General features: G+C 32.1%; 2 protein-coding genes across 2 annotated transcripts; one reads left to right on the top strand and one right to left on the bottom strand.

Moving 5' to 3' along the window:
* Positions 1 to 56,331: 56,331 nt before the first annotated feature.
* Positions 56,332 to 104,288, top strand: LOC127733449 (BDNF/NT-3 growth factors receptor-like). Its single transcript, XM_052242808.1, has 13 exons — positions 56,332 to 56,354; positions 56,919 to 56,993; positions 58,698 to 58,769; positions 82,586 to 82,654; positions 85,427 to 85,593; positions 87,464 to 87,742; positions 88,488 to 88,784; positions 90,435 to 90,547; positions 94,916 to 95,186; positions 95,615 to 95,921; positions 97,212 to 97,449; positions 99,936 to 100,094; positions 103,177 to 104,288. Exons 1-13 carry the CDS (start codon positions 56,332 to 56,334, stop codon positions 103,360 to 103,362), a joined length of 2,256 nt encoding a protein of 751 aa, XP_052098768.1. The 3' UTR covers positions 103,363 to 104,288.
* Positions 104,289 to 108,672: 4,384 nt separating this feature from the next.
* LOC127734368 (cys-loop ligand-gated ion channel-like) lies at positions 108,673 to 143,077 on the bottom strand. Its single transcript, XM_052244204.1, has 8 exons — positions 142,951 to 143,077; positions 125,292 to 125,420; positions 120,694 to 120,885; positions 119,165 to 119,422; positions 116,525 to 116,680; positions 112,203 to 112,379; positions 111,439 to 111,486; positions 108,673 to 109,716 (listed from the first exon to the last, which is right to left on the bottom strand). Exons 1-8 carry the CDS (start codon positions 143,020 to 143,022, stop codon positions 109,603 to 109,605), a joined length of 1,146 nt encoding a protein of 381 aa, XP_052100164.1. The 5' UTR covers positions 143,023 to 143,077; the 3' UTR covers positions 108,673 to 109,602.
* Positions 143,078 to 144,179: the final 1,102 nt, after the last annotated feature.

Below are 144,179 nucleotides of genomic sequence, written 5' to 3'. Positions count from 1 at the left end.
ACGCCATGGCAAAACAAAAGAAACACGAGTCCACAAAACATTACTTAATTAGAAAACTAAAGATTCAGCAACAGGAACCCCATGAATAACAGGGTTTTTTCAACAATCCAATGAGTTACATTGTACTCGGAAATAAGCATAATTAACAAAACAGCAATGTGTTTTTCTTTGGTCTGATATTGATTAAAGACCTCCAGTGTTGAACTTAAAGAATATGAAGAAATTCCATATTTCTCAAACATTTGCGTTTCATAATAAGTTTGCGTAATTTTGCAAACATTGCGTTATTTCACAAACATTATGCGTAGTTATATTTCATAGTTTTCACCTGTTAGTGTAACCATTTTATTTAATGCTAGTAAACCAAAATGTTTTTTTCTTCAAATTTTACACAAGTTAAAATTTTGAGCTTGTTAATTTTTAATCTCAATGATCACCGTTTTGAAGCCAAATGAAAAACATCAAAACCAAAATATTCAAACCACCACAATAGATGAAAATTGCCGATTTTGAACTAAAATTTGCTTTAGTTTTAGTTATAAATGCAGATCTTCAAAAGGTTTCAAACCTAAACTCTTGTCATCGGACACTTAATTTCTGGACAGTTCATGAAAGGAAATTTTGTAATCTTATGGAAAAGAATGGATATGTGGTAATAATTCATGTAAAATCCTTACGCACAGTTGAAAAATCCCAAAGCAAAGAAAAATCGCTTTTTAATAAAATTCTTAAACTTAAAGTTAGGCGTTTAACAGAACATATTTTAATAGTTGATTAAAAATGTAATTACTGTTTTACGGGATGTTGTCAGCATGGTTAAGTACTGTCCATAGTTCTCTTGATTTCGTGTTTAACCTTGTCAGATGAAATACAAAAAAAAGTGTATAGGGTATGAGATGACAAGGATTCTTCGTGGACTTATTAATATGATAAAAAGTCTTACAGAGAGTTTTGAGATAACCTTGAATACCTTGCCAAAGAAAAAACTGAAAACAAAGGAGAAACAAATTCTACTTTGCGCGCAAGATTTCTATAGCATCGCGATCTTGAATATGTATTAGGAAAAGCCACCAGACTTAAAGGTAAACCGTATGGAATACGGGAACAATTTCCTCATGTCCACATTGTTATGAAAATCATTCTATATTGGTTTTTTTATTTTGTTTCAGAAATAAGGAGACACAATTTACATAGCCAACAGTATATGCACTGTATATAGCTTTATGAAGGATGTATTGGACATGAAATCCCTATCTCTCCTCTCCAGATACCATCAAAACTGAGTGTAATGCTCTGCAAAGTATGCGCACACCTAAGAGAAGCATTCTAAGAGCTATCAGTAAACAGCTTAAGTGTATCACTTGACAACAAGACTTTAGGGCAGGTAGCATTCGCCATTTATTTTTTTCCAAAAAATCTAACCGAACAAAAGTATCCGATTTCTTGGTTAATTCTGATATAATAATGTGGTTCTTAGATTTTTAATATTATAAATTCTTCTTATGTGAGCCATTGTTTGCGTAATTGCCCCCGAATAAAAAGCCACAATCCCAATAATAGACCTATTGTTTTTCAATTGGATCATTTTTCGACCAACCATGTACTGACCACTAGACTTAATTAGCTTGTTTTCGGGAATTTTATCAACATAAGTAATGTATCGATGTCAAACCAGGAAAGGTCACAGACGTCGTGGGTCCAAGTGTTTTATTGTTTTATTGTTTTTAGAATAACGCCAAAATCGTGACTTACTTTCATAAAATCTCCATTAATATTTAACAATTATTAGTGGTCTCGAGTCCAGAGAAAATACAATCATCCAAATAATGACCCTGAGTCACTGTCTAATTCAGACCTCAACTGAAAACCCAGTCTAAAAAGCGCCAAAAAGCTGGCATGAACCAGCATATCCTAAAGGTAAGCATTTATTGATATAAAACGAATCCTGAAATTTGATATCTAAAAGATCAAAATCTGCCTGATTTGTTATCAGAAGCCTGACGGCTTTGCAAATGTTATTTTTTCAATTTTCGCACATTTATCAAGAGACGTAATCTTCGCAAACATTGTCAAATAGAGATTATCTTAACGGCAATACTGTTCTTATACATCCTTGACTTTCAAATATTCGGCTTTGAGCATTCCTGATGAAGGTAATCTGGAAAAACGCATCATGATTGAATGTCCCTTTTGTATCTTTCGCCTCTCTTTATCGGACGCATGAGATTTATAAAGTGTTGTTTTCATCTTTTTGTGTATAACCATCATAAGGATAAGCTAGACAAATGGAACAAAAGGCTCAAACCATTGTCTAATTTTTTTTCGACAGGCCCAGTTTGAGAAATTCAAAGTGTCGATATTTTTTTTCGTAAATGGGCCCAAAATCTTATCAGCTTATTAATCACGTTCTTCAACTTTGCTAATGTGTCTGATTTTCGGCTAAAATACGTGGCTCTGCATATACTAAAAAGCAAAAGAAACACGCCACCTTCATAAATGTTTCTTAAAAAAATACTTGTTAACTGCAAAAAAAATAGTTCTTTTATCAGTAAAATACGGAAAAATAAAAATAAAAAAATATTTTCATTATTTTGCCCTGGATACTCTCTTTTGATCATAAAAAAAAAGCTTAATATGTCTAACTTACGTAAAATTCCATGAAGGTTTGGCAAAGTTATTGATCACTGAAAAACTTTAACCTTATAGACTATATCTTAATGTTAACTGTAAAAAAAGTTCATTGATTAGTAAAATAAAGAAAAATGAAAATACAGACTGAACCTAAATGTTGACGACGCCGACGACGGAAAATAAGCATCGTTACGTCAAGAAAAAATTAAACTTCATTTCATGAACCGCATGACAAAATTCGACATTCAATAACAAGTGTCCCGATTACGTTACGTGACTTAACATCGACGTTTTTTCATTATGACGTTTACCGCCATTAGCCTGGAAATGTCATGGCGGGTCACATATAGGGTAACTGCTTACAAGGAAGATACTTAACGGAGGGTTTTAGGTGGTAAATTTGAAGTAATTCCTTCGAAAATTTTACGAGGAGTAGGTTGACCATCATAGAATATCTGTATCATAGATGACCACAAATATGTTTCACTTGTCGTAAACACAATCTCGTCTTTTTCCTCGATAGTGACATCACCGAGTGGGACTTCACAGGCTGTTCCTTGCATGATCAGCACGACGGGTGTTACATGTGGTGCAATATTTTGTATAACATTCGGAACACCTTAGTTGACCCCTGGTTTTGGCGGGGTTCGTGTTGTTCAGTTTTTAGTTTTCTGTGTAGTGCTTTGTAAAATTATTCGTATTTTGCCATGGCGTTGTTCTTCCACTCTTAAGTTTTAATGTCCCCTTGGTGTCTTCCGCGTCTTATATATATATATGTATATATAGAAATAAGAAGATGTGGTACGATTGCCAATGAGACAACTCGCCACAAGGGAACCCGAAATGATAAATGTAAAACAATTCAAACGAGAAAACTAACGGCCTGGTGTATGTGCAAAACAATAAATGAAAAACAAATATTATCTACAGGAACAAACGACAATCTCTGAATTACAGGCTCCTGACTTGGGACAGGCACAAACAGAATGTGACGGACTTAAACTAGCTGAAAAACATCTAACAAAAACACAGACCGGACATGGCAGGGTACTCACATGTATACATACCCACAATAAAAAAAGACACTAAGTCAGATCTGAGAGTACTCGCAGTAACTGACAGCTAGTTCAAAGCCAATAACAACTAATAAAAAAGAACATGCATCTAAGACTTAAATATGTACGATTTAGAAGAACAGTCTTGACTTTGACCATCGGTTCTTAACCAAAATCGCAATATCTCAAAGCTACGAGTAGATAGAAAAAAAATGGAAGATAAGGACTCCCTACTTTTCTTTGCCTATGTTGAAATTTGCAAGGTCTCATTTTAGAGACTAAATAACGTAGACTTTGTTGACATGTTACATTAGATTTGTAGGTGGATGACTTATTTCTAATAGCTTGGCATTTGACAATGGAGATTCGTTAGGTGGAAATAGGATATTTTATTTGAAATATCTCCAATTCAAAGCACACACATAATTAAAATATATATGCCAAATTGCGTATTCAATATCATTAGATGATTTTTAACAATCATGGTGTTAATTCATACAATATCAATTCAGGACTTGGTGTGATGATCTTTGATCCTAGGGATTGACATAAAAAATGTCTCATTCTACAGAAATGCCATAAGAAATGGAGTTGTGATCAAAACAGTAGATCAGGTAACAAAGAAAACCGTCTGTAAACAATAAAATAGAAACCAAATAAAAAAATAACCCACGCATACATTGTACAAATAAACATCAAACATCAAATGAACCTTGCAAATTCCAAAAGAGAGAGAAGTGTTATGTGTCTTAAATCTGATTAATTCAGATCATTTTTAATTCGATTGGTAAAATGATAAATGTCAACAGCTTGTGATATGCAGAGGTTGAAAAGCAACGCCATGGCAAAACAAAAGAAACACGAGTCCACAAAACATTACTTAATTAGAAAACTAAAGATTCAGCAACAGGAACCCCATGAATAACAGGGTTTTTTCAACAATCCAATGAGTTACATTGTACTCGGAAATAAGCATAATTAACGAAACAGCAATGTGTTTTTCTTTGGTCTGATATTTATAAAGACCTCCAGTGTTGAACTTAAAGAATATGAAGAAATTCCATATTTCTCAAACATTTGCGTTTCATAATAAGTTTGCGTAATTTTGCAAACATTGCGTTATTTCACAAACATTATGCGTAGTTATATTTCATAGTTTTCACCTGTTAGTGTAACCATTTTATTTAATGCTAGTAAACCAAAATGTTTTTTTCTTCAAATTTTACACAAGTTAAAATTTTGAGCTTGTTAATTTTTAATCTCAATGACCACCGTTTTGAAGCCAAATGAAAAACATCAAAACCAAAATATTCAGACCACCACAATAGATGAAAATTGCCGATTTTGAACTAAAATTTGCTTTAGTTTTAGTTATAAATGCAGATCTTCAAAAGGTTTCAAACCTAAACTCTTGTCATCGGACACTTAATTTCTGGACAGTTCATGAAAGGAAATTTTGTAATCTAATGGAAAAGAATGGATATGTGGTATTAATTCATGTAAAATCCTTACGCACAGTTGAAAAATCCCAAAGCAAAGAAAAATCGCTTTTTAATAAAATTCTTAAACTTAAAGTTAGGCGTTTAACAGAACATATTTTAATAGTTGATTAAAAATGTAATTACTGTTTTACGGGATGTTGTCAGCATGGTTCAGTACTGTCCATAGTTCTCTTGATTTCGTGTTTAACCTTGACAGATGAAATACAAAAAAAAGTGTATAGGGTATGAGATGACAAGGATTCTTCGTGGACTTATTAATATGATAAAAAGTCTTACAGAGAGTTTTGAGATAACCTTGAATACCTTGCCAAAGAAAAAACTGAAAACAAAGGAGAAACAAATTCTACTTTGCGCGCAAGATTTCTATAGCATCGCAATCTTGAATATGTATTAGGAAAAGCCACCAGACTTAAAGGTAAACCGTATGGAATACGGGAACAATTTCCTCATGAAATTGAACAAAAGCGGAAGGACCTTTATCCTTTGTTAAAACACGCTAGATAGCAGAATAGACAAGTCTCTCTGGTGCGTGATAGGCTATATATAAACAATCAGCTCTATATTCCGGACACTGTATTAGACGAATCTAGAACAGAGCATAAAAGCTCTTCGTCGATAAATCATGACACGACCCCAAAAGGGTCTTACTCTACGTCAGCGACAGGGACCGTCCCCTCGTCAACCGAACGCAAATGATGCACCGACTTCTGGCAGATAGGGGTTGGTGCAAGAAGACAATCTAAAAAGAAATCGACCAGTAATGGAACTGTAAATAGTGAATATAAATTGAACAATGGTAGCTTAAAGTTTTGTTTCTTTAATGTTTGTGGACTTAAGAAAAGACTACTGTCTCCTGATTTCATTGACATTTTTCTTGAACATGATATCTTTATTTTTGTTGAAACTTTGTTAACTGACTTAAATAATTTGAACCTACCAGACGATTATATTTATGTCACATAAAAAAGACAAAAACGTAAAAAAAGTGTCAGGTGGAATAGTAGGTGTTTACAGAAAGAGTTTAGAAAAAAAGTTGAAATTTAATGATACTGAGAGTCAATTTGTTTTATGGTTTCAAATTTCAAAATCATTTCTGTCACTTAACTCCGATGTATTTTTTGGCTGTGTTTATATACCACCTGAAAATTCTAAGTATTCTACTATAGAAGCTTTTGAAGAATTGGAAAATGAATTGAATATCCTAACAAAAACTGAAAAAAGTAATATTGCCCTAGTTGGCGATTTTAACTCAAAAACTAGGTCTTTTAACGATTATATCATACCTGATGAGTCAGTTGTTAGTATGTTTGATTTAGATTGTGATGCTGATATATTAGAGTATTTATATGATTTTGAGAATCTGACTCAAAAGAAAATCTCTCTGCAAAGAGTGTCTCAGTGTACATGTAGACCTAATAAGTATAGTCATAGACTGCTAGAGTTGTGCAGAAAAAATAACTTGTATATTGCTAATTCAAGAGTTGGATCAGATAAAGATATTGGGGAGAAAAACATGTAATGATTCAAGTGTTGTTGATAATTTAATTATTTCATTAATGCTATTCCCTATATTTTTTTATTTTGAAATTGATGACTTTATCCCGTTATATTCTGATTGTCATTCATTTATACATTTCAGACTTCAGGCCACATTTAGTAACTCAGATTCAATTGTTACCGACAATAACAGTGATAAAATTTTCGTCAGGTGGAAAAGTGAACAGAAATCTGAATACGTTAATCGAGTTCACAATGACCCGAAGTCATTCTGGCCACTGTTATTAATAAACTGGACAAATTGTCCGTAAATAATAATGCAACTCAAAATGATATAAATAATAGGAACCTGATGTTCAGTGGTTGTTGTTTGTTGATGTGGTTCATAAGTGTTTCTCGTTTCTCGTTATTTATATAGATTAGACCGTTTGGCAGAAACGTTTGGGAAGATAAAAAAACATGTTTTTTTTTTACAAACATGAAGATTCAAAACTGTGGTTTAAGAAAAAATGCTGGATGAGTAGAAATATTTTCATAAAGCTCGAAAGAGAAAAATGCTGAAAACAGACGCACAATGAGACTAGCTAGTAAAGAACATAAAGTTACATTAAACAAGGCTTTAGCAGACTATCAACAGAGGTCTGCTGATGAGTTGTGTAACATTTCTAAAAAGGATACAAAAGCTCTATGGAAAAATCCTTAATAATCTTAAGTAGCATTAAAACAAAAGATAACAATGACGATATATCTCTAAAAGTTTTGTATGACCATTTTAAAATCCTAAATAAAAATGTCGATCCCGCAAATGACTTCGAACAAGATTTTGACTTTGATACTATTACAGACGATGTTGGGTTATTTTTAAATAGTCCAGTAACCAAAGAATAAATTAAAAAGGTGGTTTCGAATTTAAAAAACGTCAAAGCTTCAGGTAGTGATAAAATTCTAAATGAATGTATAAAGAATACAATTTACGATTTAATATCAATTTACATTAAACTGTTCAATTTGATTTTTGATACTGGGATTGTCTAATGGAATCATGATTACTATATTCAAAAATAAAGGATCAAGATCCGATCCTGAAATGTACAGAGGAATCACATTAAGTTCATGTTTTAGTAAAACTTTTTCTGCCATGTTGAACTACAGGTTAAATAATTATGCAGATCACGTAGACCTGATTTCAAAGTCACAAGCAGGTTTTCGCAGAGGATTCACTACTGGTGATAATATATTCGTGTTGTATTCTTTAATTACCATTTATTTTTCATTTGGTAAGAAGTTAATTTGCACTTTTGTAGACCTTAAAGCGCTTTTGACACTGCAAGGAGATCGGGATTGTGGCAAAAATGCAAAAACCAAACATTAAAGGTAAAATATTTACAGTGATCTATATGTATCAAAATATAAAAACGAGTGTCAAGAAAGGAAACGATTTTTCCGAATTTTTCATATCTCACACAGGAGTCAAACAAGGTGAAAATTTATCACCTTTTTTATTGTCTTTGTTCCTAAATGATTGAGAAATATTATTTTGTTGAAAATAATATACAAAGTCTAGATAATATTTCTATAAATCAGTGCTTGAAATCATTACAAATGTTTGTTAAATTGTTTATTATACTGTAAGCAGATGATACTGCGCTATTGTCTGAAAGTGCAGAAAGATTACAAAAAAACCTTGTTTATTTTGAAGAATGCTGTAACAAATGGAAACTAAAGATTAACACAAACAAAACTAAAGCAGTGATTTTTAGTAGATGAAAAATAAAACAACATCAGAATTTTATGATATATGGAGAAAGCATTGAAATAGTTGATTCTTACTCCTACCTTGTATACTTATACTTTTCAATTGCAACGGTAGCTTTTGTAGTGCACGATCAGGCACAGTAGTCTTTGTATGCTCTGTACCGAAAAATTAAAAATATATGTATTCCCTTCGATTTGCAGCTAAAACTGTTTGACTCATTAGTTAGTCCTGTATTATTATATGCTTCAGAGGTATGGGGATTTGAAAGTAAAGATAGCATTGAGAAAAATACACCTTCAATTTTGCAGACACATTTTGAAATTAAGAAGCAGTACACTAAACTGTATGGGGAACTTGGAAGATTCCCTTTGAAAACTATTGTTTAACTAAAATGGTGTTGTTTTGGAATAGCTTACTATTGGAGAATAACAAGTCATCATCAGTTATGTATAAATTAATGCTAAAATTACATTTTCAATATCCCACAAAATTTAAATGAATTACATATTTAAATCCATATTTGACGAAAGTGTATTTAGTTTTAGAATCATGTGCAAAACAGTGTAGCCGAGACCATTGATTGGCGCGCTAAAATATCCCATTGACTGGGTCAGATTAGGTGAACGTTCGTCTGTAACGCCCACAACTCACGACGTATTTATTATAAACATTTAAACTGTGGGGTTGCCAAAGGGTCTCAGTATATATACGAACTACAGTGCACAGTATATTATATACATATTTTATTTGAGATCATAAAATGTACGAAGTCGTCCATTACTATGTAAATTGGGTCGATTAAAAAAAAAGCTGAATATGTTTCTGTTGCCAAGGGTTTTTCACAAGTATAGTAGTTAGCAGAAAAGATCACCAAACTATACATTTTACCTATTCAAAAACGTAAATGCAAATTTCACAAGGCTTGATCCAAATAGCCTTTTTACTGTCTAATAACTTGCAAGTACGAAAAAGACAGGAAAGAAGTATATTTTGTCTATATGTTTTGTGTTTGCACACTTTTTAAAGTCGATCATGCATTCGTTCTAAAATAAAATTTTGACCAGATAAAAGTTAAAAGATGACATAATTGGACAACCGCAATTGTTAAATCGCTTTGACGTCCGAAAAAAAGATAATAATCAACACATCCATTGTAACTTTTAAAGCCAGTTAAATCCTTTTTTGCTGAAAGAACGTCCGATATCATAAAAATTCATTATCAAAACATAACAAAAACACAAGTAAAGAACGTTTAAGTATTCAATATAAATCAAAACACAAAGGTTATTCCTGATTAGTTTTTCGAATTATTTTATTTAGGCTTTGAGACCCTTTGGTGACCCCACAGTCTAAATGTCTATAATAAATACGTCGTGAGTTGTGGGCGTTACAGACGAACGTTTACCTAATCTGACCCAGTCAATGAGATATTTTAGCGCGCCAATCAATGGTCTCGGCTACACTGTTTTGCACATGATTCTATTTGGCAAGATCAACTTCCATTGGATAAACTTGGTTTAAAGAACATAATTTCACGACAACTTAATGATCAGTTTATCCAACTTTGGTTTTCCCAAATGAATAACTCTTCAAGAGGTGAATTTTATTCAGAATACAAACAGGACTTTCGTTTGGAAACCTATTTAATAAAGTTGAAGCCGTGTGACAGGATTTATATAGCAAAACTCAGATGCTCAAATTTAAAATTTCCCATAGAAACGGGAAGATGGTTTGGGATACCAAAAGATGAACGAATTTGTCATCTCTGTGGAAATGGAGTAGGAGACGAATTTCATTATCTATTCAAATGTCAAAAACGGTAAATAAAAATCCTTAGAAATAAATATATAAAGGCAACAGTAGTATACCGCTGTTCGAAACTCATAAATCGATAGAGATAAAAACAAATCCGGGTTACAAACTAAAACTGAGGGAAACGCATCAAATATAAAAGGAGAACAACGACACAACAAAAACACAACATTAAAATGTAACACACACAGAAACGAACTATAATATATATCAATGGCCATTTTCCTGACTTGGTACAGGACATTTTAAGAAAAAAATGGTGGGTTGAACCTGGTTTTGTGGCATGTCAAACCTCCCGCTTTTATGGCAACGTCAAACACAACACCAAAACGACAACATCACATGACAGGACCACAATACAAATAAATGGGAGAACATATAGGACAAAGAAACACACAGAATAATAGCTAACAAAAGGTACTAGGCTTAAAATTCAATTCGCCAGACGTGCGTCTCGTCCACACAAGATCAACCAGTGACGCTCAGATGAAAAAAGTTTGAAAGCCAAAATAAGTACAAAGCTGAAGAGCACCGAGGACCAAAACTTCCAAAACGTTGCGCCTAACACGGCCAGGGTTTTCTGCCTGGGACAAGAACATCCTTATTATTTAGAATAATTTATAATTTTGCAAACAGTAAATTTTATAAAATGACTATATAATAGATATATATGATAAAACCGAAGTGGGGACTAACTACAGAATAAAAACGGATACATTACATAAAACAACTTAATCCAACACATAAAAATACACAGCCGAGTTAGCCAAAGCCTCAACGCACAAAGTGACGTCACATTTTAAATTCTAAAAAAACACACAAAGTGACGTCACATTTGAATTTGTAAAAATATTTCCCAAAAATAAGATAGGATTAGGATTGATTCAAGATTAGATTTGTAATACTGACATTACATTTATTAATAACAATGAAAATTACAATACTTATTAATATCAAATTGTGGTAGTAATAAGTTAATATTATACTGCAAATCCAACGGAGTACAAATTAAAATGGCTTTTAATGTTTTGTCATGTTGAACTTTACAAAAACTTAGCAATATTTTAAAAAATACTTGCACGATATTTATGATTTGTTTTTGTCTTTGAGTTGAATGTTATGGTAATTTGTAATTTGACATTTTGCTGTAGTTTACCATGTGTTCATTATTATGTTTAGTGTAAGTGTATTGAATATACGAATGTGTTTATTTGTATATATGATGTCCTCTTGTACACCTATGTGTCGGAGGTTTAATAATAAAGTATTGTCTATTGTCTAGTAAGCTAAAGCTAAAATTTTGTAAATCTAAAGATACATAAATAAAACAGGATATCGGCCATATATGACACGGAATGGCGGCTTCGGAGCGCAGAAAAAAGATCGATGTAAATAAAAGTGTATAATTTTCTTTTTTATGAATTGTAAGTGCTGATTCCTATATTGCACGAAAAATACCAATCAATTTTCAACCTCCCTCAATCAAAATAAGACGTTCCTGCTTTTCTCGAATAGTTCTCTTCGATTTTTCTGGTCAAATATTCATAAAAATAACGCGGAATCGGGTCCCTGAAAATGGATTTTATCCAGAAAAGTTCATTCAAAAGTCTCAGAATCTTTGACTCTAACAACTGAGTAGAAGTGTTTGAGAAAACGGAGCACTATGGACGTCTGCTTTTGATTGGGGAAGATTAATAATTAGTCAGAAACGAGAGGGTTACATTAGAAAAGTTAGCACCTACTAAGCCATGAATTTAGAGTAAAATGTCACCTTCGTATCAACCAATAAAATCTGGCATTTTGATAAAGAGTACAATGAATTACACTATCTTAAGTAGATAAGGTAGAAGGTACCAAGGGGATAATTTCGCAACCCACTCATACCAGAAAGAGAATTAATATTTCTTGATATCACGTTACATAAATGATTACACCTATGAATAGTAGTTTGATGTAAGAGAATGTCCACCTAACCCCAAATGTCACCCAAACTAATTTCATTTGTTGATAATAAATATATCGTTACATTATGCATGAAGACCTCAAATAATTGGTAGTGGTTTGTGTGTTTCGATAATCGTATTCTTGTTAAAAAAAACTACAAAAACAACACTATGTGTATGATGTTTGAAATAATTTTTAAGTTAATCTACCATAAAATTCCAATGAAATGATGACTGAAAGGGACGATCTTTTGATATCAAATTAGAAGTTGTGGTATAATTGCCCATGAGACAACTATCCAACAGAGAACGATTGACATGGATGTAAACAGCTATATTGAGCACTGTGTGTGGCCTTCAACAATGAGCCAAACCCAAAACGCATCGCAAGTTATAAAAGGCCTAGACATGACAAAATGTAAAACAATCCAAACGCAAAAAACCAGCGACCTGATTTAAACTAAAACAATAAAACAAAACAATTAAAATGGCAGTTAACAATTAACGACAACCACTGAGTTTTAGGCTGCTGAACTTATTTTCAAGAATTCTTTCCACTGCAATATAATTTTAATGTATGAACTGGCACTGATATATTTAAGACATAGCTCAAGATCAAATGAATGCAATCTATAATGAAGATAATTTGGTTTTTTTCCGGGAGGAAAGACGCACGAAGCATTTGCTGTATGTTTCCACATAAACTTTAATAAGAATCATTACTTTGTTCAAAATGGGAAAGTTGGTGTAACAAATTTGAATTTGAATACTGAAAAGCCCAGATGATATACTTCAATGTTCTTTTTAACAATTATACCTAGTATATTCATAAGAAAAAGTTATTAAAGTACATAGAAAATGTTTTTTCAGAGTAAACTGTTATACTTTGCTGTTTATGACTATTTTGATACATTTTGCCAATATTAAAATTGAGAATGGAAATGGGGAATGTGTCAAAGAGACAACAACCCGACCAAAGAGCACAAGGCCACCAATGGGTTTTCAACACACCGAGAAAATCCCACACCCAGAGGCGGGCTTCGGGTGGCCCCTTAACACAAATGTGTACTAGTTCAGTAAAAATGGATGTTTTGTAATATGTTTTATCAAAAGGTAACCGGAATCACAATGACTAAGTCTTTTTATCTAATACGTTAAACTTCCGTAATACATACGTGTAGCTCCACTTTCGAATCAGTTTGGCTTGGGATGCTTTTCTTATTCATTTTTTATGATAGTCTGAAGAACCACAATAAAAGCGCTGTTCCTTTGCTTTTTGTGTTTTTGCTGTCCATGCAAATACTGATATAGTGTCATGGATGGATACCCATATCCTTTCTTTTCTATTAAGTTAAAAATAAATGTTAAAGTTAATTCCTTTAAATAGGATAATTATCTTTGGAAATCCATTTCCCTTTATAATGTTAAGATAACATTAACAGACATAACGTTTCATTAATTTTACACAAATACAACATAAATTTGTATCAGAAGTCACCGAGACAATAATTGTAGACAGGTATAGAATTGTTTGTAGAGATCGCAGATTTGATTTATGACAGTCGTGTCTTGCTTCAAAGATTATATATTCTATAGGAACTGTTGTTCTTTACTATAATATATTTTATTAAATACAATGGCTAAACGACAAAAACTTGGCATTCAGCTTTAATTTTTGTTTTTGTTTTCAGATGATTGGAACTAGAATCACTATACAATGTATGGATCTAAAAAGTCTTAGATGATAAATATTTCAATAAATTGAAACCAGCATCCTTAGATGTACTAGTGTTTTTTAAGATCATACATAAGATTTTATAATCATATGAATACGTTTAAAGAAAGCGAGTACCGTAAACACTTACATTTTTAATGACACCAACACTAACGAAGAAAACAAGACACTAAAAAAAGAGCTACTGCATGGATCATTAAACATTAGAAATAACCTCCACCTACGAGACAGAAAGGAGATTCAAGGGCGTGATAAATCACAAATCGAAGAAAGACGGACAATATTATGATCAAAAGAAAGATCTGAAAAGGTAAGCAGCAACCCCAATATCCAACACAAAAACTCAACAATGAATAATACGAACCGAACCACAAACTGAAGGTGAAATCGTGTGCTCCGTCCGTAAGGAGCACAAGTGGAGCAAGTATGTCTTTTTCAAATAAAAATGGTTACAAGGAAAAAATGACGGAGTAAGAGTTATATTCTTTGACTGCTTAATTTCTGATTCCGATTCTATAAAAATGACCAGTGATTTGGCGTCTCAATTCGGAATTATGAAAATCAGAAAAAAAAACATATTTTTTTTCTTTTGCTGAAATGTCTGATGTTTGTTTGTTTACAGTGTAGGTAATATGTTATTTCGGAATGTGTAATAGTAAGTTATCTTTTTATCTATTGCTTATTACAGCTTTACACCCCATTAAAGTCATCATCAAGAATGTTCTTGTTGTTGTGTACAATTAAGCAATGATGCAAATGACTTCATTTTGACGTGTGACAATGTTAGTCAGATGAATATAAATAATGTACAATCTTTCTTGTCAATTTTCCAAATTGAATTCAAGATAGGACAACATCATTGGTTATCTATACATGTTTACTTGAAATATACCGATTTGAAAGGAATAAAATTATTGTTCTTATTAATATGAACAAAAAGCAAGGTTGTCTGACAGGAAACAATTATTTTTTTTACTACCTATAGCATGGGTATAAAATCAAAAGATTTACTGGTAAGGTCTTGTTTTCAGTTATTTTCCTATTCACATATTTTATTGCAGAATTCGATCATATGGAGGAGTTTCCATAACGATGAAGTTTGTACATTTATTAATTATGATGGTAATTTATATAGATATATTTATTCTAATATTTATTCACATATAATGAAATATCTGGTAACAAAGCACAAGAAGTTCTTTCAAAATATTTACAAAATAGAATATATTTCAACGTTATAGAAAATTAGTGTTATTAAAAAGAACAATAGTTTATCAATGAATATATCCTGAAGATATATAAATATTGATTGAAAGTTTCTTTGAACTTTTGGATCTTGGATCAAATAGTCGGGAATAAAACCGCCCGCTGAATTATCGATCTATTTCTAATTGTATTAAAAGCATCATGTTCAGAATTTGTAATGAAATTCTATGAAGGAACAGTATAACTACAGAAGTGTGAAACAGTTAACCGTTTGGCGTTACATTAATAATGTGACCCGAGAAAGATACTTCCTCTCTTAACATCTGCGACAACAATTCCAATAGTTTGTTTTTCCTCTTGTGATCATTTCCGATAGAACAGATTGCTATATAGTCATAATATGTTTGAGCTGTTGAAGATTGTTTTATTTACGTTTACTTGACAATCACATGGAAATAACGGAAATGAAAGAGTTTTTCCAATATAGATTTAGTCCATTGTTTTTGGATCTCTCAAACGTTTAAAAACTGTCTTACGATGTTTAGTACTGAATTGAAAATTTTGTTAAGTTCAGTATTATTGTTTTTATTTACGTACAGAGTGGTGTGTGAAAGTTCTACAGTTTGTGGGAAAATTTGCTCATGTCGACGACTCCACGAGTCAATAGATGACATAATTGTTCAGTGCAGACTACCTAATGTATTACATGATATTCCAGATTTAGGAGATATGAAGAAAATGCTACGAGTTAAAGAATTGTAAGTAACAGTTGTTGTTTTTACATCAGATTAATGTTCATGCCAATTGTAATAAATGTACAGAATGTTGCATTTTAATATTTATTTGTATAATTCCTTTATGTTGGTATTGTTATACTATTATATAAAACATAAATATATATTTTTTAAACTTTCGACGAGCTTCATAATTGCTTACATTTTTATATCACATGGCATGATAGTGAATAAAACCCAGATACACGTTTAAAAACTATGAGAAAAAGAGGTTCAATTTTTGTTTTATTTATGACATTAAAAAGTAAAAAAATAATTCTGCATGAAATGAGTATCGGATCATATTTCTTCGTTTATTTCCTAATGTGTCGTCAGATAAAACTATTTGACCAAAGTTTATTCGGACCTTTTAAAAACATCAATTACCTATTATTTTACATATGTATACAATGTCCTGTTGGTCTGATACAGATAGCTTTGGTTTTCAAAGTTTAGCGGTGGAGAGTTAAAATCCAGTGCTGAAGATTTTTTTGTAAATCCAAAAACATAAACGTTTTAGAGCATAATATACAAAAAAGAAAAGAAAAAAAACAGAACAGAACAGTCAAAACCATCGTAGGTCAACTTCGCCTGAGGAAATTGCAATCTTATTTTTAGCACAGTTACAAAATCATATGAATTTAAAAATTCTCAGACAAAAGACTCTCAGAAAATATTACAGTAAAAAGTCATCGCTGCTTTTTATTTATTTTTTCATATTTTTTTTCATAGTACGATAAATGATATGAATGTAAAAAGATTTGATAATTGTGAATTATAAAGTTTATTTATGAATAATTACATTACATGTATGTTTCACGAGAATCCGTTTGTTTAATTGGCCAACAACAATCGCGCGTCATTCAAAAATTCATATCAAAATGAAATGTTACATTCGTGATGACACGTGCTTCCACAAAAAAGTGCACAGGTAAATAAAAGAAAAACTTGATAAAACTTTTTTTTTCATGGTCAACTTACAACAAAAATGTAATTATAAGAAATGAGTGCTTCTTTTGTAATTTTATTAGGGTGTAAAAGTGTTGATCGTGCACACATTTTTACATTCATATAAAATGTCCTTCGGTCAACACTTTTACACCCCAATAAAATTACAAAAAGAACATTCGTTTCTTAAATAGATTTTGTTAAAACACTTGTGAGTCCATTAAAATTTATGGTTTGTATATTTGTATATATCTCTACCAATTATAAATTTGTATTGCTTTTTTTTAACCGGAAGTGTTTTCATCAACATTCCATTATTCCAATATGATTAAAGTAATTGTTTGTAAATCAGTCTGATAAGTGCTTCTTAAACTTGTAAAGACATTCTTTTCTCAGGTTTTGATTTATGAATTGTTTTAAGTGTTACAGCTTAAAAAAATAATTCCACTGTTGGCTGCTTTTCGGCAATAATGAAAATGTACCAGTGATGCATTAAAAAACACGCCTTGCTGTAGGAAACACTAAAGAATGAAATGTATTTTGTAATTTAAGAAAAAAATGTTTCATTCATGTAACCTTAGTTAACTCTAGATAATCTTATATTTGTCCAACTTCGGATGACTTCTCCCCTTGAGTGATAACTTTAACTACAGGTTCTCTCTGTTTTATGGGGGCATATTTCAGCAACATGGATGTACTTTATAGCAACATAGATTATATCGACTTGTCTGATGCGTGTTTATTTTGACATTTCAGATAATTATGGTGTCTTGTTAGATAATTGTGGGAATTGTTTTTGACACTTTATATCTGGGTGTTGCGTTTGTTCAGTACGGCAATTAAATACTTGCCACTGTATGTTAAGCAACCAACAATCAATCAACTGATATAACCGAAATAAACTGAAGACAAATTGTAATATCTTTGATCTGAATAATTAACTTATCGTATATCTGATTATTTGAATAATTGAAAATTAAAATTACTATTATCTATAAGAAATGAGGATTTTTAGCATTTTCTGGCAAAGAATAACTTAATTTAAGTTTTTATGATTATTTATGTTTTGTAAGCAGTTTACTGCTATGTTTGATAAAAGGATATAAAAAATACATTTATTTTTTTTGGAGAAAAAAAAATATCTTCCGTATTTTTACTAAAGGAAGAAGATACCAAAGGGATAGTAAAAAACGTAAGTCGAAGAAAAGTAGACAACACCATAGCCAAAAGGAAAAAAGACTAACAGACAAAAATAATTATAGTCCACAAAACGCTACACATTAAACTAAGCACCACGATCTACATCTGAAACCGAGAGTGAACTAAGTTGGTCGACCGGAAGAGTGAGTGAGTCCTGCACCACTATTGAACCAAGCTTTTTGAAAGAAAATGTGTCAATAGAGTTAATAAGCTCTCTTCTATTTCCTAGTTTGCGTGATCGCGTTATCCGTAAAACTTTGTTTTATATACTTGAATATACTTATGTAATACCAATTTTATTATGTATTGTACAATAAACTTAGTTGCCATATGCTGAAGCTTGACATAACTTTTTGTAAGATTGTGAAGACTGTTGTATATTTAATACAAGTATAAAGCAGCATTTATGCTAATCTCACATAAAAGAACACCTGTAAACATTGTCTGCTTTTCTTAATTATACCATAGGGTTTAATCTGGCTATTCCTACATTTTGAAAATATGGGTAAAATAGTAAGATTTTATGTTGGAGTTCCCAGAATTTTTATGTAAACAATGGGATTATGTAGGATTATGTTGTAACAATACTAAACTAATGAACCAAGGTAAATCCATGTAAATCTTGTGGAAAATAAAGAAAAAGAATAGTTGATATTACAATATTCTATTTAATAATTTCATAGCACATTTTGTGAAAATAATATTCAAAATCATAAAATGACAAATGTAAAACAATTCAAACGAGAAAACTAACGGCCTAATTTATGTACAAAATAATGAACAAAAAACAAATATGTTACACAGCAACAAACGACAACCACTGAATTACAAATTGCTGACTTGGCACAGGGCCATACAGAATGTGGCGGGGTTAAACTCGTTTGAAAGCGCCAACCCTCCCCCTAACCTGGGACAGTGGTGTAACAGTACAACATAAGAACAAACTATAAAAATCAGTTGAAAAGGGCTAAACTCATCAGATGGATACAAATAGAAATACATCTAACAAAAATACAGAGTGTACGTGGACGGGTACTTATACATCCCCACAACAAAATGACACTAAGTACAGATCTGAGAGTACTCGCAGTTACTGACAGCTAGTTCAAAGCCAATAACAACTAAGAACAAAATCATGCATCTTAGACTAAAATATCAATCAGTACACATCCATCATCAAATGGATTTAGCGTAAAGACGTCATAGAGTCTGTCATCTATTTCTCTGTATTTTCTCTTTCTTGGAACACGTTTCCTGTATTGGATAAGTGTGAGAGCATGGAAGGCTTCTTCATGTCTCAACAACTTGATCATGCTGAAGATGTTTGGGTGAGGTGCATTGACTAACTTCTTCAGTTTACTATGCCAACCTTCTAAATGATTTGTTATTCAAACGGTGAAATTAATTAAATCTTTGAAGCTAAAGTTGAAAGTGTAGGTTACTATTAAATGCTTTAACTAACTTTTCTTTTAAATAGTTTTTTCCGTACTAACACAATCATATAAGACCCTGTTCATACTAACACAATTAAGATTAATCGCGATTGATTCCGATTAATGTATTTTTCATGTTACTGTGATTAATCTTTTAAGAATATTCAGAAGAATTTGGAATCTATTACTCCATAAAAAGTTACTTTTGTGATAATGCAAGTTAGGTCAGCTTCATTAGGACGTATTCTAGTTTTTCGTTTTTTGCCATGGAATTTTCATTTTGTTTTCGACTTATGAGTTAGAATATCCCTTTGGTATCTTTCGCCTCTCTATTAAACCGTACACGTTTTGAAATATACACAGTGAAAAGAACATCGCCGTCTAAAAAAAAAAGTTTGAAATTCAATGCACACAAAGATTCCACAAAAATACAGAAGGCAGTGATGAAAAGTAATAATAGAAGAAAAGATTTAGTAATGTGAGTGTTTCTTTCAAGTGCTGTCTTCGTTTGTCGTGAGATAGACAACAAACGGAAATCCATTAATAATATGATATTGACATTCTAAGTCTAAAAATGACGTGAGAGATTAGTAATGACCTTTTCAGGTAAATTATCTATGATATAATGCTACCTATTGATTTATCTTTATATATATAGAAAACGTTTTTTTATTTGTCATTCAGTTGAGATGTAAAAAAGACGCAAAAACAACGTTATGTACTATTGAATAGTTTGGGGGAGTGTGGGTGGACGGGAGGATATTTTGGGTAAGACATTTTTAAGTGATCATCAAAATGTGTTTGTCAAGCAAAATCAAACAGAGGAGAAACTAGTGGATTTGATTGGACTTTTTCATAATAATATGGTTATCTCATGTTTTTAATCGACTTTTGAAATGATGGTGTTGAGACGGTTTCCATATCGCCCGCCTCTTGTTCTTTTGCCTAATGAAAAAGTATACTAAATTGTCTAGTATTTCAACATCGGTAATCAGGGGAGGATTATTTTGATTGATTTTACTGTCAAAAAAATTTTAAAAAATACATTCATTTTTTTTAAAATACAAAACACCACAAAACAACTGATCATTAATTTATATATCTTATCTACACAAATTGAAATAAAAGAAAAGTAACTGTTATGTTTTAAAGATCTTTGGTAACATAACAATACATTTTATGCTTTCCTCCTACAACCCAAACAAACTACCAGAGGTTTAACATTCACTTGAACGAGTCAGCAAGTAGCCCATGTATTTTACATTCAATGCATAAATGAAAAGAGAAACAAGAAGGTGAGCCGAAATTTTTACATATTCAGAGTAAAAATGTTTCTCATATAAAAATAAACAATTTATACATTGTACATGAACCTTTGTACAACAAGATAATAATGATTGAAAAACGTGGAACGATAATACCATAATACAGAATACAATAGCTTAGCCTAGGAAGGGGTCAACTAAGCCATATGAAAATGTTGAATGTCTCCGATAATATCAATTATAAAACACAAAATTACCATTAATTGTACAATTTATCTAATTAAATGATACATAACAATGCTACGAGTTGGTAGAAGTACGAGTTGGTTGAGTACGAGTTGTCGACGGTACCAGTTGTCGTGTGCTTATACAAACAACAACATTTACAACATTAATGATTCTTTTGAAAAACTCACATCAAATCAACACTATAGCATGCTAATGTATCTTGTTTTAAGTTTGAATCATACAGGTCTTTTCACCCCAGGTGCAGATCCAGGATTTTGAAAAGGGTGGGTGGGGTGGGGGTTAACTGGCAAGCCACCGTTTGGATTGTTACTTGTACAAAAGCCTATTCATTTATCGTAGGTGTAAAGCTCCATCGGGGTGTTGGACTCCTTATTTCCCTTAAACCGCCTTTTCCTCATATTCGCAAAATTATCACCGAGAGTCAAACCCCTACAGAACTGAAATGTTTGCTGCAGATCTGCAACAGACTAGGTGCAGGTTTGCTGCAAATAAAAAGCTTGCAGGAACCCTTTGAATAATGTTTGCAGATGTTTGAAGCTAGCTGCAAACCTCCTACAAACATTGCAGCTTTTTGCTGCAAGCTTGCGGCAAGTTTACATACAGAAACAATTATGTTTGCAGTAAGATTGCAGGAAGAACGAAGAACTAGAATATAAGGGATGTTCGCAGCTAGATTGCAGAAATCTTTCACCATTCTATGTGTTTTCAAGAGCATTGCAAGAGTAACATAAAATGACTGCGCATGCCTATTGGTAACTTCCTGGAAGTTTAAGATTTGAAATTCGGTGCTCAATTACGTTGATGGTGTTTGAGTCTTGTTACATATTAGTGTTCAGGGAGGCATTTTAGTTTGGATATTAAATGTTTAGTTTTCAAAGACATTATTTGTAAGTACAAATTTTTCATAGAATTGTAAACTTATGAACTTTGCCACCGTCCCCCACAAATACCCGAAGGTTTGAAAAACATTTACAAACATGTTATACAGATATACAGCACTCTCTAATATGTTTGGAGATTGATTATAAATAATTTGATATTATGTTTCAATAAGTCAAGTTGAATTTTGTAATGAAATTAATTTAACTAGCTTTATGGACAAAATGCATTTCAAGTAAACCCTTCTTTTGTATTTTAAATATTCAATTCATTTGGCCCGAGAACACAGTTATTTCGTAGTGCATTTCTTTTAGACAATAAATTCAAATTAAAAAAATCGCACCTGCTCTATCTCAAAAAGATTTTTACAGTGTAGTGTACTACTATTGGTACAAATAATATCAAAATTATAGAAACTTCTACCAGCTCTAACTCAAAATATTGACAATTCTGTGCTAAGGGGGGCTAAAATTCAGTTTCACAGCTTCAGACATTCTAATTTTTGACCTTTTTTAACTGGACCAAATCACTACTTAACATAAAGATTCAGCACCCAAATTTTTTTAACATGTAATTTCATCCCCTTACTTAATATTTCATGCATAAAATATCAAGAAATAAATTGGGAAAGTGTATCAAAAAAAAATGCAAGTTATACACTGTTCACACTAGGGACTATTGTGTCCTTGGACCTAATAGGATAGAAAGACTTGACCAATTTTAATAAAACTTTGTATGACTTAAGCTTAGGAAATTATAATATAGTTGGCCAAGTTTCATGGCCATAGGATATATATTATAGAAACTAGGGTCATTTTAATATTGAAATTTGGTTGTTTATTTTTGACGTTTAAATCAAATATTTTCAACTGTCAAGATTTTGGCCTAAAAAATTTAAATATTGCAAAAATTTGCTTTTTAAATACTCTTGAATATAATATAATAAGTATTAAAAGCAACGGAACACTCATTTGATTTATCAGATTTATCACAGTTATTCCATGGAAGTAATATTTCAATATTACTTCCATGGTTATTCAAAAGTCAAATTTATATGAGCCTGTGCCTGAAAATAGAGATTTTCGAATTAAGGGAAGCCTTACATAAACATGCATTTTTTTCAACCAATTTGAAGTTTTTGAAGTTTTTTAACCATACATTATTCTTCCATATATATTAAATGTACTTTAAATGTAAAGAAAAGTTACAAAAAGCATACCACATGAGTATAAAATGGTCTTAGGCCATGTAAGACTGAGAATTATTTAGAGTCGATTTAGGCCGTAGCCCATATTTACATATACAAATGCACACAGAGGCTATAAGAAATGAAAATTTGTTACTTTTTGCTCATTTCTATGCTAAGATGTTATGATACAAAAAGTCTAATTGCAAAAGGACTCTTGAATTCAACTTTGTTTGCAGACAGTATGGTCTGATGACCAGTTTTTCACTTTTCAATGGAAAACTTGCATGTAGTTTTAGTCTCAAATGGCATATATTTGAACCACTTACTATCCTAAAGAAGAAAATTATGGTAGCATATGAAATGAATAGGGTGTACTGACCATTGTAAAGTGTTTTTTTTTAAGATTTAGTGAAATATTTGTGATGGACTACAGATTTTATGTACAAAGCTCTTCACATTTCACATACATCAAACAGGCCGTTTAACCAGGGACATAAATACAAATATTCTGCACATTTTTTCTGTGATAATCTACTTTTCTCTAGATTCAGAGTTCACAAATGGTTAATTAAATTTGATTTAAGTATAGAAACACAAATATCAGGAACATAAAAAGCTGTCAGATAGAAATTCAGAATGGCTCTTAGGCATAAAATGGAAACTGCTTTAAAATGCTTATTTCAGCCGTATAATGCCAAAATGGGATATTTTAACAGAATTTCTGTCAAACAAAGATGTAAATCCTTTACTTTTATTGAGTTTGACAAATTGATACCAGCAAACTATTCAGGAAAGTTGCCAAAGTACAGAATCTACATTTACGGAATTCATCTCTTAGGCCCGAGAACACAGTTATTTCGTAGTGCATATATATATTTTAGACAATAAATTCAAATTAAAAAAATCGCACCTGCTCTATCTCAAAAAGATTTTTACAGTGTAGTGTACTACTATTGATACAAATAATATCAAAATTATAGAAACTTCTACCAGCTCTAACTCAAAATATTGACAATTCTGTGTTAAGGGGGGCTAAAATTCAGTTTGACAGCTTCAGACATTCTAATTTTTTACCTTTTTTAACTGGACCAAATCACTACTTAACATTAAGATTCAGCACCCAAATTTTTTAAACATGTAATTTCATCCCCTTACTTAATATTTCATGCATAAAATATCAAGAAATAAATTGGGAAAGTGTATCAAAAAAAATGCAAGTTATACACTGTTCACACTAGGGACTATAATTATTTCTTAAAAGGTATTTACTTATGCTACGATAATTTAGCAAATGATGAAATATTTGAATTGTTGTTTGTTTATGTATGTAACCTAACTGTTTCAGAATTTGCTGTATTTTTGAATAACGTGATGTGTAGACAACATGACATTGGTTAATTGTAAAGATATGTAGTTTCTGCTAGTTTGCAGCAAACACGCAGGAGAATTATTAACTTGCATATAAATGTTTGCCGCAGGTCTGCAGCAAACACGCAGGAGAAAGATTAATTTGCATATAAATGTTTCCTGCAGGTCTGCAGCAAACACTCATTTGCATATAAATGATTGCTGCAGGTCTGCAGCAAAAACTTATTTGCATGGTAAATTCCAGACCTGCAGCACATTTGCAACGAACATGCCGCAAATACAGACTCTGTGTTTGCTGCAAGTCTGCAGCAAGTTCGCTGCAGACTTGCAGCAAATATTTGCAGGAGACTGATTTTTTCAGCAAGGGGAAACTGTATAATACGGGTATTTAAATCTCGTGCTGCATTGTTTAGCAATTTGTCCACCTCCACCCATGCCATTACAACTCACACTACATTGCGCTAAATTTAATCCGGGTTGTAACATTATGCTCGAGTGAGACGTGAAATAAAGCTGTATCCTAGTTTCGAAACCTTAAGCCCCGGTCACACCTTACCGGATAGCGCGAACGGACGCGAACGGATATCTTTTTTTCAATCCGTTCATGTCTGTTAGACGTCCGTTCATATCCCTTAGACGTCCGTCCATATCCGTTTCATGTCCGTTCAGCGTCCGTTTTATCCGTCGACGCCCGTTCTGTCCGGTTCAAAATTTTGAGAATGTTCAAAACTTTGAACGGACGTCCAACGGATGAAGTGTCCGTTGAACGTCCGGTAGGCGTCCGTTTTTAATGGTACTCGTCCGTTCCGTTTCCGTTTTGTATCCGTTACTTGTCCGTTATACATCCGTTGGAGGTCCGGTAGACAAATTCACCAACGGACTTCTACCGAACGTTTAACGGATAAAACGGTTGCTGAACGGATGTGAAACGGACATGAACGGAATGATAACGGATAAAACGGAACATACCGAATGTAAAACGGATAAATGCCAATTGTAAATATCGCGTCAGAAATGCCAATTATTGGTATGTCAGACTTCTTGAGTGTCATGGATGTTATTATTCATGATGGATTTTGGAGAAAGAGCACGTCTTCACTATGAAGCAGCTCTTATTCAGGCCAGACTGAACTTAAATGTTGCAAATATAAACCTACTAGCTGTCGAAAGGAGAAGAAGGAGATGACAAAGGACATGATGGACAAGATCATGGCTTAGTCCTGAAAGACGACGCAGTTTTGGTCTATATGACCAACTCATGCCCGAACTTAACGTATAATAATGTAAACATGTAAAATGTAAATATGTAGTACGACGAGTACGAATAATCGAAACAACTTCCGATGAAACATTTATAAAAAAAAATTCCGACATTCGACAGTATGTTTCTGCGATGTTATGAATTATAATAGTTAAAACACAAACGATGTTTAAAGAAAGTGTAAATAATAATAATCGTAAACGCTTTACGTTCGTGTACATAAATATCCAAGATGGCGAAAGAGCTCCTACTCATCATCAATATTTCATCAGTTCAAACGAATTATGCACGAACGAATGAATGAAGAAAAATAATCTAAAGCCTTCCTCAAATATATCCAATCATTTTAACTGTGTAAAAGTCCAAATAACGAATACAAATTTATAAAATCCCAAATGAAAATCTTGTTCACAAAATATCGATATGTAGTGCAGCAAGAATGTGTAATGAGATAACATTGTGTAGAAACTGACCAATGGTCATCCAGCCAAAGATCGTAATGCAGGGGTTCCCAAAAGGGACGAGGAAAATGTAAATTTCCCAAACAAATTAATGGTTTCCTTTGTCTGCATAAAAATAACTTGCCTATCTACCAAAAAAGAAGCACAACGTTTCAATAAAAATGTTCAGTATGAATTGAGTATGAAATTCTTAAATGAATGCAATACACTGTATTTTGATATTTAGTTATAGTCATAATCTCTTTTTATATGACAATATATATACAAATAACCAAACAGTTATCTACAGACATATTTAAATGAGCGTTTTGTCAATATCTGTTGAAACCACCACTGTTGTGTAACAGCTCTACATAGATTCGGCATTGATTAAATCAAATAATGGATTCAAACCTGTAGTCAACTTTGCTGGAGGGAGTTGGAATGTTAGTTCCAAAAGTTCCTTGACAATTTCCTTTCAATATAAAAATAAGAAGTTATGTTCAACGAGACAACCACCCACCAGAGACCAATTGATGTAGATGCAAACAACTATAATAGACATCTGTATTCTCTAGTGACGTTGTTGCATAACTCTGGATTCATCAGTGAACCAGTTTTTAAGATCCCAAATCCGCACTTTATTGCATCATCTGACCTTTATCTGTCGATGATGCCGTCTCACGATAGAGCAAAAATTCCGAATTTAGGTAATCGAATCGAATTAATTCGTTTAATTTATGTCTTGCTCTTTTCTTTTAATATGGATAGGCATAATAATCGTCAACACATACACCTCGATGACACTCGCTGTTAAGATATTGACTAATACGAAGCATGCTAATGTAAAATCAGAATAGATTATCACAAAAAAATATATTTGGTTTATTTCTGATTTACCTTTAACTTATAGCTAGCTTTTAAAATTCATACGTTATCTTAATTTGTTTTTGTTGTTGTTATTAGGGTTGATGATACATGTTGGTTTTATTTTTGTTGCTATTTTTTTTTTTATTAAGAAACGATTTAAATGGGGAAAAAATTGGTGTAAAACAAACATTTATACTTATGTCAAAATAGAAATGACAAAATTAATGAACTTACGTAAACGAGGCGTTCTAGATGCTATGTTGTTCTATGATATTTCCTGTAAACACTCATAAACATCTTAACGAACGTATCAATACTGATAAAAACTCGTCTACACACAGTCATTATGCTGTTATAATAACAACAGAAGAAATGGTTTTACGAAAACTTAAAACTACAATTCATTTGTTTTAGAAAAATTGTTTAGCAAGTTTTTATAAAACACATTTTTTAGTGTTTGCTACATGTACTACTGCTCTATATATATAGTTACTTATGTTACGCCCTAGGGGACGATTTTCGGGAGGGGCAGGAGGATTTCAAAATGAATGACTTGGCCTTGTAAGAACTGAAAATAAATAACTTTGCACAAGACGGGATGAAAATGAATATTCTGCATCAAAAATGCAGGAAATAAATTTGTACAAAAGTGAAAATGACTTTTCGAGCGGAGTAGCTGTGGGAAAAAAATAAGCTTGCGTAGCGACAGATTAAAATAAAAGATCAATCTGAAAAAAATCCCCCTGGCCGCATCAGAATATCAATTGGTCGTCCCCTTAAAAGGTTCGGTTTGATATTGTCAATCAGATCAATTTTGAGACTGGTGGAAAAGGGCCTGACTTTAGGACGAGGATGGAAATAGGCTTTTACAATATGAATAACTGTTACTGACTGTGATCAAAGGAAATAAAACTGTTTGTTTGTTTGGTTGCATTGTTACTCGGGACTGTTGTTTTGTTGTTAGTATTGTTGCTAGGGACTGTTGTTTGTTTGGTTGTATTGTTGCTAAGGACTATTGTTTGGTTAGTTGTATTGTTGCTAAGGACTGTTGTTTGGTTAGTTGTATTGTTGCTAGGGAAAGTCCCGAGCATCACTACAACCAAACAAACAACAGTCCCGAGCAACAGTACAACCAACCAAACAACAGTCCCGAGCAACAATACAACCAAACAAAAACAGTCCCAAGCAACAATACAACCAAACAAACAACAGTCCCTAGCAACACTAGAACCAACCAAACAACAGTCCCGAGCAACAATGCAACCAAACAAACAACAAACCGGGGAAAAATGCAACCAAACAAACAAAAGTCCCGAGCAACAATACAACCAAACAAACAACAGTCCCGAGCAACAATACAACCAAACAACCAACAGTCCCTGTAATTTTGATGTCTTTTTATCTACAAAACTATCATTTCAAGAACTCTACGATTTGATCCAGTAGCCATTCAGATTTGATATAATAACTGTTTTTGTTTGGTTGTATTGTTGCTAGGGACTGTTGTTTGTTTGGTTGCATTGTTGCCCGGGACTGTTGTTTGGTTGGTTGTATCGTTACTCGTTACTGTTGTATGTTTGGTTGTATTGTTGCTCGGGACTGTTGTTTGTTTGGTTGTATTGTTACTCGGGACTGTTGTTTGTTTGGTTGTATTGTTGCTTGGGACTGTTTTTGTTTGGTTGTATTGTTGCTCGGGACTGTTGTTTGTTTGGTTGTACTGTTGCTCGGGACTGTTGTTTGTTTGGTTGCATTGTTGCCCGGGACTGTTGTTTGGTTGGTTGTATCGTTGCTCGGGACTGTTGTATGTTTTTTTGTATTGTTGCCCGGGACTGTTGTTTGTTTGGTTGTATTGTTGCTCGGGACTGTTGTTTGTTTGGTTGTATTGTTGCTCGGGACTGTTGTTTGTTTGGTTTTATCGTTGCTCGAGACTGTTGTATGTTTGGTTGTATTGTTGCTCGGGACTGTTGTTTGTTTGGTTGTATTGTTGCTCGGGACTGTTGTTTGTTTGGTTGTATTGTTGCTCGGGACTGTTGTTTGGTTGGTAGTATTGTTGCTCGGGACTGTTGTTTGTTTGGTTTTATTGTTGCTCGAGACTGTTGTTTGTTTGGTGGTATTGTTGCTCGGGACTGTTGTTTGTTTGGTTGTATTGTTGTTCGGGACTGTTGTTTGTTTGGTTGTATTGTTGCTCGGGACTTTTGTTTGTTGGGTTGTATTGTTGCTCGGGACTGTTGTATGTTTGATTTTATTGTTGCTCGAGACTGTCTCAATGGAGTTTATATCGCACATTTTTTGTGTGTGTTCAAATGCACTTTCAGCCATTCGGTTCAAATATTTCACATCCGAGTTAATAATGTTGTTGTTGATAATAAAACATTTTCTAGGGAAAATATGTATATTTTGACCTTTATTTATAATGATTTGGATAACAACACCCACTCATAACATTAGAATCTTATTACATTCGACAATCTGAGCGATTATTCCTAATCCTGCATTACTCCATTCGCGACAAACATTGTTACATCTTTGTACTTATACTATATACGGATCTCAATGACCTGATTATTTAAATAATAATTATCAGAATCATGTAGACAAGACAAGACAATATTATAAGTCTCACCTCTTAAAAAACATTTACACATAATTATAACTTCACATATAAAACAAGCGCCACTTTAAAAAGAGTTATGAGAGACTATATAATTTTTATATATATTTATATATATATGTAGGACTCTGGACCCCGATGGTACTCCGTACCTCGATGATCAAGCTGATGCGCAATGGTTTGACGCATAGGTGAGTTTTTGATCACGCTGAAGTGCGATGGTGGCATTGTGATGCTATCTAGTTGATAGCTACGCCGAAGTGTGATGGTGGTGGTAACGCTGAAGTGCTATGGACTACATGAACTATATTTTCAATGCTTTTCATGTCGATTTAGAAGTCAATTTGATTGTTAGAAGCAATTTTTCTTGTTTTCAAATTAATAAGGGGCTTATACACATTAATACATAATACTACGAAAAACGGGGCGTGTTTAATAGAGAGTGGAAACTTGCACCTCTTGTAGCGTTTTGGGTTTTTTTTAGAAATCTCCAAATGTTCTTTTTTACGTATACGATGGAGCGAGGCATTCTCTAAATACATACGGGTCCGCAGACATACTCTCCGTTTTATTCCTCACTCATTAGAGAAATTAAGTAAACTTTTAAGATAAAATGTTTACGCAGAATTATGTTCACATGCAGAAAGAAAATCAAAGAGGATGATCTCTCATTTAGTATCCAAATGTAACCAAGGGCATACATAGACAATAATGAATGCTTTATATAATAACTATAAAACCAAATATTTCTTCGTAATAAGTGCACATCCGTAGATTTTAAACAAGCCATCACGTGTCATATATATAGACCATTTCACATCGGCGAACGGACCATCGCACTTCGTCGCAAACCATCGCACTTCAGCGTGACCATCGCACTTCGGCGTCCCCATCGCACCTCCGAGTCCTACATATATATACACACACATAACATATAAAACATATAACATAATAAAAATATATATTTTAAGAATATAATAAACATTTTCATCACTAAATAAAAATACAAATATCTTGTCATCTGACATACTATAAAAATCATGAAAAAAAGAATTAGCATGACAAAACAAAACAGCATATAATTGCCAACTCAAAATTACATGTTTCTCATCTTCAATTGTATTATTTTTACAATTAAAACATATTCTATCATTAATAGGTAAGTTCTGATACGGGTCCGTTTCAATTTTTAGGGGCGAAACACTACAGCGAAGTTTTGCAAAAGCACTTCTATATTTCCCTGCAATATTTTTACAAATATAATTTTCTACTTTTAACTCTTTTTTAAACAATTTATTAGTACGTAGTTTGGCATATTCATTCGACACTGACTTATACCATTTATGTATGAACATTCCTATATCAACCTTAGCGACCGATCGTTCATATTTTGGTTTTATTTCTTTTTGTAAAGGGGGGGGGGGGTTAGTTTAAACAAATTCTTTGATTTTATATCATGAAAAAAATGTTTCAGAAAGGAAGTGGAATACCAAGTTTTTTCCCCTCGAATGTAACCTACCGAATTAGACTTATCACCGAGTTTGAACTCTTTTTTTTTAAATACATGAGCAACATGACGGATGCCGCATGTGGAGCAGTATTTGCTTACCCTTTCGGAGCACATGAGATCACCCCCAGTATTTGGTGGGGTTGTGTTGCTCAGTCTTTAGATTTCTATGTTGTGTTTTGTGTACTGTTGTTTGTCTATTGGTCTTGTTCTTTTGTGGCCATGGCGTTGTCAGTTTATTTTCGACTTATGAGTTTGAATGTCCCTTTAAAATATCTTTCGCCTCTCTTTTAAATAAGTATGAATCACTACAGCAATTATATCAAATCTGAATGGCTACTGGACCAAATCGTAGAGTTCCTGAAGTGATAGTTTTGTAGATAAAAAGACATCAAAATTAGCATGATATCTTTTCTAAAAAAATCCTTACAAAGGTTTGAATGTATCTATAAAAAATTCTGTTAAAAGATGATTACCTATACATCATTAAGAGATTTATATGATCATTATGTAACAATTAATTATAATTATGTTATTTTAAATTAGAATAAAACAAAAACATATCTTTAAAAATTATTTTAATAGATCGTTTTCAGGAAGTAAACAGCATAATAGATACCTATTTTCGTTTCCTTGATATTTCACAAAGTAGGGTAGAATTTGGTAGATTTGCAGTATTATACAGTTTGACAACCTCTTCATGGCTTAAACAAAACGTGTGCCAAAGTTATCACACCTAGCAATATCAATGATTCTTTGAGTCGGTAAGTATTATATAACTTATATTTTGTTTAATGTGTTAATTTAAAGAATAAAATGAAACGTTCTACAGCTTTGATAGAAAATAATAATAAAATCCTGTTTTTCTTAATGTTGCAAATTGAAAAAGGATACAATTTATAAAACAAACAAAAATAAAAAACAATAAAATCTCCTAAAAGCTTAATTGCTAAACAGTATATATCTATAAATAAATTTGTATACGTAGTGGAGATTTTGGTTTTGTCGGATTTTCTTGGACTTATGGTTTTTGATTTCCCACTTGACATCTTTTCCGCCTTTTTAACAAAAATAACTAGGAATTAAGTATTTTGACATTAATTCTTGATTATTTGTAATTATATGATAAGACATAAAATAATATCAAGAAAGTTGTTCGTTCGAGAACATGTACGTAATGATTCATATAGAGTCTAGTACAATCTTATATTGAAGATATATATTTTTTATTATCTTATTAAGCTTTACAGCTCAACGGTTTATAGATAATATAATATTAATATTAGCAATGAACATGTAGAAAGAGAATGTTTATTATTTTGTAAAATACTGTCACTAATTTTAGGATAATAAATTGTCCCGAAAAAGTCAACTGTTTTACACTTTCTAGACTAAACAACTGACATGTATTATTTTGAATCAAAAGTAAAATAACAAAAATACAGAACTCCAAGGAAAATTCAAAATGGAAAGTCCTTTATCAAATGGCAAAATTAAAAGCTCAAACACACCAAACGATTTGAAAACAACTGTCATATTCCTGACTTGGTACATGCATTTCCTTATTTGAAAAATGTTGAATTAAACCAATTTTATAGCTAGCTAAACTCTCACTTGTTTGACAGAATTTCATTATATTGACAACAATGTGTGAGCAAAACAAACAGACAGTAAAGGTAAAAATGTCAAAAATTTGGGTGCAGCAGTCAACTTCGTGTTATCATCTTAATCACTATAAAAACAAATAACTATTTTAACAAAGAAAAACAAAATGGCATATAAACATTCTATAGACAAAAACTGATAGACAAAGTACATAAGCAAAAAAGAAAGACATAACCCTGTTTCGTCAACTTTCTGCTCAGACACTGGTGACGTTTTATAAAGTCTGTATATGCTCGGTCTAAACCAGTAATATTGTTTTATAAACTTTACCCGCAAGTCTCTACATACGCCGAGCACACATTCAAGAATAATATAAAAATTGGCCTAAATACATTCTCCTTACACTTTGCAGAAACGATCCACTACAGGTGCATTTAGAAAATAGATAGTCTCAATATCTTGTGAATGAAAAGATGGTCTTATTTTAGTCTCAATATCTAATGAATGAAAAGATGGTCTTATTTTTGTAGTAACCTTCCGGTATAAAGAAGGAATATATACCATCCGCATTCATGTTCTTCAAAACTTCAGACATAACATAAGAATGAACATAACCTAATTACATTGCTATTCAGTCAACAATCTTTTAAAGGACATACTAAATGTTATCTGAGATATTTTTATGAGAATGATTGGATTATTCTGTCTAAACACTATATATATCATTTGATAAGATTGCCGCAAAACAGCTTTCCAACTGGTAAAACAAAAATTGTTTCAAATTTACAAGTTGCATTCTACGATTTGTCTTGAAGAAAGACGAAAAATTTAATATAAAATAAGAAGCTGTGTTATAATTGGTAATACTCTTTAAGCACTGCGTAGCTAAACGTATCTTAAGGCTCAGCACGATCCTGAACAAGGAGCACAATTCATAGGCAGACAATGCAATGGTCAAATCTAATCTCCATACCCGAAATAGGAACATTAAGAATTTGGCAGGATATAAGTTAATAAAAAAGCTTAAATCAAAGTACAAGATTATAAACAAATAAATATCATAGTTTATATGAACAATAATGTTAAATTCTAAGCTTCATAAGAAAAGAACTTTTAATTGATGATTTTTTTTAATGTGAAAGGCAATAGACAACAATATAAAATTCCGAGTAGACAAGATAGTTATCTTTTAACAATATAAATGAACAGCAAAATAACAGGAACGCGTAACACAATGTTAGTTTTAAAATACTGTAGCAAGAAATTCTCACATTTGCTAAAAGCCAACTCAAAGTAATAACCTGATGATATAAATATCATGTTTATAGAATTTCAAAACAAAAATATAAATAAAAGAAACCGTTTTGTCATTTTCAAACTGTGATAAAGAGAGCTGAAAATAAAATTGATCGCAAAACATATAAGACGCAATAACTAAACAACAGTAGTATAATTATATCTTATCAATGGTCTGAAGAAATATTATAAGAGCGTTTCTTATGTTTGTTTGTTTTATTAGTAATGTATATCCGTAAAAAGTGGGTGTAAAATGCGATCATTAATAAAAAAAAAACTCATCGAATACACCAGACGCGCGTTTCGTCTACGAAAGACTCATCATTGCCACTTGAATAGTTAAAAATGCCAATAAAATACGAAGTTGAAGAGCATTGAGGACCCAAATTCCGAAAGGTTTTGCCAAATACAGCTAAGGTAATATATTCCTGGGGTAATAAATCTTAAGTATTTCAAACAATACAAAGTTTTGTAAACAGTTATTTATTAATTACGGCAATCAATTTTAACATTAACCTTATATAAATAATATAGAATTTGTTAAACGTTTTGAATGATAAATGTTATCTGTTTCTCGCTTGTCAATTATTTTTTTTTAGTAATGAAAAAATCTGACTCATTGAAATCTATATATAAAATAAGTAGATGTGGTACAAATGTATGATTGGTTTCTTGATTAGCAACATATTTGTAACCTTTGGAGGACATGTTTTTCAAAAGACAATCGGTATTCGTATGAGAAAAAAGTGTGCGTCTTTTCTTGTCGACGTGTTCCTTTAATCATACATTTATAAGACTGACTTCATGCAGGAATTATGAAAAGAAGCTGTAACCTTTCACTTTATGTTTCGCTAATATATATATAATGTGCTCTCACTAAATATTTCAATGTTTGGGGACTTTGTTGACACATCTATCCAATCGAACTCGAAAAAAGTCATAGCACAGATATATTCCAGTCTAATTCTAGAAATTGACAATGAGGATCGGTTGTTAATTAAATTCTACGACAAAAGGGATGATTTTAAATTGTACAGTTTTTAATTTCAATAAGCAACATTCCAACAGCGCTTGTATATGGAGTACATATCTCACAAGGGAAACGATATGCCAGAGTTTGATTTTCCTATCCTGTTTCCTGGCTAGAGGGTTGCAGCTTACAATGAAAAAATTCGTAAAGTTAAAGTCATCCCTTCAAAGGTTAAACAGATGCCATCATGGTTTGGTTGACCGTTATAGAATATTTGTATCACAGATGACTATCAATATGTTCCAGTTGTCGTAACCATAACCTCTTTTCATCGATTATATTAAAATCACAAAATACGACTTTCCATTGGTTAATTAATTAAGAGTACTTTGCATTTGTACATATTTATTTTTTTGTTATTATTGTGCGATTTTACAAATGAAAAATGATAAAAAAAACGGAATGTATTTATTGAACCAGATTCAAATTAATGGTGTTTTTTAATAGAATGTCATCACTTTCAAAATCGTGCAAATGTTTATTTTCATCCATGACATTAAACAACTAATGTTAACCTGAAAACAATGAATCGGCACCAAATAAAACATTGTAATGGTATTGAAATTTTAATTGAAGAGCATTTGGTGGGTTAAGATTTTGCTTAACGCCAAATACATAGACAATCAATATAGGTCTCAGGTTCAGCTCTACAATTATATATATATATATATATATATATATATATATATATAAAACAATAGAACCATTTAAACACATGGCAAAAATCTTAAATAACCCTTTGTACTTGACATTTCAACTTAGTTATGTAAATTCTGCTTAGATTTTTTTGTGGTACACGGCCATTCAAGTCAAGAAGTATCAGATTTCTGGTGCGTTCAACTGCGTTGTTTTATTTATGTATTTGTCCTCAAACATATTAACCTGAGTGGTAATATTGATCAAATTCATAAGAAGTAAACCATTTGACAAATATGTAATTTATATTTTATTCTAATATGAAGACCTGTGAATGTAAAATGAATAAAAGCTGTGGTCGAATGCACAATCATAAATCCCAACCAGCTCAAATTAATGACGTGACAATGTTTTGCACATAAAATGTCTACTTGGTTTCTGAAACGACTTTTGGCTGACTCAGTATGAGTTCAAGCTGATATTTTAACATGATTCTTGTTTGAGGGGAATTATGCCATAATAGTTGTACATGTTTGCACACTATGTCTTATTTTCATACAATATCTGTCCCATAGCACACTGAGTTGATGTAATGCTAGTGAGCTGTTATATGATACTTTTGCAGTGAATTTCCAAAGTTGAGCATCGTCCTTGGTCTATTCTGACTTTTAGTATTGTAACTAGTATATAAGAACATTAACCCATGTCCAACCTTTTTCTTGTCGGAAGTTGAGGAGCGTCTTTGCACTGTTCTGATATTTTGGTGTTATATCCAACATTATTTTCACATCGGGAGATGAAAAATGCTTTTAACTGTTCTGTTTTTTAGTTATTATGTGTACTTCGTCGGAATATCTTTGATAAATACTTAAAATAGTATGTAAGACTACATCATTTACTTAACCCTAACTCTAAAATAGTTTGCAATTGGAAAGTTTATTTCTAATTATGCCTACAGCGATTTTATTTTTAGATGAATTTCATGATAATATGTTATGAAAGAATTGAAGGCTTGTTGTGAAATAAATACATAATGAACGCTAATGACCATCACAAAGCACTGGTACCCCAGCATTCAATTGTTATAATTTGAGACTTGCGATATAGAAAATTAAGTGATTTACATTTGAAACTGAAAGTAAAACTTTTAACATAAATAGCTAGAATCGGCATATGAAAATGTCGATTCCAAACAGAAATCTCGTGAAACATTTAGCAAATTTCAGTTATTGTACAAAAACCTGTTAGCGTTTGTGTGAAACAATTAAGCTAATAAGTTATTACGACTTAAAAGTTCTATTCGTTATAACGAGTTAGGTAAGTCTTTATCACGAGTTAACTTAGTCGTTGTAACAAGTTAACCAAGTCGTTATAACACACTGACACTTACCGGCTTCCGTATTGTTGTATACGTATAACATAGGAAGATATTGTATGATATATAACTATATATCTATATCAATTATTCATATTTCAAGATAGAATATCAGCTACTTTTTTTAAAGGACAAGGTACGATTTGGGACGAATTGGCCCTTTAATCAAATATGTTTTAAACTATCTTGGATTTTCAGAATTAATGTTTAATCTATGAACTTGCTGTTTTGGTTTAAAAATTTCCTTTTAATGATTTATCCAGTCATAAAATGACAATAAAACCAGTAAAATGGCATAATTATGCAAAATCTTGATTATTATTGATTCGCAATGATCACAAACACAGTATAGGCAGTATTTGGCCGCAGCTTTATTACAAAACTACACAATTATAAACACATATAACTAGATAAACAATTAAGATATATTATATAGCAAAGAGATAATTAAATGAACGAAGTCGCCTTTCATATTGGCAAACTACAAAAAGATAACTAGATAATTGACCAGATAAACAATTGAGATATAAATAGTAAATAGATATTAAAATGGACGTATAGTCAATCACCTTTCATATTGGCAAACTACAAAAAGATAACTAGATATCTAACTAGATAACTAAGTTTTTAAAATAAATGAAGCATTCAATTAAATGAATCCTGGGATATAGAGATTCGTTATTTTTTGTGTGGTGGGTCCTATGATGCAGAGACCCACAATGTCAAATGATTCGGATGCTAAATGAAATATGACACCAAATGACGTATATTTAAAGGAAACGCAGCTAAATGTGCCATGCAAATTGACCAAGGCAGTCATTTATGTTAACCGCCATTCTATTATATGACTTGTATGTGCTTAGAAATAATGTAGTGGACAACCTTCGCCATAAAAAGATATTTAAACAGTAATAGTATTTTGTGTTTACCTTTCTACTGGAAAAAAAATTGTTTTAGGCGACGCCTGTGCTCTATGGTAGTTTAGCCAAAACGTTCTTACAAATAGTCTATTTTGCTTGTTATCTGGCAAATCTCGCGCTTATGATGTTACCTTTATAACGATACAGTCAAATTGTGTCATCAAGTCTCGGCTAGTATCCACATTTCTAAAAAGCTTTTCTCTCTGTCCTCAAAAAGATGTTATAGACTGAGTAATGATACCAGGCAATGTTTAAATTTTTGTGAATTAACAGGGCCAACTGAGCCCGAACTGTACCTTTATCAAGATTATTTGTCAACTCCTTTTTTTCAAATGAATAAAATTGCGTATTAGAAACAACCTAACCTACATATAAACCGTTAACATTCTCTGTTTGCTTCATGTGAAATTTTATATTGACATCGATGAACTGTAAAGTTCAAGGTAACAAATAATTTGATTTTAACACGAAATACACGAACAATGTGAAAGAATAGTGTTCAATCATTAGGAAGGTACAACTTATTATTCTCTATTATCGCACCGCGGGTAAATTATCACGTTGTGATTGGTTTAACGCCGTCACGTGGTGACCCCCTATGGATCCGTAGGGGGTTAGTAAATTTCATAGGGGGTTCATGACGTCACGTCTACTGTTAATGGTGACGTCATCTATTAATGTTGTTGTGTTTCATTGTTTATTTTTCTACAAAACACAGCAGAAAAAGTCCCGCGTGCGATAAATTCGTTATACGGTTCACTACTGACCCCCTACGGACCATAGAGGTTGAAAAAAATCCTCTATGGATCTGTAGGGGGTAAGTAGCGAACCATATAACTTATAATATTGAGTTGCTTTCATAAGGCTTGGGTTGCTTGCATATGGCACGGATTGTTTTCATCCGACATGGTTTGCGTTCATACGGCATGGGTTTGTTTTCATACGACTATGTCGGAATCATGTGATACGTTTTCAGCCAACTAATTAAAAGATCACCATTTGTATGAGTTGAACACCTGCTGTAAATATTACAACTTCAATTCATAAAGCTATCGACCAATTATAATGCCAGGATCATTTGAAATTTACATTCAATAGAATTATATCTGTTTATTTACAGTATGTGTTCAATTCATACAAATGCTCATCTTTTATTGGCTGAAAAACGAGCATTTGATTCCGTTATATGTTTCTTTGTGTATGAAAACAATCCAAGCTGTATTGAAGAAACCAAAGATTATAAAATTATTAGCTCGTCCCAACCAAATATTTTACGAGCTATCTACTTTGTAATCTATTCTTTTATTAAGTATGTCAAATTCAGTTATATATAAGTATTTATTGATTTCACATGGAATGATACTGCTTTCATCACACTAGACAATTTATGCCGAAATTTTGTGTTTTAAGTTTTACTTTCAGAGTCAAAATGTGATTAACATATACGATATTCTACATTTCGAAAATCTGTTTCTAGTAATATAAGAATTGAATGTTTTGTTTTAAAATTTTGTGCGCTTCTTGCTAAAATGTGATGGCCACTGTCGTCCATTTCGTAGAACTGTAATGGAATCATAGTTCTACTCTATAAAAAGCAGTCTTTAGTTAATCAACAATATATTTTGTTGAATAATTGCTCCCCAAAGATAGGTAAATTGTGTAAAATGTATACATAGTCATAGGGTTAAGACGGTACATTGTGTAAAATGTATACATAGTCATGGGGTTAAGACTTTGTTTGGGGTATCTTATTATTTAAAAAATAACCAAAAACACTTTTGGGTCGATAGGCTTATTAAAATTTTCAACGTGTATTATTTATTTTATGTGATGTCAATAAATTGAACTCCTTTCAAGTGAACAGATTTTAGTCCATCAGCTGGTAGGGTAAAATTTCAGTTCTGTGTTACACCCAAGGGTACCGCAATTCTTTTGTATAAATCTAAAGAGTAATGTCTGAAAAATATTTTAAGAGGTGTTATACTTTTGAAAAATTGTCCAAAAGGGGTTAAAAGGACTTATTTAAGAGTATTATTATAATATCAAAAATTTGGTTTTACACATATATACAGAAATATGAAAAAATAACCAAGTTTTCGGTACTATTTTTTTTTTTATTTAAATGAACAAATCATATCTTATTAAAACGGAGCCAACTTTTATTTAATTTTTAAATCGTAGAGGACCAAGAAAAAAAGGGGGAGCGTAATTTCCAAAATTCATGATTTTGAATGAAAAAAAGCATATGTACTAGTTTTCTTGATAAAAAGGTATATTTTTTTACATTGAAACATAGAGCTTCAAGTAACTAAAGGCTGTTGAAAAACATTCAAAGGTAAGAAGAAAAAAAACCTAGAATCAACGACAAACACAAACATAAGCAACCAGATATGCACGATTCTGTCACGTATTTATGCATCACATTCATGAAATAACTCACATATTACTAAAAAAAATAAAAGTCAGAGTTTCTAGATCTATATTAAAGTTTTTTTAACAACAGAATCACCACATTTTAAGGTCACGAAGAAGGTAAATCCATAGAATCATTATCAGTTTCGTCACCTGCATCTACCAAATTATCATCATCATCATCTCCATCATCTTCGTCGTCATCGTTAGCAATATCAACGATTTGATAATCCTTATTGCTACAAGCATTCGAACATTTACAGCCATCTGTACAGGATAAACCTTGTCGAACACATGAACATCTTTTGTTGGCACAACCAGCTTTACATGGACAGCTTATCAGAATTAATAAAGCATCTAACGCTGGCGGTTGGTCTAGCCAATTGAACTGATCAAATCGTTCTTAACAATCCAACCATGGTTGTTTGGCGACGGAACAGTGTTGTTTTCAAGAGCAGATTTCCAAATCTTTGCCTGAAAGTTGGCTCGTTTCATGTGCTTTAACATTGCATCTTTTGTTGGAGGCAGTAGATGACAATGAATGTTTTTTGCATTGCAAATAAATTCTGAATCTTAATTCATCGATGTTATTAATTTCGTAGCCATATATAGCACACAAAAACCTCTCGAGTGTTTTTGACAACTCTTCGCCCACCTCTTCAAAGGTTTCACCAAGACGGGATAGACCTTCTAAAATCTCCACAGAACGGGTCAAAACGCCGAATGCTTTGCTTTTTCATTTTCCAACAAAGCACTTACTGAATCACAACCAGTAAAGGCGTGAAATCCTGGCAGTGCTCTACAAACATTCTCCCCCAATTTTGCACACATTGATTGCACATTTAATAATCTGCATTTGGAAGACGTACCTGTCAGAATAATAATATTAGAACTGATGCAATTCTGAAAATGGCAGGCCAATACTTCCACATCAGTGTCAGAAGATTTTATAACAATGGAATCGTAACCTGTGTCAGCTGCGTGTTTTGCATGAAGAAACATTTTTGTGTCGGCTTCTTCCTGTTTGCTTAGAAGCTCAGTGCATTCTACACTTGTCACTATTTCATTTTCAACATATATTTTGTGGCACATACTTCCGTGTGATACAAATAAATCAATCCCTTCAAGTGTAAATTTATAGGATTGTTTACTCCATTCCGACACAAAGAATTCAACAAGAGCAACTTTGTTTCTACCAACTGACAAAAATTTCTTCCATTGCCGAGGACACGGTTGTGATGGTCTAGAAATTATCGTTATGATTTGCCCTCCCAAGGACCTGCGATCCAGTTCTAATTTTTTTATGGATATTGTGGGATACTGATCAGTGACAAAATCAATGCGGGGAGCTGTTTTGAAACTAAAAGGATGGTTTTTAAAACAACAATTGCCAAATAAGAAAAAGTACTTGGTATCCTAGTAATGGATTGAATGACTGCCATGCCATCAAATATCCACATGCTTTCCTCAGGAATGGCTTGCATTTGTTCAACGCCCTTTTCTAAAAGACCAGCCAGGACAGATTTATTTGTCTTTACAGGTGTACCATCAACGTTTGCAAGAGACCATGGAAGAGGACCTAATTCAAACTGGAGTACCTCTTGCATATCCAACTGTCTTGTCTGGGCTATGACAAGCAGGCGACCAAAAAGATTTCTATCTGCTTTCAATGTGTTGTTGTTCTTATCAGCCATTAACTGCTTACCTTTTATTTCCTTTGTTGAAAATGTAAGCAATGATTGTCTTTTGATTGGTTTGAAGATATCGGTTAACTTTTGAATAAGCCGTTCAGTAATGAAATTTTCTGATGCCAACTTTCCCTTTTCATACGCGTTTAGAAGGTCGCACATTAATTCCGAAGAAGCAACAGTACCCGAGGACAAGCCAGATAACTGCTCAGATGTTTCAAATGGGTTTGTCCAGCTTTGCAGTGTCTGAACCAATTTTAAAACGCCAGTTTCATCTCGCTTCATTCGAGTTTTCCCAAGTTCTTTTTGTGCGGATGTTTCAGGGTTAACCATTCCTGCCAAATCTCGACATTTTGATGATATTGAAGCTCTTTCATGTGCATTTAACAACCAACGTTTAACAGAACCTTTATTTAAACTGAAACCAACAATGCCACCTCTTGTTTTGGTATCTCTGTTCAACGTTTGCTCGATTGTTTTGTCAACTGGAGATCTAGAAAATCCATGAGAGCTTCCCTGAACACAAAAACCACCAGACGAAAGATAAACATGGGCATCAGGATGGGTATTTGGCAGATTTTGCATATGAAGCAAATAGACTGACATGTATCGGGAATAGTTTTGACGGTCATATGCAAAAAACCATGATAACATTTTTTCAACGCATGCCAAATGAAGTTCCCAATTACATTCCCGTGTTGCTCTTGTAGACAACAATAAAAGTTCCACCATTTCTATGTAAGAATTCCAGAAACTTTTCATTGGTCCTTCACTTACATTGCAGTATACACTAAATGCCTCAAATAGTTTACCAACATAAGGTGACATCAGCAAGGTTTTAAAGTTGTCGGCTGTTAGATTTCGTCTGATTTGAGCTAAGATTGACAGAACAGATACTTGAAAATTGGAATCGAGAAATTCATTCTCATCATTTGAATTAAGCCAAGAACCAAATACTTCCCAACGTAATCGTTCAAAAGCTTCAAATACAATTTTGTGCAATCGCAGCGCTCGATTATAATGTTTACCTTCAAATACACCAGTCAAAGAACCTGACCCAATAACTCCAGACTCCAGCAGGAGATCGCCAAGCCCTGCATCGCCAAACCGTTTCCCTATGACTGCTATAAAAGCACATGCAGTGTGAAACGCGCCCATTCGTAAAACCACACGCTCGAATTCAACTGGTTTCTGCCAAATGATTTCTAGTGCTTTTGCGTAAATAGCTTGATCAAATACTATGACAACATCGCGTTGACCGAGTTTGTCAATAATGCTTACTGATCTCTGTAGTACCGTTGTTACGGTGTTTAAATCAGTTGGACTTGCGTCAATTACCTGCAAATACCCAATCCTATTTGCTCGAGGGACATTAGTATGGTTTGTCATGATGTTAAAAGTAGTCCATGCAGGTATACATTGGGAAACATTTTCAAGCAAAAACAAATTGTCTAAAAATGACATTCGACAGAGCAAAAAACAGAAATCTTTTTTCCTAGATACTAAGCTTAGAGATTGAAAGCTGTTGTTTGTTTGCTTGCTAAAATTTGTTTTCGGGCCAACACGTAGAATAAAAATGAACAGGTTGTTCTTCAGCTAAGATTTTCAAGGACCTGTTTTTACTCCTTTTGTGGGGCGGTTGGTTTGCTTCATCTTCATTCTCACACCAATCTGGTCTTGTTTGGATCACAATACCATTCGTACAATGAGTAGTACCTTGGCCAAACAATGTTTCCTCACAAAGATCATTATTATCCCAATAGAAACTTGAAAATACACCTTTTCTTATGATACTTGGAATGAATATATCATCTTCAGTATTCATGATCATTTTTTCTGCAATAGATGTTTCTATTTCTTCAACTTGATCATATGACACAGAATGGCAAAATTTATTGATGATTTTGACAATTTCTGATGACCAAGTTTGAGTTTTTAAGTATATTGCTAGGGCAACATGTTTTGGAGTTTTTGTGTAGCCTTTACTTACAGAATAGATCAAGTCTTGAGCAAGCGACATTATCCGACGATGTAACACCTCTGAACTGATTTCAAGCTTTGAGGCTGAAATGGAAGCATGTTTAGAATCATCTGTAAGTAACAGGGCAAGAAAGTTGTAAAGTAAATCTGGAATTACAATATTATTTTCACTTATAGACTCTCCTGTTGGTGGCCAAGGAATATTAGACTTTGAGTCTAGACTTATCACATTAAGAATCGCTGTTGCTGCATAAAAAATAGTTGTCACAATATCTTCCTTTCCCACTGCAGCATTCAAAGTATTAGTACTTTGTACCAAAGTGCTAGACTCTATTGCAGTTTGAACAATCTGACCGGTTGGTACAGAACTGCAAAACACAAGCAAAGAACTTTGTCTACCAGATCTCCAAAATGTCAGGTTATCACCAAATTCATTTACAAGTCGAGCTTTCAGCCTAGTGGGGTTATACTTCAACACATGTACACCTTGAATAACAAGAAGCTCTCTAAAACGAGAGCATAAATCCGTCAGATTTGAAACCTGTAGTCCATGTATAATGTTTTGTTGTACCTCCTTGGCTAGAACATCGAAAGCAGACCTAAAGCTGTCTGGTTCTTCCTCTAGTTGTGTTTCATTTTCCTTATACAGAACTGAAGTTAAAATCCTGAAACAAGATTTATGGTAGAAGAAGTCAAAGCCCGATTCCAGGCGTTTTATTAATAGAGGGTTGCTTTCCTGCTGTGTGGAAGCTTGTTTCATTGTTTCTATTGCTTCATCAGTGAGGCATTTTGTAAGGGATTCTAACCCTCTTCTGTCTTTTAAGGATTTTTTGTCCTTAAGACAAATAACACACTTTGACTTATCAAAGTTACGCGGGAGCTTGGCCGCTGGAACATTTATTGCAAGTTTTGAAGCGCTATCGGACTCAAGTTTACGCTGTTGCGAACAAGTGTTTCGTTTCAGGGTAAATTCTATGTTCCGCTTCATTGTGTATAGTTGATAACATTTTTTGTGGTATACACCTTTAGGGCCATCTATCCATTTACCTTTCATTATTTCTGAAACTCTGTCATTTCTTGACTCTGCTGCAGCTTTAAAGGTAGTCCAAGTTTGATCAGAAAAGGATTTCAGGCTCCCCTATTCCCCCGATCGATGACAGAGACATTTATTCCAACTAAAATCAATGTTTTGTTTGGGATTTAAAACAAAAGTTTGTTCTGTCATATTTGCACTTATGCATTAAACCCCAAAAATATAAAAAAAATGTAAACAATATATCAAAAAAGTATTTACTCACTTAAAAGACCACAAGAGTAGTTTATAACTATTCATTTCTATATACAAATACCAAACATGTTATATACATTGTAATATCAAAACAACTTTGGAAAATATGCAAATTTGCAATAAACAAAGAGCCAAAAATAATGAGATATGATCAGTATAACAAGAAAGTAACAGTTGTAAACAAAGAAAACAATTAAAATGTGTCAAAAGACCTATAACATTTACCTGCAAAAACAGGAATAAATATCACAATAATGATGAAAACAATGAATGATTTCAAGGGTAAAAGAACACCTTGTTGTACACCTTGTCAACAAATGTACAGAATAGAGATCAATAAACTGAATGCAAACAAAGCAACAAAATCAATTGGCAGTATGTACAAATTTTATAAAACAATAGAAAATTCATTGAATAGTGAAGCAATATATACAAGTAAGAAGGAAAGACAAATAATAAAAAACACTATCAAATGAGGAACAATGTATACATTACGAAAAGCAAATAAATAGTATTAAGTAACCAGATGGTATGTCAAATCGACATAATTTTGTGCTAAAGAAAGTAAAAAGTCTGAAAAAAATCACCACTGACTATTTGACCTTCGTTCAAAGCAATGTTTGTCGATTGAATGACTTAACAATCTTAACTCAATCACCACATAGCTAAAACACAAAATGTAATCAAGCACACCTTTATTGAGGTCGACAGAGTGCACCCTTTTCAGAACGCAAAAATGTAACCTTAATTTGTCATTTTTTCATAAATATTTCGTTACACATTTACTTTAAAAATAATTTGTCTCACAAAAACAACATAAATCGACAATTTAATGTTTGTTTTCAGTTGCAAATTGATAAGCTTAAAGTGCTTATGTGTGCACTCAGGTATGAATATATTGTCGACTGAATCGAAGACGGTAATGTGATGATTTCCGGTATTTCACGAGTATTTGAACGTACATATGTTTTATTGAATAATTCATATTTTAGACGATATATAAATACTGCAAATAGTTTAAACATTGCATACTGATCAATTCTAAAGTTTAATTTACAAATACGGGTAATTGTATTACGAATTTCTTTATGAATATGCCTTAATTTTAACCAAAAAATCGGATTGTTTGTAATGTAAATAAACCTTTTTTTAAAACAAAAAATCTTCAGTGTTACATTAAATATGATAGTTTTATATCTGTTTTGGTTGTTTATACCTATACTTTTATTTTTTTTAATCGCTTTATATTAAAATTTTTAAATAAAAATTACTTAGTCGTGATTACTAAATGAGGGGACCATTGAAAGGGACGTTTCTAAACCTCTTTTGGACACTTTTTTTTTAGTTTAACATCTTGTATTTTATCAATAAGATAATGAAGTTGAATTCTATAAAAAAAAATCGCGGTACCCAGGGGTGTTACACAAACTCCTTAACTAGAGCGCTTTTGAAAACTAGCTGATGGACTATTTTAGCAGTTTTATATTTCTGTCTTTAAAGGGGGATTAGCTACGATATGATTTTTTTTTGTTACAAACATTTAAAAAGGCAGAATTGTGAAATACTAATTCACTATTAGCAGTAAGTTTAATTAAATTTTGTTAAATTATTCTCAAAACCATTGCTGAAGTATTATTGGCTTTCAATTAAATATTTCAACCTTGTTTGAATCCTTCAATTTGACCCTGAACTGGAGGTGGGATGCTAGCATCCTCAGTTCTATAAAAGAAAAGAATGTCAGAATTGTAAAATTAGACAAACGAGCCACAGGAAAGAACCATTTCGTTGACTAATTTGGCCCACATGAAGCCATTCTTATACAGGTAAAACGATGATTTACAAGTCACCATTTTTTAAATATATGACATGAAATCAAAACAGATCTAGAAAAATCGTCATTATAGGTTTGTACGTGCTTGTCTGTGTATCCTTTATATCAAAAGTTATCCTAACAACGGGTCATATTACCATTGACATCCTTCGGAGGTTATCTCTATGGTTTACTAGAGTGACAATGAACATGATTGCCTCTTTAAGGGGCAAAAAAATGGCTCTTATCAATACTTCATTACTTAAGTGTTTTGAACATTGCATTTCGCAGTGTTAACATGATGCATTTCTCTATAACAAATTATCTTAGATTATTCTTGAATAGTATGTTTTTTTAGTCATCAATCTTTATATAGCTATTTAGCCTCTTCAATCAAAATTTGTGAACTTTTAAGATGTTATTACAGGAAATTATATTCACGTGGGCAAAATTAAAATTTGTTTAATAAAAAAACTTATAAATATTTAATTTCCTTTAATCCCTTTTATTACTGATGTACTAAAATATACAACCTCTTGATACTGTATGCTAATTGTCGATTTTTTCATTCTAGATGAAAAGCGGTATTAAGCATTAACAAGGTATTATAGCGAAATCGTGATTATTTCTCCCACTCAGTGTTACACATTTGTATTTAATTTCTTTTAATAGTCTGTAAACAAGTCGGGCATTGACCTAACTTGTTACATAAGAATTTAATGTGATGTTGGGTTTACATCCATAGGCCTGCAACCCGAAAATCCTATAGAAAAAAAACCCATTTAGATTTCAATGATAGTCTTTTATTGATAACATATGTCAAGTTAATAATTGCTTCAAGTCATGACAAGTTTGAATCGATTCAACAGAGACTTCCACGTATCTGCCATATACAGATAAAGTATGCTATTAAACAAAGTGCGACAGTCATTGACAAGTGAAATAACTTTACAATGGTTTCGACTGCATCCATTAGTGATTTAAAGTAATGGTTCCCGTTACCGTACACAGGCTCAAGATAATTCAACCTTTTGGCTAACACATTTAACAGATAAGTGTTGCTGACAATGTTCAGGTCACCAGTTACAACGTGACCAGCGGCATTGTTTTTGAAAGAATATATTGTACAGTTGCAATCAGGTGGTTTAAAATTGAAGTCGTAAATATTGAGATGCTAATACACATGTTTGTAGTTGAACACTTTTGTCTCAATAGGCGTGTGATATGTAAAATAGATGATAATCGTTAATGCAGGAAGGCATTTTAGAATTGAATGATCTAGGATGAAGGATACTTCCTAAATTGATGGCACCAAGACCTCAGTTTATAAAGAAACTTTTGAAAATGATTGTTTTCCGTTTCATCTTTGCCAATGCTAAAAGAAGTTTGTGGTGGGCAATACCCGACATGATAGTTGTAAGTTTGTATTTGTTAGAATAGACATTAGTTACAAGAGTTTCCAAGCATAGTTTGCACAAAGAATTAAGTTTCGTAAAGTGAATGAAGAATTAGTTCTTCAACTTTGCTTGATATTAAAAAAACAAACATAAAACAAACTCATAGTTGTTCAGGATATCCACTTTATTACGGATCGTAGGAGTATATTTAGTGATTATTGTTCGTGCAGACGTGATACATACTCAACGGATTCTGTATAAATGGTAGAAGGTCATTTATAGAGATATCACAGTTTCCCGTTCTGGAATTCAGTAGTCTTGTTTTGTCTGTAGAGAGGTGTTGTAATGTGGGATAATTAGTCCAGTGGTATACTTGCTCGAGGAGGCTAATTCTCATAAAAAGGATTGAAGGATTAGACTTATTCAAATATAACAGTTGAAAAACACTGCCATTTACATTGTTCCTAATGTCTGATCTATGTCCGCTCATTCGTTTGTTCAAGTGATTTGTATTCAAATAGGGGCGATTTCTAACTTCATAAAAACCTAATGGTAAACCACTAGATAATTTAACAACACTTAATACAATAAAACATTCAATCCCCTCTAAATATTCAAAATTTTCTAAATAAACTAATGAAATTAATCCACCTGTTCTAACGATTATCAAACCCAGCGTTTGCTATCGTTTGTCGTTTTTATATTTATATATACGAATTGTTCACAGTTATCCTCATATCAAATACCAAAATGTTTTCCTAAAGGAGACTCTTTTTTCTCTAATATTGTTGATTTTCCTTTCCTACATGGTAATTGATCGTTAGATCCTTTTTATGGAATGATGTTTTTCCAGTTGGTTTGATATGCGCGGGTTTGCATTGTCGCCTCAGTTCTCGGTGAATGAAGTATATTTATGACTAAACTTTTGCATCAGAGATAGAAAGAGTATAAATTGATCAAACTTTTACAAATTTAATCAGTTTTAGGATTTATTGTAGAAGAATGGTTTCATTTGCAGATATTTAATCAAATGTGGTATTCCACATCCAGTTTAATAGTGGAATTATTATAAAGCAAACAAGTTTAAGAATTATCACCCAAGTCTCTCTTTTTACCCTAATCGACATATCCGAATGGAGGTAATTGTGTTGTTATTTGAATACATTTTTTTTTATAAGTTTAAATTTAAATTTCGATTCGCTTATTGAAATAACATTTTTATTTTTATTTTTCCGTATTGAAATTCTGAATAACAAATATTTTAGCAACGCTTAAGATCATGTATTAAGCTTTTTCTTTTAATCTGCTTTCATAACGTTTCTGTCTGAAATCGACTAAATATATTCGGAAGTAAAGCAGCCAATATTAGATTATAAAAATGTTTTATAACAGTGGTTTATATAATACACTTTAAGTTTGTTTTCAGTGACTGCATGCCTTCTCTAATAAGGCATTATTGAGGTGTAATACCACCATTGATTTTCCCCTATTAGTCTTTGTTAAATTTGCACTTTTCAAAAAATTGTGCAGAATTTATTTTTGTTTCAAATAAAGAAATACTTGGCATGAGTAAAGTTTTATCCTGTCCAGTACTATAGAAAAAATTTCACATAACATTTCATTGCATATAAGAAAATAACCATCACTGGAAGTTAACCAATCAAATTTTCCCCCTTTTTTAACCTGTGTACAAGCTTTAGTAACCATGTAACCTCAAGTTTCCAAAATATTCTATAGAAACCCCAAATAAAAAAATAATGGTGCTTTGAAATACCCAAGATATATGTTTATGACCCAGAAATGTTTTACTGCATTGAAATGTAGGATCAATTACCTACAAGTGTCAAATACAAGGGAATATTTTTTTTCGACCTATTTTCGTTTGCAACCGGATGTGATATGCAACCGGATGTGACGTACTATGATTTGGTGGTATTACACCTAAAGAAGACGTTTTTGTTAAATAAACTGAATGTGACTTTTTTCCTTTGTAATACTGGTTATTTCAAGCATTCCTGTCAAGTTTTGTCATAATCAGTTCAATAGTTTGAGAAAAATCTAGTATAATGTAAGACGACATCTACAGTGTTTCGAGCAACATTTCCAAACCAAGCCGCATCATGATAGAATATAATGTGGACAAATAAATGATCAAATATTTATCTCATCTGCCTACAAATAGTTGAATATGATACAAAAGATGACTTTAGGATGATAAATACTACTAATGGACCTCTTTGTCTTCCTTATAAGGTATCTTTTAGTCCATTTATACCTCTCATTTCCTCAAAATTTCTACTTTTTAGGCCAATAAATTAAAATTTTGGGATAACTTTCACTCATTTATGACAGAAATGTTATAATAAATGATTAATTGAAGTATTCAAGCTGAATGAACTATCCGTATAAAAGTTTACTGTCTCCAAGGAGGTTTCAATAAGTCATTACGTAAAACTTAAATTTACGCCGTGTTCCAGAGAGGGACATGAGTATTATGTTACTTGTTATGTTGATATCAGATTCAAGCGTCTGTTGATGTCCCATAAATAAATGTTTTTTCTCAAATGTTTTTATTTTAAATTCCTCTTTGTTTTGTACTGATTCTGATTTGATAGGGGTACGAATGTACTATGATTGAGTACCAACAAAATAATTAAACAGTCATAGCTTAATATTTACATCCCAAGTGAGGAATTCCGTCAGTCGTTTTTAAGTAATAAATACTTTTTTTGTTGTATTTATTTTTCATAAATGGTGTGTGGCAGCCATTTTGTTAATTTTGTAAAAGGCTGTTTCCACTGAATTTGTTTCATACAAGGTCCATTTTTTAAAAGCCTTTTAAAGTCTTTTTTACATCCCAATGTATGTAATTTTAATAAAACAATGACTCATTTTTAAATAGATGAAAAAAAATATCAATTCCAGAAGATAGCACAAAAACCTCAATGTTGACAAACTTTGGCAAATTTTGAGTATTCATATTAAAAATAAATAAGAACGACATCGTTAACAAAAACCAACATTATGTTATAACTAAAGCTATCATGTATCGTCTTATTTTATTGTTGGTACGTATACCGAAAGCTTGCCTTTTTTCATTCTATTATTATTACTTCCAAGTAGATTGCATATATCAACGGCATGAATTGTACAGAAAAAAACTCGGTCTTATGCAATACCAACTGTAAAATTAATGAATAAATGTACGAAGATGCATTTTTTTCATTTTATTCTGACAGAAATCAAGCAAATATAGGGTTATGGGTTATTGAGCTTATTGATGCGGATTTCTAGTCACTACGACACGACTCATTATAACTCGGAGTAAATAAGTCTTTGTTCTTACTTTTAAATGTCTTGGCTTATACTTGTTTTCAAGTCCTTTGCTTGACTCGGTCGATAAATTCTTACAATAAACGACAAAAATACAGTTCATGAAAAACTGTACTTGGTAATATAATAATAAGGAGATGTCGTATGATTGCCAATGACACAACTATCAACCAGAGACAATAGGACGAGGATGTTAACAACTTCTGTCAATGAAACCATGTTTTGCTTTCACTCAAACGTCGATCCTGTTCTTTTGCATAGATTTCAAACAGCAGCGTCAGCAAGAGTACAAAAAAGGTACTACATTATATTGCGTCAGGATATTAAACCCACAAATAATAAGTATCAAGATGTATTATTTACCAAATTATTATTTTATGCATTGAAAATGTCACAAATTTCTTAATATGTTTCTAGCCTTTGTTAGTCTTGTATTATTTTTAATTTTAGTTTCTTGTGTACAATTTGGAGTTTAGTATGGCGTTCATTATCACTGAACTAGTATATATATTTGTTTAGGGGCCAGCTGAAGGACGCCTCCGGGTGCGGGAATTTCTCGCTGCATTGAAGACCTGTTGGTGGCCTTCTGCTGTTGTCTGTTCTGTGGTCGGGTTGTTGTCTCTTTGACACATTCCCCATTTCCATTCTCAATTTTATTCAAATGATTATCAACAAATGAAGCATTGATTAACGATTGTATACACGAAAATATTATTTTCTGTGTCATCATAATTCCATATGCATTTTGAAGACTACAAAGAACGATTCTTTAGAATTGTTTAGAATTTTGTTTGGAATTGTTTTCAGTCGTTAAATTGTTAAACCTAATATAATGATGTGCTAAAGTTTATTGTGTTTCTTCCAATAATGTTGCAATCGTTGAACATATAGTTGCATGACAAAGTCTCAAGGGTGTAGATGTTTCAACCAATAACTATACTGACTTCGAAGAACCAGGACATTTATAAATAAGACTTGTGTGTCGTCTGGAAACATACTTATTATTTTAAGTATGCTCTCTTTTCCAAATGTATCTAATAAAACTTGATGTCTATCCCGTCCTCTTTTCCTCGAATGTTACCTACTGAATAAGACTTACCACCGGGTTTCTACCTACATCATGTACATGAGCAACACGACGGTGCAATATTTGGAGCAGGACCAGCGTACCCTTCCGGATCACCTGAGATAAACCCGGGTTTTTGGTGGGGTACGTGATGCTCAGTCATTAGAATTCTATTTTGTGTTTTGTAGACTGTTTTTGTCTTTTGGTCGTTTTTCGTTTTTTGCCATGGCTTTGTCAGTTTGTTTTCGACTTATGAGTTTAACTATCCCTTTGGTATCTTCCGCCTCTCTTTGATTATATAATGTATTCGGTGATCATGCCCGGGGCATTTTACTTTCCAATCTATGCGTCCGAACCGTATCAGGTTAATTAAATGTGGTTTCAGGTAGTTACATGTACCCATGAAGTACTTAGTGGTCACATCATCTTGAATCTTAGCACTTCTTCATTATGATTTAAACTTGTTATAATATAGATTTGACCAAAATTTCGCGTATCACTGGGAATGTTATAGTTCGCGGGGTATAGTGTCCTACAATGTAACTATAATTAATCGTTTTTGAGATATTATATACTTGTACTTTAAATCGGTGTCTTCTGCCATCTCGGAATGTAAAATAGTAGGAATCAGTCGGTCTAGTTCTTTAATGAAATGTGCAATTTTCAAAAGAAGAATGTAATTCATTTGTAAAACTTTACAATTAGATGAAGAAAACGATGTGCTTTATAATATTTACGTTTACGTGAGCTCCCTTTCGTTTTTTAGAAATTTTAGATTTTACTTTTCCGAGTTATGGTTTTATTCATTAAAAAAGGGGGATTTTCCAGTTTTCGGACAATAACTCAAAAACACTTTCACCAATTTGCAAGAAACATTGGTGAAGTGTTTATATCTAGTGACTTGAGATCCCTTTCGATTTTTATAAATTTTAGATTTTACGTTAAACTTTCCGAGTTATGGGGTTTTATTCATTTAAAAAAAGGGGGATTTTTCAGTTTTCGGACAATAACTCAAAAATGCTTTCAACAGTTTTCATGAAACTTTGGTGAATTGTTGATATCTATTGACGTAAGCTCCCTTTTGCTTTTCATAAATTTCTGATGACATTGAGAAGTTATTGAACTTTATTCTTTGAAAACGCAACGGGCGTATTATGCGCCCATGGTGCAGCTGTTTATTTGTTTTGTAGCAACAAAACAATTTCGGTGACCCCAATTGTGATTTTCTATTTTCTGAAAGCACATTATCTTCTCAAACTTTATGTTTAGATTCTAGGGTTTTATTTTAGTTTTCTTTTACCACACAAATTAGGAGTTTTCGTGCATAATCTATACAAAATCTGACAATTTTGCGAACCTGTAGCTGGAAAAGAATCCCCGTGACCCATACGTTGTATTATATTTTGAAAAAAGCATGATATAAACTATATTTTGGCAAATTATTAAAAAAAATTTAATTTAGACCCCCCATCTACTTTAAATTGTTAATATATATGTCAGTGAAAAGGGCAAATGAGTTTTATTTGATTTTCTTATATAAGGGAGGGTGTAATTCTTCTGTCAATTTAGTTATCCATTTCAGAATTCCGTTAGAAATGCTGCTTATTTGATACATATCATTTCACTGCAGAAATTAATCTTAATTTTTGACAAATTATTTCGTTTTTGTAGGGAAAATTGCCCATAAAGTGAATATTAAATGTCGATCAGCTTCTGATATCGACATTATTATGGTGTTATAATAGGTTTTTATCAACCGGACACTGTGTCTATCCCATTATAAGATGAAATATCGATTGCTGCTGGGCAATATTTTCTTATAATTATATTACTATTGTAACTGTTTAATATGCCTTCAGACATAACGGCTGTTTGTTGTAATTTCAGCATTGATCTTGTCAAGAAATTCTTTACTCTTAGATAACAGATATTTTTTTAAGAATCGAAACTGTTTGGTGTTTTTTGGTTTTTTTTTTGTAAATTAGGTTATATTATTTATCTAAAAATTTAATTGGTTCAATGTCATAAATGTGGGAATAAAACATAAAACGTATATTTTACACCGGATATAGACGGATAAGTATATTTTTAGAAAATATTCGGATCATAAAAAGCAATGAAACTAGAGTCTCGAAAGAATCTGAATCAGATACTCTCATCAGAAATCTAATGAGCAGATTAATAAAGCAATATATACATATATAAGTAAGTAAAGAACGATCATATTTCATTTGAAATATGAAAACATCAATTTTACGTTTTTGATAAATAAAAAAAATATATATATTTGATAAAAAAAAATGATCAGTAATCAGTGTTTAATTAAACAAGATTTTTTAATTTTTTTGTTTTTTTAATCTCATTTAAGTTTTAATGCCTGCTCTATTCGTATGACGCTGTATATGCCCTGATCGCTTATATACATTTAGGAAGTGAAGTGTAACAGTTGTTCCTTCATTTCACACAAATATCTATGGATAACTTTATATGGACGCAGGGAAAAAATTTCTGCTGGTTTTTTTTTAAAGTTATTTTCAGGTACACATGCCTAAAAGTATTTTTATTGACTAAATGATATCATGGTCTTGCTTATTATTTTGCCCATTTTATTTTCTCAACAGTGAAACGATATATTAAAAAACATCCGTGCAACGAAGCTCATCAGTGATTATGTATTAACTCAAAGACAATACGCTTTATTATACTTCATGTCAAAATGCGGGATTCTGATTAGTTAATACGAGGGAGACAGTTTACTCTATCCCATGGCAAAGACTCTATTACCCTTCACGGAGACGCTTTACTAAATAGGGATGATTGTTATGTACAAGACATCATAGTTTATTACTTTGGATTTGAAATTTAACAGACAGTAAAAACAGAACATTCAGTATAATAAAAAATAACACATAGCTGAAAGGGTGATACAGCAGATTGTTACCCCTCCAAAAGACATTGTCAACCTTGGCTTCGCCGCGGTTAACAATGTTTTCTCAGGGTAACAATCTGCCCTATCACCCTCTCAGCTATGCGTTACTTATATAGTATTTTGTTAGGATACATACTTTTTATATGTGTGTTCTTGTTTGCTTCATCAAAGTTATAGTATTTACCTATTCCATGCCAATAGAAAGCTTAAGACTGTTACACGTGTAAGAATATGTTGTAACCAAGATCAACGGTAAACCTTAGCCAGACCTTGTGATGCATCAAAACCGAAAGATAATTGACTAGTCTGTAAAAAAACTGAATTGAATGCTATGTATTTACCTAAATATTTCCTTTCTTGGAAAATAGTGGGGTTTATTAAAGTCTGATTTTATTCGGGTTATTCTCATTTCTTTTGTAAAACACTGTTAACTTCAATGGAGATCATTGTGAAAAGAAGGTATTCACGTTTACTGCAAATCTTATTTGAGGATGTGGTTGTTTAATTTCGATCTTCTATCTTACAACGCTCCTTCAAAAAAAATATCATTTTGTAGTGATCTGTGTGTTTCTGCGTGTGTACAAATTAAATTTTAAATGTACTTTAAAAATTTATAATATTGCTCTAATTTGCATTGTAGCAAATTAGATAACTCGTTTCGAAATATAATTCCTTAAGTAAAGTTCATGCTTTGGGAAATAAATGTTTTGAATAAGGCTCATACAAATGTCATAAAAAATAGCGTATTTCAATTTCTTTATGATAATAGATTTAAGACCTTGATATATCGCCACAAGTCTATTTTTTACTCGAAATGCTTCTTGTTCAGTGGGTTAGTGACATCCTACTGTCTTGCACTTTAAGTTAGTTCTTTATGAAACTGTTTCCCTGTATCATTTTTTCCAGTTAATTTTTTTTAATCGAACAATACAAGCTTTTAGCTAAAAGTCTGCAAGAGAAATCTGTTACAAGGTCGGCATCATAAGCGACTTTCTTTAATTGTTTGTTTCAATTTCTTTTCAGATATATTGAGGATCAGGCTAATTTAACATCGCTGACAAGTCGATCATTGCAACACTACAAACACTTAGAAACATTGTAAGTACTTGACTTGCTGTTCAACCACTTATTCACTTAAACATTCTTACAAGCATTCTTTTGAAATACCGTCGTATGAATGGGCTACGATTGTAGGAATAATGAATGAATGTTATAATTCATACTTTTGAATTCTAAAAATACATATATAATTGTGTTCAAAAGATAAATATGAAAACTATCTTCAGATTTATACAATGAACTAATAAAATGTGCTTGTGGAAACAGATACACGACTTAAGGTAGTTGGGGTTTGTATTTGAGGACGGCCTACATTTGCGCGAATTTTAATTTTGACAGGTTCAAATGGATTACGTTTGCAACAACAAATGGTATTTACGTTTGGACGAATTACCAGTAAGAAACTTAGGTTTCAACTTCCTCTGGCAAATTTTACAATGGATGGATTTGGCTATTTTTTTAGGTTTTTTTTGGTCATAGCTTTTCAACTGTTTTGGTTCTTATACATTCTTGGCTTTCAAATATTCGGCTTTGAGCGTTCCTGATGAAGGTAAATACAGGAAAGCGCTTCGAACGCATAAAATTAATAACGTGTTGTTTTCATTTTTTTTTCTGTAATTTACCTGATTTATCAAAAGTATTTTAAACCTGAAATATATAATCAGAGAAGTGAATTTTGTCATTGTCTGAGCATTTCACAAGCTGGGGTATCGCTACCACGTGAGTACGTTGATCTCTTGATCATGCTTGTCCTATTTTTTTTTTTTTTTGGTTCATCTCCAGGAAATGTCTCCATTTTTTATTCAACTCTATACCTAGAAGTAAAGCACATACTCCGAGTATCAAGGAGTAAAATAAAAACTATTGTGCTCTGTAATTTATTTCCCGCATGAAGAGATGTTTCTAGTAACACAATAACAAATGCGATATGATTAAGTGATATAAAAATTTATTAATTTGTTTGGCCTATCCTACAATGTGTTATCAAACTGTCATTTCCATTAGCTATTCGTTAGGTCAATTAGGACTTTCAATAGTCACAACGTACTTAATATCCTCCTTACAAACTGAGATTTGTGATTTCTTCAATAGCATACAAACTACTCACATGTCTCACCCCCAAAACATTCTTTTGTCAAAGTTGGTTCTATTCTGACATACTATTCTCTATACCGTAAGCGGGCTTATATCTAAAGTGAAGCTTGTGAAAACTAAACTGTTTCACAAGGACACTGATATTCTTTACCATAAATGAAATGTGTTTAAAAACTGGTGGGAATTGGATATCGCTTGATTTGTTTAAATTATTTAATTTAAATAGTACCAATAAACTCGCCAAAGACTCGTTTATTATTATATTGAAATTTAAAATAAATCGAGTTAATATCAAGCGATTTCCAATTTTCACTCGGTACGAAACCCATACTATCTATTCGAGAGAAAAAAAAACGTCATTTATGAAAAAATTGTTAGTATGGATTTCATAAGCAAACATCCCAGCATCGAATTGTGTATTGTTATCTTTAGGCTCCCCTTACTCAGATACTGTAATGTATAGGAAATAAATGTCGGTTTTGTCTCTATATTTATACCATAGGACATGAATTTTCATACAACATCTTCTTATTCTAATATTAAACAATTCTTACAAATGTAATGCATATAAATAGCGAAGTTATGTACTTGTATGACAATTTATTAAAGAAACACATTGTATTAACTACTACATTAATTTATTTCAAGGTCTATAACCAATTCTGGCCTTGAATTTATTGCACCAGATGCCTTGAAGAAAAGCAAAGACCTTAGAATTCTGTGAGTATATAGTACCTTTTTCGAACGATTCTATTTACATACCCAAACGGGAATTATTTCCTATGATTTTATAAACACAATGTTGATCACATTAAAATGTTTCCTGATTAGGATTTTGTATGTGCTAGATAGGACATAAACATTTTATTTTGCTAAAATGCTTTTCAATTTCATAACATATTAAAACTTACATGTAATGCTAAAGTGACGATTTCCATCCTAGCCGTCTTACATTTGACGTAAAGAAATATAAAAAGAATGATTGTACATTTTTCCTTATCGATTATGAATTTAAAAGTAGAAGAAATAATTAATGTCATATTTGTCTTCGAGACAAGAAAAAACTGCATAGTAAAGCTTGTCAAGGTTATATGATTAATGTTCAAATTTAAAATGAGCAAGCTACATAAATTATATTTCACAATGCTACACGTTAGCTGGAGTGATAGATACAATTTTGATAGATTTATTGATTGAATGAATGCTGGTGTCCTTGCAGCGCAAACAGGCTTTATCGAGGCGATAAACATGAAATAAAAATAACGAAATGTTTATGAACCTCTCCTTATTTTGATAATTTTGAAATTAACTTTTGATGAAACTATGTTTGAAAACTTTGAATTTTTCGAAATAGTTAGTTATTTTACACCAGGAATAGATAACATTAGCTGTAATTGGCTAAACCTTTTTGAATTTCGGTCCTCAATTGTCTTCAATTTCGTACTTTATTTAGCCCTTTTATCTTGTTTGATTTGAGTGTGACCTACAACATTCCGGTATCAATGATGAGTTTATTATAATCACCAGTCCATATATTTTGTTAAATCTCGACGGATACTCCTTTTCCCATTGTCTGAAAATTATGATAATTGTGATTTTTACTTAATGATAAATATTTGTATTAATAATACTTTAAATTCAAATGACCACATAGGCGGATTATTATTGCGTTCTCTTCTACCACTATTCGGGTCAAAATTTCGGCTCTGCTACATATTATATCTTGAACCAGCTGACCAGAAAGGTGGAAGGCATCCTTTAACTCTGTATTCTTACTTGCTGGGTGTTTGTTTTATTTTGTTTCCTATTTCATTTTCCTATTCAATTTATTTCCTTGTTGGTTTTGTTTGGTTTTGTTTCGGTTTTTTTGTTTGTTTTGTTTTGGTTTTTGGTTGTTGTTGAATTGGCAAAGAACATATTTGCCTTGGGAAATTAAGTTTCTAAATGTGTTAATATAGTTTTAGCAATTTCTCTGATAATATACTGACTATATAAACAAAATGTTCCAGAACCTAGATATTGTAATGATATAATAAGCACTTTTATCTTGACACGATTTTGTGAGCTATTTTGCCTTAATATGGAAATATATTCTACCTTGAGAATTAAATTATCGATAGCAATCAAATTATGACAAATTACAATAGCTTAAGGGAACGAGAAATGCCCTACACACATGTGTGCTTTTATACAAATTATACAGATTAACAGATTGAACATGTCCATTTTACTAACAGTTACGGAAATTAGTTATGGATCAAGAAAGATGAGACGATTTATAGCACTCCTTGTTGTGTTGGTCATCAAGACGATTGCAGCTATAAACAATATTATTAAAAAATAGAGAGTTTTGTGGTATGATTGTCAAAATAAGTCCAAACAACGTGGATTTACACAATTATAGGTGACACAACAGCCTTCATCAATAAGCAGAACCATGCCATAATTCAAACGAAAAAAACAACGGCCTGATTTACCAATAAACGAAAACTGAATTTAACAGGCAGGAACCAACGAAAACCACTGAATAGCAGGCTTCTGACTTTGGACAGGCACATAAAGAATGTGGTTGGGTAAACATGTTTATAAGCCCTAAATCCTCCTTTAACCCGTAACAATGGTGTAACAGTACAACATAAGAACTGACTGGGGAAATCATTTGGAAATGGTTTGCATTCTATGATCGAAACAAAGCACTCAAAACAACTGACATAAAAACAAAAAAACACAAAGAACCGATCTAAGAATACTCGCAGTGATTAGGGCTCATTAAGCTAAGGCCAAGTGGAGTTCATAGAAAACCTGATAAATTGATAAACACTGCTTTGAGCTAGACCGTCACGTTGAGTAAGATTTTTATCATGATCCTAAGGTCATACTAATTGTCTACAGGAAGACATGGACTCATTGATATGCTGACTCCGACCCATCCTGGTTTTACTCCTAGTGCCGCGTGCGTCATAGATTTATAATCAGCAATAACTTTTTGTTTGACCAAGCCGTGGATCGAAGCCACTACCTCCCGCACTCAAGGCTTCTACCACGAGAACACAGAGGCAGTTGATTATGGACGACGAACAATTTTAACTGTAACTTGTTATCTTTACAACCATTTATATTTTGTGATCAGCCTATGAGGATAGGACTTTGTTTTGTTCTAAAACTTTGTAAATTGTGTTTAACCGGTTTTCTCTTTAGTGTTTTGTCGACTGTTATTTATTTGTTTTTTTTCGGGTTTTCAGCCATGGGGTTATTAGTCGTTCCTTTACTTTATGTTTTTATTGATATCTTCGTAAGTTTGAAGCGGTGCATTTATTCATTATTTTGAGAGATTGAATGTGTGATTTAATTGTGTAAAGCTTTAAAATGGAAGTAATAAAAAAATATTTTAAAGTGTTCGATAAGTTTTTTAATTTAAATATTATACATAATTATATCTGACATGACATGATCGTTAATTTACTTGCAGTTTGAATCGGCCTCTATAATATTAATCCCACCAAAACTGGGGGTAAACTCCGGAAGGGTCAAGTAAAAATAGTTTTATATAAAGACGTGGAACATAAGTACTGAAAATAAAACATATAGGATAGTTACATTATGACCCTTTTGACTCTTCTATTGTAACAGAGTTATATTTATATAAGTTGTATAAAATCAGCTAACGAAGTTATTCTAGTCATCATACTTCAACCGGTGTATCTCTGTATTTAAATGAGGTTGTTAAATGAAATCAATTACTTTTAAGAAATTATGCCTATTTCAAAACTTTTAACCCATCTGCTTTCAATGTATCAATCGCTGCAAATTACTTCAAAAATTAAACAAAAATGATGTCAAAGGTCAACCTTACTAAAATCGTATCATGATATATCCTTTCTTTATTGGGTTAGCGGTATCATGAGAAAAACCTTTCTTCCTTAAGTTAACGGCTATCACGAAAAGAACCTGAAGTTTCTTCATTAAGTTTATCGTATCATGAAAAAAACTTTCTTCATGAGAAGAACCTTTCTTCTTTGAGTTGAGTTTACGGCATCATGAAAAGAACCGTCTGAGTTTACGATATCATGAGAAGAACCTTTCTTCTTAGAGTTTACAATATCATGAGAAGAACATTTCTTCATTGAGTTTACGGTATCATGAGAAGAACCTTTCTTCTTTGAATTTACGGTATGATGAGAAGAACCTTACTTCATTGAGTTTACGGTAACATGAGAAGAACCTTCTGAGTTTACGTTATGACGAGAAGACCCATTCTTAGAGTTTACGGTAACATGAGAAGAACCTTCTGAGTTTACGTTATCACGAGAAGACCCATTCTTAGAGTTTACGGTATCATAAGAAGAACCTTTTTTCGTTGAGTTTACGGTATCATGAGAAGAATCTTTCTTCATTGAGTTTACGGTGTCATAAGAAGAACCTTTCTTCACTGAGTTTACGGTATCACGAGAAGAACATTTCTTCATTTAGTTTACGTATTAAAAGAAAAAAAACTTTCTTCATTGAGTTTACGGTATTATAAGAAGAACCTTTCTTCATTGAGTTTACGGTACCATGAAAAGAACCTTTCTTCATTGAGCTTACGTTTAAAGTTTTATAAAACAAAGTTGGATTATCACAAACTTTCTAAAGGCATTGCACTTTTTTCAAATATTACTATCTTTATTATTATTAATATGATAATGCTTCAATGATTCAAAATTCACAAAATATACAACTATTGCAAAACTTTTATAATAGTATATAAAAGATCTTTTCCCCTGAAGATCGAAAATCTAAAACACCTTATTCACATACAAATGCATAATTTTTTTTCGTGATAATCCACATTTCAGATTTGATTTTTCGATTGATTTGGTACGGCATTTGTACAGTTAGTCAAGGTCAACAACAGAGAAAAGATACCAACACACCCATGTATTTCTGATTTTGTTTTTTGTTTAACGAAGCCTTTTTAATTTAAATAAGGGAAACATTAAATTTAATTTCGTTCTTTAATAGCTATAGGTAAAGTTATATTTTAATGATGTAAAACTAAAATTAATTTTCTTTCAGCTTAATGTTTCATCTCTTTAAGCTTAAGTTTAAATCATTATCGATCCGGTGTTAGTTTTAAAATATTGTTGTCATCTAATTAATATGAAATGTTATTCCCGAGGGAATCTTGCGTTATTTTCATCATAAGAAGTTGGCTAACAAGACGGTATCTGCGAAACGAAATGGTTTTCCGGTCTAAATGGATAATATTTTCCGTATAAAATTTGGCGTGGGTGTTTCTGTCTAAAGGGCAGATGTGGTAAACATTTGATGAGAAAATTGATTTTTCATCGTATATATCTGTCTTGAATCTTGACTGGTAACATACGCCAAGAAAAGAAAAAATAACTTGCAATGGTGTAAATGAGATTGTTCCTGTGTTATTCTGGTGTTTATGAGACTTAACATTGTTTTTGTTTGTACTATTATAGATTTGATTGTTTTATTTTATTTCTTTCCTTTTCTATCATTTTTCTTACATGGTATTTGCTGTCCCTTAAGAGAAAGGTTTTATTGTTCATTCGAATCTGAAATTCTCCAACTCAACTTGAACCAAACATAAAGCAGTTGCCATTACTTGTCGTATGTGTTGTAATCCCGTCATATTTTCATCTGTCGAGATCGATAACAAAGTTGTGCCAAAATGAATTTAGAAGGTCTCATTAGTACTTTAGCTCAGAATAACCATCAAATAATAGCCATTTAAATCTCACTATCATTTATTTCCGTGTGAAATGTAATGTCTTCAATTCTGACAAGGTATTGCATACCATTTAAGTGTAGCGAGATTTGACAAGTGTAAGAATACTTAAGGAGATATGGTATAATTGACAACGAGACATCTATCCACCAGAGACCAAAGGCCGATAATGTGCTACTAAACAACTTTATATCACCGTGCGTTCTTCAGTAATAATCCATACCCATACCGTATAGTGGATTGTTAAAAGGCCCGGAATGTTAAACAATTATAAAAAGTTTAATCACAAAAATACTGAACTCCGAGGAAAATTCAAAACGGAAAGTCCCTAATCAAATGGCAAAATCAAAAGCATAAACACATCAAACGAATGGACAACAACTGTCTTATTCCTGACTTGGTACAGGCATTTTCTTATGTAGAAAATGGTGGATTGAACCTGGTTTTATAGCGCTAAACCTCTCACTTGTATGACAGTCGCATCAAATTCCATTATATTGACAACAATGCGTGAATAAAACAAACAGACATAAAAGGTAAAAATATCAAAATAGGGGTACAGCAGTCAACACCGTGTCACAATTTTAATCACAACAAAAACAAACAAATATTTAACAAAGAAGCACAAAAAAGCATATATCACATTTAACAACCTCGTTCATTGCTTACTTATTTTTGTATTTTTTTTAAATGTAATAATAACATTTCTTTTCCACGTCGTTCTGTATTCTTCCATGTTTTCAGCATTCCTTGTCTTTCAAATATCATTCTATTCATGAATGACAAAGTGTTTCATTATCTTTTTAAAACCATACATACAAGTATGTACATTTAATCCAAGCGACAGTGGACAATAACCAATAAAAAGAAATAACCCTTTTCTTATACCATATGGATTACACAATATAACATATATATATATTGAAATGCGTATATATCTTTCAATATCGAAATATAAGAGAATAAATAGACAGTAGAGTTACAGTCGTAACAGATCATTTTTTTTAAAGTTCCATTCATATGTCAAATATCATGAAAAAATCTTCAAATATCTTAGGCATGTTGTAAGATATACGTTAATTTCTCTGTATTGTCTTTAAAAGAGGGACGAAAGATACCAGAGGGACAGTCAAACTCATAGATCGAAAACAAACTGACAACGCCATGGCCAAAAATTTACACATGCATTGAAGCAAAGCAGTACTGGAATATAGCAAAAAAAAAGATGTGGTATGAATGTAAATGAGGCACTTTCCACCAGTGACTAAACAATGTAGAATTTAGCAACTGCCGTGCGGCCTTTAACAATGAGTGAAACCTATACCGCATACCAACCTATTAAAGTCTCGACATGAAAAATTTTAAAAACCTAACAATTACAAAAATGACAGCCTGATTATATACAAAATAATAAATGAAAAACAAATATGAAATACAGCAACAAACAAAAATTTTTAAATTACAGGCTCTTGACTAGGGACAGGCACATAAAGAATGAGACGGGATAAAACATGTTTGCGGGTGCCCAACACTCCCCTAACATGTAACAGTGTGTCAGCACAACATATAAACAAACTATAAAAATCATTTAAAAAGGGATTTAAAAATCATCAGAACACAAAAAACTATTTACTTAATGACTTAATACACAAAGTACAGATCTGAGAGTACTCGCAGTTACTGAACGTTAGTTCAAAGCCAGTGACAAGTAATAAATAATCATGTATTCAATATTTTAATATCAATGATACGTACATATCCAATGCATTTAGTGTAAAGACGTCATACACAGTTTGAGGAAACATTGGCCTTGTGTAGTGCCAAACAATAAGTATTGACAAGATGTTTGGATCGTAAATGTTCTTACACATAGACTACATAGGTTTCTAGTAGTGTCTAGAAATGATGTATTAGAACAAGGATTTGTACTATACAAATCCTTGATTAGAACACTTGCATCAGTTCTTAGCTCGCAGAGTAGTTGATTATCATCGGAGAAGGTAATCGGACAGCGTTTATATAAATCCGGTATCATATCTGTTGTCATTAAACTGTAGTACTCTGTGGAGTTATACATTACTCCTATTTAACAGACCATGCTAGACAAAGACAAGACATCAGCAGAAAAAAAGCTTTATGAAAAACAACTTTTTGTCGCCTGTTCTGGACAGAATTCTTTCCAATTACCTGATGAAATTTCATTCAATGTGTCCTCCTTGTAATCGAAGTTAAAGTTCCAACATCATCAAGATATTTGTACAGATTCAATAACATCTGATTCTTCTTTTATATTATCTTCCTAAATTATATTGCCATATTCCGGAATGTGTCTTATAAAACCGGTAATTGGTATATTAATTTACCGTTGACCTAGACTTGCTTGTATTGTCCGTTTACTGTTCATAATATGAAACTTATTGGGTAAGCTTGCAACATCGCACGCAAAGTATAGGAGTAAATCTTTTTCATTTCATATAATTTTATTAGAAAAAAACTGATCTGCGGACCATTTCACACAAAAAAAACACACTATTCAAACAGGACGCTATACTTACTACAATGTTTAGATCTACACTATACACACCACAATGTTTAGATCCACACTATACACTGCACACAGAATTGAACATAATTGGTCTTAATAGTGTTTTAATCAGGTATTAGATATAAGAATATCGGTGAAACGAATTTCTTTAACAAACTTTAGCTGCCTATTATGTACATTTAATACATTTTACAACTTGCATATAATAGACAAAAATTGTCTGCTCAATTGAAGTTATTAATTCGTCATTTATCCTGAACAGGAAATAATAAACAAAAAAACAAAAACAAAAAAGAAAATAACTATTTTATCCCAAGGTACTAAGGCAAATCCGAAAATAACTATATTATCCCAAGGTACTAAGGCAAATTCGAAAATAACTATTTTATCCCAAGGTACTATTATATAGTAAGGCAAATCCGAAAATAACTATTTTATCCCAAGGTACTATTATATAGTAAGGCAAATCCGAAAATAACTATTTTATCAATTGCGCATGATAAAAAAAAATATTAGAGGATACAATTTTATGTGTGAGGGTCTATATGAATCGTCTTCTTCTTTATTACACTTATTATTCTACTGGTTGTAGGACTGTTTTGTATATTGCTGTTGTCAACCTGCTTTGTCAAAACATTTCTTAAGTTCCAATTAGGGAGTAGTTTTTGTTGCGTCATGCTTAATGAATTCTCAAAAATATACTAGGGTTATGAGTCTTGTATTGAGGTAATAGAAACTGTTCAATATCAAACAAGTTAAGTTTCTTCTAAAAGTGTGTTTACCTATAGGTTGCATTTCTGTAAATATAGACAATGCAATTTCCCATAGGAACTCCCTTTACGGCTAAAACTGTGCCACTTTTACTATGACGTTTCGTGAAAAATTATATCCTAGAATGGAAAATTGATATGCACTATTATTTTATTCAAAGGTCAAAACATACGGCTGTGCGGCATATTTTCAAAATGTATATGCCCCGAACTTCTAAGAGTTTAAACTTATACTTAAGTTCTGTACTACCCCTACCTACACTTTAGGTGACCCTCACAATTCAAAATTCTCTGCAACCATGTGTAAATATACTGGTAACATTTCCAAGTTATGTCTCTATGAGATGAAACATAGAGATCATATCTGGCCCCTAAACAAACAAAATATCTATGAATATTATATATCGCCCCAAAAGAGGCGTGGTTTGTGGAACAGCTGTATTTACAAAGTGCAACCTATACACAGAAATAAATAACAGCTGGGTTTTTGTCTTCAAATTTCTGTTATCAGTATTATTTTGTTAGTTATATGCATGTATATAAGCAAGCAATTGTCATCTTAAAATTATGTTTAAATTGTAAATTGAAAATCGTGCGTCCGTCCTTCGTCGTAAATCTTCCGTCCGTCCATTCGTCGTCATAAACTTTTAAAAATATTCTCCTTTGAAACTACTTGGCCGGCAAATGTAACCAAACTTTACCTGAATTTTCCTCAGATAATCTAGTTTTAAAAAAATGTTATCACACAATTTAATTCATGAACAAATATGGCAGCTGTTGTTAAAATACATACGGGTAAAATGCAATTTTGGGCTTACAGTTACAGCAAACTTAGGTCTGTCTATCAAATGAATTTTCAGGAAAACCATGTTGATGCTATGGTCCTTGAGTTGTCAATTGTTAGCAAGTTTCGCAATTTTTAGTTTATTTCTTTTAAAAAAAACATCGAAAAAGGATCAGCAGGTCAATGTTTAGAAAAATCTGAAAACCAATGTTTTGAGTTATTGCCCCCGAAATGTACATTTTTGGCCAATCTAGATATGGTTGGATATAGTCTTGATAAAAGGGAGAATGAAAATGGGGAATGTGTCAAAATGACAACAACCCGACCGAAGAGCAGAAAACAGCCTAAGGCCACCAATGGGTCTTCAACACAGCGAGAAAATCCCGCACCCGGAGGCGGGCTTCAGCTGGCCCCTAAACAAAAATGTGTACTAGTTCAGTGAAAATGGACGTCACACTAAACTCCGAAACATATCAATGAACTAAAATAAAAAAAAAAACATACAAGACTAACAAAGACCAGAGGCTCCTGACTTGGGACAGGCGCAAAAATGCGGCGGGGTTAAACATGTTTTGTGAGATCTCAACCCTCCCTCTATACCTCTAGCCAATGTAGAATAAACAAACACACAGCAATACGCACAGTAAAACTCAGTTTAAAAGAAGTCAGAGTCCGATGTCAGAATAGGTAATACTTTTATACTTTTATAGATAGTCAGAAACTTGAATAGTGAAAATGGTCATCACAATAAGATTTATATATATATATATATATATATATATATATTACAATTATTCAACATGACCGAAATAGTAAATTGACCCCATGTGGGAGTAATTAATTGCCTTTGAAAGATGATTTTTTGCAGAAACTATAGCAGATAGAAGGAATCTTTAAAAAGTAAAAATTATCAGCAAAATGATATCTACAGATGCAATTTGTTAGTCATATTGTCCCTTATAGGAGTTATTGCCCTTAACAGACGATTTCTATCTTTTTTTGTGCTTTTTGCGGGAACTATGATAAATAGAGGGAAATTGTTTAAACAAATACATTCAGCAAAATAAGTTCTAAAAATAAGTCAACATGGCCGAAATCATCAATTGCCCCTTAACAGTTGTTGCCAATGAAAGAAGATGTTTATCCCTTTTCCATTTTTTGCAGAAACAATAATAGAAAGAGAAAAATTGTTACTAGCGTAAATCTTCAGCACAATAAGCTCTACAAATAAGACAAAAATGGCTGAAATCGTCAATATAACCTCAGAATTATTGCCCTTTAAAGATTTTTTTTCTTCATTTTTGCGTTTTTTGCAGAAACTATAATAGGTAGAGAGAAATTATTTTTAGCAACAATGTTCCACACTATAAGATCTAAATTAACTTGGCCGGAATGGTCAACTGACCCCTTTTAAGAGTGAAATGTATTTTGTCTGTTATCTAGAAAACAGTAACAGATCACTGTTAGAAAATGCAATCACCTGTAAAACTGATTGTATCGTGTTGAATAGGCGATTGTCTTTGTTTCTGTGAAATTTCATTATGCAATGAATAGACCTTGCTACATGTACACGTAACGTCATCGTTCTCAGGCTGGACAGTCTCAAACTGAAGTCGCTCGACAATCTAAAGCCTTTGGCAGATACCAAATCAACCTGGATCAGCTTGAGACCGCCCTTGAAGTGGTAGGGTGACGCGTCAATACTACAGCATAAGATCAGAATAACAGGATGTTCAATCTACGTGATCATACCGTCAATGCTACAACCACTGCTGCTGGTCGGTACCCAAAGCTAAAGGAGAATTGCCACCCAGAAAGTCTGTTACAGATTTCTCCAATCTCAGTTAAGACCCAAGTACACTGATGTACATGTGCTCGTTCATGTCATTTATTGAGGGTCAGAACATTGAAGAATTGACACCGAATTCGGTTCAGCATTAAATCACGTTTTCATCTCCGAAAATGTAATGGACGAACCTCATATATACAGGCGTCGAGAGGTTGTTTCGTCTTTACCTGCGTATAGGAAATTGACAGATTTTGGCGGTGGAAGCGTCATGATGTAGGCAACAATATCCAAAAAGACGCAGATCAAACCTTGTGCCTTTCCAAGGAATTTAATGAATCAACATGAAAAGAGACGATAGTTTGCAGCCACATATGCTCAGTGTTTTTGACCAACAGAGAAAGATGTTTCAGCAGGACAATGCCCGGTCCCACACAGCAAATTTAACCATGGATTTCTTAACTCATAACAACATTAATGTATTGCCATGGCCCTCAAAGTCTCCGACCAAACTTAATAGAGGCGTCCGCCAATGCCAACCCTATCTAAATCATTGGACCAACCCAGTCAATCATTGAAAAGGAGATGCAGAACAGATTGATCATAATAGATATTGACGTTAATGTAATCTGAAATAACCTAAATTAATCGTGAAACTATGCGACTCTTTTTGCCATATCTTTATAAAAATTAGGAGATATGGTATGATTGCCAATGAGACAACTATCCACCAAAGTTCAAATGAGGTGTTCAGTATCTTGAATGACATTAATGTGATAAATTCTAGCTCAATATGCCAAAAGCAGCGCTTTAAAAAATCAATTTAAATTTCACACAATATTTATTTTTTAAAAGAAATTATTTCTTATTTCACAAAGTATGTATTTTCATTTCATATCGAGATTTTAGCATTTGTTAATGATTGTCATTTTTAAATTTTATCTGCCCGCGAGAAACCGATAACCTTTCAAAATAATTGTTCATATTGGTGAATAAATATGATGTTTTTTACTGATCATTTTAGTGCAGAAACGTCATTTGTGATGGAACTGTAATGTCATGGACATGTCACAACTGACATACTTGATAAATGACCGTTTTACTAAAAAGTATTCGATGCCAAGTCAGGAATATGACAGTTGTTTTCCATTCGTTTGATGTGTTTGAAATTTTGATTTTGCGATTTGATAAGGGACTCTCCGTTTTGAATTTTCCTTGGAGTTCGGTATTTTTGTTGTTTTACTTTTTACATAACTCAGAGTAACAGCCTTAACCACAAAGAACTATCCCTTACATGAACATTATTTTGTAAGACATCTCGAAGCAAAAATGTATATGTGTATTATGGGTAAACCTGCTGCATATATCCCGATATAAAAAGAAGATCTGAAAATGAGGAAATTTTGGCGGCTTTTTATTTTTGCTTTGATGCAAGAAATCAAAGCTAAAAGCTAATAATTATGTAAAACTATAATTCATTAATGAAATTTGACGGACTAATGAATAACCAAACTTTGAAAGATGGTATTTGATAGAGTACTTTATGTTGTTTTTATTCAAGGTATCAACAAAGCATAACTTCCTTTTTAGGATACACTATTGCTTTCAAATACTGCCTGTTATGTAATTTGAAAAACAAATGATTGCCTCCATTCAATCAAATGACAGAGAGATGTATTTAGAAGTACATATATTGTGAATATAGACCCCAAGGTATTTGATTACATAAACCAGACATATATCCCTATATTTGGTATTGTTTTTGGTTTATAAAATCGTTTTCTGTAGACATCAGCTGTCCTTAATTACCTTATAAGTTTGTGAATATATATTTTATATGGAGTCCATGATAATTAGCTCTCCCTTCCAGCTGATTTTAAAATTAACTTTAGTTATTTTATTAATCATAACTGTTGCAAGGAAATACGCGAATATATTTATTATCAATCGAAAGAATAATCTACCATTTAAGAGACACCCACTGTCGGATAAATGTACCAATATTCAATCAAACGTATTTCAGCTGCCTAAATGTTGTATAAACACTCCGATACTCTAAATTCTAAATGAGTGCCAATTATATTACGTATACATACTAGATTTAAAGAAAAAATATAAGTCGCCTTTTACGCAAAGTTTCATCTGAAATAAATAACCGATATATCACAGTCTTTAAAAAGTATCAAATGTATAGCCCTCCAACCGGTTTTTCACATATGTAAAGCCATTCATGTCCACTTGATGCGATTGTAATATGTCATTACTGTGTACGTATTGGTGCTTTTCCCCTTAGTTCGAGTAACTTATGTTGTATGTACATTGTATGTCCAGAATCGTTTCATATTGCTGTATTTTATCCTCTTTAGGTGTTGCATACTATGTTTTCGATAAAAATTCTATATTCGCGCTGTTGTTCTCTCTGTACCATTCGATTGATATATTTGAATTTGTACGTGTTTTGATCATCTTCAGACTTTTCTCTTTTTTGAACAATTTGTCGCGACGTCGTATTCATATACATGCATTTGTTGTGAGCAATGGGAGGCTATCCTTCTCTTTTGATATGATTAGTTTCACTCTGGTTAAGATTGGTTTTGAACAATAAGTTCTTCTGCTTTTTTCTATTTGATCTTTCGATGAGTTTCAATCATGTTCTGTTTAATAGTTAACCTAATTGCTCTTTTTATAAGGGGACAATGCGTGGTATTTGTTTCCTCGATTAAGACTTGGTGTCGTTTTCATTCAAGATGATGTCGTACTCAGACACACCAGGTATTCCTTTGATGATTAAGCGTGATTGGTTGTTTGTGATCACTAGATCAAACGTATTTGGGAGTTGGTTGGTTCCTCGATCAGCTGCACAAGTATTTTATCGACTAAGATGTCGCCAAACATTAAGTGCCTTTCCTCACAAGTGGAGTCTGATTGTAGGGTTCAAATAACCACCAACTATTAGAAAGGGATTTTCTGTTGTACTGTCAAGACTACGACCCATTACTTTAAAGTTTTCTTCATTTGACGTATCCGTTTTATGATATGAGGCAACATGACATATCTTAACTACCAGCTAAGTTGATTTTATCCCACACATATCCACAGTTAGTCTGCAGTTCAGGCATAGGTAAATTACTTGTGGCTATTAGTAATACCGCCTTTCATGTTGTGCTCTTTTCCATAAATGTTATAGTTTGGTGAAAATATCTGATTATCTGCCATAGAAGAATTTGCATGTGTCTGTGACTAAGAAAACTATCTGGTTTATAATTAATACTCGTTTTTATTTAATTGTTTTAAAATTTACAGTTAGCACCTGATTGGTGCACAGAAAGGGAAACTAATAATGAATGATCAACTTCTATTTGTATTTGTGTCTAGATTTATTTTATTTTTGTTGAATTTGCTTTTTTACTTGCAATTTTATTGAACAGTTGTCACTTCGTGAATGAACTAGATGTAGAACCACTAATTCTGGCCTGGTAAGGAAGAACATAAATAAAAGTAGTTCATATTTCCCACAAAAAAGTTCCATATCACAGCTGTAACTATCAAAATATGTAAAACATTTAGGTAGTTTTGGTATGATATGAAAGCTAAAGAACTTTGTTGAATGTTAATTTTGAATACTAGTAATAAAAATTGTATGAAATTGAAATTGAAGGGTATACTTTGTCTGTTTCTTAGATCAGAAGTATCTGTTTTTCGAACAGAGGTATACTACTGTTGCATTTATTTGTCATCCCTGACTTCCGGGAACCAGTGCTCTAGTATATGCAGTTAAAGTCAGGAAAAACCGTAGTAAGGTATTGTTTTGATATGAAATGCAGACAATTTGTTAAACTTCAGACAAAATGCATATGGCTATGAATGCCCCATATTGTTTGACTTTGACTTTGACATAAAGCAATAGAGCCATGAATTAGTGGTTTGATACAGTTACAAGAAAAGATAGTTGCCTGGTGTTACCTCCCATTCTTTTGTTTTATATTAAATATTCTTTACTTTTGTCCATTTGCATACTACTAAATATAATGATGTTTTAGTGCATCTCTATAAAGTTATTTCCTCTCGATTTGTTAATTTCAATAGTTGATCGTTGTTTATAACTATGATATGTCGTTCTGTCTGGTATATTGTTCTGTCGGTTACATGTATGTCAATTTCCTATGAAAGATAACTTTTATTTGTTTTCCTTCTGCATTGACTTTCCAACAATGTTTATCATATGCTAAGTCTTTTGTACAAATATCACTGATGTATTAATACTATATTCAAACGAAATTATTGAAACATTCATCATTGGGTACAAAAATCGCCTTGTTAGAAGACTAACTCGTAATGTACGTTAAATAGCGTTGAAATATTTTGCATATAATCAATAAAGTAAGTTTCCTGTGCATACACCCACGCAGATTAACATTGATTGTCGGATTAAATCGGTCGGAATGCTGGACTTAAATCTATATATTGGAAACAACTTTTATGTAATTGCATCTTGATCGCGTTGAGTTTAAGAATAAAAAACATGGTAAAAAGAAAGAAATTAAGGAATCTTAGATGATATGAATGAATCAACATATGCAATTACTAATAAGTAAGAGACATACAATTGAGAATGGAAGTACAGATAAAGCGATATATTAATGTATTAAATATGTACTATTACTTGGCTTAAATTTAAACAGTTTTCTTTTCCATCGTCTACATTTCTTACAATGTCATGTGACAATAGGAATGAATAAAGTTCAATTAGCGCAAGTAATTTTTACTTAAAATATGGAAATTGACACTCGCTTGTTATGAATTGTAAACGAAATAGCGCATACAAATTTATCATCTCCGTGGAATCATTCCTCATTGTTTTACTTCTGGGATAGTAATGAATAATTCAATGGTTTCCGGTGATTTCGAGAAGTTACAAATTTTACAGCATGTGTTTTGTATTTCAGTAGCTTCTTTCCTCATCAAAGTTGAATTTTTATGAATAAAACGGCGGCTAAACGGGATGTAGCTTAAGGATTCGTGTCAATAAAACAGCAATCACAAGACATAGAAAGCCCATATACACCAAAAGTTTTGTGGTTTTATGAATATTGAAGTGTGTGATCGTGCAAGCAGGACATGGGGAACTATGGACACATATTCTTGTTTAATCTAAATGAAAGTTGTGAACAAGCACAGCATAAATTAGCAAAGAATATGAGAATCTTATTTCATTAAGAAACTCAATGAAAAATGACAACTAAGGAAATAAGTTTTAAAATAGTTTATATCACAGTAGTGGTAGAAACATAATATCCACACAATGGACCCACGTTAATTAAATAATAGTGTTATTGTCTAAAATTGAATATTACATTTAGATTAGTAGCATGTTTTATAATTTGATTTTTCAATAATTCTACTGCTTACAGTTGAGAGTGGTTTGTATGTATAATATAACTGTCTGTCCTGTTTTTTACTTCCGATTCTTAGCATATTGATGCGAATAACTCCTCTGTTGAAATTATTTAGCTCTTATGTTGTTCATATGATTATTAATTATGTTTTGAACAGATATAGCTGATGTCTTATAGTTGCCCTCTTATTTATTTTGCCGTCAGTTCTGATGATTAAATTTGTTTTTGGTTTTTTTTTCTATTTGAGCTAAAAAAATAACTGTAGTTTTACAAGCCAATGGGTCTTGAATATCTACTTTTTATTTGACAAAGGTATACATGAAAAGTCTAAAAACAGAAAACAAAACTGTATAATTTATCAAAAAGATAGGTTGATTGTCAAGTTTTCAAAAAATAAGATATGTTATAATGTTTATTGTCAATAATTTATGTTTTGCGTGCAATACTTACGTTTACATCCACATGTTGTGTCTGATTGACGTTTACTTCCACCTCTTGTGTCTGATTGACGTTTACTTCCACCTCTTGTGTCGTTCACATTAACACATCTGCGATAAATTCCTGCAAATGAATACATCATCATTATTAGATATTATCAGAAACATCAGATATTTGTAAATAAGGGAGTCACTTCCTAAAAAAACGTATGATTTATTTTAAATACTTATACCTTTGTATTAAAATACATGTGGTTTAAACAAATGCAAACAACATTCAATCGTGTATCATTAGGAGGTCATTTATTCTGTTTAAATATGAGCTCACGCTTGCTTGCCCTTGTTTGTGAACTGAAAAATTGAACAACTAGGAAAAAATGATGCAAACTGATGAAGCTATTGGTTGAACTTTTTTGCTACTGGAGTAGAATATTTTGGATCGTTTTGGAATAAATTGTTTATTTTTTCTTCGTCAAGTTGATAACCAATTATACGTTTCATTGGAGTTGCCAATATATTTATTTCCAAAATAGACAATCAGTTGATCTAACCATTATATGACTAATTTCAATATTCTGAACAGTTTGCAGTTCATCTACACAATAACGAGCTTATTTGCAACAATCGTCATCATTTATCAACAAACTATTTTTGTCAATTGCATTTTTCGTGGTAATTTACTGGTTAAATAAATACTCATAAGCCTGTTATCTTTGATGAAATTTTTCATACCACACTTCTCCTTATTTCCATACTGTTGCATAATTCAACACATTTTCATTAGTGATTAATATCTTTCACAGACTACTATAAATATATTTTTCGCATAAAATCTTTTCTTTACATTAATTTTCCTCAACTAAAACTTAAGCGAAAATAAGAAATTTGGTGAAAAAATTCAGATATATGAATTTAATGAATATGTATATGACAACATAAGAGGGTAGATCTGGGTTAGGGTAGATAACTCAATAATTTTAGTGAAGAAATTGTTCAAGTCAGTTTCATCAGTTATTTTCTTACCATGACAAATTTGAAGAAAATTATCTGTGTTTATTAGAAGCTTAGAGTATAATGATGAAAATGGTTGAGACAAACGTACCAGTGATTTTTTAGAGTTCTGTTTGACATTTAACCTTGATCAAACTCCTTAAAACCAGGAATCGATTTTACAAAGGCATTTTAGATAGAAATCGGTCAGACTTACAATGCATAACAAAACAATTTGTCTAGAGAGGTTTTTCAAAAGTCATTATTTCACCGTAAAATTACAATTTTTTTATATAGTACATATCGAAATTTCACTAAATTTGGATATTGTCATTTTTGGCCTCTATGAAAATTATAAATAGAATTTTATCAAAAGTAAAGTTATTTTACTGACAAAGTACTTCATTTACAGATCCAAGATGCAAGATGTCAAACCTCATATAAAAAGACTTCAAAACTGCATGAAAGAAAACTTGATTTTAGAAAAACATATTTCTTCGAAAAATTTGAGTGTGGAAGAAAGCAACTTGTACAGGAACCTCTGGGCTAAGGTCACTGCATAAATTTTAATTGTGTAAACCCATTTACATATGTGTGTATATCTTATGTGTATAAATTCGAACCTCGTTATGTAGAAGTCGAAGGGACCGCACCAAAGTATTCGACTTATCCGAGGTTCGACTCATCCGAGGGCGAGTGTGTCGTGATAAATATGAAATGCATGAAATTTGGTATGAGATTTGTATAAACTAGATACTTTGAAAAGTTTGCCTTTTTTAAATGACACTGTATGATTGTGTATTCAATCTCCATATTATTTGGTCTTTCGTAATAATTAAACACACAAGTACAGATACAAATCATGCACAAATAAAATCAATGGTATACACAAATATTTACAAAGGTCAGTCTCTATAAATTGATGTTCAATTAAAATAAATCAGCTTATAATTAGTGCAGAAATTCCAATTCAATCGGAAGGTTAATTTGTTATCGTTAATATGTTATTATTGACAATGATTGCATGGCATATTTGTAACTGAACAAAAAGCAAGTAAAACAATAAACGTATTTACACTTTTGGTATTTAGTTGAATTTTGTCTCCGAATTACCTTAGTTCTGCTCCGAATAACCTTCTGACGTCAAGCAACAATCACTTTTTATTTATGACGTCAACTTTTTCAAATTGTAATGTCAAATTTTACGGGAACTTGTATGATTTTAGGTAATGGCGGACAAATTTGCATACAAGTGTATACGTCTAATTACCAATTGCAATGTTTTGCACAGCTGTTACGTCGAAAGATGAGTAGGTTCACAAACTACTGATATTTACCATGAACAATGCAGTAAAAAATCAAATTGGTAATGATTACACCCTTTTCACAGAACACATATTGACATTATTTAACGTATTCAATATCAAAGAGTAAAGTATATAGTGTTTTACTGATGATATCATTATTACGTCATAAGTATGTATTTTTTGCACTGAAAAAATATTTTATGATTTTCTCTTTTTTTTATTTTATCTACAGTGGATTTATTTATATCCCGCTTCAAATTTTTGTGTGTTGAGGAAAGCAAATGGAAGTGTACATTTAATGTTTAAATATTTTTTTTATGACAAATTCTGCATACAAGTCTATTATTAGTATAGTTAATTTGTATTTTGTTGATCATCTTATAAAACTATACACGTAAAACTAGGACAATAACTATCCCACAAACAATAATGAATCCATAGTATTTCTGGTTTTGTGGTAGTTTTGGGGTACGATAGAACAAATGTCGATACTTGATATATCTTTATTCTTTTTTCTCTGCAATTGATTTACATGTCTACCATTATAAACGTCTTTTAATATAAATTTTCAAGTATATGTTGTCCCTTTTTTCCTGTGTATAATACAAAGGACAGCCACTGTAAATATTATAATATGTACTAAACTTAATTAAAAGAACATCTGTTAAGTTGCAATCCATCAAATCAGCTGAAATAAAGTATAAGAGATTTTGTGTTAACAAACTCCAGAAGCGAAGTTAATGCTTGTGTATGGCAAACCCTACAAATCATTCTGAACAAAACATTGAATACGATTTTCTCCACTACATGTTGGTTAAGGTAATTATACTTTTGTCAGGTTTGTTGTGTTTCAATGTTTACTATAGGACATATCTTGAGCTAACAAACGTAACTAAATATAGAAATGATAAAGTAATCGTTTCTAATGGAAAACGTCAATATAAATCTAATCATAAACTAAAATATAAGGTAAACGAATTTATGTGGTACGAATGTTCAAATTCGAATATAAACTGTAGGATGGTTTGCGTTGACAAATCAACATTCAAAAGGCTTCATATAAAAAATTGCAATAAAAGCAACCTGATCAAAATCCTAGTAGGTCTATTATAACAGCACATAATATGAAGTAACAAGATTAAGATTGACTACATTCCGAATAAGTCTATAGATCATTGACATTGGAAATATTTCAAAGATTAAGAACTGGTGAAGTTTATGTTATGATGTGGCATTAGAAAATCTTCTGGTGAAAGTAAAATATACGGTTGTCAATTACACATGGTGTTAAGGTATGCTGCACAGTTTGGTTCCATTCCTATGTAAGCTAAAGGAGATTTTTTGCTATAAACTTCGGCATTTATTCACTAGTTATCAGATTCAAAATAAAGGACGTCATTTACACATGTTGTCAAGTAATTCTGTCAGGTAAGTTGTCATTCGCATGTTAATTGTAGGAGATTTTGAATTGACGAATACTGATAAATGAAGAAAAAAGTGAAGCCTATTTTTTGATGTAGGAAACCATCAACAATCAATCTCATCAATTTAGATTAAGATTAATTTCAATAAAAAATCGTTTTGCTGGTTGTCTTTTTCAAAATTTAATACAAACAATACCTTTCGGACCTTAAATTGCACTTTTGTTCTTGTTTGTCAAAACATAGTATAGAATAATATAATTGTAGCTTGCTGTTAATGACAACGGCGAATGGGTTGTGTCATATCGGTGCTTCAATGTAATCTTTGATGATTTTCTGTCTGCTTCTGACAACAGTGTCGCATTAATCTATTTGGATTAGTGATTTCCATTAATAGAATAAAATAAAACGTTTTAGTGCTGACACCTGTTTTCTTATGGGTGCAGTTCAGGTCCATATGAGTGATAGAAAAATTGTAATTACCAGTAACCAAATTATGAGTCGGTGCTGTCCAAGTCCATTTGATTAATATAAAAACTGTAATTAACAGTAAACCTTAGCCATGCGTGAAAGGGGGTTTTACGACGTACTGTTCACAAAGTAATAATGCAGTTCATTTATTATTGTCGTTGTTAAGATTTCATTTTTCTGAGCTGTTCTAACAATTTAACGCAATTTAAGACGTAGTGAAAATTTTCACATTATTTATTCAACACCATCTTCCTAAAGTCTTTCAATCTTTACCAAACTCGCTGTATCATAGATTCATAGGCGTACTTTATGGTTTTTTAACAATAATTTGGCGTATTTTCAAACAAGTGACCAAATTATGAATGTCTATAAACTTTCACCTTGACATTAACAATTCAAACTGAGATAAAAAAAAAAAAAAAAAAAAAAAAACATAGCTCTCACAACAGCTTAGTGCATAATTTGTTTTATTGTATTGATGATATTGAAGAAACAGTTTTATTGTCGTCCAATTTCTTACAAATACTTTTACGTCTAACGTGATCAGTGTTGTAAATGTATATCAAACCGGTAGATGCCAACAACAGAAAACAAGCATTTATGAATGAATATCCCCTGAATGCAGGAATGCTTATTTTTAGGACAAAACTTTCTCGGTTTGTTGAATTATCAACAAGGAGAAAGTTTCCAATCAGAATGTCAATTATTAAAAAGGACGGGAGTTAAACTTACAAAGTATTTAACATTGTAATAGCCCTGATTAAAATCCCCAGTTTATAAAAAGGACACTATGGAGAGTTGTCTCATTGGCACTCATACCACATCTTCCTATATCTACTAACAAAATGGTGGCGTATCAATAGGGCACAAATAAAAAGGTGGCGTATCAAAAGGACACTAACAAAAAGGTGGCATATCAAAAGGGCACTAACAAAAAGGTGGCGTATCAAATAAAGGCAACAGTAGTATACCGGTGTTCAAAAGTCATAAATCGATTGAGAGAAAACAAATCCGGGTTACAAACCAAAACCGAGGGGAACACATCAACTATAAGAGGAAAACAAAGGAACAACAGGAACACCGAAGTGCAACAAAAACAAATGCCAACACACATAGAAACGAACTATTTAATAACAACTGCCATATTCCTGATTTGGTACAGGACTTTTTAAGAAAATATGGTGGGTTGAACCTGGTTTCATGGCATACCAAACCTCCCGCTTTATGACAATGTTAAAAAATATCGCTAAAACACTACGTGACAGAAGTACAGCACAAACACACGCAAGAACATTCATAACAGAGAAACGAACAAAAAAATGATATGATAGTCGACACAACATGCAAACCTTTGAACAAAAAACGAACATATTCCATCAACGAAAAACACCACAGGATATCAAAAACAGTGACGCGCTAACGTAACTAACATGCAATCTCAAACTTTATACAATTATTTTCACAATATTTGTCCAAACAATTTTCATGACAATGACGGTAAAAATGGCAATTTTATAGTTTTGGACTACAAACGATAAGACATAACACATTATTCAACCGAAACCATAACAAAAACCTCAAAAATAAATACATGAATGTTGGATGTACAAAACACAGAGACACGTCGTATAGCAATGTAAATTCACTCTCGGTATAACAGTCATATTCGGGAATAGGTCACGTTCGGTTACGGTTATCAAAAGGGTACTAACAAAAAAGGTGACAAAAAATCAAATAAATACTAGTAATAAAATGCAACGTTTACGAAATCCTATCGTTTATACAAGGTGATCGGTTATTGGGGTTGTTGGTTGGTTAAAACGTTTTCCAGAGAATTTTGGGACTCTTCTTGACACAGATAAATTTCAACGTCATAACATATCCGTTATTTGAATGGTTCGCTAAATATCAAGATTGAATAATTATTTAATGTATAACTTAGTTCATGTTGACTGTTTAACTCAAATAGAAGTTGTCCAGATAGAAGTTAACAATATCGCGGTTAATGGTATTTAAACTTGTAAAACATATAGTAAGAAATAAAATGTGGGTACACGTACCATTTTTCCCCAGTCAGACATAACAACATGAAAATGAGCCATGTTATATGATGATTGATTGGATACGTATTGTAGTTGTATATAAATGTATAATAATTTGCCATTGCACAGTGAAAATGAAAGTGCCTTTTCTACCACTAATCAGCTTCGACTGAAAACGACCATTTACTGAAGAACAGTTACGGATTTTGCAACGTCCTTTTCTGATTTACAAAAATACCCCGGTTTTAAACGTGATCAATGTTTACTGTATATAAATGTTAAATTGTACAAACGTTGAAGTTTATTCAAAAATAGTCACAAAAGATTACAAATTGCCTTGCATCGATCAATATAAATTAATTAAAATCACTCCATGTTATCACTATTAGATTAAATTAGAATCGTGTTTCCAAAAACATCATGTATTTGACAGATTTCCATGATTTAGTTATATACTAAAATGGTTCTTTATTCTGAAATTGCATAACTTCAACAAAGCTCAAAATAATTACTATCGTGTATGTAATAGGTGCTTCAACTTAACAAATGTACTCAAATAACTTGGGTACGTGAAAATTGACTGAAAGACTGAAAATAACTGAATAATTTATTGTTCAAGTTTTAAATAGCTTTTCAGATAAAAATGACGATTCCAGATCAAAATTGGTTTACTAGTGATTGCATTTTGCTTAATACAATACATAATGACAAGACGATAGTGTTTTAGCGTCTACATACCTAATGAAACTCCGTTTTTATAACAAATTTTAAAATGTTGGAAGAGGGTCGGGGGTCAAATTGTTTATTACATTTGTAACTTTGGAAATTACGTTTTCACTAACTCTTTCAGGACACTCCGAAGAAACCAAATACGACTATTGTCTTGGGAAGTAATTGACGGACTACAGCTTTTGAGATTGTGAGTATAGATGAATTTCTTGCAAACCATCAGAAAACAAAAGCAGAGCAAAGTGAAGCTGGATGCAAGAAAAATTATTCTACCTGTGCATAAACTGCAAAACTAAAATATTGATTAATAGAAAAATTAAAAGAAGGACATATACTTGAGAAGGAATCAAATCGATTGGTACTTACTGTGACATATTATCGCTGCCTCACTCAATTACTATAATGGATTGCTGTTTATACAAAACTTTTAAAGAACCCCACAAAGCACCGCTGGATAATTTTTAACAATAGCTTTAAGTATATTTAGACGTTATTTTATCTGTCATGGTTCTACTATATACTAGCACCACTGTTGTGAGAGTTCCTCTTCTTTTTACAAATTTTCTATGAGGCAAAATTGATTTCCTCAAGGGAAATTAAATTTTTATTAGGGAAAGCTACATTTTCTTAGGGGAAATTTTCATTTCCTCGAGGGAAAAACTTTTCCCTTAGGAAATATTTTGCAATACTATTTCCTTAAAGGCTATCCTTTGCTTTAAAATTTCCTTCATGGAAATCTGGATAATCAAATTCCCCTTGAGGAAATAATGTTTTCCGCAGAGGAAATTTGTAAAAAAAAAGGGGTAAAAGGTTCTAAACTTTACCAATTTTAAGACAAATATCAGGGAACCAATACCAGTTTAATGCGTTACTTCAATTGTCTTTATCTACAAAAACAACTCGTCAACTTTTGCACTTAGCGGAATGGTAAACTTGTTAAGAAAAGTGTTAGGTGCTTCTTATACAAAAAACAACAACTGGAAAAGAACTACATAAGTTTTACAATCACCATCACGAATTGGTTGACAAAATCTTCACTAAGGACGTGTTTTTGGCTGTGTTAGATCTTTAGGTGCGCAGTATAGTCGTCTTGTCTGTAATTTAACCGATGGTGTCCACTTCCCGATTTTGACATTTGGCTAAGTATGGATTCCCATGGCGGGTGATGCATGAATAGCAGAAGACGTTTAATCTGTCAACACACTCGGTCTCGCTCCTTTTTGAGTTCATGTGATTCCCTCAGTTTTTGTATTTTATCTTAATTTGTCTTTTCTTAATCGATTTACGAAATTTGAACATCGGAAAATTACTGTCGCCTTACTATATCACTAATCTTGACGAATTTGCATTTCCTTTTAATAAATTTCCGTTCCTTGGTGCCAATGATATGTCGAAATCTTCTGATGGACTGAACACTCACAGTTGTTCAATGTGAACGTTTTCGCAGTAACGTCTCATAGTTTCAAATTATGTAACATCTTAAAAATAACTCTGGTATCATTTCTTGATTTGATTTGTAAATACAATTTTTGCGGAAATTTTTGAAATTTGTTTCCGCTATTCGTAGAAATCTTTTTTCTTGGTCCATACACTTGTCTGTTTGCTTTTGATATGTTTTGTTTTTGTTTTGTAATCTGGCAATATATTATGCCCTTCAAAATAATTGGTTTGTTATCTACAAGCTGTTATATTAGTTAAAATATAAAATAAACATATTTGTAATTATTCAGATATAAGTAATTCATTAAGCTTTACACCATTTTGTTAGTAAATTTACTTATTTTTCACCGGTCTTTAAATACTTTAGATCTTATTTTGAACATCCCTTTACAGAACTGTCGTTTTTCAGGTCTAATCCGTATTATTTTTTTTTTGAATGATTTGCTCCTGTAATTTTTGGAGCGGTCGTTATTAGTGTTTACTCATTACTTCTTGTGACAACAGTGACAATTCTAGAAATAACCACATAATGAAATTGAATAGCGAAAAATATTCGATTCCCAAGTCGCTCATAGCTTTTTCAACGTTTCGACGGCAGCTTATCTTTTTTAAACACTATGGTATTTTTTTCAAAAGAAAACTTATCATATGGTTTATAATGTATAAGATATTATATCTTAATCAGCGAAAAGAAATACTCGGTTTTATTATTAAAATTATGGAGCATTGGACACACATACACACATGCAACATTACCAAAGTGACAGTAATTGTTGAAATGAGAATCTGATGCAATTAAATTGGTACCATTTATATTATTAATACCAATAGGTTATCATACGCCCAATAGCCAGTACTTCGGTTCTTCCATGACAAAACCAGTATTGTTTTATTTTAATTAGCAGTTGAATTTCGAAATTATTTAAATATAAGGAATTTATCACTTTAATGCATGGCTCGGATTCCTTGTCTGTGTTTGGCCTTTGTTTTCGTCCTTTTTTATTTTAACAATCTCTTCAGCGTTTGTATAAGGTTTGGGACTTTCAAACAGTTTGTCCTTGAGCATCACTGAAGAGACATTAATTGTCGAAATGCGCATCTGGTGCAGTACAATTGGTACGTTTAATGTTGTAACTATGAAAAAACACTGCGTTTAATATCATATAGGTCTATATAGAGGTCATTGTGAACAAGTTAACCTTGAAACCGACGAAAAGGTACACATAAATGCTTGGAGGACATAAAAGCGGGAACCTCGTCAGTAGTTGTCGTATGACATATCGTAATTATTCATTTTAGGTTTTATACAGAAGATTAGCAAAAAAATCTCATTGTCATGCTTCTGTTCTAGTAGCTTGATAAGTATTTGTATTCCACAAAACCACACATCAACCATTGATATTAGTGGTTGGCATCATCGTAATTTTAAATAATATTTGTCTCATTTCTTAAATTTATGTTATGCTTTGTGTCGTCTACATTTAATTATTATGTTCACAAAGAAACGTTTCTCGTACTACAGAAGCTTAGAGAAAAATCCTTTACCTTGCAACTGTTCTAGTCTATGGATAAAAATTCTACAAAACCACACGTCCATCCTTGATAATAGTGGTCATCATCTTAGGTGTATAAAGGAAGAAGGAAACAGACAGAGCTATCAGCTGTCAAAAGTCAAGATACCTCATTGTGGTTGGTATATGTATATAAATACATTGAATTCTGTCTGTAAAATGTTCATGGCTTTCCGAATGCATTCAAGCGAAGGCAACGCCATTAAGTTACGTTTCCTCAGGTCCAGTAGATAACATTATTTATATACGCAAACGTCAAGATGAAATATATTCTTTTTTTTAATCTTCCTAGACCCCCTCTGGCGAAGATACACAAATCAAATAGCCATCGGAACAATTATAATCGAAACTGAAACTATTAATTTTTTTCATCTCGGGCTCCCGCGCTTTGTTTTTGAGTCACCGATTAGGTTATTTTTACAACCGTCACGAGTTATATTGAGAGAGCTACACAGGTTTTATATTTTTATGCTTAAGGTTTATAACCCCTTCTGTGTAATACGAAATTTTCAAAGTGCAATAATATAAAATCTGCAAAAATACCGTATATTAAGTCATGTTGTACATATACCAAAGGCAATGTCGCTCACTGCAATAATGTTTATTGTTTCAGTGCATTTAATGAAAATGGAGACTTTGTGGCAAATCAAGCCAACTAGTTTACAGAAAATCCACAGACTTTATTATAGAGATTTTAATTGTAACGTTTTAATTCCAGGCTACTCTCTTTTTTCCATGTTCTCTACCATTTTATTGATTACAAAAAGTTCTAAACGACCTTTACAATAAAAAAACTGTATTAAAGACTTGTTTTAGTGAAATCATTGCTAGCACTACATGCAGTAATCCTCTAACTATAATTAACCGAATTGTATAATACAAAAATACAAAGGGAAAGTGAAATTTCCATATGTTTAGCATTGAAACAACAACAGGTTATATAATCCTTAATGTTGATTATTCTTAAACATTTAAATCTTTGAATTATTATTCAATAAACATGTATCGTTGCCATTAAATTGTGTATGATTTCACTGTTACAGTTTTATGTTGACATAAAAATCACGTGTTTCTGTTAATCAGTTTAGTCTCGATTTATTATTGTTATTCATTGAACAAAGGTATTATGAACATATTGTTTAATTCATGGATATATATTGAAACACAGATACCGAAAAAAGAAAGCAAGTACAAATTTAAATTGTCTGGGAACAATCCTTCATTTCCAGTAACGGGAAGAAGGACTTTGAGTTGAGCATAACAATGAAAATAAACAGTCATCCAGCATTGTCTCTTAGTTTAGAACATAATCACATATTCGAGTGACAATACAATTTGATCCTTTCCTATTGTTGACAATCACACCATAATATGTGTTCATTTTAAAGTGTTAAATTTGTTAATTAATAATATAAATCATATTTAATGGTCATTTCAACAGATGGAATGAAATAGCCCCGAGATAGTTTCGTGAGGGCGAAGAGGATAAACTGATAATTTGTGTGTGCTTCCAAATTCCCTACATTTACATAAAACACAATGATAAATAATCTTTTATTATAGATAAATGTATTGGTTTTTTCCCTCAAAAATCACTTTTGTTTTATATATCAACAGTCATTATTTCTTTAAAAAATATTATAACACTGACTCTAAGGTCTGGTATAATAATAATGTTAAGTGTTGTTTTACCTATGTGTTCACATTTTCACCCTTTTGGGGTTTTTTTTGTACTACATATTTACCCATTATGTAAAAATAGTGATTTTCCATTGAACGAGAAGGGGTGAGTATGTTCTAAAATATAAAACCTGCGAAATATGACACTGTTACTTAACACATGTAACACTGGGGGAGTAAAAGTCTACTTTTAAGTTATTAACCAAGTGTAGTGACACAATGTGGAAACAAAATTTTATCTACTCAACACATAAACATTACCGGTATATTTAAAGAAATTTAAAAGGAAATGTTTACATTATTTTAAGAGTTACCAAGACTAAGAATTACGCCAGGTATTACCACAGTAAATGAAACTGGAAGTACTGTGATTAAATGCGCAGCAAAAAAAGATGTTGAACCAGAACCGGAAGTCAGCTGGGAAACATACGACTTAAAGTCAAACTACACCCTGGTTCAGGGAAATGACAAGACAAAGATAGAATTACACATTCACAATGCTAGTTCTGATGATAATGGATGGCTTAAATGTGTTGCCTGGAGTTTGGCGGGAAAGAAATATGAAACGAGTAGATTCAATGTGTCTTGTGAGTCTTCGTTTTATTATTTAATACACATGTTGACTTTCACATTTAAGCAAGAATATGCTTCTTTCTGGGATATTTACTAATCATCTAGTAATTCCGGAAAGCTAAAAATTGGACTCCAATTTAATAAATTAAATCATGCAAATTAGTGTCATTAATTTCCAAAAGAAAAACCACACCTTCTTCTAAAACCAAATATAAATCGTATATCAAAAATCTCGAAATGCTGTTTTACTTTTAAACAAACACCTTGTTAACTATTTTTTTTTCAAACTTAAATGCTTGAAAGTATTTATTCTGATATGTGTTGATTGTTGATTTCCGACGTTCGTTTGACAACGGATAACGTTTTAAAATCTTACTTATTATTTTATTCTTTTATACCACTTATTTATTACTTTTGCATATATATGTTCAAACTATGTTTTGTGGTTATCAGTAATAGTTGAATAATTCTTCACATGCATATGTCTACATGAACATTGATGTAAGATATTGTAACATATTTTTTTGTCCCATGTACATTAACAAAAAAAGAGTGCTGTCTTCACTTTTAGAATATGATATGAAAAAGCACATTTCTATAAATCCTTAACTTTATAGTGAGAGGATATGTTTTGCATGTATTGACACAACGAGTTGTTTGTGGGCTTATTGTGTTCATATCTATTTTCTGAGTTATCATTAATGTAAAATAACTGTCATCCATAGAGATCAATATACATTTTGTAACATAATTTTGCAGATGCTCCTAAGATTCTTAGATTATCTCCACCCGTGAGGAAATTTGATTGGTGCATAGGGTATGAAGTACTCGGCAACCCTTTACCATATTTAGAATGGTACAGAAATGGGCAAAGATTCAATGACACCAAGTCTGCTTATCATTCTTCATCGTCCGACGGAATTGATAACAAAACCGGATGTTTGACGTTTGAAATGACAAATGGTCTCCATAATGGATTGTATAAACTTGTAGCAACTAATAGTTATGGAAGAGCAAGTAAAACAGTGGAAGCTGATTTCATTAAATCTAGTTCCGGTGAGTAATAGAGAAACATCGTTTGTATGTAAAATCTAGATGATTTCCGAAAGGCAGATAACTATTTACAATGATTTCATTTGATGGAAGCCGTTAACATTGGGGATATGACAACGTTTTCGAACAAATGGAGTGTTTCCTGAAATGAATATAATGGGGGGGGGGGGGGGGGGGGAATCTGATAAAAAAATTTAAAAGTGTGAATAATGCTGTAAATCTCTTGAATGAACGAAGTTTTTAGTGCAACATTTGGTCCCAAGATCTTGATTAAAATTAAAACACCAAAACGCTTATTTCGAGTTTCAAGACTTTAGTACGAATCATCTCAATATTACGATTGGTCAACTAATGACAATGTCAAAAATGTTCTTTTGTGACTGTACAAAAATTACAGGTAAACGGTTTATTTGCTTCAAAAACTTCAAAATTGGTGTATTTGAACAGTTTTGAACTAGGGTAGGTTTTCTTTTGAATGAAGGTTAAAATGTCTCTCAAGACGTCAAAAGGTCATGCAAATAATTTTGGTGAAAAATCAAATGTTTTGAATAAAAGCGCAATTACAGCAACGTAATTTTGTTTATGGAATGGGAAAAATTAGTCTACACTTGGGTGAAATATCTTGATGCTGAGACAATATACAGTGAAAATAGACTTAAAGATTTAGTCAATATATGTGGTAAAACTTGCTTTTTTCGCGATTAAGAAGATTTCAAGGTCAAAGATATGCACTGATATGAAATAGAGAAGACATTTTATTAATCTTTCAAAATATAGAAAGACCTTGTATTTCTTTTTAAATAATATACATGTACATTTTTCGTAAAGTATGCAGACAATGTAGTGACTTAATGGCCTTCCTTCAGTTAAGTTTGCGCAGTAGATGGACAGGGGGACGGACAATTGCAATCTCAGCTGCTTAATATTCACCATCCAGATTAAGTGGGAAGCAGTTGTTTGATTGATTGTTGGTTGTTTATCGTCCAGTGGCAAATATTTCATGCATATTCAGGAAGAGAACAAATTAACAATAAATACAGTAGGTAGGTCCTGTAATAGAGGCCGTCCGGGATGAAAGTCAGGGAAATTAAGACTGCCACTAGAAAATGAGGGTAGATTGAATATGGACAGAAACTTGGCCTTGCAACAGGCCACCTACGGACCCATCAAAGTGTTGTTGCACGGGTTCTTGACCGGCAATAATACCACATCTTTTTTTTTATATTGACATAATTTTTTTTGTGGTAGCTTGTATTTTAAAGCATTTTAATTTATTCGAGTCTTCGTATAATCTCAGGTCATTAAAATATACCACAACGATATGTTCAAAATATGCCTAATATTATTACAAAATTTATTGTACATGCCATGATTATTCAGATTCTTCCTAGTTTGCAACACCAATTATATAAGACTTCTGCAAGCTTGTATTTCGTTTCCTTCGAATTTGCCTTCTCTATATTTCTTGCAAAAAGTTTCAGCGAACTTGAATTATATCTTTTACTTTCCTCACAATTTATAATTCTTTGTTTATTTATTGGATCTAACTTGATGAATCTTTTAAGTTTATCAGCATTCTTGTCTTTTACATAAATAAAGATTCGAAATTATATGGAGTCTTATGCAACTTATCTATATATTTGATTTACAAAGGCGATAGACCGCCAGATACCAGACCTCTAGATCAACCAAACCAACTGAATACTGGAAGTCATGCCACGGTAGAAAACTCCACTGCCAAAGAGAAAACTTCTGATAATATGGTGGTAAGTTTTTTATGTATTTAAAAAATTGATAATATTGAATTTAACTACACCAGAGTAGGTCCACAAAACTAGGGGCACTTGGTAAAATTATATCATTGAATACATTTTTACTATTTGCATTGTTAAAGACAAAAATGATAAAAATAAGAAGTAACTAATTTTGAAGAAAAATATGATCTGTTTTAAAAAAAAAAACTCATCTTTATACTGGATACCTAAACTTCACAAAACTCCATCTGTCATATTCCTTACTTGGTACAGGCATTTTCCGAAGAAAATGGTGGGTTATACCTGGTTTTATAGCTGGAGTTATTGGGTGACAGAACATCATCAATGATTTATATATCTAAAAGTAATATCAGAACCTTTGATTTTTCTACTCTTTATACTACTATTCCCTAAAGTCAATTGAAATTTATGAATTACTTTTTTAGGGGTGATGAACAATCTTACTTTTGAATGGAATCACACTGATTACCACGACAAATACACCGAGGATGATATCATTAAGATGCTGGATTTTTATATCGATTACTTTTTTTTTAGTTTGGTGGATCGATGTTTCAGCAGACAATCGATGTTTCAGTTGGGTTTTAATTGTGCACAACTATCAGCCGACTTTTTTTTATGCACATGAAGCAGAATAATAATTAATGCAAATCCTTCTCAATGACAAAACGAAAAAGCATCTTGCAAAGTTCTTTAATTTCACTTTCAGATATATTGATGAAGTTCTGTCACTCAATTACCTATATTTCAATGAGATCCTTACATCTCATATATCCCAGTGAACTTAGGATTAATGATACTATCAAAAGGAGAAGGTCTGCTTTATATCTTGATCTTTTCCTCGATATTGAAACATCTGGACGGCTTCAAAATAGAATCTATGACAAACGAGGTGATTTCAACTTCCTAATTGTCAATTTCTCATTTCTCAGCAGTAACATATCCTTTGCTCCATCTCTACGTGTAAACCTATCTCAGTTATTACATTGCGCTTGTGCATTTTTACACTATACGGACTTCATTAACAGGGGTGTGCTCCTTACAAGAAAACTGCTCCAACAGAGTTGACAATGAACAGCTAAATTCGACACCACATACGTATAACGAATTAATTACCTGATGCGATATGTCGGTGTCGGTTTAGCTAGCTATAAAACCAAGTTTAATCCACCATTTTCTACATAAGGAAATGCATATACCAAGTCAGGAATATGACAGTTGTTTTCCGTTCGTTTGATGTGTTTGAACTTTTGATTTTGCCATTTGATAAGGGACTTTCCGTTTTGAATTTTCCTTGGAGTTCGGTATTTTTTTTATTTTACTTTTTCCAAACTCACTAGCAATATGATTCGCATGTCATGCATAGTATGAGACGCTTACCCTGTCGACACACCCGGTCTCGCTCCTTTTGGAGTTCATGCAATTCCCTCATTGTTTGATTGTTACCTTGATTTGTCTTTGTTTATTCGATTTACGAGATTTGAAAATCGGTAAACTACTGTTGCCTTAATTCGTGATTTGGCACTACCTTTCTATTTAGATAGCCTCAAACTACCATTTTTCTTCATTTAATGACAGTAAGCATTTCCAATAAGTAGAATGACACCGTGACCGGATCAAATACAGTTTATCTTTTTTTTTTCTGTGGTTGATTTTGTTCATTCTGTAGTTTTTAGCATCTTGTTCTTGAGGATATATGTTTGGCAATTTTCATCCATAATTTTTATAAAGAAAATAAATAGACAAATGTATTTAATGAGTGTGTTTGTTTCTGTCGAGACATTTGAACCAAATGTACGGTTAAAATGGATAGTGAATATATATACGTCTTACAAATTGATTTTGAAGGAGTTGTTTTTTGTATTGAAGTTTATTGATTTTATTTAAATTGTATTTATATTTCAGTACATTGTAATATGTCGTTTATTTTTATATTACTATTTTGTATTTTCATGTTATCATATCTTAGAGGGTTTTTACTCATTGAGATATGTTGTTGTTTTTAAACATTCTTCAGTTTTTGTAGGTTCGCTAGACCATTTTCCATAAACGTATGTTTGAAGAGAGTTGTAGAATCAAATCTTTTTGTTTTTTTTTATTCGTTCATAGATTTTTCAGGACATTCGCTACTACATAATTAGGTTTAAAGTTATTTTATGGTTACAAAAAAAAGAAACAAAGGGAGAATACAAAGTACAATACCATATTCGCTACGTATAAAACATGTAGTTCAATTCAATCTGAGGATCATAGAGGCAACAACAAAATAGGTTTTGCATTCAGTATATAAATGTGGTATGATTGCCATCGAGACAACTATCCATCAGTGATCAAATGACGAGGATGCAACAAAACTATAGGTGTATGTACTGCTTCAACATAAGCCAAATTTATACCGTATAGTAAGCTATAAAAGTATCGGTAGGATGTAGGACCACAAGTGTTCATAAATATACAGGAATACTTATTAAGTTAAAGTATTATTCATTACAAAAAAAATGTTTTAATAATAAAGACAATATTCAAATATCTTACTGCAATGCTAAGTTGATAACCTTTATTCAAATGATTAATAAGTTTTACAATTGTCGTATCTAAATTATCTGGCTGTATAAACAACATCACGGTAAGTATTCCGATGTGATATCCCGTCTGTAATAAGGTTGCCACAGGTATAGCATAAGTAAACAAAAGCTTTGTATCTATGAAAGAACTTTGTAAAGGTTTTAAGATAATGTGTGGTCACGATATCTATGATTTAATTAATTTCCATTTTTACATATATTTCTGCACTGAAATCCAAATCCAAAGGTTTGGAAACATTCACACGAGGCTCGTCACCTTCCAAAAAAGGAAAGTTAACAATAGGGAACGAAAAATTGTCTCTTTTTTTTTTTTTTTTTTGGTATATGTATCAGAGAAGACAACACTTTAGTAAAATGTCTTTGTATATAAAGAAAAAGAAAGACTATCATCGCCTGTAACATGTTATTGCCTAAGGGCAATATGTTCATTTTATATATACATCAAAATGACCTACATATGCTAAAGGATGCAATGAACGACATTGACTTCTGACTCATGTTTAGCTTATAAATATTTACTTCACGTTTTACAATTAAAGTATTCAGACAAAGCTTTTCCAGCATTTCCGTGTATTGCGTTTTGACGATCAAATGATTACCTAGTCTCATCCCAGGAAAGTATATTTCCTTTTGTTGGAATTGAATAACGATTGAAAGGTGTTTTTGACCAAATAATCAATACTGTTTCGAAATAAACAAGGAAAATTTCATTATTCTAGTGCTTTTTATTTGAAAAGATTTTCACAGATTAAACTGAAATTTCAGCACATCTAATAATTCACACTGAAGGTTTTTGAACAACTAGATGATTTTTTTTATTTGCGTGACATTTCAAAACTGTGTTTTAATTATATGGCACATTGTTCATCTAATATTTATCATCCAACACTGTATGGATCATTTGCATATCTGATATGTTATGTTACCATAAAAAGGTATGGTTCGAATAGATAAATCACGATATCAGTTTGAATCTTTAATATAGTCTACATTTGCGTGCATTTATTACACGAAGGTCGTTAAATGTTTGCTAAAATAGATTTGATTACTTAATATAAAATTAATTTATTCGCGAAATCATCAATAATATTATACCAACAAGTAAGCAAAAGAACTGCAGATTTTTTAATCTCTGCAACTAGGCACCATTTTAAGTTTTCTACAGATTCTTCTAATTTTGTTTATAAAACAATTCTCCTTGAATTATCATACAAAATCAATTCAAGGGAATTTTTCGATGCCAATGTAAATACAATATATTGTTAATCAAAATTTTCATAATATGAACTAAATTTCTTAAATTAATATATCAGAAGATCATAGTTTTTTTTTACAACGACGAAAATTACAAAAGAAGACAGCCTGATAATGTGCTTACCGTGGCGATGTAAAGAGCACTTCGATTATAGAACAAAATAAGTTTTGAAGGAGTTTTGGGCATTTTTGCAATGCTTTCTGGTAATAATATTTTTTTCTGACACTTTGAACTACTGTTAAAACTAACAAACTGACAATTCCACTAATTTGAAGTTTGTGTACGACGGCTTATGCTTTTGAGCGTTTTTACGAGGTTTGCTTCAAGAATAATATGTGAATGGCATTTGTCTTATATCGATTTACAGATTTTCATTTATCTGTTTACGGCTGTCAATTTCATGTTGTTTCCAAATTAGTTTAATATATTTCACGACAAAAACAAGTCATCAATTGTCTAAGGAGTGTGATCTAAATTACATTAACTGTGGTAAATTGTATTTCTTGTTACATATTACAGATTTACATTGCTACCGGAAGTGCCTTGTTTGTTGTGATTCTTGCAATGACAGTTGTTGTTTTTATGGTACGTCGATACAGACAAAAAAATAACAGGCCACCAAATGTAACTCCTTTTACATCTACATCCTCACATCGCCCTTTACTAAGTCCCACATCTAGGCCTGACGAGAAGAATGGACCTATGAACCGAGAATTGATGCCCTTAAAACGCGTACAGATTGCAGAAAATCCACAATATCATAAACAATGTCGACCGAAATGTAATTCATGTAAGTAAAGCACAAATTGTTGATACTGTTTTTTTTTAATTTTTTATCTGTATAATTAAAACAGATAGATTAGTAATCCGACGACACATAAAACAGAAGACAGCAGGCACGCAAAAAAAAATGAAAACGACACGTTATAAATTTCATGCGTTTGGAGCGCTTTTCATTCAAATGTGGAATATAGAGTTTTATCATACAAAAATAATCGAGTCTCAAATTTTACCAATTATCGAGTGATTTTCTTCCACGTCGATGACATGATGGCAGGTTTCAATGTTTCATAAAAACATTTAAATATATATAATCAGTAATTGATTAGTTGAGTGATTGACTGATTGTTGGTTGTTAAAGAAACTCATAGTGTTTGCCTAAATAAAGAAAATATGTTAAATGAATGTGTAAGAGAACAATTTAATATTCTTTTGTAGCAATTATCCACATAAAAATATCGGACATCACCTTTTTACGAGAACTTGGTGAGGGTGCATTTGGTAGAGTATTTCTTGGTTCCTGTAATAACATACCGTGTGATACAGAAGTAACGATGGTGGCTATTAAAACATTAAAAGATGTCCATGCGGAGAATGCTAAAAGTAATTTTGATCGGGAAGCAGAACTTCTTACAAATCTCCAACATGAAAACATTGTAACATTTTATGGTATATGTGTGGAAGTAGAAACGTACATGATGATATTTGAATATATGGAAAATGGTGATTTGAACAATTATCTGAGGTAAATGATAAAGATAAACAGTATTTTTTTCATATTTAATAAATATAGATTTTACCGCTGCATAGAGAAAAACACCAAATTGATCTTCATACACAAGTTAAAATATCTAAAACGGTAAGCAAGCCTCTTTTTTACCGTTCAAAAATTGAACTATCTAGAGTAAAGAATTTACCACATTGCGCACAATACAGTGGTGAAATTTGTTTGTCAAATGATTTTACAAAATATGCAGTTCTTTTTTTCAGAAATCAGCTAAAATATGTTTTCTTTGTGAAGTCACCAGTCGTTATCGCCTTCTTCCTGTTGTCACAATAGCAAAATCAGAGAAAAGCTATTAAGGGTGACTTCTTGACAAATTTTTTACCAATGAAAAATGTAAACCAGCAACCACACCTTGATTATCAAAAAACAAAATTTTATCTGAGTGACTTTTTGTAATTCTGTACTATCGATATATAAGAATTGTCAAGACAAATAAAACTTTAATTCAGGACTATATTCTCAAGTGATGGAATTACAATGACAAATACAAATCTTTGTTCAATAAAATAGTACATGCAAAAGAAAAGCGGTGAAAAAGCTACTTCATTTTTCCTTTAGGAAACATCTGTGGCACGCGGACTTCATCTTGCTGTCACACATGCCATAATAAAATAGATTTGTTTTTACAAAATATATGGCAATGTAAATTTCTTCAAAGCATCTTGCATCAGCTAAAAAAAGCATCGGTTTGCTATGTGATTAAACAAATGAGTCTAAATTCATAAAATTTGATTGTTCGTGATTTGGTTGATAAATATCTGCATATGAAATCTCGAACCTTTTTTCTAGCATACGAGAACTTTAATATATCTATGCAACTGATCGAGATCCATTTCGTCAAGCATTCTGTGTGAATATTGGATTCCGCTTGATATGGAAACTAGCAGCGTTAATAAAACCAATATGTTCCACGTCTCTTAACCCAATTTACGTTTTCTGTTAGTTCCTATGTAAATAATAGCGTTCTTTTAAAATTCATTTCAAGAGTGCTTGTTTATACTTTTTCACGAAGAGAGGGACTTAGTACTCACAGAAAATTTGACGTTTTTTAATTCACGTTATATATGATCACTTTATGCTCTAAACAAAAGTATTTTTAATAAACTTGTTTGTCAATTCCCATCCTGTTGTACAAATGTTGTATTGTTCAGAGTCATTTTTGATTGTGAATTTCTCTTCTCTTATCGTTTGCGCTTAATGTTCCCCCAGTTTATTACGCCTAATAATAATTTGTTACTACTATTTCAGGACGCATGGACCTGACGCAAAATATTTGAGTAAAAACAGCTGCCATGTGGATACGTTATCAGTAATACAACTTTATCATATAGCCAATCAAATTTCAATTGGAATGGTGTATCTAGCGTCACAACATTTTGTGCATAGAGACTTGGCCACTAGAAATTGTTTGGTTGGAAACAATTTGATTGTGAAAATAGGTGACTTTGGAATGTCACGAGATGTGTATAGTACAGATTATTACAGGGTAAATATAACATCATTTGTGTACATGTTTACATTTCAGTTTTACAAGATAAAATACATTAATGTTTCTATATTATTTTAATAAGCAAACAAATCTTCCATGAAACCCTGTTTCTACCCGAATCTAAGTGTTTTAACAATGTCATTTTAAGTATTTTAACATGTATATATGTGAACCCCGTATATTTTATTTATTTGATTTATCGGTCTTAAGACCTGGCTATTTTGTTAACTAGTTTACGTACCCTTTTCATTTGTTATAAAAACATCATTCATAACCTTTGTTCCAGGCCAGAGTAGAATAGGGTAAGAGAGTTTAGTTGTACTGTTAGCATAATCTTCTTATTTTATATTATATCTTTTGGAATAAGAGTATACTCCCTTTTTGTCATCATTCATTGTAACGCCATGGTTACAAAAATTTAAATGTTAGAGCTCATACCCAGGTTAGCCTCAACACTAAGGCCAAGACCGGCAATGGTAAATTTTGGGGTGTTTCTTGAAGTATATATTCTAGGTTCTCACGTTTTTTATCATCTTATTTACGTGTTATAGTGTTCTTTTATTTGTCTTTGTAAACTATTAACCTATAGGTTGCAATTCTGTAAATATAGACAATGCAATTTCCCATAGGAACTTCCTTTACGGCTAAAACTGTGTCACTTTTACTATGAAGTTTCGTGAAAAATTATATCCTAGAATGGAAATTTGATATGCACTACTATTTTATTCAAAGGTCAAAACATAGGGCTGAGCGGCATATTTTCAACATTTATATGCCCCGAACTTCTACGGGTTTAAACTTATACTAAACTTCCGTACTACCCCTTCCTTCCCTTTTGGCCTACCTTAGAATTCAAAATTCGCCGCAACCATGTGTATATATACTGGTAACATTCCCAAGTTATGTCTCTACATGATGAAACATAGAGATCATGACTGGGAACCAGTACGTAAACAAATAAAATATCTATGAATATTATATATCTCCCCAAAAGAGGCGTGGTTTGTGAAACAGCTGTATTTACAACCTTTAAGGTTTAGTTCATTTGTGAAAATATCCTTTTGGAGTGGCTCGGTGCTTATATATCCCGCCATTGTGTTATTTTGCTTTGGTAATTTTTTGAATTCTGACTTTCATTTTTGCTTATGTGTTTTGTCTATATACCGTTTTGTTTTTCTTTGTTGACGTATTTGTTTGTTTTTATAATGATTAAGATTATAACACTATGTTGACTGCTGTACCCCTATTTTTGACATGTTTTCCTATTATGTCTGTTTGTTTTGTTCACACATTGTTGTCAAATATAATGGAATTTTATGCGACTGTCATACAAGTGACAGGTTCAGCTAGCTATAAAACCAGGTTTAATCCACCATTTTCTACATAAGGAAATTCATGTACCAAGTCAGGAATATGACAGTTGTTTTCCATTCGTTTGATGTGTGAGCTTTTGATTTTGCCATTTGATAAGGGACTTTCCGTTTTGAATTTTCCTTGGAGTTCGGTATTTTTGTTATTTTACTTTTTTCTGTACTTGAATTGTTTGGTATTTTGTTATTAAACAGACCTGTAAAACCACCCTTTTTGCTTTGATGTTACTCTCTCTTTTAAACATTTTGCCATAAGCTTCCGTTTTATTTTGAAGTTCATGATACTGATACCAGCACATTCACATCACATGTTTGAATATTACATTTTTATGATCATCAAATACTCCAGGTGTCCTCATCTTTTCCACATGTTGATCCTCTGGGAGATTTTCAGATGCAGGCGTTATTAAAAACAATATGTAATCGAAATAGTATTTAAATGCTTGTATTAACGTCTGCAAAACAAATTTAGGTAATATTTGTATATTTTTTCTGCTATTAAAATTGATATAATTTATGGTTTCCCGTGAATTAGCTTCGACTTTTCAATTGTTATGTTGAATACTATTGTGGTGTTCATCCACTCTCTACAACGCTGGTACACATGGTAAAGTTTGAACAAATTATTGAATCTCTCATGAACTATTGTTACTCTAAAATTACTATGAATTAAATTATATAGCCAGTAATAAATTAACGACTTTCAATTAATTCAAGATGTAAGTCAGCAATTCCTTCAACCAGGTTGATAAAATATTGAAGGTATGTGTGATCGCCATTTTTTGTGTAGTATAAGTACATATATAACGAAGTTTAGAGGTTTTACAATAGAAAAATGATCGGGCGCGTGGTTGAAAATATTTCGACACCTTTTCTCAATTGGTCAAAAAGTTCTTGACTCCGAATTTTGAGAAATATTATTCATTTCAGAAAATTAAAACGTTATCCAAACATTCCTGCGTGAGTGTATACAGTCGGTTAAGGACATCAACTGCTGTTTTATATTTTGCGTTTATTTCACTTTTATATAGTATTATTATGATCTTTATTGTATTTGCAAAAAGCAATTTAACAATTAAATTGTTACGTTCTATATATTGTTAACTTTTTTAGGTTGGGGGTTCAACTATGTTGCCTGTAAGGTGGATGCCACCAGAGTCATTACTGTATCGAACATTTACAGTCGAATCGGATGTTTGGAGTTTTGGTGTTGTATTATGGGAAATATTTACATATGGACGACAACCTTGGTTTGAACTTTCTAATCATGAGGTATGTAAGATTTCATAACTATATAATCCTGAGTTAAATCTTGAAAGATACAAATACCTTTATTTCATATTTGATTAAGTCATAAAATCGACATTCATAAACATTTTGTCAGTTCATTCGTATTAAAAACAACTTTCAGATGATGGAACGGATGTTGCAATGTTAACGGAAGACATGCTTTCATGTAACATAACTTCACCACAAAATGGGATGTTATCTGTTCATGTTAATTTTAATTCAATGTTAATATTTAAACAACAAATACCAACAACAGCAAACAAACGCAAAAGCATTGCTAGGTAGTTTTTAAAACATGTGTATACCGAAATGACATTTCAAACCAATATATACTTTTGTAAGTAGATAATAACTAATGCAATATACCACAGCTAATGTGTCTTTGGCTGTGTCACCATTCGAAGATGACACGGGTGCAGTGCGCAGGCTCCGACATCATATTACAGTATTAGTTATCAAGAGGTTGACTAGTGTATATAACGATATATTGCTCTCACACAATGTACGATGATAACTTCCCAAGCGTAAGGTGAATATACACACATCCCTCCGTCTTAAAATGACAAAATGTGTAGTTTCTACAAAGGGATAATTACTAACAAAAAACTTTAGGGATTTCCGCCAAAGTTACGAATGAAGCAAACCTAAATAATCATACTGTGTAGAACCAACAATAAATCAAATATGTAAACAGAAGCACTTAAAACTAGAGTTTTTGTCATATGAACCTGGAAATTAATAAATATTATTTGTCACGGCTAAATTAATCATAAACCATGTAAAACGTTGTTCGTCGTACTCTTTTGTATAACTGAATGCTTAGCTTGAATATATACTGAATCAATAGCTTTACATGAGTTGTATCTCTAGGAACAAATTAAACTAACTACATTTTAAAAATTACGTTTCTAATGTGAGTAAACGAGGCGTGTTAAATTTATTTAAACGCCTTCTTTTCCTTTTTCAAATTTATCTTTGCTGTATATTATATGAATGATTGTGAAATATGGGGGAGGACCGAGATCTCCCAAAACTTTGCCAGATATAATTAGGAATTTTCTAAGCCAGTATCCTCGTCAGTTGTGTTTGTTTCTCTGTGTTTTGTCCATTAATAATTAAGGTGTAAGCAGCAATTAAATTGTTGTTGACTATACGATAAAGCAAATCACAAAACTTGTGCTTATCTGACTTGTAAACAGCTATGAATAGTATAATTTATCCGTGTCGTGGTAACTTTTATTTCATATTCTGAACAAGCTTTACGGTGAACAGTTCTGAATTTACGTGATTTTTTAAAATTTCTTTCTTTGTGATGCATGTGTTATACATTTAATGAAACAAAGTATATAATTTTTTTTGAAACAAATGCATAGGTAATAAAAAGCGCAAAAAATAGATTGCTAAAAATCTATACGATTCGAAATTCGATTTCTGACAAAAGCATGGAATGGACAAAAGCACATTAGTTTTAATCAATGAAACCTGAAGACTATTGGTAAATTACTATTGTGTAATAAGTTTTCACACATGTCAATTTCTTATATTGATTTTCGTTCTCATTACCATATGAAATAAGACCTTGAAGCCATCGGTATTCGGAAAGTACAATGGAACTTTAAATAGATATCCCTTCGGAAAGATATCATAAACCATTCCTCAAGGATAATATCTCTGCCAAGCATTAAAAGTGTTAAACTTCTGAAAAAAATCGGTATTTAACAAACACGTTTCAGTATTCGTGTCAATCTTTAATCATGAAAAATTAAATGTTAAATAAATTACCACCAGTTTTCTCCATTAAATTATTGTTAATTGACATCTTCTTGTACTAATTTGTCATCCGTGTGGGATTTCTTTAAGAAATAATTATCATGAGTCGTGTCCTTGAAGGGCAACATGCAATGATATTACATTTACAATTTAATGTACTCAGTTTACACTTAAAAAGTGCATTTAATCTATATGAAATTTTGAAAGTCAACAAAGGAATTCTTCTATGTATCCATTTCATTTCAACAAAAACCGGAATATTAAAGATAGTTAAACTTTGTAACGTCGTAAATATTGAGAATTGATGCAGTACTTTTCGGTAGTACATGGTTTCAGTGACCTTTATTCATATAGTGCTAAGATATGCATTTAATATGCATAACACTTTATGCTTTGATTGTAACGTCTTATTTCTTTTAACTTAATTACAGATAGCATGGGCGTATCATATTTAGTTCAATTTTATTTTGACTTTATTAGACACCGTTATATTTTATCAACTCGCAACACGTATCTGTTTTAAGATGTATGTTTTCAACCATTCTTTGAGAACAAGGTATAGCCTTAAAAGTTCAATCAACCCTATAAACTTTAGATTGTTACGTTTAGTTACCACAAAAGAGTGCAGATAAGAACCATGTCGAAACGAATCAGGTTGATTAGCTGTCAACAAAGATACACTATTTAACATATTTATGTTAATCGGTACTAAACTCTGTATTTTGTCTAAAACCTGGGAAAAGATGTTCCTATCGACTTTTTCAGCAAGTTGTTGCAGGTTGTGCAGAGTTGAAATTTACAGATCATTTAAAGTTGTATAATACACAGTTTTGGCTGCTGGATTTCAGTTATTGTCACATTAACCTATTATGTCTGTTTGGGTTGTTAATCCATTTTTGTCAATATAACGGAACTATAAACAACTGTCATACAAGTGGGAGGTTAAGCTAGCTATAAAACCAGGTTTAACCCAATATTTTTTTCTTAAAATGCCTGTACCAAGTCAGGAACATTACAGTTGTTTTCCACTCGTTCCGTTGGTTTATAACGTTTGATTTTATCAGTTTTTATGGGATTCCCCTTTTTGAATTTACCTTGGAGTTAAATATTTTTGATATGCTTATTTTAAGGTTAACAACTTCAACCAAAACTGTGTACTGCAATAACAACCCTAGAAATAAGTATTGAATTCAAATTAGATAGTAATTGATATATTTGTTAAGTCGGTTTGCCTTCAAGTTAGTCATTATCAGTATAAGACTATACGTTTTTAATGATGAATGTTTTTTTACAGGTAATTCATTATATAACAAATGGAAACTTGTTGGACTGTCCAAATACTTGTCCAGAAGGTGTTTATAAGATCATGTTAGGTTGCTGGCGACAGCAACCTCATAAACGTTTTAGTATGAAGGAGGTTCATAAAATGATTGAAGAACTGTGCCTCTGTCAACCAACGTACCTTGATTTGATTGGCTGAATTTGGAAATCATTTATTGCTCAAGATGACTTGTTGTTATGAAATAGACATTTGTTTACATGAAAGATCGTGATGATTGGTGCTATGGAATATAATACAGCTAAACTATTTGATTGAGTATCTCGTGCATGAAACTTAAGTTTGCTTGTTGGTTTGTTTATTGAACCGTGAATTCTTTATTTGCTATTGTTAATAACGAAACTAACTGGCCAAACATGTTTTATCCATCATCCTGCTGTTACCCTTACCATGATTTTATTGTAGTAATACCAGTTGTTACTTTGTTACTCTATCAACATGTAGTCAACAAATTTAATATTTAAATTTATAGTCTACTTAGCAAACACACGAAGTTAGCTACAATGTGCTTTGTTTATCTTCAAGTATATATGCTGTAAGTGTAGATGGACAAACACTATTTAGTTTGTTTTATGGTAATTAGTATTCTACTAAAAGTTATGAGCATCGTGAAGATTTTTGATGGCCATTCCAAAAATGTACGATATATTCATATAAAATTATTTCGGGTATTCATATTTTCTCATGTTGAATTGTTATACGTTATTGTTTTAAATGATAAATCCCCTGTTCAGAATCAAATATTTCATAGGAGAGAACAGCTAATGGTTTTTAAAGTGCAGTTAGTATAGCGAAATCAGATCAAATATAAAAGTATATGTACAATCAGACAAAGCTAAGAGGAATAAACTCTTGATTGAAGTAAGTGATTTAACAAAAACACATTGTTAGCTGCTCCCATATGTTACGATTTAAGCAAATAAGGTTTTATGTTTGTATTTGGGATAATTTGAAATTAAGTTGTCGATGGTTTGATTCTGAAAAGGTGGATTTTGGATAGAAAACCAGTATTCAGGGATATTTTTTGTCATTATAATGACAGCTGTATCCAGCTTGCTGTGTAATACGGGTCATGTTCATTTCATTAAAGTATATTTAATCTATAATCATTTTCAAGAATTAAATGAGTTTATTCTTCTATTGGTTACATTTTTATCATTGTTAAAATCAGATAGTTTTGTATTTATTGAAAAAAAATGCTCTTAAAGTTATTACATAAATCTGTTCATGTCGGTATTCAATGTATATATCAAATATGAGATAGTTATACATTTATCGGCGGCGGAAGCGTTACTAAGATATTCCGCTGTCCGTCCTTTTACACTTCGAAGAATAAGTCAAAATGTTGACAAAAATTTTATGAAATTTTTAGGTCCAAAGTCTTTTATTTTAAAAGGTCCCTTCAAATGTTGACGATTGTCCGAATTGTTGTTTTAAATATAAATAGCTAAAGGAAGAACAATTTTATCATGTTAAACGATAATTGAAAACAAAACTTCACAAAATAACATGAAATTTGTAAGCGGTACATAAACAATGAAGGTATCACTTTCATGGCCTCCTTAAATGAGGAACTGTTCGCAAAAAGCTGTCATGCCATGCACACTTCGAAACTAGGCTGGACATTCCTTTCGTTTTTGAGGATTTTCTCAACGATAGTTTTGGCGTCGAGTACTTTTATTAACATTAATACATTACCATTAATACCAAAACAAAATCTTGCCGGTCTGTTATTTATATTTACATTGTAGCCAATCATTGTTTTGGTACAGTTTAAGACGAGGATGTTTATAAATTAAAAAAAAACAGTAGTAACGGTATTTATGTTAAATATTCTCGAGGTGTAACCATATTATATTTTTCAAACGATATTTGAGGATATCTAGTTCATGTAGGTTTCTAATGTGTTCACAAGATATTGCCGAGAGGCGAATATTCTAAAAACATTGGCAACATTTGAGTGATATTTTTTTATGCCCCACCGCATCGGACGGGGGCATAAAATGTTACCTTTGTACGTCTGTCTGTCCGAAATTGGTTTCCGTTCTCTAACTTTGTTTTGCCTCAACCAAATGTTTTGAAACTTAGACACAATGCTTATTACTACAGATCAAGTTTGCATCTGGGTGGCATCACTTTTACCGTTCTAGAATTATGCCCTTCAACATATGGAAATTTGCTTAATTTTTCGTTTCCATTCTCTAACTTAAGTTTGCATCAACCAAATAATATGAAACTTATACACAATTCGTATTACCACAAAACTCAGATCCTTTCTAATGTTAGATGCAAGCGGGGGCATCATCTGCATCCACATTCTTCATTTATGTTTTGTTGAAATATCAGCTATTATAATTTATTTATAGTCTTTGACGCATTTCAGATACACACACATACACATAATTAGTCTAACAATGTTAGAGTAAAGATGATTTTTGAAACTTTTCCTACCCACCAGGAATCCATACTTTTTCTTATGGCATCACCAACTAGCATTTTATAGCCCCATTGTCCCATCCTCTAACAGCTGATACGTCTTCCTTGTATCTTACCAGCAAGTAAAATATGGTTTCCCATTACCCTTCGAGTATCTGTTCCATGTTCATTTTCATAGAAGTATGTTATATAACATGAAATAACACACATTTTAAGAACATATCTATATGTACGTGTGTGTCTCTTTTTCAATTTTGAGAACTTTTTCTGAAGATTATTTATATTTACATTTGCTCTTTTGGAAGTGAAAATTACATGATAAAGAAAAGATGTGGTTTCATGACTATTTTTGCAAAGGTCAGAATAGCCTTTATAGCAATGTCACATTCATCTAATGTTCACGATTTTTACATAAAGCATTGACTGTTTACAAATATTATTACGCATTTTGGATCAATTCCAAAACTCGAACTACTTTTTATCTCTTGTCCAATACGAACAACTCAAACGGAACAATTAATGACGGTAGAAAAAGTTTATGCTATACATATTTCTGTCTATTTTAAAACAAAAATAGCTTTCGAATACTTTTGAAATAGACTTTGTCTCTCTCTCACAATAGACGTATTTACACTTGTATGCAAATTTGTCCGCCATTACGTAAAATCACACAGGTTCCCGTAAACTTTGACATCATAAATCAAAACATTTGACGTCACAATTAAAAAGTGATTGTTGCCTGACGTCAAAAGGTGATTCGGAGTAGATCTAAGGTCATTCGGAGGCAAGATATAGCTAAATACCAAAAGTGTAAATACGTTTATATATATTTGCTCCCTATAGAATAGTTTTAAATTAAATAATGATATCAATAGTAAGCACTTTGGTAGCCATTTCACCGATACCTATCATATCTATACAATTAAAAATTACATATTCTTGAAACATTGTATATATTGTTATTTTTATTAACTGTGATATTCAAATACATTGTGAAGGGTTTTTTTACAGGTCGCTGGCGCTCAATGGTTTATGAGTTAATGATGATCATAGTTGTAAATAATTGTATACATACAGTTATTGTTATTTGTGTCAAATATCTATTAAATAATTTCATTTTCAACTTAGTGTTCAGATTAATCAACTTTACAGTCTATATTCAACTATCTTAACATTCGCTCCCTTGATAAGTTAATGTTTGTTTTAAGTAGCTGAAGATTTTAAGTAGGTCCGCGAACTTATTCAGCAATATTGATGTTAAAGATATGTTGGTTTAAAAATGATTATGGCCTATCATTTGGTTTAATCATGTCTTTGTGGCGAAAAGGTTGTCGTCTAAACCATTACGCTCAATTATTTCGCTTTCTTCAACGATTATAATAAAATAACTGAAGTGGGCATCTTTTCTTCTATATTCAACTTACAAACATATAATTGGAAATCAAATTGTCATAAAAATCAGTACTAGTTTATTAATCGAAGCGATGTGAATTTCAAAAAAAAAAAAAAAAATCGGAGTGAGATTCTTGTTGCTCAGTCTTTAGTTTTCTTTTTTTGTTTGAACACGTTTACAAGTAAGTACAAATTCAGTTTTAATGTTAATATAGAGCCTGATAATAGTCAATTGAAAGATTGAAGAAATGTTGATAAGCCTTTTCTCAATATACTCCCAAACAAACACTATTAACTTGTACTTTTTCATAGATTGTTTTTTAACTCATTGTCATTAATTGTTGTTGTAAAACTCAACACAGTCTGATTTTATCTAAAATGATATTCCATGAGTGGCTGTTTAATACAGGTTTGACTGTAGTGTTTTTGAACTTGATTCTCTTTTCTTTGTCATTTGTCTTTTGCCATGTTGTTCTCAGTCTCTCTCAACTTATGAATTTCGGTTGTCCCCTTGGTAACTTTCGCCTCTGTTTACATATATAAGGAATACCAATAGCAACATGTTGGAACAAATGTATATTAGAATGGTATTTTTCTACTTTATGATTTTATATCATTTTACTGAAATAATAGAGTTATTCTCTTTAAAATGAAAATAACACTTATTAATTCCCGCGTCCGAAGCGCTTTTCTGGATCTACCTTCATCAGAAATGCTCAAACCCAAAATTTTAAAAACTTAATATCATCACCAGGTCGTTGTCCTGTTTATTGTCTGATGGATAACTTAGAGCAAAACTAATAGTAAGAATAATGAACTCATATAAAGAAATGTTGTGATTTAGTGATTAATTCATTGCTAGATTGTTGGTGTTTATCACCACATTCAGCACGCTTGGTTATAGCGTGGCGATCAATTTTTATTGTTGGCGGAAGCCGGAGACAACCAGATTTGCTTGCTGACATTCTAACTGATATTCAATAGAAGTCATATTTGATGTTGTATTTTTTACTATTTTATATTAAAACTGCAGGTCAGAAAATCCCTTGCACTATTTAAAGTTGTATGCAAAAGATGCATTTCTACATTTTCATATATAAGTTAACTAGTTTTCTTCCTACACGTGTATTCCTAGCTCCATTGATAAATTATAAAGAATGAAGCAAAGTATTTGCTGCTAAGAAATAATAAAAATAAATAAAAAGATATACTAAGATCGACCTACAATGCATTCAACGTCATTTCTACATTTTAGAGCCAATGATATAATGACCTCTGTTATAATTAAAGTCATTAGTATGTTATGTTATAAAATAGATGAAGGCGATAGTAGTTTAACGATTAAGAAAGGACAGATCGAGGTAACAAACATAAACTGAGGTGAAAGGGATCGAAATCGGGTGTGTCGACAGCGTGTCTCCTGTTATCTATATACATCGCCTGCCATATAACATGTTATATACGGAAAGACAATAACACCAATATCTCATAAAACAACAGGTTTGCAAAGAAAAGGCTAAACGATATAATATCTAAAACGAAACATTAGAGAAAACTGATTATAATTTCAGAGAAAGCTACTAGAAAGTGGCTATTTCGTAACATTCTCAAACGTAACAAAGTTATTTTATTTTGACATATAATACATTTGTATCATAAGAACATTAACATAAATACCTACAGCTGTAAAATCGAGCTTATTGTAAGTTCACGTTTACTACCCATATATGTTACGTATGTGTAAATGTATGTTGATGTTGGTGATTTATATTGCCTTCTAAAGAAAATTCGTACAAAAATAAAATTTGGATTCAGCTAACCAACTTCATCAACGTAGCTTTTATTACTATTGTTTGCCTTTGTCGGATATTATTTAGGGAAGCTGACTTATTTCGCAATAATTTATTTTTGGATGTAACACGTCATCTGATTGGCTGAAAGTTTTTTGTCTATCAGGTCATAGACATAATTTTGTCATGTGACCGTGACGACATCAACGCTTTTTTTCATGATTTACTCCTAAAAAATGAAATTTAAAATTGAATTATAAGGAATGACTGTAATATTTTTTCTGTCTATTCGAAATAACCTAAAAAATATGGTGCGCACTTTTAAATAACACGCTACAAGGGTTATTTAGTGTGCACCACGTTTTTTATGTCATTTCTTCATAGACAGAAAAAAATATTACTATCATTCCTTAAATACGTATAATAGAAGTCATATCTGATATTGCATTGGTTTTTGCAATTTTATGATGAAATCAATTGCTTCAGGTCAGACAATCCTTTACACTAATGGACGTTGCTTATAAAGGACTTTGTTTTTGCCTTTTCCATTTTTTTTTTCATTCTGTGCTTTTAAGCCTAGTTTTGTTTTCAACTAATAGTTTAAAAATGATTCAAAAGTAATTTGCTGAAGAGAAATAAAAAATAAAATAACGCTGGAAAAAAATTGTTGCCATGGGAGCCACTGGTATGAAAATTGATTTACAAATATGACATGGATATAAAATGCATAACTCTGAAAATCCTCTAGTTTCGACACAAACATTTAGAAAAGTTTCAATGAGAGAGCTATTGATCCGACAGTTACCATCTTCCTGAATGGGTTACTCTTCTTTTTCTTGGGTGACATCTTCTCTCCACAAATATTCTGATACTTTTCCTGCAATTTTAAACAAATCCGCATACAACTGTTAATTGAATGAGCTGTAATGATTTTTTTGCATTATTACAAAGAAGTCACAATTTTTATCTGAAAATATTGTGGAAAGATATCTTTTATACAACTAACAGCGAATTTAAATAATAGCTTCTTTGGTTTTTACTAGATATTTTACTGTTTAAGTCAGTTTTACATGATTATAAAAAAGTCGACCAAAACAGGAAAACGATTTAATTTCATGTGAATTTGCCAACTGTCTGGAAAGGTACATCCACGATACAAATCTAGCATTTAGATTGTCAGTTTCAAATCTTTTTTTTGTTTGTTTTTGTTATAAGAAGTCGATTTTTAAAGGGCAACATTTTCCATTCCTTTAACAAGATGTCTGTACCTACATTGATAATTTTGTATGAAACAAAGTCGCCTCATATCTGTCTTTAGTATAAAGATAAGAAGATGTGGTATGATTGCCAATGAGACAATTTTCCACCAGAGACAAAATTACGTAGAAGTTGGCAATCATAGATCACCGTACGGCCTTCGACAATGAGCAAAACCAATACCAGATAGTAAGCTATAAAAGGCCCCGAAATGACAAATGTAAAATAATTCAAACGAGAAAACTAATGGTCTGATTTATGTACAAACAATAAACGAAAAACAAATATAATAAAATATAAATATAATATACAGCAACAAACAATAACCACTGAATTACAGACTCCTGACTTGGGACAGCCACATACAGAATGTGGCGGGGTTAAACATGTTAGCGGGCGTCCAACCCTCCGCTAGGTTAGGTTTAGATCTCGTTATTTATTTGTGATTAAAAGGTTGAAAAGTGAAATGTTTAGGTAGCAAGCACTCCTATGCTGACTCGAAATATAATTGAAATAGTCATTTTTGATCTTTACAGTTTATGAAATGTTGAATTATTCGAAACACTTGGATTTTTGTACCCTCGTTTGGAATTGTTGGTTTTGATGTTTTCAACTTCGTTGTTTATTCGACCTTCCCAATGTCAGTTTGATTCGAGCACCACTGTTTTTTTTTTTTTTAGAATTCACATTTGATTTATACAAGCTGTATTGTGAGTAGCGTACAAAATTATAAGCTTAGTATCTTTGTAGTGGTTTACAGTTACTCTGGACAACGGTAATGATTGCCGACACAGACGATATTGTAATTTTGAAAGAGGTTTTGTGTAGCAATAAGCAAACCTTTTTATTACGGCACTTATTTTAGCATCCAAATAAGTGACGCAAGATTCTGTTTTCATCTTTAATTGAAACTTCGAGGATCATAGGAAATATATTGTTCAGGATTTCCTCTTACATAATATCTTAATAGTGTTGGTTAGGTTTATGCGAGGTTTGTACATAAATGTGCTCATTCCAAATTCCCGTATCAATCAGCTTATATAATACGACTTGCAGAAAACATCGACATGTTGTTTAATATTTCTGCGAGGTGAACAACGTATTTATCACGAATGACATACAGTTGGGTATTTCAATATGGATCCTTCATTAGTATTCAATGGTATTGTTAATTACGAATAGCATGCACTCTCTTTTTTCTTCTTTTTCAAATGAAATTCATTTCCTACTAATTATATATTACAAAGAGGTTAACGAACACAAAATAGTCTTGTTTATTACAAAAAGATGTTTAATATCACAGACTGTCCAATATGTCAGAGTTAATCATTATAAAGTTTACCTCATATTTTTCTTCTATTGTTTTTGCATGACGCCATCTTCTATATCCCTTTAATATATAAGTCATTAAAAAATTATTTCCTTGCAATATTGACCAGAGACGTGTTTATTTCAGGGGTTAAGAGGGATCCCTTGATTATTAAGGCCTTTATTTATATAATGCTCCGTATTTGGTTTCTGTTTCAGATCTCGAACGTTCTCGATGAAATATATTCAGATGCATATCGTGTGCACTACAATCAGTATCATATGTTATAGGTAGCTACAATTGTGTAGAAGTGTTGGCAGCCTTTGTATTTTATCGATGAACCATTCTTGACTTTCGTCTGGGACGTACCAAATGAAAGTTATTCAAGAAACACATTTTTATATAATTTACATTATCTATGATATAGTCGTGTTATCTTTTTGTTCTCTACAACCACAGTTTTCACACCTGGCTTTCTTTCTTTGCTATTTCTCTCAGTTTTGTTTCCTTCTAAATTAAGATCTTGTAGGGTTATATTAAATGTAAATAACACAATTATGAAATTCATCAATTTACAGTCGTTGTGGTTTGTTTGTCTTTAATCAAAATCAAAATCACAGTTACTAGTAAGCAATTTAGGCTAAAATTAACCTATGTTCTGAGTGGTTTGGTATTTATGAAGTGCTACAAATTGCAGCCTCTGTGTGTCAATAGATTCTTTGTTATTTCTTTTTTGGTAAATTGCATTGTATAAGTGTTCAGAAACTATGTGTAGGTTTTCGTCTTCGATTACTTACTTGTATTAATACATTAATAAAGAATGCTATTTGAAATATTGAAAACAGTATGATGAAGGTGACGAACGCCCATTTATCTGCTGACTTGCCATCATCTTCGTCTGATATCAGGACAACTATGGCGTGCCATATACACACAAGGTAAAGAAACGTCATGCTACCAAGTATATACCGGTCCTAGTAAAAATAGTCTAAACGACTTAACTTAAGAAAAATAGTACAATTAAAGCAACTCGTGATCAAAAACTCTACTTACTGCATTACGCTATTTTGACCCCCCCCCCCCTGAAACCGACTTTGATTGGGGATCTGTTAGATTTTAATGTTGCTCGTCCAGTTTTTTTATATTTTGTTTTTGTTTGATGATTTTCCAGTATCCTATATTTTGTGACAGAAAAAATATACTGCTAAATGCAAGTCATTCAATAATTTTCCTTAGAAATGTTTTTAAAGCAGATAGTATTTACGTAAATGGTTAGGTAACAGGTTACATGTACGTATATTTTTTTTTGTAAAATTTGGCAAGCAACTAGTGCATACGGAACTGAATACTTTTATCCTTCCGGAATAAAGAAAATCGAATTTCCTGCAGAGAGACGTACAAATGAGTAGAATACGCCTAAATATTAGAAGAAATGTTGAATATTTTTAATTCACATAGATAAACAGTTTTTGTCTTTTGTCCTTACATTGGTTATGTTCATACTTCGTGCCGATCTGGTGAGTCAAGACATTTCCAACTGATTTTTACAGTTTGTTCTTATGTCGTGCTGTACACTACTGTCTCATGTTAGGGGATGGTAACATGTTTAATCCCGCCAAATTCTATGTGCACCTGTTCAGTGGTTGTCAGTGGTTGGTATCTGTCATATCTGGATGTTGTTTTGTCATAAATCAGGCCGTTGTTTTGTTTTGTTTTATTTTTTTTTTCGTTTGAACTGTTTTACACGTTTTCATGTCGGGGCCTTTTATAGCTGACAAACTGGTATGAATTCGCTCATTTGTTGAAGGACGTATGGTGACCTATGTTGCTTAAATCCGCTTCATATGGCCATTTGTCTCATTGACAATCATACCACATCTTCTTATCTTATTTTTTTCTTAAACATAAGTCTTACTTATTGTCTTTAAAATAATAATAATATTATTGACTGAACAATTTCCGTTTTATTGTTATGAAATTTATTAGGGATCACCATAGTCATTTTTGCTATATAAATCATTGAAGTGAATGCGTCATTTGTACATGTATATGGAACATTGTAGAAATGGATTTAAACCCACCAAGTCACGATAACTTTTGCCTTTTTTGCGTTTTGCGCGCTGTTTTTTTATATTAATACTAATAATACTTATATTACATGTAAACTCAGCAAAAGTTTCAAAGTCAATAGACCATGACTAGGGGGCAAGGCCAAATAATCTCCATGAAAATAAAATGTGCAAATGCTAATATATACAACTGCATACCAAATATCTTTGACCTACCACTAGTGGTTCACCATAAACTAGACCTAATCACAAATTATTCATACATTGTTGACGCCGCCGCCGACGCCGGAAACAGTATTCTTATGTCTCACTTTTTGACTCCGTTAAGGCGAAACAAAAACCGAAAAATGGACCAGTGAATGACACCTGTAAAAGTCCTTATTTGACACAATTGCACTAAATTGTTTGTGAAATAACTACTGAACCGCTTTTTAAATCAGCGTTATTTTTAGAAGTTGAATGTAAAATTTCTCTTAATATATTAATGAATGATACTTGACGAACCATTCACCAGTTTAGAACCGCTGACAGCCACAATCAGTCAGCGTAAGGGAAATGCATATGTATATCGTGAACAATTTGAAAGGTTGATAATGCCTTCAGGAAGCCGATTTTCAAGATAATTATCATTAGCTTGTACATTTCAACAATCAAATATACTTGTAAATCTATATTACATAGTTTGATAGAAACGCACATTTTCAAGTAGATCATTTTCCTAACCACTGGGGAAATCATACAGTGAGATATTAAGACGACAGTAGTTTACGGAAAACTAATACCGATGTTCATATCTCGCAATTAAATTCGGAAGAGACAAATCAAGATAACAAACAGAGACTGGGGAATCACATGTACTCCAAAAGGATCGAGACCGGGAGTGTCGACAGAGTAAGTGTCTCCTGCTATGCATGCGATCACCCACCATGCGAATTCACGCACAGGAAAAATTGTCATAATCGGAAAGAGGACACACTCGATAAAAATACAGATCAGACGACTATTAGAAGTGAGAAGTTGAATTTGTGTATTGTTAACATGAAAAAAATAAATGCATGACAATGGCTGCTTTGGGGGAATGTATGAAACATTTCCTAGCCGCACCGAGATAGAAAAAAAACAGTCTCAGTGACTTCGCCCGTCTTTCTGTCAGCTTGAGGTTGCATCTTAAAATACGAGGTCCTTTGACGTAATTGTCTGTCAAATGACTGTGTGATGCGCACATGTTGTGTTTGTGCTTTTCACTTTTGCTTTCAACATTCATCACTGGTTAGCAGCTTGCTGTTTAAAGGAAAGCCGAGGTTGTAAGTCTTTCCTGCCAGTCACAGTCTCTTAAGTCTTAAGCCTCTACAGTAGTACCTATGTGGCCCAGATATGGGATCCTCCCCGAGGTGACAGATGGCAACTGAGCACCTTACGACCCTAGGCAGAACCACAAGGTCTCGAAGGAGGTTTTGCCCCTAGATACGAGGCATGCTAGGCCCAACGGTGAGTGAATATGCCCTGATGCCTGTAAACCAAATCCCCAACTATGGGTAAATAGCCCCACTGCCCTGTGGGTGACCCTGGAAAGTCAAATAGATATAGGAAGATGTGGTATGAGTGCCAATGAGACAACTCTCCATCCAAGTAACAATTTATAACAATAAACCATTATAGGTCAAGGTACGGCCTTCAACACGGAGCATTGGCTCACACCGAACAGCAAGCTATAAAGGGCCCCAAAAATTACTAGTGTAAAACCATTAAAACGGGAAAACCAACGGTCTAATCTATATAAAAACGAGAAACGAGAAACACGTATGAACTACATAAACAGACGACAACTACTGTACATCAGATTCCTGACTTAGGACAAGTGCAAAAAGGCTATTACAGACAACCCAGATAGAAATCCGTTAGCATGGTAATGCAATCATCTACGGGAAGAACTATCCAGAGAGAAAACCCGACCCATCAGAGTGAAGGTTTGACGTGGGGCTTACAATCCAACTCTGTAAAAAAAAGAGCTTGTTACAGAGACCGGAAACGCTAAAACAGCGTGAAGGCCTTATGCTACTTCTGGCGCGGAGAGAATTTAGGTTAAGGAAAGGTTGACGCAATGGTTTCATATACTAGTATATGGAAATGTTTGGTCATAAATTACAAATAATGTTTTCAAAATGCCATTTCGATTACATTTTTGTGGCGTGAGGTCCATTAACATTTTCGTATTCTTATACCTGTTAACAATATCCTACAATACATCAGGATCTCATTTCCATGACGTCTATCCCAGGATGGATTTCAAATCAAAAAAGTTTGGTAGCTATTTTGTCAAGTTAACATTCTACCGCCATTTTGGTAGGTCCTTTTTCTACGTAAAATTCCAAATATGCCAATACACATATAATGCATCGTGATCGCATCACATAGGTTATTTGGAAGATACATTTTATTGTTGGTAGAATGTTTGACATAATCGATATATAAATGATTACATATTGCCCTTTTAATACGACCATGTTATGTATCTAAAACATATAAACATGCCTGTACCAAGTCCGGAATATGACACTTGTTTTTCAATCGTTCTGTTGGTTGACAACGTACTTTGATTTTGTCTGTTTTTTTATGGACTTCCCCTTTAGATTTACCTTGGAGTTCGGTACTTTTGTAAGAGTTTCTTTTTTTTTACTTTATTTCGTATTATTTATTTGAAGTACGTTTTATAATACGATTTTGGTGAAGTTTGTTATTTTCTTGTATTTTTTTACATTATCATTTAACACCTACTGTGTTTATGGTTATTCTTATTGAAGAGTCTGAACTTCTGAACTGTGGGGCCTGATGGGGGGGGGGGGGTCTCATCACGATTCACGAGTTGATTTTTTTGTCAATCACGATTCACAGAAAAAAAATTTCCATGATCACGGATCACGAAAATATAAAAAAAAAAAATCTGTAGAAAAACGGATCACGATAGCGAAAATGCGCCGATCACGAAGAACGAAAATAACCCATCAGGCCCCTCTGAACTGCCTAGAAAACAATTTGTTAATTAAACTTACCAATTGTGTCAAATAAGAGATCTTTGGTATAGTTTGATTGGCAACAAATTTAAAGGCAACTCCAGTTAAGACAAGTGTAAACGATAGCTGTAGTCGATTCTGTGGTTTGTTCCTGTCTACAGAAAACGTGGCTATCGACAATGAGCTAATGAGTGTCTACAAAAAAAAATAATATCTTAATATCATTACACTTGAAATATATCGACTAATAACTTAAAGTCTGTATAGGAATGGGTTGAAGAGTTGATAATCTTGAGATATTAAGTTCTGTTTTAAAAATACAAAAAGTCAGTTTGATCGCGACGGAAGAGAGTAGTGCTAAGTCTTAACATGACTTTGTAGTTACAAAGACACCACTCCTATTGTTGTAATTATTGCAATCATAACAAGATTCATTGTCCTTCTAAAAAATTATTGATTTGGCACCAGTGATTGAAATGTGCATACTCGAGAAGTTATGAGTGTACTTGATTGGTATTCTTAAGTATTTCAATGGGAAGGAGACGATATTTTTCCCTTGGCCTCCATTCTGAGTTCTAGTGTAGAAAATGATTAAATGTTTAGCTGTAAATACCGTTCCCCAGATATTGGTCTGTTGATACCAAAATAGTGTTTACGATTTTTTCCACACAGTCGAGTGCTTGATTTCAGTCTTCAGACTTAGATATAAGAAGATGTGGTATGAGTGCCAATGAGACAACTCTCCATCCAAGTCAAAATTTATAAAAGTAAACCATTATAGGTCAAAGTGTGGTCTTCAACATGGAGCCTTGGCTCACACCGAACAGCAAGCTATATAGGGCCCCAAAAATTACTAGTGTAAAACCATTCAAACGTGAAAACCAACGGTCTAATCTATATAAAAAACGAGAAACGAAAAACACTTATGAACCACATCAACAAACGACAACTACTGAACATCAGATTCCTGACTAAAGACAGGTGCAAACAATTGCAGCGGGTTTAAACGTTTTAATGGTACCAAACCTTCACCCTTATCTGAAACAATAGTGTAACATAGCAACATAGAAAGACACACTATAAAATATCAATTGAAATGGCTTAACTCAATCAAAAGACATATTAACACCAGTGAACCTACACTGAACAAACAAATTTAATCTATGTCACAATGTAAATACAAAATAAATAAACTAAGGGAAGAATAATTAAAGTAATATGTTATACCGCTGTGAAATGTTAAACAATTTAAGAAAAACAAAAATATCAGCCATTTGCAATTACTTTGAACACAGGTAAATGAAAATATTTTTGTTGTTAGGTATACGTGTACAGTTCAAATGGAGAAAGGAAATATTTTTACAAAATAAATAATTTTGATGTTCATAGTACGAAGAAGTGAAAATTTATAGTAATACCAAACACTTATCAAAGCTGGTATATAGACCAGATATAACCCTGAATATGTAAACATTAAATAACAAAAAAGCATTAGTACATATAACGAAAACTACATGAATATTTAATATCAAAAGTAAACCCGAACCGACATCTTCACATCAATATTTTTACCTTTTTCACTATTAAAATTATATTTTATTGTCACGATTCGAACGACTTATATATGATTTTTAAAACAGATTTTACCTTTTTTTTTGTAATGACAGCAACATCAACACTGTGTTGGTAACTGATACGACAACAAATATGCATGAGAAATATATAATATACAAATGATCGACGTGTGTTCTTATAGTACGGGATGTATAGTGACTCAGTCTCGTCCCGATTGATTTAAGAGACTATTTTCATACATCGACTTTTGACTCCGGAGTGTATATTTTTTCGACACTTACCTTCTCTGTGGTAGGACATTCTGCGCCCCCCCCCCCCCCCCCCCCCCACCACCACCACCTAAAATCCTGGATCCGCCCCTGTCTCCCTTGGTTTACACTTTTAATCTATGACATTTGTCGGGAGAATGATGTGCATTGTATTAGTTTAAGAATAGTAGAAAGAAATCTTCTTTTGAGTGTTTAGTCGGCCTTTTGTAAAGTAAAATTCTGTTTATCCGGACTGTTTAAAGTCAAAGTTATTATGACTGTTCAGATAATCTGTTGTAAATCAAATAGTCTTACCTCTTTCTCAATACACTCTGTTGAGTCGATCGAAATCGAAAGCAATCCTTTTTTTAATTCTTAATCTACTAAGTATTTAGATTCCTCCAATCAGTATGTGTTCTCGTGCTGAATATGCATTTACAGTTGTACTGTTAGCGATTACAGAATAATCAACCGATATTGGTCGACAAAAAGCTTCTCTACATTCTTAAAAACTAACCATGCATGCACATGGGCTACAAATCTATCTTTTCTTTCCTTTGTTTTTAGAACCAATAGATACTTATTATTCCCAGCTGATATTGTATTATTTCCTTCATAAAAAAAATAATTATTCATAAATAGATAATATAATGATGTATTGTTTTGCTTACCGTCTAGTATCAAATAATCCATGTATACTGAAGGTAAGAACAAAATAGACAAGAAATAAAGTAGGTATTTCTTCAAATTATGTGGACCTTGGTGAAGGGCTGAAATTTTGACCGCCACTCTGGAACCTGTATTTTAAGTAGGTTGATAATAATAATAATCACAAAACCAAAATGCGAAGTCTTACCATAATAAGTAAAACATTCCAAACAAAAAATCCTGCACGGCGTCTTGCATTGCACGATATTATAAGACCCGGATGTTTGTATTTGGTATTTGCATATTCTTTGGTTGAAACCTTTGGTGTAAACTCAACAAATTCAAACAAATGCCACTCTTGTTGTTTTGCAAAAGTTTCTGTGTGAACACTTGAGATTTCTTTGATTTCCTCCAAGAGTTCTACATCAGCTTCGGAATGTTCTGTACTGACATTCACTGATAAATCCTGAAATTATCAATCATAAAATAACCGTAGCAAATCAGTTTTTAGTCCCCTTTATCAAAAAAGAAACAGAGTGACACACATGCTCAGAATTATTTACCTTCCTACAAATACTCATACCGTGGCAAAACAAAAACGTAAGAGGAATCATAGAAAACAAAGTTGCGTAAAGATAAGTCATATCTTATTTGCATTTTCGAAAACTAAATATTTACATACAATTCCAGCCTAATTCATTTCAGTTTCAAACCACCTCGGCAGTAAAAGGATCGGTATTTACAACGAAAATTAGATTCAAATGTCAATAAATTGTATTGTTTTGAATTTGTATGTAATATTTGCGGCTGGACAATGAGCGTCTATTGAAAAATTAATCATGTCATTATGTCAGTTTTCAAGTTTTCAACATGTAGACTCAATTACTGTTGTCACATCTATGGTCGCAAAAATGCAACATCTTCATCATTTCGAACTAATGGATGCCGGTAGCATCATGTTTTTTTTTCCAAATCTAGCAATTAACAGCCTTGCGTTCCGTAATTATAATTATTTTTAATCAATGGAAGTATTTATATGGACCGGTCGTAAGTTCGTCCTTTGGACTATATTTTAATACTCATCAGATTGTCTGTGTTGGAGATATAGAAATGGTATCATTTTCAGTAAAAAATTGAAGGTTCTTGCAATTGAACCATAAATGAACCATAAAAATGATATTAAATGAAAGGCGACACTTCCATTCATTGAAAAGTAATACGATATCAGTTACTCAGACAACTAAAATCATTCAACTAGAAAGGATTGAGAAGATGTGTAACTACATTTGGTTAGTTACCTTTTATACATTTTCCAACTGAAAACAACAGTGATATGATTATGTTTTATCTTATGTAAACTGAATGCTTTGATAAGGCCATTTATTCACAATCATTGTGGGCCTATTGGAAACGTTTAGTATATCGAGGGTAACTATAGGTAACATGGTTTTAAGATGATAGACTTATGAATGGATAACATTAAGGAATAATTTCGAAATTTGATGCATTGGTTGAGCGACAAAACATGTTTAAATATGAGAAATCTCATTGAACCCTCTGATGATATCCAACCTGTTATCTTCTGAATGTTTTTGGTTCGCTAGCCTATTCACGCTCGCTGACGATTCATTACCAGGTTAAAAGATTGTGATAGATACTACAATTCCTTCTCTTGTACATAAAGAGGAATAACTCTAATTAACACAAAGATGCAAGATTATATGTTGGAAAAAATACCTGGATATCAAATGGAAACAACAAGAGTTCTAAATTTTCCGCGAATGTCGCCTTTATTCTTTGTTTATCTATAACAAAAGCTTCTCCGTTTTCTTTCTGTAAAACTTTCCAATGGTCATGTCTGGTCTCTGACAGGACATTTTGCACTTTTATCTTTGCGTCCCAGTAACTCTTCCAGTCGATGTCCGTTGACTAAAATAAACGGTTAATGATATTTACAAACAACATTTTTTTGTTTTATATTTCAAATTATATGTAACAAGTAAAGGCTGCATATTTGCATATCGGAATAAGCCTTTTTCTGATTAATTGGTATATTGATTAATTACCAGACGATTGAAAGAATTGAGAAACTTAATGATTTTGAATATTTAATGGTCAAAATATCACCTTCCAAACTACATTTTCAAAAATAATCATAGAACCTAACATCTGTAAATTCAGAAATTATTGCGAGGTTTTTATTAATGCAAATAATGCGACTGGTTGAGTATCGCAATATTAAGAACTCGCATTCTAATATCTGATACATATATCATGTATGACGATTTTCCCGAGATCTCAATATATAATCTTGCATTTTTGTCCATTCTTTAAAATTCGCAATAATAAATGCACGCAATAATTTCTGAATTTACAGTATTTACTTACACATTTACCTTTCGTAGCTATTTGGAAGAATATTGTACTGCTAATGCACGTTTAAAATTTGGCATTGAAGGATACCAGGACCCAAAATAATTTGATTCGTATTTAAAAGTCAATAAAACTAGAGCATTTTGATAGATTTTTATTTTGTTGTTTAATTAGTTCTGTCGCAATTGCAATTTCAAGCAATCTTAAAGCTTTTCTTATTTGAATCGTTTCTCACATTTCAGCAGTGTAAATCAATGATGTAAGAGCTTAAAGATTCATATTTCAGTAAAATTCACAAACCTCTTTGAAATGGCCATATTAGCGAAATAAATAGAGTGGAAAATAATCCATTTTCCGTTCATTCAGCTTTTAACATAATCAAAAAGGAGATGTGAGGTAAAGATCAACGAGACAGAAATTAATCAAGACATGTTAACTTCTAATAGACTTTCAAACCAATCCAATTGGAATGAATCCGTCTATTGACCATTGTTTAGTACTGGCAAAGTTAAATCATACATTTTGATTGTAAACTTTGACTATAAGATTATCATTTATTGTAATAAAACTAACTTAAAGGTTCAGATTCCCCGAAGGAAAAGTTTTTGGCTACTGTGTTGGCGTCCTTTTTGATTTTGATAGTTCAATGAATTAACCTTTGCTTCTCAAACATTTGGCTTCGGTCGTACCTGGTAAAGCCTATCTAAGAAATTTGTGTCGTGGATGTGCACAGAAATAGGTTACATCGCTTATACTAAACGTCACCGATAGGTACCCTCGATATACTAAACGTTACCCATAGGTACCCTCGATATACTTAAACGTTACGAATAAGTACCTCGACAATTATTAAGGGAATAATCTATAAATTGCAAGTTATAAATTTTAATTAGCTGTAACTGAATTCATTAAAGACTGAATATTAGACGACACATCTGATTATCAGCAACGTATTCCATATGAGGTCAAAATTATAAAAAAAGAAGTAATAACAGACAAGAGGTCAACTTATATCATCTTCTAATGGGTCTCTAGAAAAAGTAACGTCTCTGTAAACTTGAACGTTCATTGTTTTTGTCTTTAATGTCATAAAACACAGTTTGTGACAATAAAAGATAGGCGGAAGACACCAAAGGGATATTCAAACTCATACGTCGATTACAAACTGACAACGTCATGGCAAAAAAAAACGAAAAACGACCAAAAGACAAACAACAGTATACAAAACACAAATACAGAAAACTAAAGACTTAAGCAACACGAACCCCAACAAAAACCGGGAGTCACCGCAGTTGCTCCGGAAGGGTAAGCAGATCCTGATAAACATGTGGCACTCGTCGTGTTGCTCATGGAAGTATACTAGTATACTCAGCGATAAGTCTAATTTGGTGAAGTCACATACGCGGAAAAGAGGATGGACAATGGTTACGACAATTGGAACATATTCGTAGTCATCTGTTAAACAGATATTACATAACGGTCAACTGACTCGCGATGGCGTCCGTAAAATTGTCGAAGGTATTAAATCAATATCCAATCTAATTAAAATATAGATCTCTGATTTCGTTATACTACATATGAGTAGTATAACAAAATCAGAGATCTATATTTTAATTAGATTGATCAATATCACCATTTGAAATCTTTAGTTTAATAGCTTCCTTGTGAGCAGCAACTCTCTATCAAAGGAATTATGATAGATAATGCAAGCTCTGGAGTATCGTATCAACTAAGATATATAGACTCCATATGCAGGCGCTGCTGAAATGTCACTATATAAAAATGGAAGATAAGAGACAGCCTCAACTGTGTCTGGTGTATCCTTTATTTCAGGATCGATTGGTAGATGCTTTCAACGTAGAATTATTTAGCGAGAGGACAACATCTATACAGTGGATGTTAAAGGATAATGCTAGCTTTTTTTCATTCTTCCAAAGAAGCTCTTGTGTGAAGTCTGCCTCATATGAATGAAGGAACTAGTTGGCAAGAAGAGGAGTACAGTTTGATTCCATGGGAATTACATGTGTAAAGGATAGAAAAGTCAAATGTTTTTATACTATTGCAAACAGGAAAGAGACTTAGATTATATGTACTTGAACAGAGCTTTGAAATTTTAATGTTTATGAAAATTAATTTTAATATTTTAGAAAGAGGTTTCGTGGAGCACTTGGATGTCCAGCAATATAACATTGTTTGTAACGACACTAATGTAATTTAGGAATCCAATAAAGTGAAGGAAGATCCTTTTTGAAATTCAAGTTGTTATTGGCTTTTTAACTTACTTTCAGTAACTGCGAGTACTATCAGATCTGTACTGTGTGTCTTTTGTGTTTTTGTTAGGGTTTTTATGTTCTTTGTATCGATCTGATAAGTTATGCCCTTTTCAACTGATTTTTATGGATTGTTCTTATGTCGTACTATTGCACCACTGTCCCAGGTTATATCGTTTATTGATGTATATCATATTTGTTTTTCGTTTATTGATTTGTACATAAATCAGGCCGTTAGTCTTCTCGTTTGAATTGTTTTACATTTGTCATTTCGGGGCCTTTTATAGCTTACTATGCGGAATGGGCTTTACTCATTATTGAAGGCTGTATGGTTACCTATAGTTGTTAACTTCTATGTCCTTTGGTCTCTAGTGGAGATAGGCAGTAACTTCCTCGTGCAAACTGTATGGTATTAATATTTTTGCATTAGCTTTTTTTAAGCGTATATAATTATGTAAACAAAAATGCGCTTCAAACTATATATAGAGAACTCGCTCGTACCATACGCAGTTGGTTAATATGTCAAATGTATTTGATATGGATCTTATTAATACATTTTTTTTTTACTATATATTTGGGTATCCGATCGGAATAATACTTCAAGAAAGGAATTATTTGCTAAATGTAATCAACTAAGTTAACAAGGGCCCCATAGAATATGTTTAACAATTAAGACATTAAAACTTCAACTGTATTACACTGTATAACGACCAATAAACAATCTGTTGTAAAATATTTTCCATGCAAACATAGACTACAGACTTTTGTGATTTTCATAGTGATTTAATTACATTTTTGTTTGGTTTTTGTTCATTAAAATGGACATTTTATATCCAAACAAATATTTGAGGTATCTGTAAACATAAAAGGTCAATAGTACATGTACCAAAAAAAAAAAAAATAACCACAAGAAATTATTTTTTGTGGGAAATACAATAGAAATATAAGCACAAATAATAGACATTTAACAGTTTAAGATGCCTTTACATTCGTATAGTTATAATAACGTTGCGTTTCGAAAGAAAAATGAAAAATTTGAAAGGGGAGGGTTGAATGGTGGTTTTTATGGAAGTAAATAGAGTAGTTCCTACAGTGTTGTAGGAAGATAGTGAAACCTTTGAATCCTTTGTACTTTTTGTAATCTAGGTGGTAAATAAATAGGACTATATTGCTTGAATACGTATTAAATATTCAATACCTTTATAAAATAGTTTATTTTGGAGAAATATCTTTCAACGAACTTATGAGAATATTTAAGTCCAGCAATGTCATTGGTGGTGACACCGCTTCGTCATAAAGATGTCATAGTTAACACGTTTGACCACAAATAGCCATTTTACATGGTTTTTAGGAGGTAATTTAAATTACATTGAATTTATACTATCATCGGTGCATACACATCTACACACGACAACTTATGACAGAATACGCTTCGGGTAATGCTGTTTCTCATATCTAAATGTTGATAGGAAGAACTAATGCAGTTTATGCAGCTTTGACAGTTTTCTCCTGGAATTTGAAGACATTCAAGTAGATATCAACATACAATTCAACTATAATATGACTAGAAGTTGTCAGAAAAATGTCTTGTGAATATCTGGAGGATGTTATCATGTCATTTTAAGTGACATAATTTAAAGAAACAATGTCTTAAAGTTATTATTTTGTTTCATTTGTAAATTGATAACTTACAGTAACTGCTTGCTTGTCGAGCTGGGGTTCTCTCCATCTGGACTGTATATAAACGTCTGCTGTGAAATTTTCTTTAAGCGTGTCAATTTCGCCTATTTTCAGAAATGATACTTTGATAAACACTTGTCTCTGTAACCAAAAAAAAAAGCATAGCACAGAAAATTAGTATTAACGTAATCTTTATACTGTTAATGTAAGATATATGAATAATCAAATAAAGATTTAAGGTTTTCTGTGAGTTTTCTTTTATAATATTGTGTGTCCTTCAGATATTGGCTGCATGGTGCCTTGTCCGCAAACATTATTAATTAGATATTAGAAGTGTTTAAAAAAATATTGTACAAAAGATCAATATATGAACATTTTATAAAACACCATTTCTTTTAATTGTATAGGGGGGGGATGTCGTTGTGGTAAGAAAAAGTTCATACGGATCTTAACTAAGTTATTTGGAATATTATATAAAATTTGTAATACCGCGTGCCGTATGTCTCCTATGGAGGACAAAACATAGAGCAACGGTTCCAATGCCAGAATATGATGTAATAGTGTTGTTTTTGGAATCAAGTTGACGTCAGCTTTAAATTTGATTACATTTTTTTTTTAAATGTATTAAAATAACATATCATTATCTTACATTTTTGTATTTATACGTTTTCTTATTTATAGATAGGTTGTTTTTAAACATTATTGGTTAACCGATCACATATAAACAACATTTTTCATACCATGAGAATGACAGAGCTATTTCTATCAGGCGTTAAAAAATACATGTTGCATAAGATAATATTTCAAATGATAGTGTAACGTTCTGTTATAATTGATTTCTCCCTTTGATGTTGTCAGCAACACATAAAAACTGCATTACTCGAGGCTGTAGTTTTCAATCAAAATCACTTCACATTCGATTAATCGTTGGCATTTAAATCTGTTTCTCCATACTTTAAGGCATTCTGTCGTTAAACACATGCTGTTACAAATACATTTTCTCATTATCATTGTCCCAATCTGTACTTTCCCTAACAAGAAAATCTGCTAAATCAAATACCAAGTTAGATAATTATATAATCGAATTTACTTTTCGTATAATCAACAGGGAATTATAACTTCTGGCGACCATCTCGCTTCAGAACAAAGTCTTTAATGGTGATAAATGCCAAATGAAATCGATCAGGAAATGCTATGTGGTATGATGTACTGTCTATTTTTTTTTTTTTTTTTTTTTTTTCTTTTTGTTAATTCTTGTTATTTATTTGTGAATTCTATAACCAAAAGAGAATCATAGCATCTTCGTCGTCACTGCCTAAGTGAATAAGTGTAGTAGTGAATATTTTCCTTTTGAAAGAATGCACAAGTGTAACGGAAGATCTACACACCGCAGTGAAAGAACATTACTTTTTATCAATCTATAAAATAAATAAAGTTGAACTGACAATTTATTAAATTTAAACATAAAAAAAAACGTTATGATCATGATTCATGGGCAAGCACTGGCTTCAAAGATGATGTCAGAAACAGTTCATTACTGATAATTATATAGACCAAGTCAAACTCTGACGCGAGGTCAATTTCCGAAACAGAGTTCAAATTAATTCCATGCAGTCTGCAATACTCTACTTATATTTTGGTCAGTTTTTCGTAATATAGAACGGAAAGATATAATCCCTGTGGAGAAGGTTAGCTCAGCGTAGCGACGTTGTCGCTGTTTCGCAGTTTCAGTCTACATCAAAGTGAAAGATACCAACGGGACATTCAAACATTCCAAATTAAAATAACTGCGTTCGACGATCGAGCTTTTATGTTTAATCTCTAACTGGAACCCAGGAGATCTAAAGATAAATGTAAGAATTGAACATCGTCTCGTTAGTTTTCGACCAGCTTTAATTACCACGTTCGCCTCTGCGTTTTATCAAAAACATTTTGCCTAAATAATGATTACAGTTTGTTTTTGTATCGATGTGTATTTGTATAAGAAAAGGTAATAATGATAATTTATGGTTCACTCTGGCTTTCCATAAATGATTCTTTTATCTCATTTTTTTATATATATTTTTCAACTGATTTATTTCAGGAACATGTTTTTCATTTTTTTTTTGTATATAAGGTTACATCTAACTGAAGTCCTGTTATTTAAATGCACTTTTCCTACTGAAAACAGACGATAAGGGTCGTTTGTATTGCATCTGCAACATGGAGAAATGTCACTATTACTAATATTACAGATCTATCTCTATTATCGTAGCGTAGAGGCTAAAATTACGATAGTATTATATCAATAAATTGGTCATTATCTAATGGCAATTACATCTAAAAGAGAATGATAAATATCCTTTGTTTGAATTTTCCGATTGTATCCAATGCAAAAGACAGGCCAAATTGTACCACTATTATATGATTTGAACATTTTAATTCCAGTCATTTAAGCTGTTTGTTTATATATTAAAATGGGAAACGCAATTTTGATTCTGATATTCAAACTATCAGATACCTTTATGGAAGCGATAACAGTAAGGGAGACTAAAGACCAAAACTTCTACAACCAGAAGTTAAGGCAAATGTTTAACGAAAAACAAGACGTATCCATCCACACCATTGATAGTGCTCCTACCAATCTCAGTGATATATTTCATTAAAATAATTCAAGTCCACAGGATTTTTTTCTTTTGAAGTCAATAACTTTGTTCTCATCCGTGTTGGTTTGACAAAGATATTAAATCTTTTCATATCATGTATTTTAATTATCTCTCCAGTCATTTGTGAAATAATTGTCATGTAAAACAATGCCGGATGCATCAAATTAAGATTTTATTGAAGTTTAATTTTGTCTTGATATCGTGCGTCACGGAGGCATGTATCAAGCTATTATGTTCGACTTTAAAAAAAAAAACAACGAATAACACAAATTGGTTTGAAACAATATTCTGTTAAATTTATTACCAGAAACATTTGTATGGAATATATATATACCTCCCAGCTAACGCGATACAGTGCAACAAAAGAAAATAAGGCCTGAATTTCAAGTAATGATTTTCAGGAAAGACAGTCAATCCTTTTGAAGGAAATAAGATACTTACACATGTAAATATATCTATGTTAAGAAAACATATTTGACATTGGTCAAATGGGTCGAAATTGTGGAAAATTTTGACTGCAGTTGACGTGACGATACACAAAAATGGAAATTCAATGCTCGTAATGTGGGTGGATGATTTGTTTGTAATTTTTAAAATATCTATATTTGGTTAAAAACTGCTGAATATTTTCTAATTACTTGGTGTCTTTTCTGACGAATTTGTGTTATTGTCTCATTCGTAGAAAAACTCATTCAAATAATATTCAATTATACATTGTTTCTTTTGTACCCCCGTCGATTTCCATATTGGAACAATCCTATTTACATCCTATGGTGGCCGGTTAAGGCCATTTCGCGTTTTCGCGTTTTCGCCCATCATATTCTATAGAGCGAAAAGTCGAAAACGCGAAATCGGAATGAAAAAAAGTTTCGCGTTTTCGCGTTTTCGACTTCGCGTTTTTCGCGTTTTTGCTCTATAGAATACGCAGGGCGAAAACGCGAAATGGCCTTAACCGGCCACCATAACACCCTTCTGTTTGTGGTTGAATTATGACAGTCATAAAGACAAGAAGCTTGACTAAGATTATATAAATTTCATATTTTTAAAAGATTTGATGAATATTATTTCACTATACTTTAAATGTCAGCTTGGCCTTGGGAGTCTTGGAATTATTTTTGTCTACAACGCAATCAAACAGAAAGGCAACATATCTGCACAGCTTAGTCAATCATAACACTTTGCCACTATGTTACAATTTCTATTAGTTTTCCTTCATAGTTACCGAAAAATAGGGGTATTACAGTGTCCACATTCGGTCATTCGCCCACCAGACAACACAAGTCTGTGTTCTCAAATAAGTATCAAGTGATTTGTTATTACAAAATAGCGGATTGGTAATTGACTCTTATCTAACCCTAGGTAATCAAGCTGATTAGAATTAGTATAACTCAATGTTCATATTATTAAAAGGTTATATCTACTATTATTACTGGTTTGAAAATTTGAATTTATTGTTTAATACCTTACACATTTTACAAGTTATATTGCTCTTCAACTGTTTCGGTTTTATACATCCTTGGCTTTCAAATGTTCGGCTTTGAGCGTTCCTGATGAAGGTAAATCCAGAAAAGCGCTTTGGACGCATTAAATTTATAACGTGTTGTTTTCATTTTTTTCTTTAGTTCTTAGATCTCTTTTTTAGCTCACCTTTCCAAAGGAAATGTGAGCTTTTGCCATCACTTGGCGTCCGTCGTCATCCGTCGTCGTCCGTCCGGTGTAAACTATTTCAAACATCTTCTCCTCTGAAACTACTGAACCAATTCCAACCAAACTTAAGCTGGATGATTCTTAGGGTATCTAGAATAAAGATTTTGTTTTATTTTCTGCTTCGTCAAAAAAACATGGCCGCCATGGCTAAAAATAGAACATAGGGGTAAAATGTAGTTTTTGGCTTACATCTGAAAAACTAAAGCATTTAGAACAAATCCGACATGAGGTAAAAATGTTCATTAGGTCAAGTTCTATCAGCCCTGAAATTTTCAGATGAATCTAACAACCCATTGTTGGGTTGCTGCCACTAAATTGGTAATTTTAAGGAAATTTTGCAGTTTTTTGTTATTATCTTGAATATTATTATAGATAAAGATAAACTTTAAACAGCAAAAATGTTCAGCAAAGGAAGATCTACAAATAATTTTAATGACCAAAATTGTCAATTGACCCCTTAAGGAGTTATTGCCCTTTAAGGACAATTTTACACAATTTGTTTATCATGTTTTCTAACTTTAAAAAATCTTTTCTCTGAAACTACTGAACCAAATTAAACCAAACTTAAGCTGAATGATTCTTAGGTTATCTAGAATAAAGTTTATGTTTTATTTTCTGTTTCCTCAGAAAACATGGCCGCCATGGATAAAAATAGAACATAGGTTAAAATGCAGTTTTTGACTTATATATGAGTCTCGAAAACTAAATAAAGCATTTAGAGCAAATCAGACAAGTAGTTAAAGTATTCATTAGGCCAATGTCTCCTGCCCTGAAATTATCAGCCAAATTGGGTATCTGATTTTAGATTATTGCCCCTGAATTGATGATTTTAAGGAAATTTTGCAGTTTTCGGTTATCTTGAATATTATTATAGATAAAGATAAACTGTAAACAGCAAAAATGTCCAGCAAAGTAAGATCTACAAATAAGTTAAATGACCAAAATTGTCAATTGACCCCTTAAGGAGTTATTGCCCTTTAAAGACAATTTTTTTTTCACAATTTGTTCATCTAGTTTGCTTACTTTAAAAAAATCTTCTCCTTTGAAACTGCAGAATCAATTTCAGCCAAACTTGGGCTGAGTGATTTTTAGAGTATCTAGTATAAATTTTGTATTTTATTTCCTTGTACGTCAAGAAACATAGCCAATATGGCTAAAATGGAACATAGGGGTAAAATGCATTTTTTTTGCTTTTGAAGAAAATATGAAAGATACAAAGAACATTTAAATGGCATTTTTTTTAAGCCACTCATTAATATATAATGGAAAGCAAAAATAATCATTGATGAAAGATTTAAGCAAAAAATTACAGGTGAGCGATTCAGCTCTGGAGAGCCTCTTGTTTCTTCTATCGGCCTAATTCAACTTGACAGTTAGTAAAAGATGAGAGAAATTTAGTCTCAAATGGTTGATGAAAATCAAATTAACCCATTTCGCGTATATTTTTCATGTATTGGTTCAAGGTTCGTTATATTGTAAAATGTACTTTGTGTTGGGTATCTAAATGGTTCTTTGTTTGTTGGCCAAAAAAACAAAGGTCAATGAAGGTAAACATAATGTGATTCAGAAATGCAGAGTTTTTATCAAAAGTGCAACCTCAAATTATTTATTAAGCTTTTTTTTTCAAACTACGCATACATCAGACTGAATCTAATAATCTATAACGATTGACAAATTAGCCTAACAACATGAAAATCTATGTGCATTTAATTTTTTTTATCAAACAGACAAACACTTAATATAAAAACTCTCCTATGATATAAAAAAAAACCCACATGGTATGGAATGTAATATGGTTTTGATAATAGATCAATTATCTCGATGGTTGGAAGTTGAATGTGACTTTTATATTATAGAATCTGACTGGTACGGTATACTCAGAAAAGGCTAATTATTATGCGTATGCTGTTGCTTATTACCATATGTATACAATATGTTTTTTGAAAATTACAGTGTAAAATTACGAGCTAGAACCCCTTTTCGTCTCATATTATTAGCGTTCCTCGTTTACCGCGTAAAGGATAAGATTTTTACTCTTGTGAAATCCGCATACATAAAACCATTCGTCTTATGTATTAGATTTTCCATCTATCAAAGGCCCAATCTAGTTAGGAGATAACTGTATTGTATTTTAAGCTCCGACGGCATCAATTGGTGATTTGATGGTCGCAAATTTAGTTTACTGGAGACACGTTAGCGGAAATAAGTGTACTTGCTTCGGTTTGTTTGTCTGTTGTCAATCTTTTAAATCGATTTATGAAAAATTTCTTCACTGTGCGATTACCATAAATTATTGCTGTTATAGTTATACAGTTTTATGTAAACTACAAACGAACGAACGGATTTTGAAAGAGAAACCTCATTCGACAAAGCAAAATATAGCTCTAAATAGTTGTAGAAAGTCGCAGTTATGAATTTTATTCGGAATTGATATTCGCTTCATTAAATTTTACATTAAATTATTATCAGAGGAGTTATATATTTTAATAAAAAAAACACTTTAATGCAGATTTACGACAAAGTGCAAACATAATAAGCAAATTTAAAAATTCATTCAACTAAAATACTCAATACACTTAGCGTCATGACAATTTATCCCAACCATTGTGTAAAAGGATAACATGTCAAAAAATTGATAAAAGTATACTCTAATATTTTTGATAAAGAGATTTAGTAATTTACAAACGTCAATTAAAAATTCTTTTTGAAGTAATTTTCAAATTAATTTATAACTGTGATAATTAATGTAAAAATAATATAAATGTTATATCTGAGATAGTTAATTGATTTGTACTTCATTTGGCTGAATTTATTCAATGTATAAATGCACTGCTATAACAGCTAAATGTACCATCAATATCCTTGTCAATGTGGGTGGAAAGACGAATACTATCGTTCAATGAAATTAAATTATGACAGCGACGTGGAAAAAGTCGATGAAAGTCATTAGATTGGTTGCAATTCAAAAAGGACATACAAGTCATATGAAACGAGTTTCTTGAAATTATAATGTTAAGAAAATTATTAAACAAATGCATGTATTTTTACTGAACTTAGTCCTCTTTGTACCGTCTTTTACATTTATTACGAATCCATAACATATAATCGACAATAAATATTTCATTCAGTCTGATAATTAACTTCTGTGTTTTATTGCCGAACGGGACCTTAATAAACAATCAACACAGAATCATGAAGCACGTGAAAAATAAGAGAGACGAAAGACTTTTATATTTGTTAATTAAACTTTTTCATAACAGTTGTTAAATCATTTGTTGTATTAAAATTTTACTTTCAGAATCAATTAACACTATCTTACTTCGACGTTTGTTTACCTTTTCTTTCATCACGGGTTTTCCCTCGCATTTGCGTTGTGCGGTTGCAAAGTACTAACCAGAGGTATTGTGGTAAAGGTTAATGTATACCAAAAAGCTATATACATGTCGAACACTAATCCAGATGTCAATATCGTCGATATCGACAATGTCCACACGCTATCGAATCAATATCAACGAACTTATACACTCATGACAAAACCTGATCTCCATATCGTCGATATCGAAAATATCGACTCGATATCATGCAGGCATTAGTGTTGCTCTTTATTGAATACTGTACGGTGACCTATAGTTGATTAAATCCTCATTTTTTTTGTGTCTTGTGGTTTGTTGTCTCATTGGAAATTGTATAACATTTCCTTATCTTAACATTCAATGAAGGTACCCTCCTTATTTTTTACATTGCAAAATTGCAAAAATTTGATAAAGAAACATAAACTAAACTATATTAAATGAATAGAGAACATCATGAAGTATTTTTTTAATTGTCGATAATAAATTGATATCGACAGCCCAAACAAATAAACCAGGAGAAACTAAATTGTTTTATGGATTACTGCATCAGATACTGTGGATTCATTTTTATTCGCGAATACCAATTTTCGTGAATAAAAGACAAATTATATTTTCGTGGATATTTGATTTCGTGGTTTAACAAAAGTCTACATACAAGCCTTTAAAAAAATTGTACTTCGTTAAACATTTAAATTCGTGGTACACCTGTATCCACGTAATCCGCGAAAATTGGTATCCCACGAATTCTAATGAATCCACAGTAAGCATTTGGAACATGAACATAAGACGAAGAGAAGACTGGCTATATCGATTATCGATTCGATATTGTTGATATCGACACTTGTTTTAAACGTATAAAAGTAAACAAAATACATGTAAGAGTAAACCATTGAAGGGAAATTCTAATTGTCAGTAATTGCGATACTGACATCATAAACAGATGATTTAGACGAAGAGAAGATTGTCGATATCGAATTGTTATCGACAACTAAAACAGTTAAACAACGAAACGAAATGTGCCAGGTATTAAATTAAGCTGACAACATGGAATCGATATCGATGGCTGATGTTGTGTTTGCTGCGACACATATAGTAAAAAGTGCATATTGATATCGATACGATATCCTCGATGTTGTCAATATCGAAACTACATCGTGTCTTGGACATACCTCGCCGAAGTACTAACGAGAGGTCTCGCGGTAAAAGTCTCTGCATACGGAAAAGCTACCGTCGAATTAGAGTTCGAGAAGACAACTATTCAATAGTAGTACATTTCGGAAGATTTTGAAAAGAAAGTCCATGTACACGTGTTTTATAGGACTTGTAAAACTTCAAGTTTTGTTGTCGCAGCAAACACAACATCAGCTATTCAAGTATATAAAACATAATCAACTCTTTTTTAATTTGAAGTATCATATGACTTTAATTTAGGTATGGAAAAGTCCATGATTTGCTACTAAATTCCAAAAATATAATTTGGACCAAATTATAGTTGGAGGTACATAGTTAGATACTAGAACTTCTACGCAAGTTTCACAGCAAACTAGTGTCTGGTTTAGGGGAGTTGTTGATACAATTAAAAGTGCAGACGGACGAACGGACAAGACACTCATGATTCAGTCAGCGGGATATGAGATAAGTTAAATACTAATTGTCCAATAAATAATCGTTCCGCCTGGTCAAAGTTAGTTTTTTGTATTAACTCTAAAATATCAGGTTTTACGGAAGATAAAGGAACGAGCACTAAGTAGAGGTTTTATTGGTTTCCATCTGTCAAAACTCAGCATTCAAAAATGTATAAAAATAAAAATAGAATGATTGTCTATATGTACATCGTCGGAAAATATTAAATTTATTTGTACGAGGTTTAGAAACAGGACGAAAAGCGAGGCTCGCCGAGCTTTTCTCATGTTTCGTAGCTACAGTAATTTCACTCACCATTTCATTGCATATAAGAAAACAACCATCACCGGAAGTTAACCAAGCAACATTTTACTCTTTATTCGTGTTTACAAGCTTTAGTAACAAGGTCACCTCAATATTCCAAATATTTTATAGGAACACCAAGTAAAAAAGGAATGGTGCTTTGAGACACCCCAGATATATTTTTATAACCCAGACAAAATTTTCTGCAGTGAAATGCAGGGTTGATTTCCTACAACTGTCAAACTCAAGAGAACATTTTATTCGACCCTTTTTTTAAACATGAAAACGAAAGTGACGTACTATGTTTTGATGGTATTACACCTGCATGTTTACATTCCAATTTTTGACTTTTGATTTATCACATGTGCGATTGAAACGATTGGAGCATTGTATGCAATACAAATTATGTGACATAAAAAAGGCAAAACTTATTTCAGAGGGGCATGCGGACAAAAAAATTCAGGTAGCAATATTTTTGTTTATTCTGAAAAGAAATCTTCTCCAAAACAGGAGTGGTAAAATGGTAAAATCTGAAGAACAAAGAATTAAATTGGGGTGGCCTTAGGTGCAAAATTTACGCTGATGTTTTGTGGGAACATAAATCGCAGGTCGTAAATTAGAACATGAAATGTATCTTAATGTGTTTGTCTATTTGTAAACTTGATGTTGACGGCAGAATTTTGTAGTCTGTAAAATTTATTCAGCTTTTCTAAACTAGGGGCCATTTTAAAACAGCTTGACATACTACATTGTTTCTATTGGTATAAATATTGATTTTGTTATCAGTAAATTAAAACCATACTAAATATCATTGTTATACACATATGCACATTCACGGTACTACAATCTGTCGATACCGATATCTTAAAGGTCATGTTTTTCTCTGACTTTTAATGACGTCTTTACATTAAATCCATTGGATGTTGAATGTGTACTGGTTGATTTTTATTAGTCTTAGATACATGATCTTTTTTATTAGTTGTTAATGGCTTTGAACTAGCTGTCAGTAACTGCGAGTACTCTCAGTTCTGTACTTAGTGTCTTGTTTTTGTGAGGGATGTATAAATTTTTCTCAATTGAATTGTTTTATATTCTTCATGTCGGGATCTTTCATATCGGACAATATGGTATGGGTTTTGTTGAAGGCCGTACGATTGCCTATAATTTCTTACATCCACTTCATTTGAACTTTGGTGGATAGTTATTTCATTGGGAATCATACCACATCTCCTTATTTTTATAAGCATAGACAGTTGTCTGTTGTTGAAGACGTATCTTGATTTCTTATTTTTGAAGAGTTAATGTGTCGTCGACGTTTACTCTGCTTCGTCATTTTCAGTAAGCAAATTATTGTTAATCACAGATCTAAAGCATTTGCAATGTCATGTTCGTACATAAGAGTCTGACAACTGTTTTTAACCGTCAAGATGTTTACGTCATCAAAATCGATGACTTTGTATGACAGTTTGCTGTTCTCCTACCTTGAAAAATTAAAGCAAATAAAAATAAATGCATTTAGTCTGCTAAAAGAGGGAAAGAGTATGGGTTAATGGAATTTGCATTACGTTTTGTTTACATAAGATGATAAAAGTTAGTTTTAATCAAACCTAATCATTAAGCAAATATATTCACCACAATTTTAATTAAGGTGCATTAATTAAAAGGAGTACAATGGGTTCTTTCAGAGCCATGTTAATGTGGTGTTTAAAGAAAAGTTATTGATTATGGTAATAGAACTTTCTTTCAATCAAAGATTGTATACAAGTTGATGTTTAGAGCATTTGTAATATTGATCCTGAATCCTGAATCTCAAATACAGCAAAAAAATGGCGACTATATCAAAAGTATATTTTAGTACACATACACCCAAAACAGACTAAGAGACATGCGTATATTCAAACATTAAGCAATGATTCTGAAACAATTACTAGTAAACGCTTGCCCATAGGTATCCATTGAAATTATTCTAAACAGAGAAATGTTTGATTGCTGTAATTCAAGGATATTAACTTTGGGAAAGCATGACATGGATGACTTTCATCTCATAGAGAATAATTGCTATATTAAACATATAGCTTGACAAACCTCCATTTAAAAAAACTTCAGCAAGTAACGGATATGAAAGGGTTGTTCATGTTTTTTCATTATATTTTTTTTTATTGTTTGTTTGGAGGGTGGCGGAAATACCTTCTCAGTGTTGTCAATGTATTAGACAATTCTATTCACAATGGATTTACAGTGTTTCAGCTCCCAAGTATGGGTCACATTATAGGCTTGTTTATTATTTTTGAAAATAAGGACAAATGGTTAAATGCAGGTTGATAATTTAACGGTATCACTGCCAAGAATGCGAATTTCGACAATAGATGTCCTTTCAATGATGCTCGAAGCCAACATATTTCAAAACCAAATCCTAATAGAAACGTTGGAGAAAAGGACCAAAAATCATTTCAAAACTTATACAAGGAATCAAAGTTATGCATTCCTATGGATTTCTAACTATTTTTCTAAGTTAAAACAGAGAACTTCAATAAAGCAATATCCGTATTGTCATGCCAGTACCAAAGAACAGAACGAATGGTAAACTACATATTGTCGTTCTTAATAGCCGTTATAGTTAACTTACAAATGTAATCTTTTTTTCTGGATCAATTTGATGGTATCTATCGATCCAGTTGTTTTAGAAGAGACGATATCGCTAAATCCTCTGAAATCGCTCATCGAATTGATTACACAATATTCCTGAAAACCCTGTTAAGTACTACTTAATACCTTCTGAAGAACAGCTCTTACAATTTACCTTTTTTTGCAGACATAACTCCTCTAAAACTACGAAAAGGGCCTAAAGCTATATATATGATAAGAAGTATGAGATGGCTCCTCCAATCACCGTATTTCAATACTGATAATCACATCCAAAGAAGAAGGTACGGTAAGGCCACTCTTTGGCCCCTTAAATGTGGGAATCAAATAGAATTGTAAATCTATATATCCAAATAACGACCTTCAGCTTCATGAAGTCTGTCCGATTTCAGATTTTATACTTAGGAATTTTGTTTTACATACTGGCATTAGGTCTTCAAACTTCTTACATTGAGTGCATAACAGTAAAAGCTGTCAGTATAGCCTCATTGTGAGAATCAGGTCATTGTTATATAGATATGAACAACAACATTACCCTTAAAGATGTTTTGCTACAAAATGAATTGTACAAAGATGATGGTGTGTGTAAAGTATCTTTTTGAGTAAAGTTGTTGCTCATATATATTTTGACCAAAAAAATCAGAAGCCGTCATCGATAAGGATTGATTACTTGATGTTTGCAACACATGGGAAATAATTCACGAATATTCAAGATGAGATCAAGTAAACAGTAAATCCTATGAGTAGGTTCTGCGAAAGGACCGGGATGAATGGCTGGAAATTTGGCTGACACTGGACCATATCCATGTCCGCCTTTTTCAGTCAATCAAATAAAATTGTTAAAATCGAACTTGACCAGAATTTTGTTATGATAATGTGTAATACATGTAAGCAACATTGTAGATTTTGAAAAGCGGTTCTCAGTATTCCGCGACCCTAAATGATTTGAAACATCGATTCGACCGCCGTATTTACCCAAATTATCTACTGGTTTCCTCCATCAATAAACACGAGCTTTAACAATGATGAATAGTACTAAATGAAAATTATACCGGTATATATGAACACCAGATCTCCCATTCAAGACCCTACATCGTAAGTCGACTATTGATTATAATTGATTGTGTATAATTGATCAACATATAATTGATCAGCATATAACATGATTAAAACCTTAAAACAGTTATTATTCGACGTATCAAAGATCAAAAACATTAAAAACACATTACAAAGTTTGTTTTTGACATAAATTGAACTTAAAGATGCGTTTTAGTCTCATTAAGTTATCAATCAATCGGTAAATCATTGATAATTTTGGTGGCAAAGATCAATTTATTGTGATAATTTTAGAAACTACAAAGAAAATTCAAAACGGAACGTCCCTTAGCAAATGGCAAAATCAAAAGCTCAGGCATATCAAACGAATATATTCCTGATTTGGTACAGGCATTTCCTTATGTAGAAAATGGTGGATTAAACCTGGTTTTATAGCTAGCTAAACTTGCTCTCTTGTATGACAGTTGCATAGAAAAACCTTTTCATGGAAAATTAATATGCTAATATAAAGGCCTAGTCTAAACAATTGACAACATTTGGAACGTATTTTGTATAAAACCTCCCTTAAATCGACAGGAGATACAAAGTCTTTCCTTATCCTCAATAAAGTTGACAGGATATGCTACTATTTTAATAATTCCTCCTTTACTTGACAGCTCTTATTGCGTGTGTAATCCCTCTCGTTATAATTGACTGGACATACTGCACGTTTAAGAAAACTTCCTATAATTGACAGGATATGATACGTAATTCCAAACCCTCCCCTTTACATGACATGACACGCTAAGTGTTTCAAAACCCTCCCCGTATTTTATGGGACATACTACGCTTGTTACTCTCCCTGTAATAAACAGGACTTCCTACGTGTTTCCTATCCATATCCTATTATTAATAGGACATACGAAATTTTTCGTAATCTTTCCTGATAGAGAAGTCTTTCAGCTTGTTTCATTACCATCCCTTTCATTTAAAAGACAAGCTACGTGTTTCATTTATTTATCCATATCGCTATAATTAACATGCCCTGCTACGTGTTTATAACCATCCCTTTAACTGACAGGGCATGCTTCGTGATTGAAAACCCGCCATTTAACTGACACTATACATGCTACGTGTTTCATCACTTTCGCCATAACTAACATGTCGACCATGCTACGTGATTTAAAGCCCGCCATTTAACTGACTGGATATGCTACGTGTTTCATCACTATCGCTTTAACTGACATGTCATTCTACGTGATTGAATACACGCCATTTAACTTACTGGATATGCTACGTGTTTCATCATTATTGCTTTACCTGACATGTCATGCTGCGTGATTGAAACCCCACCATTTAACTGACAAAATATGCTACGTGTTTTATTACTATCACTATAACTGACATGCTATGCTACGTGATTGAAAATCCGCCTTTTAGCTGACTTTGTTCATCAATATCGTTATAATTGACATGCCATGCTACGCGTTTATAACCCTCCTTTTTAACTTACATGAAATGCTACATGATATATAATTCCACCATTTAACTGACAGAATAAATTATGCTACGTGTTTCATCACTAATGCTATAACTTAAAAACACGTTATAGCTATAACGAAAATTACACATTATAGCTATAACGGAAAAGACACATTATAGCTATAACGGAAAAGACACATTATAGCTAAATCTTATAAGAAACATTATAGCTAAATCTTATAAGAAACATTATAGCTATCACTATAAACACAGGCTGTGTTTGGATATACGCCTAAGGCAGCCTATGGTTACCCATAGGTATCTTTGGGTACCAATGGTTTGATATTTTGATATATAGAATATCAAACCAAAGGTACCCATGGATAACCATAGGCCACCTCTGACGTATATCCAAACACAGCCACAAATAGAAAACCTAAATATTGATCTACACGAACTTCATCAAATCCGGCATGACATTACATGCTACGTATTTAATATCAGCCTAAAATTGACATGTTAAGCTACGTGTTTCATCACTATCACTATTATTGACATGACATAATACACAGTTAACTGACAGGATATGCTTCGTGTTTATAGCCTTCCAAATAACTGGTATGACGTAGATACGTGTTTACAAGACCTACATTGCATAGATATATGAGGCTGCGTTCACTGGACGGTATCTTCCTGGAATGCCTACATTTTATAAAATATCTACTTCTCGAATGCCAACAAAATAAGTTGAATAGATGTTGTTTAAGTGAATGGGTGTTGTTGTAGAACAAAATGTAATTATTAGGAAAAAGGTATTTTAAAGGTAAAAGTTATTTTGCAACTTAAAAATATACTTTTTTCAATAGAAAAAACAACATTCAAATGGAAGGGAATAATAATAAGAGAAATGGTATGAAATCTTAAAAAGTAAAAAAAAATGGAACAAATAAAATAAATAAGCTGCATTTATAGATGTTTTTTTTTAAATTACCGAAATTAACTCTTATTTAAAAAAAAAAGTAAAGTGACCATTCATGCTCAACATGATGGATATTCTAGCAAAAAATTAATAAATAATTGTTTTTACACAAGTCGTGGGAGTTTACAACGTCCCCTTCTGTCCAGACGTGGCTGCGAATTAATACTTCCCGCCCAATCAAACGGATACCGCACTTAGGCAAGGGTTTTACTGCCGGTCATACATGTGAGAAGTCCAAGAGTTACTAAATTTCTATTCTTCAGTCACCCTTGGGGTCTCTTTATTCTATATTTATCATTAATATGCTTTCACTGAGCTGTCAACAAGAGCTAAACGTTATTTTTTTATCAATCTTTCCACAAAAAAAGATTTCTACATTTTAAACAACAAGAAAAATAAATATTTATTCATTTCAAACAGAAAAAAGTAATATTAGTAATACTTTGATTTTTAATTGGAAGACTAAGCTAACCTGCACAAGTTATACTTACTGTTTGTTTTGACTACACTTAATTTTAATCAGACACTATTCCTTGAGTGCCAACATATTTTTACATGTATTCTATCGGGAGATCAAAGGATATAGGCATGTAAAACATGTATTGTATACACAAGTCTTATTGTTTACATCTTTAGAATGAAAAATAATCAATTGTTTTCCACTCGTTCAATTTTATATTCAGAAGTTAATTTACAGCTTCAAGTGTATTCAAAATCAACGCATTGATACTTTATAATTAATGTACAAAAATTCAGTTAAACTTGCTTCAAACTTGCTCAGGCCTCGGTGTGAACGCTGCTCAAGTCAGAAAACATTTCAACATAAAGTTATTATTGCAATTGCGCTTCGTTATAAAGTGTACCTGCACTAACTGTCTAATACATCACGAAACTCTCATGATGCCTGTGTAATAATACCTTTTAAAGTTAATTGCACTCGATTAAGCACCGACCAACCATCTTTTGGAGGCATGTTTTTTTTATGGCCCCCGCCGTAGCGGAGGAGGCATTAATTGTTACCCTTGTCCGTCCGTCCGTCGCGTACGTCCCCCAAAATTGGTTATCCGTTCTCTAACTTTAACTTGCCTCAACCAAATGTTATAAAACTTATACACAATGCTTATTACTACAAACGACAGATCAACTTCGAAATTGGGTGGCGTCACTTTTAGCGTTCATGAGTTATGCCCTTTATAAACATAAAAATTGCTGAATTTTTCTTTCCGTTCTCTAACTTTAGTTAAGATAAATATAGGAGACAGATTTGTAAAAGCAAATTTGCTTGTTTCTGAATCCTTAATATTCATTTCAATTGTATCATATCGTTTTTTGTGATGAATTATCTGAATAAATATTGTTTAAACTAACTTTAGTTTGCCTCAACCAAATGTTATGAAACTTATACACAATGCTTATAATCACAAAACGGCCTTAACTACGTGAATCCTGCATTTGTATGTGGAGGTTGACTTATGCATATTTACAAGCGGGGGCATCTGTGACCCATAGATACATTTTCTATTTATTTCTAAATTGTTTGATTTGAAATTTCTTCTTCAAAAAAAAATTGTTTTAGAAGGGACGTGTAATAAAAAGGTTAACTACTGAAAATAAGCCAAAAGAAATCTCCATTGATAAACAAAAACATGTTGTTCCTGTATGTTAAGAACAAAAAAAGATTGCTTTAGATTACAATTGTAAAAAAAAAAATCGAAAACAAAATGTCCCCCCCCCCCAAAAAAAAAACAACAAAAAACAACAACAACAAGAAGATTAATGGTTAGTGTCTTCCTAAACACTACACGCTAATTATTATTAATATATGGAAAACTAAAACGAAAAGAAAAGGCAAAAACATACAATAATATGAAATATTATAAACACACCAAAGTTGTAATTACCTTTCTGGTTATAAGAAATCTGCTTTTCTGACTTCGTTTGTAGTCCTCCAAAAAAACTTGACTACGTTTCATTTTATAAAACTTGCAATTTATAACTTTATGAATTTCCAAACTATTTTAATTCCATTAGAACAAACCAATTATCATTATGTAATCCTAACGATTCCTTTAAAAAGCTTAGAATTTTTAATTATGTCATCTGTAAAAATTTGGCCCATCGAATACTTTTTAAAAAAATCATTAATGCATATTTGCACTCATGTGAAGATGTGCAAAGTTTTTTCCACGAAGTTCCATGACTGTCAATTCATTAATTAAGATGTGAAAGCATTTGTGTTTATTCAATCAATTTCAATATCATCAATTTTTCTCGTTCCCCGTTTACTCCTTTGAAAGCGGAAACCAGCTAAGAATTTCGGGTAGAATCGGATACTCAATCATAGTTGAAGCTAAGCAAATATATGTAGGACGATGACGACTGATCTGGCTTTTTTGTATTTTTCTTGATCATTCAACTGGCAAATGCTGCAACTGATTGAAAATCGACCATGTAACCTCATCATAGTACTCAAATATTTGAAATCAAGAGAAGTCTAAATCTAAAATAAAAGACGTTTGCTTACCTTGCTATTAGAACGTGTCACCTCCATAGTTAAAACATATATGGTCTTTATGTGTGACATGTATATATAATATAAATATAAGTACTAAAAATCAAATGTCAACACAGCATTATGGAATTGACCATTCAATAGATGATAAGCTTTGTCATTTTGCGAGACAGCTTTATGAAGATTGGCTGTCTTTGAAAGATATTGTATTCATAATAATAATGTAGCAGATACAACAATTCTACTGAGATTTAAAATTGATCTTTAGTTTTTTAGTCGATTCGAAATACCACAATCGACATTAAAACATGTTCTAAATCAGGAGTAGTATTGATGTTCCTAATAGAAAAATACAATAGGAACTTGAAATAATAGTCAAGGGTTAGGTCCTTATGTAAATTTGCTTAATTTCAACAGGATCTCAAGGAAAAGTTTCAATTGATCTTATTCAGAAAACGCATGGCTGAATAAATATACAAAACAAAGCAATATTTACTAAATATAAAATGGTAATTTTAACGATAAAATTCCAGAAAAGAAACTACAAAACATAAATGCTAACGTTAGTTACACAAGCGAGTCACATTTCATTGATATAGGTCATATTTGGCCAAGTGG

Source organism: Mytilus californianus, unplaced genomic scaffold, assembly GCF_021869535.1.
Source record: "Mytilus californianus isolate M0D057914Y unplaced genomic scaffold, xbMytCali1.0.p SCAF_3, whole genome shotgun sequence".
Lineage (NCBI taxonomy): Eukaryota > Metazoa > Mollusca > Bivalvia > Mytilida > Mytilidae > Mytilus > Mytilus californianus.
This window is presented reverse-complemented; position numbering and strand designations above follow the sequence as displayed.

What these genes read in the sequence shown, in the direction of transcription:
- LOC127733449 (XM_052242808.1), top strand. Translation starts at nt 56,332, where the DNA reads ATGGAGATCATTGTGAAAAGAAG. An exon ending in TACAAACACTTAGAAACATT is followed by an intron (nt 56,994 to 58,697) that starts GTAAGTACTTGA and finishes ATTTATTTCAAG; the next exon opens with GTCTATAACCAATTCTGGCC. An exon ending in GGACTACAGCTTTTGAGATT is followed by an intron (nt 82,655 to 85,426) that starts GTGAGTATAGAT and finishes CTCGTACTACAG; the next exon opens with AAGCTTAGAGAAAAATCCTT.
- LOC127734368 (XM_052244204.1), bottom strand. Translation starts at nt 143,022, where the DNA reads ATGAAACGTAGTCAAGTTTTTTTGGAGGACTACAAACGAAGTCAGAAA. An exon ending in TTATTAATGTATTAATACAA is followed by an intron (nt 111,487 to 112,202) that starts GTAAGTAATCGA and finishes TATATATTAAAG; the next exon opens with GGATATAGAAGATGGCGTCA. An exon ending in CAATAGAAGAAAAATATGAG is followed by an intron (nt 109,717 to 111,438) that starts GTAAACTTTATA and finishes TTAAAATTGCAG; the next exon opens with GAAAAGTATCAGAATATTTG.